General features: G+C 26.7%; 1 long non-coding RNA gene across 1 annotated transcript; it reads right to left on the reverse strand.

The window, feature by feature from the left end:
- Positions 1 to 2,745: 2,745 nt before the first annotated feature.
- On the reverse strand, positions 2,746 to 80,186 carry LOC129984952 (uncharacterized). Its single transcript, XR_008785534.1, has 3 exons — positions 80,074 to 80,186; positions 77,898 to 78,038; positions 2,746 to 2,853 (listed from the first exon to the last, which is right to left on the reverse strand). It is a non-coding gene; the product is annotated as an uncharacterized LOC129984952 (long non-coding RNA).
- Positions 80,187 to 144,179: the final 63,993 nt, after the last annotated feature.

A 144,179-nucleotide genomic window follows, 5' to 3' on the forward strand; every position in this document is an offset into this window, starting at 1 on the left:
AAAACAGTTTGCTTCTTCCTTTGTTTTAATATATTCATCTTGTTACGACTTTACAATTCCATTTTCCTGTCATACTAACACCATGGTTAGAGAAAAAGAATTACGAATATTTTTATCGATGTGAAACAGCTTATTTAATAGCTCCTTTTCCAACCTTTCCGGCAAGATTAAATAAACATTAGAAATTTTCAAAGCAAAAATGGAAGTTCTGGAAAATGCAGGAATTATGGTCCTTTCTTTATTAAGAAGCGAGATCTGGAGATTCTTCTGGAAAATTCCAAATGAATTCAGGCCCAATCGGAAGGTTATGTAAGTTTAGGCTCTCAAAAGAGTATTTAATCTCTTTCTGGATTTGAATTGCGGATCGAGCTAGAAGGTAGCCTCTGACAATTATTATTGTTGTTTAATTAGTAATTTGCTATATTTGATTGTGTTGCTAGTGCCTACAAATAATTTTCTTGGCAACATCTTGAAGTTGTTTTCGCTACAATAGCCCAGCGTTTATCTAGAATATTCTTAGAAGAAACCTTGTTTTCCCTTATACATTTTGATTTCTATCACAAAACATTCACTGACGACTTTTGTGAAACAGTAAGTTTATTACAGTAACATTTAGAGAAAAAAGAAGATTTCATTTGCAAAATATAGACTTTTGTTCATTTCAACAAGGGTCATATTCAGTCTTTCTCTGAGAAGAAAGCTGATCAACGTATGTATATAATAAATAAAAAAGCAATGTATATGCATATATGTAAATATCTGCGTGTTTTTTGTGTATCAAATGAATTTCTTAATTTTTTACATCTGATGAGATTTTCAATAATTAATTTCTTAAATTTCGTTTATATTTTTATATGATTTTATTTTGCTTACTTAGTGGCAAGCATCTGTCATTGGTTTTCTTTAACAAACACTTTATAAATAATGTAAGGGCGTCATTAGCAATTACGCTTACGGTGTAATGTTAGGCATAAAATTAAACCTTATATTCTAAAAAAATTATCCTTTTTTCCTTGGTAAGTTGATAAATTCTTCTTGCATTTAAAAAAAATGAATATTATATGCATGAAATGAATATCAAGAAATGGTGAGCTTTCGAATATTTATTAGAAATAATGTTTTCTGATGGCGTATAAATTGTTCAATTTTTCATTATTTTCTATATCAGATATCTTTACATAATTTGGGCATATTTACTAGTAAGAAAATATTCATAAAATGAAGACAAGTTTGATTTAATGAAATAAATATTTGTCGTCATTACATGGATAAAACTAATTTGATCAATGAGATCTGAATTTCCAAATCATTCTATTTCTCCCTGGTTTGGCAACAAATCCTAAATGACGAAACGCAGACAAAGGCGCTTTTAAAACCTTTAGTATAATTGCCGACAATTAGACAAATGTTGGATTCAGAACAAAACATTTTGAATCACTCTCCTTATGACTATTCCCTAGATTATGTTCTTTATATTAAGTTAAATTTTCTTTTTAAGATTTCCCAGGAAAAATCAGGATTGACATAAAAGTTGTCTTAATTTCAAAGTTAGATACTTTTCTATTAGATTCTTAGAGCAAATTCAGGCCGTCACTTATAAATTAATTCAATATTCAATACCACAATTGAATTACATCTGGAAACAACATTGCCCACAGAAATGAATATCACTTTATATTCCTCAGGGGAGACAAAATGCAGCTGCTATTGACAAAATTTGAAATATCGCCTAACAGAAATTGTGATATTTGTCCATTGATGTTCGTCCCTAATAAATGGAAATATCGGAAATTATAGTTTCAATGGATTTCGTATGGATCTTTTCCATAAAATTAGTGCTGCCTAAAGGTTTATTAGGGAATGACAACACTACATTTGTATTCAGACGTTATGATACGAATTTCAATATTTAGAGAAGGAGCAGTCATTCTTCTCAGTTACATTGGCATTTTTAAATTCTTCTTTTAATTATTAAACTAAGCGGATAAATTTATTATTAGTAGTGTTAATCAAAATAAAGTAAAGTTTTGTGAGTGAAATTTGACACTTTTTTTTTAATTTAAAGAGAACAACTTGACCTTACTCATAAAAACAAACTTACTATCAATTTTAATCAGAGAAAAGGATTTTGATTAACTTTCCTTCAAATTTCATAATAGAACATGACCAATATTTCAGTGATGAATAATTTATTTTAAAACAATTTTTTTACATACTTTCAGGAAAGTGATCAGTAAATGTAATTCCTAAATTATTTTTTCTTCTACTTGAATTATTGCATCCAATGAGACATAGCTATGGTTACTAGAAATATTTACTGGAGTTTAAATTCATTCAATGATAAAATAAATTAATAAAATGTTAGCATATGATGTCATAAAATTATGTTTACAACTATTTCAAATATCAGAAACCACAGGGAGATAAAAATTTAAGTTATTTTTTCCACATTCTCGGCAATATTTATACTTTAATATACTGTATAATTGGAAGGATTAGTTGAAAATATTTTTAGACAAATGTAATTAAGATGAAAAATAAATTTTTTTTTCAATGTATTTCTAACAGAGAAAAATATTTGGAACAACGGGCAGTGCATTCGTGAAATATTTTATTATTACTGGTGAGTAAAATGATTCGTAGATTCATCCTATTGGCCTAATTAATAACAAGTTACTTTCTACAAATATGTTTTTTAAAAATCTGTAATTCACAAAAAAATTACATATTATAAATACTGTAGACGCTACTTGTGGTCATCACTTTTGATCCATATCAAAGTAATCACTGCATCTGAACGATCAGTATAATTGAAAAAGCGGCCACAAAAAGTTTATAGAAATACATTGGTACCTGAAAAAAAAACAGATTGATGGCATTAAATAGAAAAATCGACATAATGTACAGAATTGAAAAACATTCATATAAATTTCATTTTTTAAGTATCCTTTTTAAAAAGTTATTTAGACTTGCATATTTTTTATGAGCTGTCAAGCATTAGTTGAATAAACTGGGCACATGAATGATGTTTATAAAAGTATTCAACACACTATTGGAAGGATCATGATATATATATATATATATAATTGCTTTCTGACGAAACGAAGTCCGCTCATACGACAGTCCTTTACTCTCACTTTTATAAATAACTACTTCCGCACATATTTCACGTCCACATCCTTTACACATCACTTTCCCTTATGCTTATTGTCTGGATAGGAATGCTTAATTAATTCTGAAATTCTGTTACTTAATTAATTCTGCAATTAATTAAGAAACAAATTTTTTTCGCATACTTATTGCCTCCTGCTGAGTTAATCTGGGAATTTGATCGTACTTTCTCAAAAGATTGCGTTTCCCCTTTTATGCCCAATACACAACGTTTGCTCATCATGAAGCCGACAATGTTCGTTGTTTGGTTACAGCCGTTAGCTCACTCAATGGAAGGTGACACAGAACAAGAGTGTTGGTTCAGTAACGATCTAATGAAAATCTCATTTCCCCCTTTGACCTTACTGCCGCCTTCGCGGGTAGATTCTGTACTGGTAGATGCCGGTATTCGCGCCTGGATTGTCTGACTTTCTAGTCAGACAATCAAAAGTGATCATCATAAGAGAACTGTTAATCAATAGAATTTGCAGGTTTTATATATATTTAGATACAAGAGATCCCTTCTATACTATTTTGATCCTCACAATTAATTGATCGTTGCAACCTTGATCACTACACTATTACAGAATTTTCTTTGAAAGTACTAACACTAGTAATCGAATTTAATTGGAATATATGTGATTGCAGTAAAAGAATATAAAATTATTTACATGTCTCCAAGAATTTCAATTTCGTGGTTCTATTCATGCTCATCAAGGAGTTTCAGTTTCAGTAAATAGCCAATTCAATTCTGGTGAGGATTGATTTAATGCGAACCTCTAGAATAGCAAATAAAAGGTTTGATTTTGTTTTACCCATTAGTGGAAAATAACCTTTGATTCTTTTGACATAGTGTGTTCTTTGAGAAAGAGCAGGGGATCAGATTTCTTCAAGAGACTGTGTGATCTTGAAGAATTGATTGCCGACGTAGCTCGATGGTGATTAAGGCAACATTCGGGCACAACAAATCCTGGCAATACTGTGTAGTTAAGTGGTTTGTTGGATGGGCGAGTGGTTGTACACAACTGATGGGAAATAAGATATAGCTGTTGTGGATCCTGAAAAGTTTACCATGATGATAATATGTTTCTCTTTATTATGAAATAATGCTAGAAGAAATCGCCCTTGGAAGAGTTTTTTTGTGGAAATTGATGATTTCATGTAATTGACCTTTGAGGACGCTACAACTAGTAGGCTGCATTATATGTTAACAAAACACGTTTTCTATAACACAGTTTTAAAACTGACATATTACTTAAAATCAATGGTGAATTAGATTCAGTTTAATTACAGTAGTTCTAATACTAACTTTTATATTATTTATTCCTGAATAATATTAATTCAAATATTTATATTTTTTCTTCTTCTAATGAATTCAGCACAACATTGAGAGGCTGTTAGGAAAATACAAACTTTATCCAACTATTTTAATCTTGTTCGATTAATAAAATTAATTCAAACTTATCTGCACGTAATTTTTGAATAGATATTTTTTAATTATATCTTGTGATTCCTATCAAATGATGCTTGTGGTAGGAAAAAAAGGCAATAAATTCATTTCATGCCAAGTGTTAGTTTTATACATTCAGATATTTATTATGGGCATTGTTAGTATATAAAGCATCCAATTACGTCAGTAAAAATAATAATAAGATTTATCTTCAGATTTTTTCTGTGTTTGTGAGGTACAAATAAAATGCAATTAAATTGTTTATATTAACTCCGTTTTGGTTAAGATCAAAATACATTCAAAGAATTTATAAATGCTCGTTTATTTTTCATGGGAGGTATGAAGAATAGATATAGAATATATGATATTAAAAACCTTATATTTTACATCTATTGCCAGTGTAGCAGTCAATAGGATATTAAAAAATTACATTGCTTTTCAGATATACATATTATTTGTGTCATTCTTTAATTGTTAGTGTCGCGTTGATTCTCTATATCTATTAATATTGTCTGTGTTTCAGCTTTTGTTTTGTTCCGAATGGCAACGGTGTTAAAAAAGATGTATATGTAGTTTGAAATTCATTAAAAGAGGTTGTGTTTACTTTTGAGAATGGCTTTGAGTTTTATATTTACGCCATAAACAAATGCCCTTTCATCCAAGAAATCAAAAGCAGAGTCTTGAATGAAAGTATCTGAATAAGAATATTATCTGATTCGATGTCAAACCGTGACAGTTAGTATAACGAGACAGTTAAATTGAAAATTTCTCTTCTTCCAAAAGGAACTAACAATTTAAAGAAAAATTACAGCACTATATTAATTTTTATAACAATATATATAAGGAAAGTTGATGTTCGTTTTTAATGTCATTGTCAGTGAAATTCTAATAATTTAGTTAAAAAATATATGCAAAACATATAAAAAAATACAACTACAAGTGATCATTATGGTTTCCTCGCGCTAAATTTATGGAAATGCATTCAAGTTAATCCCGAATTTCGGCATATATTTAAAATGAAACTTTTATTTCGAATTTCAAAAATATACGATTTAAATACTATTAAAGAAATGGTGATGTATTCAACGGTACAAAGAAAATTACTATATTCTTAAATCTGAATAAAAACAATTGTATTTTGAAACTTAGATAGTTAAAAGAAAAGACAGTTCAAGATATTGTTAACCCTCTCCCTTCTAACTCAACATAACCCACCAGTTCAAACTTTTCAATGATGGACCTGTTTCAGTTTGAAACGAGGGGAGCAGGGTGTAAAGCGTGGAAATCCTTGGTAATATCTCATTTAACATCCAGCAGACTTTGAAGCAGAAACAGAGCCAACAGGATAGAGCTTTAAAGACTGGTTTAGGTCATTTCAATAGAGTGCATGATGAAAACAATCAAATTTAACAAATGTCAATGATAATGTTATTTTAATGTATTTCTTTACATTCAAATGATATATTAACTAAAAAATACATTTTTAGATAACATTTTTTAGCACGGTAAAATCTCAAAGTTAGCTCCAAATACTGAGAATGAGCCAAATAAATTATTCATCACATCCGTCTCTATTGAGTAAAAAATATTGTGGCACGATGGTTACATGTTTTAACAGATTAATTTCTAATTTAAAAATAATTTGAAATTTGTTGCTTGCCACAAGATTAGTTACCTTACTTAATATCACTACCTTACTAATTATATTTTTTTAAGGATTTTAGTAGGAACTTTTTCAAAATAAATCGAACTTAATAACAAAAGAGAAAACACATGTGTAAGTATTGCTGCATTACAGGATAGAGAGCTACTAGAGCTTCCATATTTAGCACAAATATAATATGGAGATTGGGAATACGCACTTAGGAGATTTTTTTTTAAGGTTACAGTTTTTATAATTACAGTTTTTAATGAATTATAAATTAAACGAGATGCTGGCTCTTTTTCGCGATAACACCTGCAAATTCTTTGGATAATTTCAATTCTCCATTTTAAAATTAATGAAATTAACCTTTTAATTATAGCAATTTAGTTTTCAAGCATTTCTTTTTCCAAATTTTATCAGATTTCAAGATACACTTTTCCATAATTTTCAATAATGAATTTCATGCAATTTTCTTTGTTTCATAAAATGTTCAGTCGCATATTTTTTTTTAAAATTATTATTTAAAACTAAAGGAGATAATTTCTGTCTGTTTCATACCCCTTTTACTTGAAGACCTTAGAAGTGAAATATATTTCCAGAAAAATAATTGGAAATTTGAAATACTTCACTAGACATTAAAGATTTGAACGGCGCTATGCTATCGAGGAATTCGACCTCAGTAGGAACTTTTTTTAGCATTAAAATAAAGTACTTTAATTGGAAATTTGAGTGTGTTATTGTACATTACATTATATAATGAAAGAAGAATATTCTTTTACTAATCATCATCTCTTTTTTAAGAAATAATGACATTTTCGGCTACCCCAAGAGAACAAACACTTCCGGAAACAAATCCCTAAAATAATGCTGTTTCTTAGTTAGATTAATTTGATTTTAAGAAGTATATGATATTTATACAATCAAAGGGATATCTGTAAAATTCTTTTTACTTCCACATATGAAAGGCTTCAAACTCCATCTGTTTTCTTTAATTTGAAGGACATCAAAGGAAAATCAATGAGTTTTGTAATCAACCTAAACATTCTAATCAAAGGAAAAATAATCAATATCCATACTCTAGAAAGTTTTGATACACGACTCAAAGAATTGAAATACAAGAAAACGCTGCTTACTTTTAATTGAATGTTAAAAGAATAATTAATGAAATTGTCCACAACTATCGGGAATTATATGACAACAAAATAAAAATAACTGAGACGAACATTCATTTCCAATTAAAGTTTTGATTGAATAACGATCTTTCTGTCAAAATTCTATTGGATTGTTCTTGAGATTGAAAAGAGACATGATATTCTTCATTTGTAAGAAGAAAGAAGAGACAGAGAGTAAAAGCGAAAGTAAGTATTAATTTTTCATTTTTCATAAATGCATTTAATCGTTAATTATTTGCCTAATTTCTTAATTAAATTTCTATTGGTGTACAAATAACTGTAAAATAATTATAAATGTGACATCTGAAAAAAAGATACTATAATATTTTCTTGATTTATTTGTATTAGAAATTCTTCAAAGAATTTCACGACGGCTTTCACTTTTCCTGTTAATATACATAAACGTATTAATGCTAGATACGAGTATAAAGTTTAAAAAATAGGAATTTTGAATAGGATTGCGATTAATTCTTCGAACTCGTTTGACGTTGTCAAACATTATGTCCTGCACGACTCCTCTGCTAATTATTTTTATTTTTATTACTCTTATAACATATTGTCATGTTTCTGTGTTAAAAAATAAAAATCAATATTCTTCTAACTGTCAAAATTGTAAGAAAATATAAAAATGAAGCGAAAACTGAATGACGTTAATATGACATTTTCTCATTGGAAATCATTCAAATTAAAAATTATTTATTCAACCTGTAAAAGAAAAGACAATAATTTTGAAATAAACAGAAAATATCCTTTTTAATTTTCTAAATATTTGAGCTAAAAAGAAATATAATTTTAAGAGTTTTTTGTACTTGCATCTGCATTATTGAAATAAATATAAGAAAATCCATTTTCTACAGAAAATTTCATTTTATCTTCAAAATAATTTTTAAACATGAAGTGGAATATCTAGCATACTGCAAAGGTATGTTCGATGGACATTTTATAAAATTATATTTATCTTTGATTTACAGAAATTAGACAAGTCCACAATTTACAAATATTATGAAAAATTATCTAAATGTCAAATGTTTTAGATTTTTCTTTACATTTTTTAAATTATTTTTTCTAATGATTGCGTTTTATGAAAATAAAAATGTTACTTACAAAACTTTCGCAGAGAATAGTTTAAATATTTGTTGGTGCTTGCATTATTATAAAATGTATGGTATCATAAATGTAATTAAGTAATTTCAAATAAGGATTGCAGGTTACTAAAAAATTTTATTCTCTCAATTAAAGCCTTTATTAATTAATTATACTTTCTTGATGAAATTCTTGCATATCCATTTAATGTATATTTGTAAAAAAGTATTTCTATATTGTTATTTCTGTATTCATATTAGAGGTAAAATTTTTGTAAAATATACAAGCATTAAGTACATCATTATCATGATTCACAGTAATATATAATAAAAAAATGGCATCGTTTCTTTTCTAAATACTTTCTTTTAATTGTAAGAATAATATAATGACACACATAGTATTAATAATAATATACAAAGTGATCAAAATTTAAACAATATTACTCTGAGCTCTTTGTACAGCGAACTACTCTGTGTAAAGGCTCCAAAATTGGTGGACTTATTATTCAAGACATGAAAGACGGCCTAAGTGAAAAATAATTGATCCATAAACACCGATAGATGGCACTGTAAAACAAAAAAAAAATGCTGAAAAGATACAAATAATTACAAACACACACACATGCGGTATGGAATTTTTCCTTTCAGGTTTCTGTTGCTGAAATAAAAATTTAAAAAAAGGTAGATAAAAATGTGAAGAAATTGAAACTGTCATTGTAAACTGCAATTTTACACTGTAAGCACAATAATTTGCTCAAAACCTTGGTTTGCTGCTACTGTTCTAGGCATAAAAAGGATAAAGCTGGGAAAATGTCATTCTTATCATCGATGACTTCGCGCTTTGCTCGTCAAGATTTTTTTAAAAATTTATTTATTATTATGAAAACAAAGGAAATGCTGTAACATTCGCCGAGAGTTTCGTCAACTTGAGAATTTACGTAAAGGACCAGCAGGTACCAAAACATGCTTGAAAATATTGCTGTACCCCTAATGCCACAGCGCCAATGTTTTGATTCAATTACCTTTCTGTAAGATGAAGTGCCTCCACACATTGGACTCTGTGTACAACAGTTTCTTCAGCAACATTTTACTAATGATGGAGTAATTAGTCGTGCGTTGCCTGCAACCTAACCATCACGCTCTACTCATCTTAATCCCTGCAATTTTTGGCTTTGGGAATACTTCAAAAATGTTGTTAATCGAGTACGTCTGGTAACCTTGGCAGATTTGAAAGACAATATCATTGTACATATGAGAAACATCTCAATCGACCAATTCAAAGTCCGCCGTTGAACATGTTGGTAAGCGTCGATAAGGTCCTTGTGATTAAATATTTGATACGTTCGAATAAAACCCCTTACAAATGTGTATTTTGGAGTCTTTTTATCCTATTTTTTTGTTGTACAGCGTCAACTATAGATGTTTCTGGAACTTGTTTTTTGCTTGTAATCCGTTTCCTCATGACGTGAATAAAATGTTCACCAATTTTGGAGCCTTTACACTCAGTAATTCGCTTTATAGAGAGCTCCGATTAGGGGTGCTTTTATTTTTGATCAGCTTGTATATATTTAATTGAATATTAGCAGGGAAATCAATATTGGAATTTTCAGAAACCCTTTATGTTATTCATTATATCTTTGATAATATTTTATAAAATATTTATAGGATATACAATGATTATGAAAAAATAAAATCGATATTTATGAACAATAATATAATTCATTTTTATACTTTACATTTTATATAATCCTCGCAATCTAGTATATATATATATATATATATATATATATATATATATATATATATATTAATATATATATATATATATATATATATATATATATATATATATTAGATTTTATTCTATTTAGCACGTGAATTTCATTTGAGCTCAGATTAAATATAAAAAGCTGTGCATCTTCAATTTGGTACTCAAAACCATTTTCTTCAAGAGAAAAAATATTGCTGAATGAACAGAATTTTTGCAAAGCTGTTTTAAAAATATGGTAGGCATTTTTTGGTGAACACAAAACAGGTAGAATTCTTAGAAGTTTATTTTAATGCATACGTGGGATGATAGGTATAATCGAATCATTGAGCTCTGTAAACAGTCTTAATCTAGTCAATAAGTTCTTTTGCATTTAGAAAATGCGATGATATTTTACATTTTATTTAGGTTCAAATTAATTCTCAATTTTTTATCTTAATTTAGCCCATAGTAAATTCATTCTAAAATATTCTTTTATTTCCTGATCCCATTCCACTTTTTCTATTTAATTAATGCAACAAAAGTTCTGTAAAAATGCTTTCATCAGTGATTCCCATGTTCCGCGTTAAGGTATAGAAAATTGTCCAGCAAGCACATTCTTTGATAAATATCCCTATGTTTCCCTTGCTTGGGTTAGCTCGTGTAGCGGAAACCCCTATCGAAATCAAATTGTACTTAGCACTGTGAAGAAATATTTTCCCTAGCGAAATCTCATGTTATATAAGACCAGGGATAATTTATTTCTGTATTCTTCTCTTCTTGCCTAATCTGTTGCTGTGAGCGGACGTGCATTGTCCTTCTTGTAAGTAAATTAAGCCTTCGTCGCACTTAGGGATTGCAATACCGGTATACCGGGAGATATTTTGAGCCATTTGTACAATTTTGTAATACCGGTATTCACAAGTTTAAATACCGGTTTTTCGGTATTTACTAGAAATTTTTAAAATTGTCTCCACTATATGTTCTGGGATCGCCAACATAGCAAAATAGTATACGTTTTTGTTTTTATGTCTCCCTAACTGGCGAAATTAATTAGTTAATTAATGGCTTAATTAATTGCTTAAATCTAAATTAGCGAAACATGGATTATCCCTGAAAGAAGATATTGTATCCATAACGACTAATGGAGCAACAGTTATGAAAAAAGTTGGAAAGTTGATTGGCACAAATCAGCAGTTGCGCTATGCACATGGAATTCAATTAGGAGTAATAGATGTATTATACCAAAAAAATACAGAACAGAAGAATCCAAATGGTATTATGGTATTAATAGAATTATGGTATTTACATAATTATAATGATTTTAAAAATGAAAATGAAAAAGAAGAAAAGAAAATAACCAATTTAAATCTGATTAAGTTTAGAGTAAATTTTCTTAAAATTTTTTACCCACAAACCTATCTACATTCAGAAGAATTCGGTTCAATTATCGAAGATTATGATGTCACTACTGTCGATAGTGAAAAGGAATTGTCTCTTGAACAAAATTAGAATTAGCAATAAATTTCAACGAACCAAAATACAATACAGAAATCAGCTATATCCAAAACCATCCGAAGATAAATCAATTTATTTGAAGATGAGGGATTTAGAGGTAAATACTTGAAAAAAAATATATCGCGCATTGCTAACAGTACCACCAGCTAGCGTAGATGTCGAAAGAGCGTTTTTGACAGCTGGTAATTTTTACACAAAATTACTTTTCAGGTTTAATGACAGTACAATTGATGCATTATTTTTTTAAGATCACATTTCAAAAATTTGTAATAGTACCACACTGAATAGTGATATTTACACTTTTTTGTGATTTAAATAAATAAGTTCCTTTACTTTTTTGTTATTATATACTGTTATCTATACTTATAATAAAGCTCAATGTGTGTGTGTGTGTGTGTTGGCGCTCTACAGGCCAGGTCATTTGACATACAGCTATCAAATTTGGTACATGTATACCTTAGAGGTCGGGAATGTGCACCTGGGGTCCCTTTTTTTGAAATTTTGATTAAAATTTTAATTATTAATTAAAAACTAACTTTCCCGCCAAAAAAATGTCCCATTTTCCCCACCGCCAACTTTTCCGCCAAAAAAAATCTTCCATTTTCCCCACCGCCAAATGAGTAAGGCTTTAGTTTTTTTTTTTTTCTCCCAACAGTAATGAGTCTAGGGTTAACATTTTTCGGCGGATTATTTCAAACGATTCTGTTTATTTTCTTAATGTTTTATGCATTTAAAATTAAATATTGTTAATTAATCCATGTTTCAGATTCATTCTGAAGTACTTTTGAATTAAAATAACACAGAATAAAGGAAATTAAAAATGTCTAATCTGCATAGCGTTACCCCAACTGGCGTAGAAAAATCCACGCATTTCCGTTACCGTAAGTGGCGAAGAAAATTCACGCATGCGCATTCTGATTGTTGCCATGACAACTGTTATCAACGGATGATTTAAATTATTTTTAGGTTAGTTGCATGCTTTTGTAAGTAAATTGTATTTATGTTAGTTATATATTTTTTAAATATGCTTATAGTTTAAAGTACATCGTTTTTTAAGTAGTTTTTTAACCTGTTTTCAATAATTCAAATAATTTTTAGGTTAGTTGCATGCTTTTGAAATTAAATTGTATTTATGTTAGTTATATATTTTTTTGTATATGCTTATAGTTTTAAGTACATCGTTTTTTAAGTAGTTTTTTTAAACCTGTTTTCGACTGATTATTTTAAACAATTCATTTTATTTTCTTAGTGTTTGATGCATTTAAAATTAAACATTGTTAATTAATAGATCTGTTCATGATGAATCTGAGAAAATTTTGTTGACAAATTCTTGAGATATTACATAAATTAAGAAAGATATTCTTTAGTCTCCATAAAGTTAAAACGCTCAGTGACTCTATTATCAGTAATCATATAATTAAAAAAAATGATTTGTTTCAGTAAAAAATATTATTATATTAACTGCAGATTAATCATTTACACTTTAATTTAAAGCATAAATTCTACAAGGGGTAACAGAAAATTAGAGAGATACATATCACGTTATGACTGAAGGCCTTTATAATATTATGAGTGAGTTATATGACTTTCAAAATTTGAAGTTTTAAAATATTTTGCTGAAGAATCTATTAAAGTTGGAATTGCTTAAAATATTAAATGGTACGACCGGAGTTTAACTCCCTGCGTGGCAAAATTTTTAAAAATCGCCAACAACGGCCTTGCGAAATGTTCAAAAGCAAAGGAGCAGATGTTCAATTATAGTGCATAATAAAGATTGCCAGCTTTGGCGCGTTATCGCAACTTGGCGAAGAAGGGGGTAAACTCCGGTTCAAGCTATTTAATTATTAAAATTTAAACGAACATTAAGATTGGCGAACCGGCTGGTTGCCAAAGGCGGCTAGTAATTTATAAGTTACAAATTATTTTTTGTGATATTTACACTCTCTAACAAAACTGGCACATAAAACAAAGAAAACATCTGTGTTTTCTTTCTTTTTCTAAAATTTCTAATATCGGTATTAAAACCGGTATCCCGGTATTAAGATTTAAAAAATACCGAATACCGGTATTGAAATTTCGGTCCGGTATTGCAATCCCTAATTACCAATATGAATGGGGGAGGCAAATACTAATTTATACAACAGAATCCTAGCGCAACTATACAGCTAGATAATAATAATAATAATAATGATGATGATGATAATATTAATAAAAACCAATTATTGTTAATATGCAATGACACAATTGAATATGGAAACTTCGTTTCATTTGAAAATCAATTTAAAACGAATCTGATGAAAAACCTTTATCTTATTATATATAAGTAAGAAGAAAAAATTCAGAATATAAAAATATTTGATATGCTAGAAAGATGTATTTAATTTTTTTCCCTTTAGTCCAGTAATAAAAGTTAACTTGATAAATAAGAATGTTTTACACTGTTTTATTTCATAAGAATGATTATGTTTTGCACAATTAAAGAGATAACTATTCATATTTTCTTTATGAAATAAGTTTCGCTAAATTAAAAAAAAAAATAATAAATAGTGAAAAATACGTACCAGTTTCCGATGAAATAATCTCAGTATACGCAATAAAATAAAATTGACATTTCATTATCTATATACCGTATACGATAGGAATCATACTGTCATACTTCGAAATTAAAACAAAATGAAACTACACGTTTTTGAAAACAACAGAATCTTTCAACTTTTCAAATAATAACTCTGTTTATATGCATTTACATTAAATGTGACTAAATTTTCTTTCAAAATAATGTTTTGTCTCAGATAAATATTATCAGTAACATTTTTTTATTTCTTTTGGTTAATCAAAATATTTGCGAGTAAAAAATTCCTTTTATTTTATTTTATTATTTATTTAGTTAAGAGTTTAAATGAGTAGGCAACCGAAGAAAGCTATATTAATAAATATATATCAAATGAAATATTTTCTATAAATGCATTTATTATTGGGAAAGAGAGTAAATATGTATATTTAACTAGCCATATTATTGGGAAAGAGAGTAAGTATGTATATTTAACACCATTGAAGGCCGGGCGGTTTGTTGAAAAAATTAATTGCGTTTAATTACAATTAAATCCTTTAAGCTTTTTACTTATTCTCAATTTCCTGAACATTTTTAAACATAAATTGAGTTGATTATGAAAGCTGCATTATTTTATTATCTTTAAATCTAATATGTTTACTATGTTCATTACTATTCCGAAAGAAATCCATTTCGTGAAATCAAAGAGGCATTAAAATGTCACAGTATTTGTCTTTTAATTGTTTATTACTTTTTTGTGACACACAAGTTTCCCTTTATTATTAGCAATGTTTAAGAGTTTCTGCAGTTTTCACAACACTCATCAATGAGTGATGCAGATGTTAACTATTCAATGAATGTTAAAATTTATAAATAAAGGATACGATTGGCCAACAGATTCATGGTAGACGTATTTCATGGGTATGGAGTTATTGAAATTTTAGTTGCGATGATTTTAATAATAAGTTGAAGACTGATTAATGCGTCAAAAGAAAGAGTAAATTAATAATACAAATCGATAAAATTAATTATAATTAAACGCCAATTATTGCTGTCTAAATTTTTCCGTAAAGTAAAAAGTGATTGATAAAAGCAATTTTTTAAGAGACAGAACCAAGTAATAAACCAGTTTGATTATGTATTAACGTCTCGTTTCCAAGCAATATTACGACAAGCAATATTTTTGGAGAAATCAAGTTCTGAAATGAAACCCTTTAGCTGTTAATTTGAGACTTCGCCAAGCTACAAGTAATGTCCAGTCACTTAGAAACATTCCACTAATTGAAAACTTAACTAAGTTCTACCAAAAATTTGCATATATATGTCACATGATGATAATTTCGCCAGCATTCCCATACATAGATATGAAAGTAATTCGACATGTAATTTGATGTATAGAAAACAGCGTTTCGACGCAACATGCAAATAATCCTAGATTATTGAACCATTTTATTTCTTTTCTCTACTAATGATCCACGATTTCTTTTTGTAATTTTAAGTATTTGATCTTCATTGGTATTTTTTCTTTGGTCTGATTTAAGCGTTGAAAGGAAAGCACTATCTATTGTTTTAAATGACCAACACAGCAGTCAATAAAAAGAAACAGGAAAAGGTTTTCGAAAAAAAAAATATTAGTATTTAAAATACAAAACACATCTGTGCTAATTGCAAGACTATCCCAATAAAATATCACAGATGTACTTATCTAAGAAATTTCAGTATGAAACCACCAAAAAAATATTTACGAAATCAATGAATATTAATCAATATTAATTTTCCGGAAATCAAAGTTAATCTCTCATAATTCGAAAAGCCTCGACAAGTGCCATATAAATTTGCGATAAACATGTATAAAAAGTTATTTTAATTCATTACTGCCTGAGGTTTTTTCATTCTTAGATATCTGATTTATTTAGGGATAAAAATACACTTGAACATCATCAGATTATCTGAGATGAGCTTCTCGATAAACAAACAAAATCTACTTTTTGTGACGTTAATTGCACGTATAGCTTCTTTCTTCACACATCTAAACAGTTATCACAAGTCATAATCTGCTGAATACGCTTGGGTATATCTTGTGTTAGATAGGGAATGATTGATGATACTTAATTATGTAAGTACACCGCTCGTAAAAAAATCCATGCATAAAGACTCCGAAACGTGATGATGGAAAATAATCTAATCAGTTGCTGTTTAATTAATGCTAGATTAGTATTTTTATATTCCTTTTTCTGCTGGCAGTCACTTTTGCTTTGATATTTATTTCTTCAGAACTTAATAATTAAATAAACTAAAAATTGATGTCCTTTTATACATATTAAATCTATGGAAATAAAAGAAATTAATAAAATATTAGAATTAATAAGATGTGGAGTCGACGTAACTACAAATAAAAGAGATAATTTAAAAAATAGTTTTTATTAGATCATTACTTGATGTTATTGGAAATGAAGAAATTTCTCAATTCACATTGTGAAATCATCATTGATCTATTTATCGTTAAAAGGCAGAAAGATGGCAAAAAAATGACAAAGACAAACATGTTTTGCTTAATTGGCATTTTCCAGCAATTTTATTTTGAACTATGAATAAAAATTCCTGTATTTTCTTTTTCAAAATTATAATTGTTATAATACATAAAAATAATACTAATAAAATTATTACAAGAAAAAATAAATAAATTTATGTTTAGGATTGTATTGCAGAATGAAATACAGGACACTGCTTTAAGAATTAATATATGCTTAAAAATAATTAAGGCTAGACATTATTAAAACGATTCTTATTTATATAAATCGCATAAATATCAGTATTCCTGATTTATCTAAATATATATCACTAAGTTTGTGTCTGTGTAGGGTTTGGGTTTGTGAGATTTGATATTAACAAATAGATAGATAACTCTACAAGAATTAATTTTTAACTGTTAAGTATAAACTCAAGATAGATTTCAATATACATTTGTGGCTTCGAAACATTTATTGGTTAAATCCATGTCTGATTGTGAGAAAACAATTCTTAGATAATAACACTTTTGAATGCATAAATGCAAAATTATGTTAAAAATTTAAAAAGAAAATATTTCTAATTTTAAAATTTATAAATATTAGTGTTTTAATACCTTTTAATTTACAAAAAACAAAGTATAAAATGTATTTAATAATTTGAAAAAATAATTTTTTGCGAAAAAAAGGGATTAAAATACATTCATAATATCAATGAATTACTTAAACACGCTGTTATGTTTATTTGTTACACATCAGCGAAAAATATAATCGAACTGGCCTTGAAATTTTAAATATAAAGCATATAAATTGATATCCATCCGATTTTTAATTAGTTTAACTGGTCAATATTAAGATGAATCATATTATAATTTCAAAAATGCATTATTTAATTCATTTAGGGAAATTATTTTTTGGTCTTCTAATACATTCTTCTAACAAAGCCATTATTATGCCATGTAATGAATCGATTTATTACCATTGATATAAAAAGAGAGAATATAACAAATTGCTTTTCATACTTTTCTCTGCTACTAATACATTTACATATAATTATTTTATACAAACATCTGATAATGAGTAGAGAATAGCTGAGTAATTACGCGCGCAGCTGTTTTTGATATTAAAAATGGGCGGGAACTGGTCTTGGACCACCTGCCTGCATGGTGGAATGGATATATGTTAGAACATCCTACTTTTTAACTTCTCGTTTTCGTTAGAGAATTATCGGATATTGAAAGAAATTCGTTCCATATAATTTCCTAATATAATTATAAGTTTTCATTATAATTTTAAGTCTTTAGTTTATAAGGGAAAAAAATTATTTTTCAAAAAACAATTTATATTTGCAAATATTGTCAGACCTGGTATTTTCAATTAGAACAGATTATTTTTTATTATCCATTATTTATCAATTTTTTTAAGTTAAATGAAACCTATTAAATGAATAAACTCTGATTGCAGAAATTCAGCGGAACATGCAACATGGAAGTTGGAGCATTGTATTATTCCATAAAAAATGCTTTACAAAATGACTATTTTGTAACCATGTAACTGATTTAAAACAGAAAGAAACTTGTAAACATCTTTTTAAAAAATACAAACTAATCCAAAATCGAATCTGCTGTTCAAAAGTTGTCTAAAAGCAACGATGCAAAAACGTGAGGAAATAGTGGGGTAAAAGAGGACAAAGAGGCGAAAGTCTACAAGGTATCCGGACACATTCGAGCACTTTTTAGTAAAACATGGTGTGGTTTACATGTAAATAACATGTAAGGAAATGTAAAAAATGGTCTGGGTTTAACATTAGTCAAAATTAGTCATAGGATGTCAATATTTGAAATAAACTGTAAAACTTTTTGAAGATTGGCATTTAATAGCAAAAATTTAAACAAATTCTTAAAAAACTTCTAATTGGTGTCACCAAAAACTATTACTCTCACCCAAGCAAAATTTAATCAAAATAAACGGCATAGTTTTCTCTAGGGAATGAATTAAAAGCGTATGGTTATAATAATAATAAAAAAACATATTACAACCAGTCGAAGATTTATCATGAATGTTTTAGTAAATTTATGACGTTATTATTCAAACAATAGGCTGTAAATAAAAAAAAATATTCACTCAATATAAATTCTTTCAGTTAATTCCCTAGAAAATAGTATGAAGACAAAGTTCACCAAATTTTAGAGTAATATGATTACTATATTTTGAGTTATTTGATTTGAAGTGAGCAACAAATGAGTAAAAATCAGTTTTGAAAAAATGCATTTAAAGTATACAGTTACATGTTTTAATAATAAATTATGGGCGTACATTCTTAAAATTCACCACATTTATAACTTCTTCTTCCTCTTTTTTTAATAATTTTCCTTTTTTAATCATTTAAAATTTTTGGGGCAATTTTTGCATTGGGCAGTGAATGCTGCTTAGATTCATTTATTCTGTCTTTGTCGAGCTCAGCAAATGCTCTAATTGAGAGATTGAGTAGAGACAAAAGTAAACCTTTTTTGGATAGCTCAAAGATTGGCCTATCCAATAAAATAATTTTTTTAAACGTCATTTTTAAATCGACCTTTTCAACGTGTTCGGATATCTTTACATCATAAAAATGCATGTTTTTAATGTTGGCAAAAATCAAAAGTTTGGAAATTGATAATGAGTTAAGTTATTGTATTTGCTGTGATGGCGCTCATAAAAATTGTTGCAGATGAAGAAGCTATGTGAATTTCAACTCCGTTGTCTTAATTTAATATTGTTCGTTATTTTAATAATTTGTTCTTTATTTTATTAAAATATGCATTATTAAATATTAACAAATAGTGCTTTTATTCCTAATTCACAAAATTTTAGTTCAAAACCACATGCTAGGAATTCTACACTATAGGAGGTAAAATACTAATATACTTTTTATAAAATTGATCATACTGAAAAAAAGAAAAATGGTTGAACGAAAAAGAACTGATCCCATTTCGAGTTTAATAGCTCCTTTTAATGAATATTGGAAATTGATCATTGAAAAATCATTACAAGATTCTCACAGGTGGGGGAATTCCTTCATTTAACCCCATGTAGGAACTTATATGGTATGACAAGTTAGTAAACGGAAACGTGTCTTTCAACAGTTCACGAAGATGTGATGTCCTTTGAAATCTTCAAGTCAAATAAAGTGCAACGAAAAAAATAATATTTGCAAATAAGCGATTTATATTAAATTGCAAGAAATAAAATAAATGAAGCGAGTGTCTACTCTACATGCGTATATAAGTAAACCTCCTTTTGCACACGTTACATTTTGTTGTATTACCTAATGATCCAATCAACGATCTATTAACTTTGATTACTGCGACGTTTTCATGCTGTATTTCACATTTCGTCTATCGTTAAAAGCTTATTTACATTCATTTCAAAGTGGTTCTTTACTTTTTATAATTCTGCTCTTCACTATTTGTATAAAGATTATTTATTTTACTAAATAAAGGAGTTTTTTTTATCACTAAGTATACTTTTGAGCTCGTAAACCCTCTTACAAAATGAATGTGCCCTGTTCATTTCTCACAAAATTAGTGTTGCAAAAACAATGAAACAATTCAGTTTTTAAGCAATTGATTGCCATTTCCCAATCTTTGGGAATCTCTCTTTTTATATATTTTACTCACCATCTGTCATCTTATAAACTCTGATTAACTATCCTTAAATTTACTGAGATTTTCTAGCATTTAGTCAATTTATATGCAATATGAACTATTTATACTTTTAAAGATATTATTTATTTTGCTTTGGAAATTCACACAAAATTTTAATTAACAGAAAGAGATGAACGACATTTTACCAATGACATGAAATTGTTTCCTAAATATATATGTGTGTGTGTCTGTACTGAATTATAATTATCTATTACAAGAGAAATAAAAACATAAAATAGTGAGTGATTGAAATTTCAGTGAATACGACTTAAGACCATTAAATAGGCTAATGACCTAAACTATACAAATTAATGTTCAATTTTTGAATGTTTTTATAACTTCAAATCCTAAATATTATTTTGTGAATATTTTTTTACTATTTAGGGTATTAAAGTGAATGTTTGTTTAATCATTTGGAGGAAAGTAAAAAAGAAGAGGACACTCTAATAAAACATCAACTTCTTTCCATCTTGCAGAGCTGAAGTAAAATGTTAAAAAAAAACAGGTACATAAGAAAAATTTCCATGATTTATGGTTAAAAATATATTCCACAAGTATAATATTACCTATAAATAAAGAATGTTTTATAATTGAGGAGCCCCTCTATGCATCTGGTGGTGTTTGCAAACATGTCAGTCGCAAGACGTTTGAACTCAATCGAGAAATAACAACAGATAAGACGAAGTTCCTTGAAAATCGAAAGAAGCCAAACAGGAAAAAAAAGGAACAAAGGCAGACAGTTCAAACGGTTATTTGAGGGAGCAGGTGGGATTTTATAGTCAGCTTGGATAAGTACGATCTAAAAAATATCGTGGAAATAAGGAATGTAAACTTTTCGTTAGAAGGGAGAAAAATCTGAGAAAGAAATCTTCCACCAGAGAGTTTTTATAAAGAAACTTTGGAGCAGGAGGTTTTTTTCGACGTTTTTGGTTTAGCTTGTTTTGGTAAATCTTCTGAAAGCAGATAGACATTCCTTGCATCTAAAATAATATTTATACGTAAAAAATATAAATAGAAACGAAAAATGTTTACGAATGTCTTTAATGAGATATACAAATAAAAAGCATATAAAAAGCACTTGCTTATCAAGTTATTATTTTATTTATTTGTTTTACAGTTCATATTTATAAATGTATTTTATTAAATACAATTCAACTTCTTCTTTAATTTGGAAATATTATGAATGATAACAATAGCAAACGATTATTAAGACAAAACTATAGAATGATAATAAATAAAATCTAAATATTAAATAGTTATATACTATTAGCATTAAATGGTATTCTCATGTTTACTTGAAAATGAAATGATGGGCCTTAGTTACTTGAATGTCTCTCAATTAACGAATCTATTTTAAAACGGTTTGTAATAATTTAACTTTATAATAACAATACGACCTTTATAAAGGATAGTATTTTCAATTTCATTTTTTTAAAATTAGGTTCATTCTTTGGACCAGTACCTATTAATTAATATCATTTAAATATGCAAATTCCAAGAATTTGAAAAATAAAATGTACTAACCCTTATTATTTCTATTTCTTATTTTTCTCTTTATAGCAAAATGAACTTTAGTCATTATTAAGATGTTTCAGTCATTTGAATAATTCCATTATTTTTCGCATTCAACAAATTCTCATTTGTTTGACTGCTGTTTTCCAAACTTTCCAAAACACTTTTTGTTATTTCCTGGTTGAATAAAAATTTAAATATTATGTAGAGAAATATTTTCATTAAAAGAAAATAACTTTTTATTCATGCAAAGATAACATTCTCTGCTCATTAGTGTATTCGACGATTCATATTTCATTCAAATGAGAATTTCTTCGAGTATTTTCAAAGTATAAAATTTAAAAACTTCTATAAAGCAATTTGTAGAACATTTATTAGTTTATAATCCATTTTCTTTGATGCGTTTTGCTACTCCGCAAATTAACAATGATAGGAAAACGAAGACAATTTTTTCGTGTATTCAATGTTTATTCCATATTCACTGGATGAATTATTTAACGGATGAACCTTTTTTTTCATTGTTTATCTTATATTTTAATAAAACGAGCTGAGCAAATATTTATTCCTAACCATTTTATAAATTAGTTCAAAATATCAATAATTTATTCCTAATGTTAGAGCGCTTATGAGTATTAAAAAATTAAAAATATGAATAAGGAATAGCATATTGAAATGAATTTTAAAGCATATTTTATTAATGAAGTGAAAAAAAAATGTTTTGGATAGTGAGACAATCAATATAAAAAATATTGCCATCTTTACATTTCGAGATTTGAATAACCAAGACACCTTCTTTCCTTTTTGTTTTGCACTTAACTTTTGTATATTTAAAAAAAAAAAAATATTAAAAATTATATTTGTAGATGAAGAAACAGACATATAGAACTGATCTTTCCTTATGTTTCGAGGTTAGTAAAAATAACCAAGACACCTTCTTTCCTTTTTGTTTTGCACTTAACTTTTGTATATTTAAAAATATAAAATATTTAAAAATTATATTTGTAGATGAAGAAACAGACATATAGAACTGATTTTTCAACAACATAAAATGTTTGTATCATTAAGTGAGCATTTTTAAGACTCCGTATTTTTATAAACGTCAGCATTATAAAAGGATGTTCAGTGTTCTATTCAATGAAGATATTCGATCTGAAAAATTGAGGTTCACAGTATCATTTTGTATTTCTCAATGGAGGAAAAATGCATTTATTATTGGTATATAGGAAAAAACACAGACATATTCTATCGTTGCTATTTCGAATTTAATAAATAGTTTAAGAAATACAGATTTCTATGTGTTTTTCTAAGACCTATTCATTAAAACTAATAATATATTTAGATTTAACAGTGCATCACAATATAGTAATTGTATCCTGAAGGTGAACTTTGAATTTTTATAACTATAGATTAAGCAATTAATCTTCACAAATATATTTTCTTTTAAGAATTATCCTATGAACTATATTAATAATCAATTCTTTTTATTAATATTAGTGTTTGCGAAAATAATGTAAGAAAACTTTCTGAGTGAATAGTTCTAAATTTTATTTAAAAAATATATGGACATTTTAAAAAAATCTCAGTACACTAGTGCAGTACATGGAATGTAATATCATTTGTAGTTTAGTATATGTATCATTTACTATTTTCCTTTAACACTAGAAAGTTCGGGATTTCGGTTACCCGTATATGCGTTTTTTTAATCATGTTCCAGATGGAAATTTATTTATTTATTTTGAAATTGACATTGCAGTATCAGAAATGGGCATTTACTGAAAGTACCATGAGAGTGTTTTTAAATATTTTTTTATTATTAAAAACAAACCATTGCCCTTTTTTTGAGCTTGAGTGAGTTAATCTGATTTCTGTCAAAACCATAGCAATAAATTAGCTTTTCCCATATATGACCATACAAAGGAACAAAGACATATATATGACTCCAGGTTGATTCGAGATTATCAAAGGAAGTTTAGGAAATTTAAATGTGTTGATGACATAGCAGGTAAATCAACTCCAAAGCCAGAAGTAATGCTAAAAGTAATTTTCAAGCTAATTCTGTGTTTACATTGTCTTTATAGTTACATTTTTGTATTTGATGATGTTACGCTTCATGTTTTGGCTAACTTAGCAAAAAATGAAATTTTGTCACACACAAATGAGATTTCTCACATTAATTTAGAAAAAAAACCCTAGAACTTTGCACAGTAATGCATAGTAATATTAACAATTGATAGGCGCTTATGAAATCTTGCTATATTTCAGTGGTTGGTAATATTTCTTTTTCTTCTATACAAATATTTCCAAGAAAATCAGTTCCTGGAATTATGATTTGTTGTTCTTAAAATTAATCATCTCACTATTTACATATTTACGGAAAATCATTATCAATAGACATGGTTGAACAATATAAAATACGACTCATCTCCTATTCTGGCTGGCTGTTGCGTTAATCACCTGTTGTAAAGTGTATGCATAAACTGAGAAAAAAATCAAGTATTTGTTATTTAATTGGTTCTTAGCACAAACGAAGAAACCATAGATCAGGCAGAAATTACTTTCTTTATAAAAATGCAGGTGATTTAATGCATATATTTTTTATTACATGGATATCATGTAATAATGTAATTTTTGGATCTATTTCAAGACGTAGGGACCTATTTTTCATAATTATACACCAAGTGAGTACAATTATGATAAATATGATAAGGTGTCATATAGTTCAAATAAATTATCAAAATGTTGTTTTACCATACCGGGTTTTATATATTCTTTCTCTTAGCACTTTCTTCTTCCGTGCAATAAATAATTTTATAAAATTCAAAATTGGTAATGATCATTAAAATATTTCTACGTAAGCGCTGATTTAAGTAGGATATATAAGGGATTACAATATCTTTCAGTTCGTTTAGTATGGTACTTTCTTTATAGATTTTCATGCTCAAAAGTGGTACTCTAAAAATGATTCTGAATTAAGATGGCCCTAGAAACAGATCATTATTACTTTTTACTATTTGAAATATTCTTTTTGACACTCCAAATGTAACAAAAAGTTTCATGCAATGTGCTTAAAAAAACTATTAATCTTTTTTTTATATATATATTCTGAAAGTACTTTTACGGAAATAGTTACATATAATAGCCCTTTTTCTAAATATTTTCTTTTTTACAATTCTATGATTTAAAAAAAAATGTATTTTAATTGTGTAAGTCTCGTAAGTTTTCTTTCTAAAAGAAAAAAAAAATGTAGGGTATCAACTAAGTTTTATTCAAATTAAATAAAACGTTTTCACAGAAAAAAAATTCAGAAAGTCTAATTTTATATTAGCTTTATTATTAATTATAGAAACGAGTCAAAGAAAATAATATTTTATCTACAAAAATAAGACATTTTTCTCTAAAAAGATTATAACTAGAAAATGCATGTAAAATAAGAACTATTGGAAAACAGCTTTGATATAATCTTGATGCATCTTAATTGATGCTTTAAATTATAAAACAATATTACTTATGGTTGTTCTTAAAATGCATTTTCCTTTAACCCTTAACTGAGAAGGTGAGGTATCTCAGACTGCTAAAGATGGACGTTCGGTCACTCCGATTCTATTTTTAGATTAATCGAAAAGATTGACTCTGTAGCTTCGCGACCTTCATTACACTTGCACTTTTTCAACCAATTTCAGCGGACGATAGCGAATTTTTAAAACAAACAAACAAAAAAAAATATTTCAGCCTTTTCCTTGCGCCACGTCTGTCAGACCACACCTTTCTTTCATCATTCCATATGGCTCTAAAACTTGGTCCTCAAAATATCATCCAGCCTATTGATCCTCGTTATGAAGCAGATCCCTAAAGACTTTTAAATGAAGAATAAAGTGATTTTAGTGATGAGGATAACTGTACAAAAGATTTTTTCGAAGAAAGTTCGCATTCGATTGATTGTGATATATATATATATATATATATATATATATATATATATATATATATTCAAATGTAATTAATTTTTTTGATGATATTGCATTTTGGAAAATTCCTAAAATATATGAATATACAAAGAGAAATATCTACAGAATTTACAGACTGATTTTTATAGTAGTATTTAACTTGTATATACAAAATGCTCTCGAAAAACGTGACACGAATGTTCTCAAGTTTCTGCGTAGAATTGATGCCGATAATAAAAAAAAGGGTCAATTTTATCCATTTTCATTTTTTTAATATAATTTTTGATTTTTTTTATTATATTATTTTCTATATACCTTTGTATACTGGAGAAATAATATAGTTTAATAAGTAAAAAAGTAATATGTTTTTGCAAAAATATTATTTGTTGTAACTTGTAATTTGAGAAGAAAATGTGTGTTCAAACGCAATTACTTTTTTAAATGTTAATATATTTTGAAATATTTCAAAAATCTATTTATATATCAAGAAATCTATCTGCAGAATATATTGGCTGATTTTAATACTAATACTTTCATTAGAAAATTTAATTTGAGTATAAAGAAAATGCGATCTCTTAGACCTCCTCAGTTAAGTCCAAAGTTTTTACCTTCCCAGTTAAAGATTAAGATGGGGAAAAATTGGAAATAAAGACATAAATTTTCTAATTTGTATCTTAACAATAAGAGAAAACAATACCATTTATTATATATCATGCTTATTAGAGTTTCAGATGACTGTTTATACAATATCAAAAATTGAAATTTCGATACAGTATCCATCTTTAGCCTTAGATTTCTAGTTATCTTTCGGCATCAAATTCAGATCTATGGCCCATTTTCGTATCAACAAAATGTGAAAAAAAGAAAGAAGGAAGGAATGAAAAACTGTGAACACCCGGAGCTCTGTTTATTTCCTTTTAAGCTCAAAGTTTTTCTTTGTTTTGACTGCACTTAGTCAGAAAGGTTTAATGAGCTGTAGCAGTGAGGCGAGATGTTGAAGAGATAAGAGATGTTTGAGCTACGAAATTTACTATGGCATTTTTTCCCATCCTACCCCATTAGATAAGCTTTACAACATCTTTTCCGTGAAGTATAAACAAAAGTGAAATTGTGCAATGAAACAAATAAAAGCATGGATGAAAAGATTTTGAAATGCAAGTTTGTTTCGTTTCGGTTAAAACGATTGATTTAAGGAGAAAGAAGGAATTGTTAGGAATGAAGAAAAAAAACGTCTGTTGGTGAAAATCCATTTATTTTTTCAGAATTTATTTCAAAAATTTATAAACTATAATTATAGAACTTTCTTCTAATATAATAATCTAATTCCTTTATATAATTTTCTTGAAAGTAATTTTTCAAAAATTCTGCATTTCTTTTTCTTATTATTTATTAGGTAGTTATTGTTTAATGAGAATGTTTTCATAGTAATAAGACTACATATTTGTAAAATTAAAGAATCATTTATGTTAGTATGTTAAGAATAAATGCAATAGTTAAAATTAATAATCATACAAAGAAATAAAAAAATGTTTATATAAACGTATATGAACTAAATCAAAATTTAAAAAAATAATTAAAAAATTATGATTTAAAATTACGTTAGGAAGCTTCCCATTTAACAAGTATATATTCCTTTTGAGATGTCATAGAAGAGTCTCGCTATTCCTTCTTTTTATTTCTTAATATATTTTTGAAAAAGTTCATTCTAAATTTATTTTTTCATGAATAATTTTACATACTATGCAGAAAAGTTGTTACATCTACCTAACATCATTTAGAATCCCTTCGAACATGAAGAAGATTCCTCAAAATCAAGTGTCATGAACTAGACTAACGTCTGAAGGTATGGAGTGACATCATGAATTCCGCACAGTAGCCCAGAGATCTTTTGGAGTGCGTTTCGGTTGAGATCTCTTCTAAAGAACACGTTGCAAAACTTTATAAGTATGTTAAATAATGTTTACATGTGGGTATTGGGATGGACAATGGAAGTCAGAAGAATGTCCCTGGAGCCTCGAATGTTCAGTAATGATTCTCGACGGGTGGAGTGCAACATCATCGAAATCCATCAGAAATGCACAATGGACATGAATGGATGTAGATGAACAGACAGGATGTGTTAAGTACCCGTCACTTGTCAGAGTCTTGACATATCACATCATCTGCACACATTCCATACTATCCCATTGACTTTACCGGATTGAATAGTCTTTTGTTGACATTTAAAAATCCAAGGATTTATAAAGCTGTCTCCATATCATTGCATCCATCAGCCAGACACAATTAAAAATAACAGACAAGACTACGTGTTTGAGGCATTAATACAATACTGGTAATTGTGGTCTTAGACAAGGTGTAAAACTTAGTGACGTCCAGTCAAAATTGTATAAAAGTGGGCTTTCGTCTTCGAAAGCCCACATCCATGATGGTCCCTTGAATAATTCGCACATTGACATTTGTTGTTACTCCAGTATTGAAATTTTTGAACGGTTTTGTGTTTACTCGTTTGAAGAATTTTTGCACGTTTCTCAATTCAGCTATGGTTCTTTCACAGTCTATTTTCGGACGCATCGATGTCGGAGATTTAATGTTTTATCAGATATTCAATATTCACAGAAACTTCTAAAATTGTCAAATTCTAAATTTCAAATCTCATCACTATCTTGATGATCACAAAATGAAGTCTTATCGACATTAACACCATATTCAACAAATCATTTTAATCTTGATAACTGCAATTGTAGGAATACGTTGCGAAACACCTATTGTCATATATAAGCGCTGTCGGCGTTAATAAGTTGCGTAGCTCCTACATATGTATATATATATGCAACTGTAGGAACTACGCAACTTATATATATGTATATTGGATGTACCAGTTTTTCTGTCTCTTCAGTGTAATAAGGTCTTTATATGTTGAATTGCTGAAGTTATGAAACCAAAATACAGTGGATATTTGGATAATGATTATTCCGTATATTGAAATAAGACCCGTTTTATATCATTATTTTCATGGCATAAAAGAAATTAAAATTTGAGACAGAGCAGTTATTTGGAAGTGGATTTAAATTTCAAAACCATAGATTCTTATTAAAAGGAAATTTTAATATTCATTTTAATAACTTTTATTTTTTTTCCTGAAAAGTTATAAAATTATATAGATTCTCATTGCTATCTTCCAAAAAGGTTAATAAGAATGTCATATTCTAATTTAGGAATGGAGTTGTGCTAAATACATTTCTTTGAGTTAAATAAAGTAAATTGGATGGATAAACTTTTACAATTTAATTAAAACGAAATAATACGAAAAGTATTATGCACATCATATAAGAATGATGCCCAACATTCCCCTTAATTTAAGAACGACGGCAACTATAGGAAGGAAAGTATCTAATAATAGAAATATGTCTATGGGCTACTAAATGAGACCACTTTCAGAACTACCTGATTGCAAATTCTGGATATAGAATTCCTGCTTTAGAAATAGCACAAGATAGAAGGGAAAAAAACACACACACACACATCAAATACGAAAACGTCGAGTGATCGATTTACTATAAAAAGAGTACCATGAGTGCATTATCTCTAACAAGAGGTGGGAACGGGTTGGGAAATTGAGTCCGAGATGAGATTTAGTATAATAGTAGTATGCCTTTAGTGTATTAATTCATGAAATTTTTAAAATGCAATAGCCAATAAATTTCGAGAAAATGACCCTCAAACTTTGAGCTTAGGTTTTATACTACTAACCTGCAATCTTTGCAGACTACCTTGACAGCGCACTCATTCGAGCTTTAGTTTTTCAATGGCGAGACAAGATTTTGATCTTGGACTTCGTTTTTTTCATTTCCTTTCAAAAATATTTTAATTAATAATTTATAGTGAGCTTTATTTAATAAAGTTTTCATTATTTAATGCAAAAATAAACATTTTTAGCCTAATTCTTTAATTACAATTTAATTTTTAAAAGAAAAAGTTATAAATTTAGGTGCATTTTTTAAAAATAAAAATTATTTAACTTGATTTTGCAACTTACATATATTTTAATTAAATTTATCACTAATTTTAATAATTCTTATTTAAATTTCATGTATTATTATTTTTATACTGATTATATTAATTTAAGGTATCTCTAATTTTCCATTTAGTATGTTACTATTTTTTTTTATGCAAAATTATATTCTTCTCCATGTTTTTTGAGATATAATTATTATTACACTTTTAATTCTTAAAATATTTATAAATATAACCTTAAATATGAGAAATAGTCTAAATAATTATAATCTTAAAATATCCAAAAGTTTTAAATTTATGATTTTTTTTGGTTCTAACTCGACGTTAGATTATTTCTTCTAAATCTATAAAACTATATTTAAATTGGAAATTCAAGAGAGCAGCTAAAAATTTATTAAACATGTCTGAAAATATCCATCATATTGAAATGACAAGAAATAGAAAGCAGGTGTTAAGTTACTGAACTCATGAGCAGATGCATTTATGAAAATAACACGCCAATTTAATAGACTAAACATATATTTATATTTTATTTAAATGTTCTTTTTGAGTGGAGCATAATGAATAATATATTGTTGCAAATATATATATTTATAATTATTTCAGAAAACAAGTTATGAATTTTATTTTTATATTTCAATTTGCAAAGAGCTTCCCAATTATTCATTATTTGAAATGCAAAAAAAGAAAAAAAAAATATTTTATATGTATAAATATTCACAACGATAAATTAAAATTACTGATGCAACTGCGCGTGACTTGGAAAATTTACTTAATACATACAATTCAATTTACTTAATACATACAATTCATGAAGTAATTAATTTATTTTATTTAAAAAAAGAAGGAAGTATTCAAACGATTCTCTTAGAAAGATAAATATTTAATTTTTCCTTTTAATTGTAATCGCACAATACGCTTTCCGATCCCAACAATGTGAATCACGTACTTTGCGTTTTTCATAATCTCAGATTAAAAGCATGTAAAGTATTTCTGTTTTTTTTTATTATTTATTTAGTACTTATTTATTTGACAGTGAGGAAATGATTTTTGCAGCAAAATAATCGCCACAAGCGTAAAAGATACCGCAAAAAATGCACTAACTCTGAAATAATTAAAGAGTGAATGATTTAATTATTTTCCCCACAATTTATTTTGAATTTCGGATTTGTTTGATGGCGTAGTTATTTTTACTTACATAATTAAGTGTGATCAATCATTGAACAACTAAAATTGTCTTTCCCCAAGTGTATTCAACATATTTTGCATGTGATATCTGTTTATGTAAGGAAAGTAAAAAAATGTGCATTTGACGGCCGTGATAAAACGTGGCAGTTTCTTATTTTGGTTGAAATCTTTTCTCAGATAGTCAGATGTCTATTAAATGCCTTTACTTTCTTGTAACCGGATTCGTAATAAGATGCAATTTGCTGATCAGTTAATTTTTTTATATGTACTGAATTTGGCATATATAATACATACATATAAATTTATAAGTTATAAACTAAGCTGATAATTTTGCTTCTCTTTTGAGTTAAAAATAATGAAAATACTTTTTTTATAATATTAGCTGATTTTATTAAAATTCTTTTTGACTTTAATGCTGAAATGCTTTTAAAAAAGTGAATTGTTACAGAATCGAAAATGGTATCTAAATAGTGCCAAAGTATTAATTATCTCATTTTTTTTAAAATTTGTTATTTCAATTTTAATGGGAGCGTCTTTTTTCCTTTTTTTATATTGCTGTACTGTAATAATTATTTTTTCGTTAGAAAAATATTTTGTTTTTATTTATTTTCTATACACTGAAAGTCTTTCAAACTTTTCAAGATATTAAAAGAAATAAGTAATCAAATTTTTTAAAGGATATTTCAAAATTACTTTCGTAGTGTCACATCGATTTTACTGCTATTACTTTGCCATAATTTAACTGAATTTAGAAGATGACATGACTATAAGTGAATAATTATCATCCAATCATATCTTGAAAAAAATATTAATAATTATTAAAATAATGCAGGCAAATGTTAAGCTCTTTTAAAACGAATCTGTAAAACATTTATGAGTAGCATAGAACTCAAAATATAATTATTTTTGCTTTACTATTAATAACCTGAAATATAAATGTAAGTAGTAAAATAGAATATTGTCATCTCTAGAATATTGATTTAAATTTAGATTAATTCTTATGATTTTTACAGAAGCTTTTAATTAGAAAACTATAATAAGTTATGGATTATGAATTATTGTAAAACGAATTGTTTAATAAAAATAATCCATGTATATGTGATAAATGTCATATCATTCAAAGGTGTTATGTAAATTTAACTGCTATATGTTAACATCTTCTAGTGTTACTATTATTAATGCTGATAAATTATACATTTTATTGATCGTATGCAAGAACCTGGGAATTTTCTTTTCTGAAATTTAATATTTTCATTTTGGTGATAAAATAAAGAATTTGTCTGCTGCACTTTTTTTTTATTTTTGTCCAAATTTATTATCATATTGTTTCTGGAAGCTATATATATATACAGAGAGAGAGAGAGAGCGAACTGAAATTTTTATTTGAATAGATTTTCAAAGGAGACGAAACATTTGGAATTTTAAATGATAAATGAAGATTTCAGTTTAACTGCTTTCTTCTAAATATATTTCTTTTAATTTAGAGTCGTTACTTTTTTTACGCAATGTATAAGTGTTAAATTAAGAAAAAAAATGAAACTTACAGTGTAAATACTAATTGTTAATGAGACATAAAAATTATCTAAATCTATTTCTCACTTTTCTCTCTTAAGCGTCACATTTTTCAATTATTGGAAAATAAAGGTTACTTCCATGCTATCAGGATATTTCGGATAATTATTTTTGATAAAAGATGTAACCCACATTTATATATGGGGGAATATCCCCGAAATCTTCTTAGGATTTCAGCACCTCTATACCATGTACTCTAAAATCCTGAACTTCCAGAAAAAGATTGAGGGAACATTGATTTACCCCCTCCCCCTCCAAAAAAATTATAATCTACTATATCCATCATTAAATTCATCCGTTTTTCTTAATGTTTCGAAATATTTCCCCCTCCCCTTCAATGGATAGATATTGGGAGTGTTAAATGTCTAATCCCCCAATAAGAAAAAGATGATACTTATTAATTATGATATAAAGAAAAAGAAGTTAGAAAAAAATATCATAGAAAAACGTCATAACAAGTTTAAAAAACATATACCAAGAGGTAAACAGATGTTCCAATCCTATATAAACCGTTTAATCACCTTGACCAAACATCATTAGAAATTATTAATAACTAGCCGCCTTTGGCGACCAGCCGGTTTGCCAATCTTAATGTTCGTTTAAATTTTAATAATTAAATAGGTTGAACCGGAGTTTAACCCTCTTCTTCGCCAAGTTGCGATAACGCTCCAAAGCTGGCAATCTTTATTATGCACTATAATTGTACATCTGCTCCTTTGCTTTTGAACATTTCTCAAGGTCGTTGTTGGCGATTTTTAAAAATTGCTCCAATCAGGTGGTTAAACTCCGGTCTTACCATTAAATATTTTACGCAATTCCAACTTTAATAGATTCTTCGGCAAAATATTTTAAAACTTCAAATTTTGATAGTCATATAATTCACTCATAATATTATAAGGGCCTTCAGTCATAGCCTGATATGTATCTCTCTAATTTTCTGTTACCCCTCGTAGAAATTATGCTTTAAATTAAAGTGTAAATGATTAATCTGCAATTAATATAATAATATTTTTTACTGAAACAAAGCATTTTTTTAATACTATGATTACTGATAATAGAGTCACTGAGCGTTTAGACTTTATGGGCACTAAAGAATATCTTTCTTAATTTATGTAATATCTCAAGAATTTGTCAACAAAAATTTCTCAGATTCATCATGAACAGATCGATTCATTAACAATGTTTCATTTTAAATGCATCAAACACTAAAAAAATAAAATGAATCGTTTAAAATAATCGGTCGAAAACAGGTTTAAAAAAATACTTAAAAACAATGTACTTAAAACTATAAGCATATACAAAAAAGTATATAACTAACATAAATACAATTTAATTACAAAAGCATCCAATTGACCTAAAAATAATTTAAATCATTGAAAATAGGTTAAAAAAAAACTACTTAAAAAACGATGTACTTAAAACTATAAGCATATATATAAAATATATAACTAACATAAATACAATTTACTTAAAAAAGCATGCAACTAACCTAAAAATAATTTAAATCATCCGTTGGTTGCCATGTCAACAGTCAGAAAACAATGCGCATGCGTGAATTTTCTTCGCCAGTTACGTTAACGCAAGTGCGTGAATTTTTCTACGCCAGTTGGGGTAACGCTATGCAGATTATACATTTTTAATTTCCTTTATTCTGTGTTATTTTAATTCAAAAGTACTTCAGGATGAATGTGAAACATGGATTAATTAACAATGTTTAATTTTAAATGCATAAAACATTAAGAAAATAAACAGAATCGTTTGAAATAATCCGCCGAAAAATATTAACCCTAGCCTCAATTCTGTTGGGAGAAAAAAATAACTGAAAGTTGGCGGTGGGGAAAATGGAAGATTTTTTTGGCGGAAAAGTTGGCGGTGGGGAAAATGGAAGATTTTTTTGGCGGAAAAGTTGGCGGTGGGGAAAATGGAAGATTTTTTTGGCGGGAAAGTTAGTTTTTAACTAATAATTAAAATTTCAAAAAAAGGGACCCCAGGTGCACATTCCCGACCTCTAAGGTATACATGTACCAGATTTGATAGCTGTATGTCAAATGACCTGACCTGTAGAGCACCAACACACACACACACACACACACACACACACACACACACACACACACACACACACACACACACACACACACACACACACACATTGAGCTTTATTATAAGTATAGATTACCGGTTTAAGTGAAGAATTTGCGATATTTCTCACTTTGACCAAAAGAAGCTGTTATTATTACTAATGGTCGGTTAGTATTAATAATAAACGATACCCTAAACCTTAGACCTCAGACATCTGGAAACTTTTATTCTGATTTTAAACATATTAATTCCTGATATCTCGATTGAAATATTGGACATATGGAGGAAGAATAGTATTTGTAATTTTAAACAGAATTTAATGAAAGATGGAAAAACCATTAAATATCGATAATAACTTCAGAATATATACATTTTTTGATTTCTTTATCTATGTCTTCATTCGAAAATGCTAATGTCTTACTTTAAAGGAACCATAACAAATATAATTTTTTTTTAATCCTTAAAGAAGCTTATCATAATTTTTACAAATTCTCATTCTACCATACTTTCTAAAAATAAATTTTCTATTTTAATTGAAAACGACCCCTTACTTTGTTATCTTAAACAAAATCGAGATTAACTGATATTTGAAAATATGAGATGTAGCGGAGAACAACGTCAAGAATAATATTAATTAAATTAATTTTTAAATTTTATTTTAGGTGAATGATATTTTCAGCTGACGCACTCCTTCTAAAGTGTTGGATCTAAATAATTAATTTTCACTTGATGTGCGTTCTTACGTACATCAGAATAGAATCAGAGTTACTAAAGATTGTTAATTAAATTTTTGAAAATGAGATAATTAAAAAAATATTTACTTTGTGCCTCCTTTATTACAAATAAAATTAAATACATTTCATCATAAATTAATTAATTTTTCGAAGTATCTATTATTTACAATTAATTTTTAGAGTGTGAAGTGAATTTAAAACTGATAAAATAAAATTTTAAAAGATTACAAAGAGTAACTGTATGAAGAAAAAATTATTTATTTCGAACTTGTCGATATTAATTTTGACCAAAGAGCGAAGAAAAAAATAGCCTACATGTACCATTTATTTTAATGAGAATATTTTTTCAGGGCTCTACATATTCCTTAATTACTTGTTGCTGTTGTTTCTTATGGCACTTGACACAGACAAGTGCCATAAGCTGACAAACTCAGCGATTTGTTAACTCGTATTTTTAATTCATAACTTGTAAATTTTACTCATAACTTGTATAATTTATCCATAACTTGTTAAACTCATATTTTTTAAAAAAATCATGCTCAAATTTCTTACTAATATTTCAAAAAAAATTAAGTCAGCTGTTTCTAGAATATTTTTTAAAAATTTTTTTGTTGCATAACTAGTATTCAAGAAATAATATGAGGAAAATTGGTCGAGATAGAATTGATTTATTTAGTGAATATTTTTCAACATTATAATGATTCCATTTAGCATATTGCTGCTTAATCTTACCTGTATACAGGTAAGATTAATCTTACTTATAATTTCTTAATCTTACCCTTATAATTTCTGATTTCTCTTCTATATTATCAAAACATTTGTCATGAGTCGCCATGATGTATTAGTAAATGTATTATGCATATGTTCCCTTTTTATGTTTCTATCTATTTCCGTTTGAATGCCATCAACACAATTGTTTTGGTAGAAAAATTTTAATTGAATGTGAAATTCTCTTCTGATTATGAAATGACTCAGTCGAGTGAATGTTTTTATTCCGATTTAGTACAAATTCTTTGAATAAGGCACTTAGAAGAAACAGAACAAAAGAGCTAAGTCGATTACGTAAATTACTAAAGAATTTACTGTTAGTTTTAGGTGTATGATTCGAAGCGAACTGAAATAAAATTTATTCGGATAAAGATATTTTAAAGAAGAGCAAAATGATTATTTAACTAGTAATAATGCACTCATTGATACTTTTATTTCTTTTGCTTAAACCAAAATTTAAATGCTACATCTTTCTGAGTTCAAAAGAAAAATACCAGAAAGCCAGATTTATAATATAACACGTATTGGAAAATAAAATGAAAAATCCCACGTTAGTTCAAATTTGAAACACTTCATCATTTTAATTTATAATAATAAAATGACTAAATTGTATGAATATAGCAATATTTATTTCTTGAAATATTTTTGTAATGAACATAAAAAAAATCAATTTTTAAAGTTTAAGCGAATTAAAAATTTTGAATACGTTTCATGAAGACATTGTTTAAAGCAAGAATGTTATTTATTAATTAATTTTTACATTGATTAAAGACAAAAAGTATTATTACCATTATGGTTTTAATTAGTTAATAAGAAAAATATTTAAATACAAATACTATACGGCAGTTTAATTAATCGAAAACAAACATTTAAGAGTTAATAAACATATGTGAAGAGAAATATTTGTTCGTAAGACCATTCTTAGGTAGTTTAAATCTCTTCTAATAAAATCTTCCGCAAACTGTTGTTCAATCTTATGAAAAAAAAATGAGGCAAGTTATTCTAATAATATAAACTTGAATTAAAGGAATTTTGCCATTCACTATTGAAGAATATTTATGAGGATGAAAAAGTTAAAAGCCATTGAAACTGAAGAGTGTTTTGAAGGAATGTCTCGGGATTCAAATCCCTATTGAAGGATTTAAATCAACCTTTAAAAGGTGAAAGTATTTATTGACTGGCGATTTGAATAATACTGTTTGTTCTTTGCGGTTGTTTGAAGAAAGGCAAAATGTTTTTGTTTTGGTATAGGGCCAATTGTATTGACTATTATTTTGAATAAATTTTAGATTGGATTGGTTGGAATCACAGAAAATGAATTTGATGAGCTGTTTAAAAAATATAATTTTGATGATTGATAGAATTCATATTTATTGTACAATTAAAGTAATTGTTGCTTTCAGCTATTAAAATAAATATAATTACAATTAATATAAATAATGGATCAAATCTTTATCTTAAAAATATTTAATGAATTATAATGTTAAAAATGTTTAATGAAGGATAGGACATGATTAAATATTATAGCAAAATAAAAACTTCTATTAATAAAATAACGAAAGCCAGTGAAATGATTCAAAATTCATCTCTAAAAAAATGATTTATTTCGAGTATACTTTTCCTCACATTTTTGGTTATAAATCTTTGAGTTATATTTCCTAATATAAATTGAAATTTATATTATGAATTGAATATAAATATTATACATAATATAAATTGAAATTTATATTATGAATTGAATATAAATATTATACATAATATAAATTGAAATTTATATTATGAATTGAATATAAATATTATACATAATATAAATTGAAATTTATATTATGAATTGAATATAAATATTATACATAATATAAATTGAAATTTATATTATGAATTGAATATAAATATTATACATAATATAAATTGAAATTTATATTATGAATTGAATATAAATATTATACATAATATAAATTGAAATTTATATTATGAATTGAATATAAATATTATACATAATATAAATTGAAATTTATATTATGAATTGAATATAAATATTATACATAATATAAATTGAAATTTATATTAAGAAACAAAACATCATGTTTGTTGAGACTTCTTAGATATTTATCAAGTTGCATCAAAAATTAAATTAAAAAGGTTTCTTTGACAGGTGTTCCATGTTTGATGCACAATTGACAGTCACCAGAATGGAAAGAGTTTGTACTTCACCTCGTAAGTCAATCCACATGTAGCCATTCTTTGTAGTTTTCCTAAAACCACCTTCTAAAGTATTTTGAAATCGAACCAACTGCATATATACAATTTGGAATTTATATAGCTATACATAGACTTGAAATTGTTTCGCGGTATTAACTAAATTAGCTGGCGAACACCCTTTTTCAATGTTCCACTTTTCTCAGTAATATCAGTAATATGTGTGCTTTCATATAAGAAATGCCATAATGTGGAGATTTCACTGGAATGTTGAATAATGATTTTATGAGGTGCTTCATGAGTTTTCTAAAAATATTTTGTCTTTAATTTCGTGTTTAAATTGTCATCAACCCTTATCTTATTATGTTCGGAAGAATGGTTTTTGCTAATTTTCTGAATAAATTTTTCCTTAATGGATAATAGATATACCACTAGCTGCATTAAGATAGGTTCAGCATTATAGGACTCAATCCCTTTTCTTGACGTTTTGGAGCACTTTCTTACGACATTGCAATGAATGTAAACTTTCAAAGTTTGTAACATTCATTGCTTTGAACGAATGTCTATCCAGGTCTTCTAGAATTTTATTTTTTCTACGTTATCTATACTTATAATAAAGCTCAATGTGTGTGTGTGTGTGTGTGTGTGTGCTGGCGCTTTACAGGCCAGACCGTTCGACCAACAGCTACGAAATTTGGCATGTGTATACCTTAGAGGTGGGAATGTGCACCTCGGGGTTATTTTTTCGAATTTTTAATTAGAATTCTATTTCTTTAAAAAATAAGCGAAATTTTAGCGTGTTTCTGCTATAACTTTCGAAAATATTACCGCACAAAAAAGAGTTTTACATCAAGTTAAGATCAAAAATCAAGATCAAGATCAAAAATTTATCTTTTAAATGATACCAATGTTTTAACCTTAAAATTAAATTTCTATTTTTAATTAATTTTTAAATAAATATTTTAACTATATTTTTCAACAATTTTTTTCGTACAAAATAAAAATAAAATTTAAGCTGCACGAGCAAGTTTTGCATTCATGGGGAAAAATTAGCTTTTTTCAAAGTGCTGCCGTCACATTAATTACAGCTCCATTTAAAAATAAATTAAATCTTTTTGGAAATGAAATCTGCAAAAATATGATTTTCGTTACGTGACTATAGGAAATGAAACAAATATGAAATATATTTTTCTAAAAAATAAATTCAAGAAAAATTATTTTATGATATTTTACACTATCTATATTATTAATCCAATAAATCAGTTTTATTTTAAGGCAAGTTTTGTTTAATATGAACAGGATATCCATTCAAATCAGGGCCACACAGCTAATTTGTAAACCTTTAGTAATAGACACAGATCTTCTAAAATGGTCTAAATGGAAAATGATTATATTTTATGTAACTTGATCCAATAAATACTCTAATATATAACGAATTTTTGATTTTACATAAAGCTTCTGCTGTGAAAATCACGTTTAACAAAATGTTCTTGAAACACTAATATTTTAAATAAAGAATTAATTTCCAATCAACTAAATCACTCACTTAAACTGACTGATTTATGAAAATTTGAATATCACTATTCAAAAAAAAAAAAAAAAAAGGATAATTTTAGATTTTTCATTGATCGTTTTAAAGAAAATACCAATCAGTGCGCAGGTTTCTCAAGATTAATTGGCCTAACATTATGAAAATGTTGAGTTTTTCTAAATTTTTAACATTCAAAACTTCATAAATCAGTCTTAGTTAATCGGGGAAAATAGAAACATTCATTCATTTATTTAAAATTTGGTGTGTCCAGAATATTTCTCAGAATATGATACCTTACTGCATAAAATTTAGAATTCATAATTTTTGAAATATATTTATAGGCCGGAACAAAATATTATTATTGATTTCATTTCAATCCTTTTGAAAGCAAAACTAAAAACTGAATTTTATGCTGAATCTGAGAAATTTTTGTTGAATTATTCTTTGAGATATTACACAAATTATGAAAAATATTTTGTAGTTCACATAAGACTTAAATACCGAACGATTCTGTTTGCAGTACTCATATTCAATAATAATAATAATTAATAAATATCAACAAAAATGATAAATAAAATAAAACGCTTGGTTTCATTAAAAAATATCTTTATATTAATTGCAATTTCAGCATTTCCACTTTAAATTAAAGTTGAAGTTTTACCGGAAATGACAACAAATTAGCAAAATATATATAGTAAATTGAACGGAACGATCTAAACAACAGTATAAGTTTGGTATGATTATCAAAATTTGAAGATTAAAAATGTTTTGTTTGAGAAGCTATTAAGAGACAAGTTACTTAAAATATTTAATTGAAAATTATAGCGATCGGTAATACTAGTGAACCGGCTGGTCTCCAAAGGCGGCTAGTATGTAATATGTATTGCTCTATATGTGAAGAGGCATTGAAGAGGTCATATACATCTCATCGAGCATGGTTTTCGTTAAGGGATTCCCTGTATAGCTCAAAACGCCCGTCATTATGTGCATTGTTAATAAAGGGCTTGCATTGCTTTTCGCTAACGAAGTTTTGAAGAATATTTATGATTTGTCTTAAAATCATAGTTATATTTGGATAAATGAAATAATTTTCTTCACTAGTAGCCTGTAAATTCAAACAGTATTCATATATAATACATATACGATATTTTAGTTTAATTGCTGGAGGAATTGGGAAAATATCAGTTATACTACAATAAACTAAATTGTATTAAATGAATTTTTATCTGAATTTTATCTTCAGGCAGAATTTTTTTATCTGCAGGCAGCTTCAAATGATTTATCTTGATATTCAAGCGCATATTCAAGTTGGCATCTTGAGGATTCGCTAGTTACTTTTTTTTCACTTTTTTATTGAGTTTAACTTATAACATATTCGTACGAAGTCAAAATAAAATCAATCTTAAATCTAAAGAATTAGTCAGTATACTTTAAATTTTTTCCCTTCTGAAACCAAGTAATTATTTTTAAAAAAATATTTTGGAAAAGAATTGATTTAATGAATGTGCATTTTTCTACTTTTGACAAAATAACTGTACCTCTCTTTTGTAGCGTGATATAAATTACAGTTTCAAGCTTTCAAGTATAAACATTGTCATGATACAAGTTTGGTGGATAATTTTACTAATGAGAATTTTCTGCAAGTACTGAAAAAATTTATTTCATTTCTCTGGCGATTGCAAAATGCGTCATGATTTATTTAAAAGTTGTATATTATTTTCTTATGTTTAACATGAATGATACTTTGGAAATTATTATTTCAAAAAACAATAATGTAAATTTGAATAAAAAAAGTAATGCCGGATTTATCATTTTTATTGTTGTTCCAATAATATTTCTAAAAATTGTCATATTATTTTTCCTCTGAAATAATCTTGCTAATTTTTAGTCTTAAATGTTTTTTTTTTCATAATTTATTTCCAGCTTTCATTTTTCTCCATTAACGTTTCATTTCCATTTCTTTTATACATATATATTCTTCATCTCAAAACTATTCTTTCATTAATCAACAACAAAAAAATCCTCTAGTTTAAGAATGAGAGAAATAAAATACGTAAATACATATTCAAAATTTCGAAAATGAGTCATGAAAAATATGTTTGTTTATAAAAGTGCAAATATTATATCCTTTCAATATTTTTTTACTGCGGTTTATAAAAATAACATATATGGGTATACTTTACATGGCTTCTAATTATGACAAATATATGTTTCTTGGCTTCTATATTTTAATATATTGAATTTTAAGAAGTTTTATAAACATTTAATACCATATTAAACGTCATAAGCATATGTGATATTAAATTTCAATTGAATTCTTAAACAATATGGAGATATTACTTATTTACATATACAGTAAATATTTATGGTATTATAGAGTAGTAAAAGAATAACAAAAATATATTTTCTATTAAATACTATTAACTTTAACATAATTGCTGATAGCTTCTTTATATAGTATTGTTGTTTGCGCTGTAGTAGTTTAAAGTAACAAATTAGTAGAAATAAATAAATAAATCCACCATAAAAAAATCGCTTTGCAGGAATATTCAAGAAACTGTTGCATTTGTGGTGATATCCAATGAATATATAAAACAGTTTGATTTTTAATTATGATTTAATATTTATAAAATATTTACATAATTTTGAAGATTTAGTTACAACTTGTAAGACTATGATTAACGTCAGATCAGTGCTCTAATAAGGTAGACGAAACATCATTAAACTGAAAGTTAGTGTTATAAGATTGCAATAAATAAACTTGAAAAATATTCCAAAAAGCATAATCACGATACTAGAATTGTTTGTGAATTATTTATCTTATCTCTCTTTCACACACACTCACACGCACGAAAGAGATAATATAATTCTTATCCCTTGGTAGCTTGAGATTAATATTAAAAACTAAGATACCATAATCAAACTACCTTCGTCATCTGAAAGTGACGTCATTTAATAGAAACGCCGAACAAGCACATTCTAATTTAATTGTACTCTGACACGAAAAAAGATACATCGCCTCAGATATATAAGGAAATGGGAAAGTTTTTATTTTCTCAAACACAAGACTAGAATTCTGAGATAAAAAAGAATAATTATCAATATAAAATCGCTTTAAAAAAGCCACCAAAAGTTAAAAAAGCATAATTAAGAAATTTAAGAAACGCATATTCTGAAAAATATTTTATTTTCTTAATTTAACCAAAATATTATTGTAGTTCCAGTTGAATTCAGATATGTACGTAATTTCAGATTAACATCTGCATTATTTTTGAAAATAGTCTGTCATTGCACAGTTAACTCCAGACTGTTCGCAGATTTGGATGGCGTAACAGCCGCATATTATCAGCAAATTGCAAACGTTTAATAATTTTCATTTTATTTGGAGGCCAGTGAAAGTACTTATAACTTCATAAATAGAAGATTTCTTTATTTAAAAGTGTGCTAATTTTCTAAAAAAATTCAACTATTTTAATTTGTTGATGCCAAAACGTCTTTTTTTACGTTTGTGCCGATTTTTTTATAATATTATTTTGGCATTAATAACCAAGTATAATCTATAATTTATTGGGAATCAAATTTCTGATTGATGTTGATTTAGGAAATTCACTTCCTGCTGGAATAAAACGAACTCCCTACAAAGAATGCTCAAGTGTTCTCAATTGCTGTATCAGAATTTTGAAATGTTATGAGAAAAAGTTAGCTTTTAAATGTATAAAAAAAGAAATTCTTTTCCATTTAAATATAGTTATTGACTTTTTAATATTTTGATAGAGTAATTTGTTGGGATATGAAGCAAACATTTTCACACACCTCAAACATGTTCTGCCTTTAATAAGACTGATCTATTTTTTTATTCTTCATGTAAATTATGCTATTAAAATGCTTTTTATATAAAAAAAAATTGGTTATTCAAAGTATTTATAATGTATGAAAATTTTAAATATTTACTTTAGAAGGTATTGGAGAAACATTTCATAGAATTGAATTTTGAAATTTAACGACATAATTAAGATCATAAAAATTTATTTAGTTATTATATAAAAATTCTGATATTATTGTTTATTCCATTGCTTAGTTCTGAAACAGTCTGCAAAATTTCAATTTCTCTCTGATTTTCATAAATTACGATTTATTCTTCAATTTTATATAATTTTTATTTAATGAATAATCAGCCATATTTCATATTGCCTTTTAAAGAAAAACAAATTTATTTTTAGTCAAAGGATTATTCTTTTCGAAAGAATATTTTATTGAAGCATTTATACTCTATAGTTTTCGTCCCTTCTCTTTTTTAATAGTATCATTGATTTTTGTACCGAAGTGATTGTATCCAACTATACTCCACCATTCTTTCATTATGAAATAAAGCAAGAGCAACAAGGCAGTCTTTTCAAAAGCCTTCCAATTTCGAAATAGCATTCAGCTGAATCATCTCCTGTTGAAATGTCTCCTGAGAGCAACATGTTATTCCGGAAAATGCTGATCTAGCAGATTCAACTCCCTGGAGTACAACATGATCAACTCCTCCTAATGAACCAAAGCTGAAGCTCTAGGCTCCTTTCAACAAATTGGCTATACAGGTGGTTCACTCACAATTGTTTTATTTATATTTGGGATAATTGCATATTTTTAAAATAATTCATGTGAAGAAACAGCAATATTTATTTAATTGTATTGATTTATATTCTAAGATTTTTCGTATTTCCCTTGCATATTCTACTCTGTAACGTAAGATAATTTTGTAAAATCATGTGAGTGAAAATAATGATACTTCATAAAATTCACATCGAATTTGTATTTTACCGTTCACAATATTTTAAGCTTAAAATTTGCATACTTTAACTGAGTAGCTTGAGATTTGCATCATATTTTTGTTTTCTTAGACATTCTCTTATTTTTTAAAAGGAATTATCACTCACATTACAACTAACCAAAACTTCAGTGTATGCTCAAGAATTGAATGTTTCTGACTGACTAGGTAATCAGATATTCCTCCTTCATTTGTTGTTTACTATATAAATTAAAAACAACAACAACAGCAACAAAAATAACCATTTTTAGAATGGATTTTAAAAGTTAAAGATTTAAAGACACTCAATTAAAAAAAACTGAACTGCAAAATTGAACTATTTTCATTATGTCATTTTTTATTATATTTTTATTAAATTATCTTGATATTTTGAAGAGAAAAGTACTCCAAGAAATATATTTCAACAAAGTATTACAAATAAGATATTATATTCTTTGGAAAATTCTCTAAATTTCTTAATTTTTTTAAAGAATTTTTTAATTCTAAAAAAATGAAGATAGTCTATTTCTAAGACTTGATTTTTTCTGTTGATAGAATAACAGGACTGAAACTATTTTTGCAAGCTTCCGCAATATTAAAAATATTCTTTCTTTTTATTAAAAATTATTATTCTTTAAAGCATAAATTTATTTTAAATAATCCTCTAAGCTAAAATATCTTCTATTTTATTTTCTAAAAAATTGGAAATATTTCTATTAGTTATAATTTATGAAATGGATTTTTTTTTATTAATGGAAGAGGAAAATTTATGAATATTTTTAAACTTTATGTTTTACTTCTTAATTTCTATATTTCTTTAGTAATCGTTGGTAACTATGAATAACAATAATTTAAATAAACATGCTTACCCCATGCATCAAATTTTTAGACATTTTTAGAAAGAAAGAGAAACTTAATCAAATATCTGAATAAGCAATTCCCATAACGCAAACCTCCACATTAATGTCGTTTACATAGTTTCTTATCTTTTTTTTTCTTTTTCTTTTTCGAGTATTTGTAAAATGATCACTTTATGCTTCAATGACATTGCATCTATCTGAAGGTGGCAGGTAATTTTCTGAAATTCTCGATTTATAATTACCGGTACATATTAAATGTATGTCTCAAGAAGAATAGTTTAGTTTTATTTTTCCCTATTTACAAAAGACATGCTTTAAGATGAATATCAGAGTTTTAAATTATGCTGAAAATGTGAATAACAACTGAATCGTAATTTTATCTCAATTTTTATTCCACACCAATTTTAAAACGTTCTCCATTCATGTTTAAAATTCACTTATCTATCCCTATTATTCCCTATAGGAACACCAATAGGGTTTGTCTTAGCTATTATATAATACCATTATATTTTTATTTATTGCTGTAATTTAAAATTATTTTTAGTTTAAATTTTATTAGTTTTTATGCTGTTATTGATTATTTTTCTAAAGAATAAATTCAGATTCTTCCACAGTTCTAAAAATTTCCACAGTTTTTAGAGTTCTATTTGAGATTTCTTAGCGAAATATGAAATATAATTTAAATTCACAGATATTCATTTAATGCTCTTTTCATTCTTTTCTTCTGACGTAAATGTATTTATTGTTATTGTTGAAAATTTTATAATATTTTTGTGAATTTGTAGATTGATTATTCTGGTAAAATATACTAGTAAGCATTTAAATTATAAAAAAATAAAAAATAAAAATTCCAAAATCTCATAAGGTAATTAACTGCAATAAGTTCACAATTTATTATTAAATCAAATTCAGCTATTTAGATTAATAAAAACATACGCGATTCTATGAAAATTGGTCACATTTATTCCGTCTGAAATTATATCAATAAAGTTATTCATATCGTTTCATAACACTATACAAAATTATTCCGATCAATAGGTTTCGGCTGTAGAACAATTATTATTAAGTAAATATATTGAGATCATAAAATCATAAGATTTTTTTTTTTTTTTTTTTTTTTTTTTTTTTTTTTTTTGCTTTTGAAATAATTAATTGAAACTGCACTTTACATTTATCAATAATTCCATGGATTCTATTTTTGCACTAATAATTCCAAAATTTACACATTTTAAAAATATATATTCCTAGATATGATGCGCATATAGACCTTATGCTATATTAAACATTGTATTTTAATCAAACAAATTTAATTATGAATTTATGTGCGAATATTAAATACAAATATTAATATTAAGTATAATTTCTACTTATTAACATTAAGTATTATTTGTACTTAATTTTAATATTAAGTAGAAATATTAAATATTTTATTATTATTCCAGAAGATCAACGGTCCAATATTGTTTTTTAATGATATCATTTGCTTGAATAAAGATGTTGTGAACTTTTATACGACAAAAATATGCACATTAAAAATTCATTAAATAATTTTGCCTTAATAATTTATATTAGGGTGTAAAATAAAAAAGATCAATATTTAAAAATAAAAAAAACTTAGAAAGCTTTAAAAATATTCAATTAAATTTTTAATTGAAATATACTGAAATTGTATCAAACATTTTGTGCCCCGTCCCTAAAATGAAATTAAGATTTTTCCATTACGGTGCCTTAACATGTAAGTTGCAGTTTAAAACGCCTTTACTTGGCCTTAATTTAACTACAGATATATTTCATGCTTGTAATTTGAATTCAATACCCTGATTCAGCTCTTGAATCTTTAGATATTTTTTTTAACTTTAAGTTTACTTCTTTAACTATGTTAGAATCAAAGGGGAAAAAAGGTCAAAAAACGAAACAAGAAAAACCACTCGTAACTTGCCTTTGTTGATTTCCTTTTAAGTTTAAAGTTTTCCTTATTTTGTTTTGACTGCACAAAGTTGGAAAGGATTCTAGATGTAGTTGTTTGGGGCGGATTTTAAGATAATAAGAAATGTGAGAATTGGTGAATCTAAAAGAGCCTTTTTCCAATGTATTCAGTTAAACTACCCTTAGAAATTGTTTCCTTTAAAAAAAGAAGAAATCTGCTGTTGTTTGTACAGAAGAAAGGAATAATTCCTGAGAAGCAAATTCCCTCTAGTCGCTCTAAAAATATTGGTTTAAAAATTTAAAAAATATATATGACGTGTTTAACAAGTTAAGAAATCTTTTCTTGTAAAAACTTTTATAGTTATTTTTGTGATACATCTAGAAGGAATCGCATTGAATGAATGTCTATGAGAAAATTTTACAGTTTCATTAGCATGTTTCACATTTGATTAAATATGCCGGAAACAAAATTTATTAGTGAATATATGTCCGAATTTTTATTGCTATGGGATAATAGAATGGGGCTGTAAAGAAATTATTATATCAATGTAATAGCATAACTAGTTGCTTTATAAACTTAAAAAAAAATATTGATTGTTTCAGAGATAACAACTTTAAAAAAATCTAATGCTTCTATTGAAACTTCAAAAAACGTATCAAATTCTACATTTTAGGTTCTCGTATATGATAGAAGTTTTTAAAAATATTTTTGTGACTCAGAAATTTGGAAATCCTTGTCATGAAAGCAATAATTCAATATTTTTACATTATACTAGCACTCATTTTCTCTAAAATTGTTTAATTCTAGCAAATGCTTAAACATATAAGTGCTAATCTTGCTGCTCATGATCTAAAAAATTCTGGGCTAGTAATGGTGTTATTCTAGATTTGGTACTATCTGGTAAATTTCATTTACCAGATAGTATCGAATACTGTTTTAGATGATACCTTATATTTATTTCTTGTATTTTTCTTGTATTTTGTTACTGTCTTATTTCTAGGATCCCAAATTTCCCAAAAGGCAAATTGATTGCAATTTCTTCTTCAGAATAGAAGATTTTACTTAGTGTTTTCATTAATTTTTTAGTTTTATTATTAATTATTTAAATTCCAAAGAATTAAATAATAAAAACTACCCTATTAATTACAATAATTATGAAACATACACTGCAAATTATTGAACAGAATATGACAACAAAATTAACGTCAAATTTCGAAAGAAATATTTCTTAAGCTGCATATTTTGCTGATATCAGTGAATTTCACAATTATACAGGATGTAAACAAGTTTATTTTATTATAACCTTCTTAGATGAATTTTGTTCTTTACTAAAATCCTTTATAGAATGCAATCAGTAATGGTAATTTTAATTGATGCCTATAGCTATACTAGCAGTATAAATTGTGAAAAATAAATGAGTATTCTCAATCACAATCTGAAGTCACTGAAGAACTTGCAAGTAATGTAAAAGAATTATTATATACATTAAATTTATTGAAGAATTTTTCTTTTGAAAGGAAAAAAAGAATTTTAAAATTCTCCTTCCCATAAATGAATATTCAATTATTTTATTTTAATTGCAAACTCACATACTCTTGTCGAATTTATCAATGTAAGTCACGAACTTAGGCCTTTCCATTATTCCAGATTAAAAGCATATAAAAGACTTTCCAGATTAAAGTAAATAAAGTTCCAATAAAATAAAAGCCATCGGCGAAAGAAACACCACAACTGAGTACCTTCCCTGAATTAATTAAACATTAACTGATTCAATTATATTTCCAAAATCGTGTTTCGAAATTTTTATTCGTATATTTCTCCTGATTGTTGTTACTCTATTCACATAATTAAGCATAATCAATAATTGTCTATCTAACGCTTCATATTCCTATGAGTATTGAACAGATTAATCAGGAATAATTGTTAAGACATGTTTAAAAAATTATATATGCAATTAATGAGATAATATTGGATAATGTATATTTACTAAGAAATTCCATCGCTAATAATCAAATAATGAGAATTGCATTTTATTATTCCTAAATTATTACAACACATTATTAAATAATATTCTTAAATAGTTTTTTTCCCAATAGTTCAATTTTCAAATCGCTTTTGTTTTTAACTATTATATATTCATTTCATTTGTAGCTTTTATAATTTAATTTAAACAAAAACTCAAAAATGTAAGTATTTATAAAATTTCTAAAAATTCACTCCACTCTCAAAAATCTTATTTAACCTAAAAAAATTAAAGAAAATTATGCTATCCTACAAATAGCTATATTTAATAATATACAGTCCCTTTGCACATCTGGCGCTGTTTGCAAACATGTCAGCTGCAAGACTTTTGAACTCTATCGAGAAATAACAAGAGTTAAGTCGAGTTCCGTGGAAGTCGAAAGAAAACAAGGGAAATGAAAAGACGCCTTTTCGTACTGTTAACTAGTTGGAGGGAGCAGGTGGGATTTTAGAGTCAGTAGATGTTTGGGGATAAAAATGACGCAGTCTAAACCATATCAGAAAAAATAACGGAAATATTTCATCAGAAAAAGGGGGGAGGAAAAGAAATCTCTCTAAAAACAAAATCTTTATGCCGTGCGTTTCATATCACCAGCCAAGAAGTTCAACCTTTTTTTTTTTTTTTTATTCCTTAGAATTTGCTAAATCTTCTTCTGGAAGCTTTGTATTTCTCATTTTTTTAAAGGTAACTGAAATTGTAATGGAAATGCGAAGGAATACTCACGATTTATTTAATGTATTTACCTCATTTCGTGGTCTTTTTTTAAAGTTCAAATGTTAAATCAATCCCAAATAATGAAAGAAAAATGATATTTTTTTTCAACTTTCTTTACTTTTAGAAACAATTATTTAAGGATATAATTTTCTTCCACATAGATTTTCCATGGAATTTGTTCTTTTATTTCTGGATAGAATCTTTAATTGTATTTATAAAAAGGTAATTTTAATAGAAAGAAAAATTTAAAATAAGATCCGAAGGTGAATAGTAGTTGATTTCCATGTTAAAATTATTTTCTTAAAAGAAAAATTTCTCTAGCCATTATTTACTCGTGCTCATTTCATACCTCGTAGTAGAAATATTAATATGTTGTTGTTGTGTTGTTGCTAATCTCCATGGTCTGACGTAGTCAGACCAAATCCAAAAATCCGTTGACAAGAAGAAAGTCAAAAACGAGGAAGGGAGAAGAATAAATTTCTCCCCAATGAAATCCTAGACAGTCCAGAATATGTTCAGCAGAGGCCTGATGCTGGCAGCATTTCGGGCAAAGAGGGTAAAACTTTTCACCCTGAGAAAAGAAAAGACATTTAAGGTGGCCACTGGCAAGGCGCGACAGGCAAGTGTTGGTTTTTCTATCACAAGGAAGATTTTAGGACTGCCCCGGCTTATTGGCTCTATACCAATCATGAGTAGGGGGAACCATCCAATTCTTCTTATTTAGGAATTTCGCCTGAGAGAATAGTTCTAAGTGTGTGAGCTCAACAGAAGAGGAAGTCGCTAGGCTGCTTCCTTTCTTTGCAAGCCTGTCTGCTATTTCGTTACTAAGTAGATCCACATGAGATGGGATCCACTGGAAATGAATACCCTGTTGAAGTGAAATCAGCTTCAACTTCTGAAGAATAGACAAACTTGCTTTATCTCCAACATAGGTCCAATTGTTAAGGTGTTCCATTGAGCTGCGGCTATCAGTAAGAATCCAAAGGTTCTTATAATTATTTTCGTGTAAAATTTTCTTAAGTCCCTCATCGATTGCTAAAAGTTCGCTTCTAAAAACGGAACAGAAGTCTGGATTTCGCTGACATAGAGAAAAACTAGACTGAGGAGTTACAATATAGATGCCACTACCTGCAGAATTGTCGATTTTGCTGCCGTCAGTATACAATTTAATGTCACATTTAGGGATTTTATTAATGACTTCCAAGGCCAATTGTCTGAGGTATTCTGACGCATTTTCCTTTTTATTAATGGGAACAGGGAGGTTGAAATGAAAGTGAACCCTGGTAAGTTCTTCAGTAGGATTCATACAGGAGTGAAGAGAATGTGGCTCCACATTTTTAGGAATTATATTCTGAGACAAGACTTGACTAAAGGGACTATTTTTCTTGAGTCTCTGGAGGTTAGTCCAATTTCTTAGGTATTTTGAAGTGTTGTTTTGAATGCCATAACTGGAAAGTTTGTTGAAATATTTGATAAGGTTAGCATGCTTTCTAACATGGAGAGGTTTAAGGTCAGCTTCATAAAGGACAATGTCTGAGGGGCAACTTCGTTTCAGACCAGTTAATATGTTGAATACCTAATTAAATGGGAGGAGATTCATAGTGATGGTAAATAGTAAGATAAAGGAGCTGACGTAAATACTGATTAAAGAAAAGTTACTATGGGAAAAATTTAAATTTTTCAAATTCTTTAATAAACTTAAAAACAAGTTAGGAAATATTTATAACAATTTGAACTGCAATGTACATTGAAGGCTAATGTATCGTACAAAATCAGGATTCACTATAGAAAAATATATTAAATGTATTTTAAGCAGTTAAAAGTATGTGAAACAATATAGACAATACTCTTTTACTTGATATGCAATATTAAAGAATATAATATGCTTAAAATAATTTCATATTTTTGCATAAGGCAAAATTTTAACCTCCATCAATAAATTAACTAAAGATAACGTATAATTTTCTAAGATGAGTTCCTTTTAAGTTTTAAATATTATTTTCTCAGATGGAAAAGATGTAGATAAAAAAATTTACATGTAAAATTACTGAAAAAATGCATGTTCTCTTTAAATTCCTGACACAAATAAGTGACTATTATTTGTATTGAATTACTGCGGGATTTTTATTGTTAATATTAAGGAAATCATGCGAATAACTAAAACAAAATTTAAAAGCCTCTAAATCTAAAAATTTTCCAATTGCTAGAAGTTTTTAAGATCTAAAAATATAATTTTCAATAGTTCTTAGTGTGTAATCTTTTTGGAATCCATTTTATGATTTATCTTGGTAAAATTCTGAGAAATAATTACAATGATTTCTTACCAACATGAAAAGAAGATTACTTTCTCGCATGATGGTTTATGGTTTTACAAAAATTTGCTATCTTTTTGATTGACATTTATTCTAAAAATAAATTTATTGCCTGGTGGGAGAGTAATTGAGAAAAAAAAAGCTTTAGATGATTTTACAAGAACATAGGCAAAAAGCCAACTTACATTTTTATCGAGAAACTTTTTCTCTTACTAATAAAACTCGTGTCTGTTTCTTAGATTTATTGTGAAATTTCAATTCAGCTTTTAAATAAGATCTTTATGTTAATTAAAGATATAATAATTGAAATAGATTTATTCATATCATATTTTCAAGAGTTGCTATTAGTTAAAACGTATTTAAAAGTTGTTTGCTTAATATTTCTAAAGAGTATTGAATTTGTCATTTTATTTCAATATAATATGATCACTATTAGATATTTTTAATGAGGAATTCATGAAAATACACATCTTAACTTCTAACTATTTATAAAAGCAAAGCAAGAATAAGAATAAAACTCTTTTTCAACAATATAACAAAATAAATTTATAGATGCTATTAATAAATAGTTTTACAAATAAATAGTTTAATAAATAGTTATAATAAATAGTATTTAATGAATAGTTTAATAAATACTTATAATATTTTTTTTAGTTTTATTAATAAATATATAGTTTTTTGCAAAAAAAGTTTCGTTATTAAAAAAATAGATTTAACACTGATTAAGCTAGTGAATCATCGATTCATGTCAATGCTTTGATTATTTGTATGCTTATAAACACCACAACCAAGAATATCTTCATGCGCTCATATAAATTTAAAGTCATTTGCTAATTTATTTAAACCTTCCAAATTAAACAAAATATTAGCATGAAAATAAATGACTTATTAAATAAGTAATATAAAATTAATTGGCAGCATATATATATATATATATATATATATATATATATATATATATATATATATATATATATATATGCTGCCAATTAATTTTATATTACTTATTTAATAAGTCATTTATTTTCATGCTAATATTTTGTAGCAATATATATATATTGCTACGAATCTGTAATGCTGCTTCCCAGCATAGTTGGTTCTACAATCGGAAAGAATGTTTTACAGTCATCTGTATTGGACGGAGTCCGGTGTCACGTTGGAGGTTCCAGAGCTTGGCGACCATTTGGCGACGAATTTGGCGTTAAAATAGATTATACCCGAAACATTGAGAATTTTCCCGATCCGTCCAGTAGGAACCGAGATACGCCTCGAACGTTCCTGATTGGTTGAGAGACTTCTAGCCCCGCCCCCTGAGACCTATAAAAGAAGATCACCGCAGCTGCCAGGGAGTCGGAGTCGGATCGATGCTAAAGAACTGGCCTTCCAGAGATTAGCAGAGCAGCGACGGAGTCAAGCTAGTGCCGAACGAAGCTGTGCGCTACTGTCTGCAGTAGAGTCTTGTTGTATGCTGCTGTGTATGCTGCAAGTCTCGGCTGAAGATAATCGTCTTCTGTGCTGTATATAGTTGTCGGCTTTGTGCTGTCCTGTGTGTCTTCATGTAAATAAACGTCGTTGTTTTTTTTTTCTACTGCCGCCTGCTGATTGAGCGTTCTCCACACCATATAACTCCCACTATCCAAACAAACCCCGGAAATTTCGTAACATTTATGCCTTTTTATTTCAGAATATATTGAAATATATATTACGAATTTTAGAATTAAAATTTTAATTTAATTAAATTTCCTTTAATAGTGTTTTGGTACAACTTATGGATTCTCTTATTTTAATGGTTCAATCCTAATGGAAAATTCTCGCATATTATTCTATTCAAAAAATGGTCTAAACTTACAAATATTTTCCATTAAAATTTTCATCAGGAATGGAAATTTTACTAGCCATTTTAAAGTATTTTACAAATTTTCTTTAATGAAAGGTTTTCTTTCTATATAATGGAGATCTTAAGGAATAAAAGTAATTAATAACACATGCAATGTACATATTTTTGATTTAAATGAGATTAAAATAATATTTAACACCTGAAGCATGAAGCAAACATACTTAAGTTTGCATAAAAGTTTTCTTTCGTTGGAAATTTATTTAATTTATGTAGGAATTTTAAATAAGACGGTGAAAGAAAAATGATGAAACATTTACGATTCTTTTTGGCGAGAAAACTATTCATGCACAAAACTTTGAGTAGCCTCAGTTTATTTTTACAGAATCGACAAAAAAAATAATAATCCTTGAAAAAGACTATGAATTGAGAAAAACATTAATAAGTTAACGAAATTCTGCACATAAGAAAAAGGCGGTTGACTTCGATATTTATTTCTCATATTTTCGAGAAAGTTATTTCTTAATCACAGATAATTCAATTTTTTGTAGAATGATGTATTGAAATGAAAAAAGATATTTTCAGATGTGAAAATGAAATATGAACTTTTTTTAACGATAGTTTTAAATCAAAACACCATTTAAATATTGTTTTAAAAGCTAAATATATGAAGACTGCATCTTTCAAATTATATGATATCCATGAAGAAAATAAGATTTAGTTTCCAACAAATAATAAATTTTTCAAATTTTTTACATTTATACTTAATTATGCAAATATAATTTAGTTTCTACACTTTTGAGATTTTTTGACGATTAGCCAGAGATAATCCAAGGACTGGCATCTATATTAACAATTTTTAATTTTTTTAAATTTTTTTTATTAAGTAGCACTTTAAATAGATAAAAATTATACGAACTTATGTAACTCCAGTTCGACCAAAAATTATATTGCAGATATTAGAATAATTTTTGTAAATTTACTAATATTATTACTGCTTTTGGGCCTACACTAAGATACACGAAATGTATATGCTTTATTAGGTTTCGAACATTTGAAAATGACTACACTGTGGTAAATGTATTGATTATCTATCTTGCACTATCCAATATAGGCTTATGTCCATCAAATAAACGATTATTAAGTGTAATTTTATATTCTACTTTAAAAAAGTAGAATGACTCAAATATTGGTTTTCCATAATTCCAAAATAGTGTTTATCCAAAATATCGTCTTCATAGGAAATTTTAGTTCAAATTTTTAATTCAGTTTTTCTTTATAAATTAAATGGTTCTTCCTTTACAGTTTTAATAAAATAATAGTTTCAGCCATTATTAAATTTTATCGCCAACAATTTATATTTTATTCTACGAAATTTCATTATATCGCAGAATCCTTCATTTCTTTTTTCTTCAAAGGTAGTCTTATAAATTTCTTTAGGAATCAGATAAACTCGAAAACATATAAATTTTTTAAAAAAAGTTCTTAAGATTCTATCTTTAATTAAAAAATAAAATTCAGAACAATGCGAACAATACATCGCCATTTAAAATATTATTCCATCAACATTTATTTCATGCAGATTTTTTTTTTAAATCACAAGACCGCTTTGCTATCCTGATACTTAAAAAAACGGAATACTTTTATAAAATAATTATTTTAGGCATTACTAGATTTTATCTCCAACAACGTATTGATATCCTACCGAATTACATAACATCTTATACCTTTGTTTTGTTTAAATCTACTCTTATAAATTTCCTTAGGAACTCGAAAACATATTACTTTAAAAAAATCCGTAGCATTTTATCCTTAATTAAAGAATAAGTTTTAGAACAATGCGAACAATTCATCACCATTAAAGATATTAGTCCATCAAAATTTGTTTCATGCGTACTTTTCTAAATCATAAAACAGAGCCTTTTCCATCTTGGCATTAAAAAAAGAATGTATACTTTTTAAAATTATGCTAAAATTGAGAAGAATTTTGAGTTAAAATTTTATCAAATAATCCTTGATTAATAAATAATTAGCAATTTGAAGCTTAGTTTTAACTTTAATTTTGTGTTATTTTTCGTCTTTTGTATATATTTCGAATTTATTTAAAATAATCGAAATTAAATAAATACGTTGCTAATTTATAATAAATGCTTTATTGAACAAATACAGTTTAACTGTAAAATAAATACTTTAACCAAAGAAAATTGCTGCAACTGCTATCTATATAACAATTTTGCATAAAGAAAAGGAACAGAAATTCTTACATGGTTCTTTGTACTAGAGAGCGACAATTTCGTAAACTTCGTTTGTATATAAAAATATTAAAAAAATGTATCAAATAAATGATATTTAAATAGTATATTAAATGAAAATTCTAAAATAACATTTTTGCTTCGATGCTTTTTATTTATATTCTCTTTGTAAAGGAATAAAAGAAAAAAGGGTTCTAAAAAAACCTTCAAGCATTTTCACCACTCATTGTTCAAGTCACGAAACATTTCCGAAATCTTGAAACATTTTACAGTTAACCTAACTTCCAGAAATTCAATTTTCGATTGGATTTTTCAGTGTAAACAAGAATTATACTCCAAAGCGAAGATTTTGAATAAGTTTGTGTGAAAGGATGTTGAATTTTCCACGTCACTGTGTTTTCCAATTTTCCTTTTCTTTTCAGAAATTCTAGGAAGAAACTCTAATGCCGTAGGGATCTTTTACTGTAACATCTAAGAGTGTATTGTTCCTAAAACTTGCTTGTAAAAAAATGCTATAAAATAACATACTTGTTTTGATACTCTATTTATATATAATAATGATTTTATATTTTTCTAGAATAAATTCCTACATGCTAATAAAACTAAAGTGAATAAATTCACAAAAATTTATTCACTTGTATCATCGAATGTAATTTGATAACAAAAAAATAACATGCTTCAGATTATAAAAAACAAAGAAAATTTTCAAGACAGCTTTTTTTTTAATTTCGTAATTGACGAAATTAAAAAAAACCATCGATTAAAGTATAAGAAACCATCGATTAAAGTATAAGAAAAATATTATTAACTCCTTAGGTATTTTTTTTGTACATAAACGATATTTTCGTAAAAGATTTTGTAGAAAAATGAGTTAACATATTTTATTGTTTTCTCACAAAAAAAAATATTTCTATGATTTTTTTTGTACAAATTAATTTTGATCTATCATACTACTATAATCTTAGTTCATAATTATACGCTCAGACAAAAAAAAATCAACCAGTTTTCTAAATAGTCTACGTGTTTAAATTAATTTCAATGGCCGTATTTGTTAAGAAAATAAAGTACCATGCTTCGGTCTTTAACTATTTTTATAAAATTTTCATGCAGCAAAATTTTTAGTATTTCCTCTCAACCTTAGCAAACAATAAATCTGCACAAAATTAAGTAAAAGTCGAAAATAAACAAAAATTTCTTATGGTAGAATTTTTTTTTCCAAACTAAATGATAAATAACTATGCATCAAAAATTTAATCGTTTCTTGCTAACGAACAATAATTTGAAATCCACAAATCAGTGAAATTTATATTTCATTTAGGAAACAGGAAGGAAAAAATTATCAAACCAAATTCAATAAATTATTTTAAAAAAGAGTGAGAGAAATTTAGCATTTGTATATAACAATGTGACTATTTTTTAAAGATATCATAAGCTCATATTTCCATTAGTATTCTGATGATGATTAGGTGTGTGCCAAAAGTGGCGTTACACTGGTAAAAGCTCATAAATAAAATAAAAAAAATAAAATTTAAATAGCTATCAAAGGACTAGTTATTCAATTTTTTTTTCCATAATTTTGTGTAGTAGAAGCTAAATATAGCTAAAGGAAAAAAAAAAGAAGTAGGCATAAAAAAAAGAAAAAGTGGAGATGTCTAAATAGCCCAAGCTGAAGAGTCTACATAATATTCCAAGAGCATCATTGAAACATAATTTGTAAATAATAAAATTTAACGAAGATAAGCCATTTAAATTTAGAAAAAATAAATAAATAAATAAATAAAAAATAAGTAAAGGAAAAAATAAACAAACAGAAAAATAAATATATACAACGGCTCAGTCTAAAGTAGAGTCCATGAATCAGGAACAAAAGGCCGGATAGAGTTCTTTTTGCATTTTTTTCTTTGTACTCACTAGATACTGTCCACAGTGCTTGAAAAACCAGGAAAAATTATTGTTCATTTGGAAAATTCTGTTTTCATTATGATGTAGGAAGTCCAAAATATTTTAAGCTTCTAAAGTCAATTCATTATTTAATAGAATTTGGGAAATATTTAGTTGAGGTTTTATAAGTTTTCTCAAATGATGAATAGGGCAATGGGAAATATAGTGTGGAATGTCATTATAATCATTACCACATCTACTACTGCAATTTCTCAAACTGAATCTTTTAAGATAATGCGGGCAAAGTCCATGGTTTGTAGTTAATTGGGCTAAATATTTATTGTCAATACATCTATTTCTTTTTACCTGAGAAAAAGCTCATCCGGTCTAGAAAATTTGAAGATGTGATTATGATTCAGATGCCATCCTCGTATTCTGAACATAATAGTGAACTCCGTCTCACTAAAAGTTTGCTACTGCTTAGAAATGGGATAAATTCAAGGTACAACCAATAAACTTCAGACATCAATAATATATTCACCATCATTAAATATCTCATATGAAATGATATAATGAAAATGAACATATTTGTTAAGAACAAATTTTGTATCTTAGTAATTTTAAATTGTTTAAAAAGTCTTCAACATCATTTGCATTTTCAATAAGTTTATTATTATTTATTTTTTAAAAAGTTTTATACCGTAATCCAGAAATCCGTGGTGGCCTGGTGGTAAGGTCTCGGCTTGTGAGCCGTAGGGTTTCAGGTTCGAGATCCCATTCCAGCGAAGAACCGTCGAGTAAGGGGGTCTGTTGCACGATAAATCCCTCAGGGCCAAACATCCTCCTGTTGGTGTGGAGAAGGGATTACCAGCTCAGGTGTCCTCGTCATCTGACCGTGTTCAAAATTACGAGATCCGTCCCAAAATATCCCTAGCGTTGCTTCAAAACGGGATGTTAATATAACTAAACTAAATCAAAAATCCGATTTATTACTCAAACTAATGCGATGAGTCCATATACATGAATAGAAACTTAGTTTATTGATACACGAGTGGCAATATATTTCGAAAAAGAAGTAGGATACCCAAGAAATTGAAAATGTTTTGTAAATTTTAAACGATCAAATGTTTTTAAATTGTTTAAAAAATTTTCAACATTAAATGCATTTTAAATTGACTTATTATCCTTCTTTCTTTTAACTTTATACTGTGTTAGATGAATTCAAAACTACCGGAAATACGCTATATTATTCAACATAATCCAATGAGTTCGTATATGCAACTTAGTTTATTGATTGCAGCTTCCTTATTGATGCTTAAACTTAGTTTATTGATACACGACCGGCAATTTCGTTCAAAAATGAAAGACGATGACCAAAAATTGATATTGTGACGCAGATCTTAAACGACGAAATGTGAGTTTTAAATGAATGTTCATTGGTTTGCAAAATCTAAAATACGAAATTAAAGTGACTCTTAAAAAGTAGACTTGGCATCACATCATATATTACAATATACTTCAAATGCTGCTCCGTAAAAAATACAGTAAGGAAACACTTCATCAGAGTTAAAGTGTAATGTATATACAATAAATATTGTTCTTTCCTTCGGGTAAAATAAATGACAAGTACGCATTTTTTTTTCTTTTATAAACTAAATACATACATCAACCTGCTTCCAACTTTATAAAGAATTCACTGAAAACAGTCTTGAATTTTCGCCACAGTTCATTAGGAGCAGTTGATCCTGTTCCATTAAGGGAATTCCAAAATACTTGCTCATCCTTTTCTTTAAAAACATGTTGCTACCAAGGGGGAAATTTTCAATAACAGATGACTCAGTGGAAAACATTTATGTGAGAAAAGAAACCTTTTGAACAGGGACTGTCATAAATTATGCTTTGTTGATGTTTTTTTTTTTTTTTTTCATAAAACATTAGTGCGCAATATCTAGATCTAGCATTTGTATCATACAAATTAAGATACCGTAAATAACATTGACAATGAAAAAAAAAAGCAAAACACAAAGGCATTTGTGCATTTCTATTTTTGAAAACATGCATGGAATGTAAGTTAAAATAAAGGAAATAAATTTCATAAAAAGTGAACAAAAATATATTTTTTGATTGATAAATTAAATTTTTGATTGATACATTAAAAACAAACTAAAATCCTATTTAAAAGCAAAAAGTGATACTTAAATTTAAATTTTTATTAAACATTTCCGCTAAAAAAATATTTTGCTTTATATTAATGTAAACACTTTTTTATTTTAAGGCAGCAATGGGTATTTTTATAAGTGAATTGAAATGGCTTATAATTTGATTGCGCTTCTCTCTCTCTCTCTATATATATATATATATTTATATATATATATATATACTAGCCGCCTTTGGCGACCAGCCGGTTCGCCAATCTTAATGTTCATTAAAATTTTAATAATTAAATATTTTATGCAATTCCTATTTTAATAGCTTCTTCATCAAAATATTTTAAAACTTCAAATTTTGATAGTCATATAATTCTCTCATAATATTATAAACGCCTTCAGTCATAACATAATATGTATCTCTCTAATTTTCTGTTAGTTCCGGTAGAATTTATGCTTAAAATTAAAATGGAAATGATTAAACTGCAATTAATATAATAATATTTTTTACTGAAACAAAGTATTTTTTTTAATAATATGATTACTGATAATAGAGTCACTGACCGTTTAAACTTTATGGGCACTAAAGAATATCTTTCTTAAGTAATGTAAAATCTCAAGAATTTGTCAACAAAATTTTCTCAGATTCATCATGAACAGATCGATTCATTAATAATGTTTAATTTTAAATGCATCAAACTTTAAGAAAATAAAATGAATCGTTTAAAATAATCGGTCGAAAACAGGTTTAAAAAACTACTTAAAAAACGATGTACTTAAAACTATAAGCGTATACAAAAAATATATAACTAACATAAATACAATTTAATTACAAAAACATGCAACTAACTTAAAAATAATTTAAATCATCTGTTGATAATGGTTGTCATGTCAACAATCAGAACACAATGCGCAAATTTTCAACGCAATTTAATGTAACGCAAATGCGTGAGTTTTTCTACACCAGTTGGGGTAACGCTATGCAGATTAGAACTTTTTAATTTTCTTTATTCTGTTTTATTTTAATTCAAAAGTACTTACGAATGAATCTGAAAGATCGATTCGTTAACAATGTTTAATCTTAAATGCATGAAACATTAAGAAAATAAATAGAATCGTTTCAAATAATCAGCCGAAAAATCTTAATCCTAGCCTCATGACTGTTGGAGAAAAAAATTGAAGCTGTATTCATTTGGCGGTGGGGAAGATGAAATGATTTTTTTGGCGGGAAAGTTAGTTTTTAATTAATTAAAATTCTAATTAAAAGTTCAAAAAAAGGGCTATCCTATCTTTTAAGTTAGATCAAACTGCACACGGTGTGCAAATTTGATTAAAATCGGTTATGTAGTTTAGGAGTCCATCGCGGACAAACAACGTGACACGTAATTCATATATATATATATATATATATATATATATATATATATATATATATATATATATATATATATATATATATATTCATATATATATATATATATATATATATATATATATATATATATATATATTCATATATATATATATATATATACATATACAGTTGGAGGACAATATAATACGAACACCTGTGAAATAATGAAAAATCTTTATTAATAGAGGGTTGGTCCATCCTTGGACTGAAGTATAGATTTAATGCGACATGGGATAGATGTATAAAGTTCATGGACAATATTTAAAAAAAATATTAATCCATTCCTCCTGACGAACGATCTCTAATTCCGAAAGTCTGGATGGAGGTGGAAATCGGGAATGAAGTTTGGACTCCAAATATTCCCATACATGTTCAATAATATTCAAGTCCGGAGACTGAGGGGGCCAGGTGAGATGGTCAACTACATCGTCATGTTTTTCGAACCATTCTTGAACACACCTAGAAGTGGGGATAGAGGCGTTGACGTTTTGAAAACGCGGTCGCTCTCCAGGGAATACAGTCTGGACAAAAAGATGAACATGATCCCCTAGAATACTTAGATAGTGATTGGAAGTGATCCTTCCATGCAGAATAACAAGCGGCCCAAGACCGCGCCAAGATATCGCACCCCATACCATAACGGAGCCACCCCTTTGTTTCTCAGTCGGCAAGATTCATGCAGGATTAAACGGTTCTCTGGGCGTTCTCCAGACATAAACGTGTCCGATCGTCTGAAATATGATGAACTATTCATCTGACGATATTACCTGTTGCCACTGCTGTGGGGACCAGTTTTTGTGATCTCTGCACCATCGACGTCGCTGGAAAGCATTAGTTGCTGTTACCAAGGATTTACGAATTGCCACTCTGCCATAAATGTTCGCAGTATGAAGTTCCCTTTTGACAGTTTTTGTTGAAACGGGGTCCTGGAGATGATGTTATCTCGGATAACGATTGCTTGTGCTTTCGCGCTACTATGCGCTTCAAGACCCATCTATACCTAGCAGCAAGCTTTGACTTTCGGCCACTGTTGGGCTTTGAAGGCGTCGTCTTACCCTCTTTTGTGTACGCTGTCATAACGACTGATCCGTACTCCTTGCAAACCCCAAAAGGTTTGCTGTTTCTGTCACCGATGCTCCACCTAAACGAGCTCCAACAATCATTCCTCTTTGGAACTCTGACAGGCCTAACATTTCAACTTATCACAGATAGTTCGATAGACACATGCAACGCAGGTGACTGCTGTTGAGAGATTGATACCTTCCTCTTCACGCCCACTAGGTGGCAGACTTCTGTTGCATACGTCATACTTTTTCGCAGGTGTTCGTATTATTTTGTTCTCCTTATTTATCCTATTAAGTAATTACTTTTGTTCTATACAAAACAAAATCCCATAAATGGCCGGTCGAAATATAAAATATTAATTTTATACCTTTCTTTTATGATATATTTCAGTTTATTATATCCAATTCCATTATTAAAAGAAAAAAAAGAAAAATATGACAGAATTTAGCATTTATAGATTTTCCACTACATTTTTATAGTTAACCATAAATAGATAAAATAAAATTTATTAATCACTACTAATTGTAAAAAGAATAAAGACAAACAGAAATTATATAACAGATTCAATTACACCTGATTATACTATTCATGGTAAAAGCATTTCTTCTTTTCCGATGCATTTTTTGAACGACAAAGCTTTGTTATTTGCGTCATTAAACATATTAAATATTTTTCTTCTAACACAAAATATAGCCAAAATTCTTTGGGCAGATTACAATGTGTTATAGTTATTTACATATGTAAAAAAAATAATATTTGTGGTTTTTCGACTAAAAAGGGAGTTAATTATTTTTGAAGAAAGTTTATTCAAAATAGTTTGTTAGCGTGAAAATAAATTGTTTTCTCGAATAATGGGGAAAATGTGATAATTAATTAAGATAAACTAATAATCAATTGAAATAAATTAAATTCAACATTAACACTTAACACATCCCATCTGTTGAAGTTTTTTAAGTGATTTTTCAGAACAAGTTTATTTCATAAAGAAGTTATAAATTTTTACCTAAAAAGAAATAAAAAATAAGGAGACCACAATTCATTAAATCCTCATTTCTTTGTGCTTCTCACTTGAAATATTTCATATTCTTTGAAAATCTTGAATCGTGGTATCCAGATGCCTTGAGATTAGGACACCACGAAATCAGATCTCATCAAGGAAGTGGTGTGTTAGCAGGTTTGGTGCATTTTAAATCCACCAGGGTTAAATGGCCTAGTTATGGTGTAGTGTGAAAACGTGGAAAGGGAAATACTTTTTCAAGTGTCCTCTTCGTCATCTGATCGTAGTTCAAAATTACAATTACTGTCCCATTATAGCCATAATATTGTTTTAAAAACAAGATGCTAATAAAATTAAACTATGTAAATCATATTAAAATAAAAATAGAATTATTTCCTAAACATGTTTTAGTAATTTTAAAATTACTTTAAAAAAAGAAACTCTTCCTTTATGTAATATATTTAATGAGAAACAAAGAGTTGTTGCAAAAGAGGAATTTATTATTCAAATACAGTCAATTGAATTTAAAAAAGTGAATTTAAAATATCTCTTTTCTTTCAAGAGATTAGCTATAATAATTTAGCACGCAAAAATAATAATAACCACTTGAAGAATTTAACAAACATCCTTTATATGCACATACATGTTCCTTTAATTGACATCTATTTATATGCATGAATTATTTAAATCTTCTTTTCAAATACTTCAATAGAATTCATGATCATAAATCTGAACTTAAATAATTACAGCATTTTATTTTACGATTTAAGCAAACCACTCATGCTACTAATAGTAAAGGAAACAAAATTTTCTTTTCAGTCCAATAAAATACATAAATATATTACAAATTAGTATTTGGAATTCTGTAATGTTTTCTTCATTACTTTAATAAATGTTTTTATTTTTACTCTTTAAATATTTGAAAAAAAGTAATCGGATATTATAATTTTCTTCCAAAATGCAGATTAGATTCATCAAAACCAGAACAATAAATTCATTGAAAAGATACAATGGTTCATTTTGATTGAGATATTGGAGAAATTTTAAAAGCCTTTCGTTGAATCAGAAGTAAGTATGATTGTTTTTCCAATGAAAAATCAATTGTTGCGGCCAAATATTCAATCAAAGATGTTTCCTTTAAAAATAGTATATTAAATTAGAAAATAATATAAATAAATTATTCTTGATTTTGTGAGATTTTAATTTTTGAAAGGCATTTTAACTTAAGAGTCATATAAAAACTTTTATCAAATGACTTGATCAATTTATTTTCTGATCAAGTTTTAATGACCCAACAGAGAAAATCAGTAACTTTTTTCAAAAAATTAACAAAATTATCAGTTACGCACATACCTTAAATTTTATACATATGCCGAAAGCTAGGTCATTTAAAAAGTTATCTAAACTGATATCTTGCATAGTATTATTAGCTGGTGCATGGAAGGATAAAAGGCATTTTCGAAATAGTTGATTACCTGAGATAAACTCTCTTAAAAAATAAGGAAATAGTATAATAACATTAAGCAAATGCATATTTTTTCAAAGTATTCATCGCATGTAAAATTTTATGTTTACGTTTGGGAATAGTCATTTTAAGATAATCAATGGTTGATGATTATCTTAAGTGACATTAATACTTATATCCATTAAGTTAAAAAAGATTAGGTAATCCTACAAATATATAGTTCTAAAAAATTTAAAAAAAATAAATTTATCAGTTACATATGAATTAGTTCATAGCTATTGTGGTGCTATTTACACTAGTGTAAATTATTTTTAAGTGAAATTTTTTTCATCATTAACTGGATAAACAAAAAAAGAGACAAAAATACTTTATACGTTTTTAATCTGAGATAATGAAATGGTGAGAGTTCGTAATTCATAATGATAAGGAGGGAAGGATTATGTGTATTACAGCAATGAAAATTAGAGAATTAAATATTCATTTTTCTAAGTAAAGTTTTAAATCCGCTTATTTCTTCCAAAATAATTTATTGCATGACGAATTTTCAAGTATTAAGGCAAATTTTTAAACCCTGTATGCATTGACTTTAATTCACTGTTGATAATACTTATACAATTATTATGGTGTGGCTTTATATTTTTAAATTTAAAATGAGGAAAGATTACTGCAAAGGGTAATAATGGAAATAAAACCATTTTTTTATTTTTCAAAATAATTAATAAATGTGCTTATTTAAAAATAATTTATTGATTGTATATATGTATAAACGAAACAGGAGCATTTTAGGCAAAAACGAAAGCAGTTGCAAACTCATTCACACTAAGGCCCATTAAAATGTAAATCAGTAGGAAATAAAAATTGAAACCATTCGTATTAAATCAAATCAGAGAAAACAAAATAGAAAAATGTTTAAAAATATAAAAATAATAATAATAAAAATAAAAAAATGATGGAATACATGAGATAAGTGAATTATTTGCATAATTATTAATGACTAAACAATCTTCAGTTATTTAGTTTCGATAATTTATAAGATAACAGGATGGAAGAGTTTCTAACAAGCTGGAATTTCAAAACAATTTTCAATTTCATTTTCACATAGCCAGAAGATTTAACTTCAAATTGATTATTCAGTAGTTAATACACTGTATAATATATAGAATTGTCCCCACTGCTTTCCTGTGGAATCATTTTTAATTTTTGTTGGAAAGTCCGGCCTGATCAGCCTTTAGAGCAGCATGGTTTATTAGAATTTGGCAAATGTAATTTTTTTTTTTATCTTCATGCATTATTGGAGAAATGTTTTTTCTTCTGCCTTTTATGAATTTCCATAGATTTTTTTTTTTGACCTAAACTCTTCATTTTTATCTTACCTTATGTGTCATTTTTTATACAGGATTTATTGAAATTGATGCCAATTAAATCCTATTTTTACTAATAATTTTTGATAGGATGTGCTTTTCATTTCTAGTAGACATTTTATGTGTTTTATCTAGAGTGATTTTATATTGCTATATTTATACCATTGGTTTGCACCAACAACATTGTCAGAAAGGGTATTGATACACAGGCATAGATGCGTGAGATAACTGTGTAGTTTTCAATTTGATACCTTTCAATTTGTATCTTCCTTCTTCATTGTAATTTGAAGATATTATGATATCTTTATTTATGATATCTATGAAGGCATTATAATATCTTTATTTATGTCATACAACGATATATTAATTTTATAGTTATTTTTATAAGTAATTTTTTATAAAATGTAAGTTTTTTAAAACAAAATTACCATTCCCTATTAATTAGATAAAATAAGTAGACTGAAATTTGAAATCAATTTCAGATTACTTTTCAGGGTTTTTTTTAATAATACTTATTATTTACTTAATGTCATTTCTATAAATAAGAGAAAATTTAAATATTCAAAAAATTTGTAGATAGAAACCTCTATTTTATTGGCATTTTGCAAAATTTTCCGAAATATCAGATTAAATTTCCGTAGAACATTTAGATTTGTAAAATAAAATATTTTACAATCTAGTCGGATTCGATGAATAATTCTCAAAAGTAAAAATTAGTTTTGAAATACATTTACATAAATTGATACATTTACATAAATTGATACATTTACAATTACATTTACATTGTATAAAATCCCTAATCATCTGAAAGGCCTTATTTAAAATATTTACTTTAGAGGATTATTCTTGCCTACAGGCCTATCCATTCGAAAATCGAATTTCTATAATTTCCAACGGCTATTAAGTATCCCCAAGTTTATATACTATTCTGCGCATCAAATATTTGCTTTTAATTACTTTAAAATTCCCCGTTCATTTTCTTTATAATTTCTTCAATAAGGGATTGTAAAGAAAATGTATTTTAATAAGAGAAGATTGAGTTTCTGCGAAGTGACCATTTTTTATTTTTTTCATTTTTATTTAGTTATAATTTAAATATCATTCTCTGTTAAATCATAAAAAAAATTGCAACTCATTGCTCTCATTTAATGCATTTTTTTATGCATTAAAATAATATTTAAATTTAATTTCATTTAACTAAAATGTAATCATTAATAAAACAGATTAAATCGTAAAACTATTATATTTATACTTTCTTCTAATATTAATTACATATTGGTTAAAGTTTAGTATTTATTTTACTTTAAATGAAATCAATTACGTGGAATTTATTAGGTATTTTTACCAAATCAATTACAAGACACCTAAAATCTTTATTTAAGTAAATAAATATTAAATTCCATTTTTATAATATATTGCGTTTCTGATTTATCGTTCTCATAAACATTCAAAATCATAAATAAACAACCGATTAACTGATAGTTTTGCCAAAATTTAATGAAAAATTCAGACTTTTTTTACTTAAGCATGTAATTTTATTTCAATAAACGATATAAAGAATTTAAAAATAAAGGTATATTTGAAGCTTTGTTTATTTATATATTTATTTTATAACTGTATTTATAACCAGTTATAAACAGTTATATAACTGTATTTATAACAAGTTATATAAGTTTATATAACTGTTTATTATAACAAGAATTTTATAACTGTAAAATTAATTAGGTGTCATCAACATAAACAAAATGATCATAGGATTTGTTGTCAGCTAAAATAACAGCAAAAAAAAGTTAACAGCAAATAAAATAATCAATGAAAACGGATAAAAAATAAAATTAACTATTATCATTATATATATAAAAAAACAAATTCAAGCATACACCCATTCTATCAAGTATTATCTATTTCTGAATACAATGCCACAGTTAAATATTCAGATAATTGTCTTTTTAAATGATAATGAGCAGTCTTTCTTACAATTCAAAAAATGCCACCTTTTTCTTGATGGATTTCAGGAACACGACGTAATAGATGAACTCCAGGAGGCACGCTAACTTCTTTTATTAATGACATACTTCCAACAGACAAATTTGGAAATTGTTTCATTCGTTTTTCTTTTGTTAAAATTAATTTAAATACTCCTTACAATATCTTTTTCAAGCGTTTTGATTCATTTTCTGTAATAGTTCCTAATTTTTTTAATAGAGTGGATTTCAAATTATTGTAAAATCCTGCTGTCAGACACTAGCAATAGCATTTTCAGTTTTTAAAAAATGGAAAGAAGTCAAAGCGGATGAATTAGACACATCTAAATATTTCATCCTCGACATATTTCGTGAATTTAAAACATTAAACTTCCGTGACCATAATTAAACGGTTTCAGCTTTGGCCTTTTCCAAAATAAATAAATAACCAACTGGACGATGCTTTCCGATATGAATTTTCAATTCTTAAATAACTTCATCAGATGTGTCAGCCAATTTCCTTATATTATTTGGGTGAGCATTTGTTATACTAGGTTGATCATGAAATATTCTCACAAATGATGTGACAAGTTGATATTTTTCAATAATTATAATAGAAATACAATAATATATCTCTCACATCATCACAAGTACTTTTCAAAACAGAAATGTGTTTAACAGTCTTTCTAGTCTGTTGAAAGTTCTATCAATTATCGAGATTTTTGAAATTTCGCTAATGATTTATTGCATTTAAATGGCGCCAAATAACGATCTCTTAATTTTATCAGATCGATACATTTACCATTTAAGTACAGGATGTCTAAAGGAGAAAGTAAAAGTTAACTTTACTGGCAGGCAGATTTGAAAGTGAAACACTATTAATAATAAATGCATCAATGGTAGATTGATACATTGCTTCAGTGATAAAATATTTGACTTCGAATTCCTCAGTTTCTGAACCTTAGGATAGAAGGGCATCATATTGATCAAATTCTTGAAGTATTTGATCGATCAATTGTTAAATGCGCTCGCAGTTCATTTAAGCTTAAATGGTCACTAAACCCATAATGAAGGAGTGTTAAAGTTGATTTTTCTCGTCCTCTTAATCTTTAATAATAGGCCATAATATCATGAGTTACACTAATGAATATATAATATTTTTCAAAAATGTGCAGTAGTAAATATTAATTTTTCAAATTGCATCTTGACGTTGTTCAGTTATAGTGCTTTTAAATGGCACTCTTAAAGTGCTTAAATTTTTTCTCCTGGGAAACCAATTAATCGTTATTGGACTACAAGTTTAGCCTTTTTTATACACAAATATAATTTTATTTTGAAAAAAAATAAAAAAAAAAAAAAAAAAACTTATGAATAGCTTGAGTCATTGTGTAAAGAATTATTTTTTAAAAATTCTGAATCCTTAGAGTTGTCATTAATAATAATGCAAGTAAAATAAAATGGGCTCGGAAAATGCTGCCGGTTAAGATAACAGTATATTAATGATAGCAGGAAATAAAATGTTTCTCTAAAAATAAATAAGTAATGAGTATAATTAACTTCATGAAATATATATGGAAAACATGTTCAAACAATAATGCCGTCTTCGAAATCCATTCGGGGCACATTTTAATATTTGCGAATATTTATTTGTGGGCATTGAACTTTTTATTCACCAATTAGAATAAACTAAACTAATTTTTATATTATTGCAATAAACAAAATTAAGAATAAAATAAACTGTTGAAAATTTTTTAATACTAATTATTAATAATAAGTGACAATTAACTATAAAATAATTAACATTTTTAATGAATTTTACTCATTTCCATCTTTAGGCTTTTATATTTAGCTTGTAATTTATTTTAATAGAATTAAACGATGCATTGTAAATTTTCTTTTACTAAAATTTCTACTTTCATTATGTATATTGTATGCTATCTTCATGATGTATTGGGCAATATCAGCCAAGTATTGGGCAATATCATTCATAAAACTAACTGATGCTTGCTTTTACTTTATTAATTGAATTAACTGATTAATTAATTGAGACATTAAAAAAGTAACTGAATATACAAATGTCTAGAAGAAAATATTTCAGGCAAAATTAATCAATTTTAAGGTTTTCTAATATAATATCTGATTTCCGGTGTTTTCTAACGAAATGTTCAACTTTTCTTCTTGTAATGCTTAAATAATGATTAAAATATATGAAAAACTTTAAAAAACGATTTTATCGTTGTCTTTTAAAGGTTTCTTTAAGGCTTTTAAGGAATTGGGTAACTTATCTTCCATGCATATTCGTATAAAAAATTGTGGGAAATCATATTTAAGGGAATAGCTATTTATAGTAATAGATTAAGACATAAGACATAATTGTTCTTGAAACGAAAGTAAGACTGCTTTCGGTTGCTCTTTGTTATTTCTTTGACTTAAAGAAAATTTGTATACTTATCGAACTCAAAACGCATCAATACCCCCATTAATTAGTAAATAATTTGATTAAAACATCTTTCATATAATATATGACAGGAATATGAATTCTTAATACGACACGAATATGATAGAATTAATTTTTCATATGAACTAAAAAATAATATAAGTACGAAATAAGAAATTCATTTACATACTTTATGCACGCTATATAACTTTTTTATATGCACATTTATTTAACAAACACTTTTATATTACACATTTATATAACAAACATTTTTATATAACACATTTATATAACAAATACATTTTCATTAATATTTTGCTTACAAACACATTCATATATATACATTCAACTACATTTTTATTATTATTGGTAATGTCATGCTATTATCAAAATACTAATTTAATTTTCCAACAGTCCAAGGATATTTATTATTATCTTGATAATGTATTCATAAAACAATAAACATGCAAAAAATACTCAAAAGAAAAAAAAAATCACAATTCCTTTAATGAAAATTACATATCATGTTCTCTAAAACTCTAAAATATATAATCAACATATTATTAGATATTTCAAAATACCACTTTTTCCTCCCTTTTGCAAATAATTTACTCTTTTTAACCCTTACCCAACGTACTATCGCAAACAAAATGAACCTGAATTTCAAAAACTTTTCCAATCATCCTTTTATTTATTTGATTGCTGAATTTCGCTTTTATTTCTACTTCAAGGAAGAGATTCTGTGCAGCTTTTCTAATGGGATAAGTTGGAAAAAAAATTCTAATAAATTCTGAATTTCTAACGTTTCTTATCCTTTCAGCATCTCGTCTAGCAGTTACAGTTCTTCGAATCCTTCTGACTTGGCTCAGTCAAAACAAACAAAGAAACACTTTGAACTTAAAAGGAAATTTTCAAAGTAAAACTGCGGGTGTTCACAATGTTTATATCTTTTTGATTCTTTTGCCTTCTTTGGCTACGAAAAGAAGCCAGTTGAAAAATAACTAGAAATCGTAGAATAAAAATGGGACAGTACATTCAAATTATCTGAAGAAATACAGAAAATAGTAGCAACGATCTAGCAATTCAAAAGCAAGATAGTTACAACAGAGGTAATATTTTTCTTTTTTATTGAACGACTAAGTATAAAAGTTCGATTTAGGTTTTTCATCTTAAAAGATATATTGTTAGGAACTACACCCCATAATTCTCGATTACGACTCTCTAAATGTCAATTATGATCCGCTTGTGAATACATTTTATAGCAAACTTTTATTTTAAATTTATCTTTCTATGTTTTTTATACAGAAAATAGCGCCATTTCTAGTAATGTTTTCGATTATTGAAACTACATATATAAAACGTCTTTACATAATTCTGTTGATTTGGAAATGCAACTATAATCCAATTAGAAATATTTTTGAAAATGTTTTGCTGTGTTTTTATTCATTGTATCATTTTTATTTCTCGGGAAATTCAAATTCATCATATTATAAAACTGTTTAACGAGAATTTATGTAACTAAATTTCGCTATATTTTTTAAAAAATTCTTTCTTTGACAATTTAAAAGAATTATAGCTTATTAGTGACACCCAAAAAAAGAAATAAATTATTTTAATTCATAAGTCAAAATAATTAGCGTAATTATTCATTAATGTAATCATTCTTCAGCTTAACTAAAATTCACTCGAAACATTGAAGAATCTTATTTTTTGCCGCCAATTAATGCTACATTTCAGTAGCAATTAATTAAAAAAATAATTGATAGGATTTAAATTGATGAGAATACTATTAATAGGTTATTGGGACAATATAGGAATTGCATCTCATTTTTAGACAAAAGTAATTTTTTTCACTCATTTCTTCTCAATTTTATTACAAAATTGGCTCTTATAATTAAATAGTTGAATTTTGGTAACTAGATACTATATGAAAAAAATTTGCTTTATTTTTAAAATATATTCTGTAAAATAAAATGCTTCATTTTTTTTGTTTGAAGCACATTCAAAGTATGCAATGTGAATTAAATTGCTTTAGAAATTCTACAAAAAAATAAAGATAGTTTATTTGAAATTTACCTTTGAGATACAAATTGTTTCGAATGACTTATATTTAACTTTCCAATTAAAATTAATGTTGTTTTTAAAAACTTCTGCAGTAGAATTTGAATAATTATTAATTGGAAATTATTTTTAGAAATCAAGAAAAACAAGGATAGATACATCATTATCAATAATAAAGAGATCAAGAAATGATGATAAATTTAAAATGTAGCAATTGAGAAAAATATGAAATTAGTGAAAAAGTCAGAATAATTAGTTTTATAATTTATATTGTTTATATCAAACATTATCAGTAGAGATTAATCATCTCATGAAATAACTGAGAGATAAATAATAGGCAAAAGATAAATTTAACTCCTAAGTTCTTTGATTGTCATGCTGAATATTTTCATTTTACATGATTTTACATAGAGTATTCAGCATTCATTGCATTTAAAATTGTTTTCATGCTTCTATACCATAATGAAATTAAATAAAATATCTAATGATTCAGCATCTGATAAATTATCCAGTATAATTTCCCATAACAAGTTGCCCAGATTATGCTTAAGTTTAAAGTTTAGGTCAGTTGACCTAGAAATTGCATTAAATTATTACAGAAAATTTAAAAATTAATTAATTGCAATTACGGATCAACGTATGAATTCAGAATACTGTACAGATTAAACAATTAAGAAATATCTTTTTTTTTATTATTTAACTAAAAAGTACAGTAAAATGAATATATAAAATTTAAATATTAATATATTACAATGATTGGTTTAAGGATAACCCCAGAATACCAAACAAACACTATAGTTATAAAAAGGATCGTCTCAAATTATAGGCAAAGAAATTCAAAAAAATTCAATGGCTGTTATCATATAATAATGAACTTTCGACGGCATTAGTTTTATGTAATGGATTCAAGGGCAAAGCATTTCAAATTTTGGTTTAAGACATTATTTTAAATACATACATTCACAATTTCAAATACAAATAGTCAAATAAATCGATTTCTAGGAACAGTGATTTTATTCACCAATAACAGGGAATATTATTCATTTTGTAAGATATATAAAGTTGTAATGTGAATTTTTGTAGTCTATGTTAATGTTTTTAGATAAACTTTCCATCGATGGATGTAGAAAGGAGTTTTATTTGATTTCTATGATATCAATGGAAGTAAATGATTAAAAAAAAACTCTTTTCAAAATGTATGATGTTGAAAAATTGTTTTCAAATGATTGTTTCCTTCTTAATTTATGGAATTTTGAAATTTCTTATATTTCTTCTAAATTTGTAAAAGTTTAGTTTTCAAATCATTATGGCATTTTAGTTGTTTAAGAGAATGCATTTCCGAATTTCGTCTGATATAAATAAAGAAATTAATTCTTTTTATAAGATTGCTTCAATCTTCAGAAGTTTCTTTTTTTAATTTTTCAAACAAAATTTTCGTTAATTTACAAATTAAAATGCTATTATTTATCTGAATTTCTTACTTCCTTGTCCGATGTCATTATTTAAAGTACCTGAAATAAGTATTTTAAACAAAATAAGCATTTACGCAACTCTTGATATTAAAATCTAAGATATAAAAATCTATATAATGATGTGAAAAAACTGTTTTCAAATGATTGTTTCCTTATTAAGATATGGGGTGTCTTGTATTACTTCTAAATATATAAAAATTGAGGTTTCAAATCAGCATGACGTTTAAGAAGAATTCGTATTCAAATTTGGTCTGATATTGAAGAATAAAGAAGGAAATGAATTATTTTTATTGGATAACTTCATTCTTTAAAAGTTTTCTTTTTCAGTTTTAAAATTAACTTTGTGTTGAATTGCAATTTAGAATGTTATTATTTATCTGGATTTTTTGCTTCCTTATCTAAGATCATTATTTAAAAAATTAGAAATAAATTATTCTAAACCAACTAAGCATTTACTCAACTCATGGTATTAAAATGCAAGGCATAAAAATCTATATAAGGATGTTGAGCAATTATTTTCAAATGGTTATTTCTTTTTTAAAATATGACATTTTGAAATGCTTTGTATAACTTCTAAATCTATAAAAGTTCGGGTTTCAAATCCTTATGACGCTTTAGTTGTTTAAGAAGAAATGGCTTTCAAATTTCTTCTGGTATTGAAGCATAAAGAAATAAATGAATTCTTTTTATTGGATTGCTTAATTCTTCAAAAGTTTTATTTTTTTATTTTTAAAACTAAGTTGCATTAAATTGTAATTTAAAATTCACCTGAATTTTTTTCTTCCTTGCCGGAGATCATAATTTATATTATTGGAAATAAATTATTTTAAATAAAATATGTATTTACGCAACTCATGGTATTAAAATCTAAGGTATAAAATTATATAAAATGATTTTGAAAAACTGTTTTCAAATGTTTGTCTCCTTCTTAAAATATGGGATTTCAAAATTTCTTGTTTTACTTCTAAATATATAAAAGTTTAAGTTTCAAAACAGCATGACGTTTTAGTTGTTTAAGAGGGATTTGTTTTCAGATTTCCTCTGGAATCGAAGTGTAAAGAAATAAATTAATTCCTTTTATTGGATTGTTCCTTTCTTTATTTTTTTTTCATTTTTTCAAACTAATTTGCAATTTAAAATGCAATTATTTACCTAAATTTCTAATATCCTTTTCCGAGATCATTATTTATACAATCAGAAACAAATTATTTTAAGCAAAATAAGTATGTGCAAAATTAATTGTAATAAAATCTAAGATAAATATTAAGGAAAATCTTACAACCATTAAATCATTCATCATTTACGTCTGGAATAAACTAAATAAACATAAAGGTGGCATTCATTTTCCTGTCATTGTTTGCTAGCTGAAGCGTGAAAATCTTGAAAGAAAAGTTGTTCCAAGCTAATTAATGTTCTAAGAGTTTCTTTAAGATTTTTCTTATATTTCTTATAATTCTTCTTTTCATTTGAATTAAATATGTGACGTGAGGCAAATAAAATTTTAAAATTATCGTGAAATACACTAATGAGCAGAATTTATCATCTTTAAAATTAAAAAAAACAAACAAAAAAACTTTTTTGTGAAGTGTATTGTTTTATTTAATTTTGAATTATTAATTCAGATAGGAAGTAGCAAATGAATTGTTTAGAAGGTAGGTATTGATTACCATGTGGTTGATGTTAGAAAGGACAATAAATTGTTTCTTAGAAAAATTTAATAAATTCTAATTTTTTTTTTATTATTATTATTATTTTGAAGTGGTTACTCCTATTTAGTAGAAGAGTCAAAATTATTCAAATTCATTATGCTTGGATTTTACAAAGTTATCATTAATATCACTAAAAGTATCAGGGCCAGAAAATTTACTTGTGCATAAAATTGGACCTCACCAGTACTTTTTCTTTGCTGATAGTTTATATTTGTTTTGGTTTCGAAGTTTGTGATGATGCAGAATGTTTTAAATTGAACTGTATGTAACTATGACTTTTCCAAAAATTGAGTATATATCTAAATAATCAGTTTATCTTTTTGAGTATTTATTGAAATATTATCAGATTTAAATTGCATTCTGTTTAATAGTATAGGATCTAAAGATTCGAACCTCAACAGTGAAACCTCGGATTTGAATCTGACTAACTATCTTACTGTTATACATCAGCATTTCAACGGTAACTTTTTCATACCCAGAAATTAACCATAATCTGTATCCGCGCATATATAAAAGTTCATATTAACAATAACTTTCAATATCAATATTTCACGTCAACATGAAATGAAAGCCTTTGTTTTAATTTAAAAGTGTTCGGTTTATCCATCATCTCAACCACCTATATAAATCTGTTCAATCTTCATATTTTTTTTAGCATTTATTCTTTTAGTGGTAAGTTGCATTTTATTAAGGTCGTTTACGTATTGCAATTTTTCATAATATTTCAAAATGTTACATATACCTAAATGGAATTTTTTCATTTGCACAGTTTTTCATATATTATAATTTTAAATATATACTATAATACACATTAAAAGTTATAACTTGGCAAAATATAATCTTTCTAAATTTTTTTTGAACATATTATATTTAAAATTACATTTGTAAAATTTTTCTTACAATATTTAGTTTTTTTAGTAAATGCTGTTTGAAAAGCACTAAATGCATATCCAGTTACTGATTTATCGACAAAAAAACTGTAATAGCAATTTGAATAACTAAAAAAATACTCAGTTTACAGAAATTCATTCGCTATAGAAATCTCTCTGATAAATATTTTCTTTTATGATGGTTTTTTTCCCTCCAAGCGAAATGTTATATTCTTTATTTTATCAGACAGGTTTAAAATTCCTCACCCCCAAACTGGTTATAAAATCCCACCTGCTCTATCAAAGAACAGTCTGAAGTGTCTCCTCCGTTTTCTTGCTTCTTTTCGATTTCCAAGGAACTTCGCCTTATCTGTTGTTATTTCTCGATTGTGCTCAAACGTCTTGCAATTGACATGCTTACAAGCACCAGCACCTGCAAAAAGGGGACCATCAATTGTAAAGCATTTTTTATTTATAGGTAATTCAATGAATACTTGCTTCCACAAATAAAATTTGGAAACTTGATAATATATATCCCTTTTTTAAGCGTTTTGCTGCAACTATGTAAGAAAAAAGTTTTTTTTTTTTTTTAATTTTTTCCCATTTCCTTTTGTCTAACTTTAAGTAGTTAACTAAATACTTTCATTAAATGCAAACTAAAGAAATGTAGTAAATAAGCATTTGAAAAAGGCAATTGATGCCTTTAAAAACAGATATATAATTAAGTTTAGCTTGCACCATTGGCGTATTAATTAAATGCATTATAACTTTTTACTAAAGCAAAATCATGCATTGCCATTTGAGTCTCTAATATGCACTGTTTCAGCACAAGTTTATTATACTTTTCTTATCAATTTAAGATCAACAGCGTCTTGTATCAGAAAAAAATCCCAATAAGACAAATTTGTTATTATAAATTTGCTTCTAATTATTTAGCTTTTATCTGATAATAGGCTGCGTATGACTATAGAAAAATCACATGATTTGTTTAAATAAAATAATTAAATATAAAATAATTAGTGGTAGGAAAAGTATCAGGACAACTATAGTAATTTTTATATTGACTTAATATAAGTGCATGTTGAACTAAATCAATAACGATAAAAGCAAAAAATATAGTTGTATAAAATAGTAAATAGAAAGGAGTTTAAATTTATAGGAACAAACATTTCGTAGCTAGCAATTCTATGTTACAGAGATAAATAATTTATAAATGTTATGTTTGATTTATCAGTCATTGCATGGTGATTTTTGGATGTATTAAGATTTGAAATCTATTATAAAAGAATTATCACATGAAATTATCGAAAAAAATAATTGATTGGTATTCGAATGCACTTACGAAAAGTTAGATAATTGGTAACAAATTCATTCAAATTAATGAATTATTTGTTATAAAAATAGTATTAATTGGTTAGAGTTTTGGTTCAATATCAGTTTACTGTTTAAAATATAAAATATTTATGTGTAGAAATTAAATCTTAATAATTTAAAAAGTAGAATTGACTGGCCAAATGCTTATTCATCAAATTAAATTACTCAAAATGTTCATATTAGTTTTATGAATTAGCCCCTTCAATTTTGTGAATTATTTCTCTAATAATTAATCCAAAATCATAAATTTTAAGTTTTTATATAATTATTTATTCACTGAAATCCTTTTCTAGATAGAAATATCAAAAATGTTTCAAAAATCTAAAATATATCTGAGGAAAAAATTATTTTATAAGTTAAAATTTATTTTGTACGGTTAAATATAGTGACAAAAGTAACCCTATCATTTTTGAAATGTTAAAAAAAATTATTAACCACAACTTTCCAAAAATTAATATAAAATTATTTAGAGAATAACATATATTTTTATTTTTTCACTATAAATAAAAAAAAAAATATATACATAAATAATTGAATATATATATATATATATATATATATATATATATATATATATATATATATATATATATATATATACATATACATACACAATAAGCAAGAATTAATTACTTAATAAGTTGCATTAAGGATCTTTTGTTCCTAAACAATAATGTATTAATTCTCTTTAAATGTTCAAAACAAATCATAACTAAATTACTAGATATATTTTTATAACCTTTAAGAAAATAACCTTTAAGAAAAGCACGGTTTTTTTTGTATATATATTATTTTTAAAGAGTATTTTTAGGACAATTGATATGAAATACTTCTCAGAAATTATTCTGTTCATCGGAATGAGCAACACCAAAATTATTTCTTCTAGTCTTTATGAAAATGTTCTGAGAATGTTGTTTTAACGAGTAATTTTGAATTAATTACCTTTGTAAAATTCTGCAGCATTAATAATTCTTATCACTTCAAAATTTCTCTTTAACAGCGATAGCTCATGGAATGATTTTCAGCTTCCCGCAGGCAAAGCAAACGGAGATAAACTTTTAACTTAAATGGTAATCAACAAAGTTGAGGCTTACTTTATTTTTCTTTCTTTGGGACTTTTTTCTCCTCTTTCATTCGAAAATGAGCGAAAAAGCTAAACCTGAACTCAAAAAATATCTACAAATTGTGATGAAAAAGTCACTGCATTGTATTTAAATGACCAGCTTAAAAAAATCTGTAGTTCAATTAGAGGCTATGAAGAGACAGTTTAAACTCCAGCTGGGATGTTAGAATGCTGTAGTTGTAATCTTTTGATTGTATTTTAAGGGGTGAAATATAAAGTACTTACTTTAAAATCTCGATATTTCAAATAAAAAAAATATTGATACACTTTAATCTGAAAAATATGCGTACCAAAATAAATAAATAAAATACGCTTTTAAGTAACGATATACATGCTCAAACGCTTTTAAATAAACATGCTCAAATGAATACATTTTTTCATGCAAGAAATTCCGTTAAAATTAGTATGTATTAGAAACTAATAATAATTTTATGGGTTAACAGACATTTTAAATGATATTTCTAGTAATTGCTTATTAAGTTATTAATAAAAATTTTGTTTGCTATTTATATTGAAATAAGGAATGCAATGAAAGATGAACTAAAAGAAACACAGATACAAGTATGGCAGTAATTACATTGCAAGTGAAAATAACATCGGAGACTTATCTATCTAATGAAAGTAATTAATCTATATCACCAGAAAATTATTTGCCAAATTACCAAGAGCTGATCAAGTAATAATTCCATCAAAAAAGAAACCATTACTTTTTTCATTTAAGAAGAAACATTATGAAAATAGTTGTACGCTTATTAATTTCTATCATCTAAATTGATTACTTGATATTATTCCGCCATTCACATTTCTGGTACTTTTTTTGAGCATAAAACTCACTTGCATCCAATCAAATAATCTGAGATGCAATCTTTCGCAAAAAACTATCGTGCATCTCAAAAACAATCGTGTAATCGTCATAAAACAATCAATATTTCATCGTGTTTGTTATAAGCGCTTGCACATCTAAACCGTAATCGTACAAGGTAATATGTTGAATTCTAGTGGATTTATCTTGTGCAAGATAGTTGATTTATATTGTGTAAATAGAAATAACATATGAAGAGTACTTGGCGTAAGAAAATAAATTTTGAAATATAATTAATGAAATAATTGAATTTTTGTCTAAGAAGTATTGCGAAAATATTGTAATCATCAAAAAGTTAGAATTGGAGATTTGACTAATCACTACTTTCCAGACCTTTTTGATTTCGAAAACAGATTTTTGGCATTATGTATGCCTTTTCTCTATCTGTCTACACTAAAACTCATAAAATGCTTTGAGTTAAAAAAAAATGAAATTCTGCGTATTTGTGGATTTTATTTTCAAATGTTGAACAAAATAAATTTAGTGAAAGTCTATCCGTCTGGTTGTTCGAATCCAAGAGAACTTGATATAATTTCAAAACGCAAAGAGCCAGAAAAAAAAATGTAAGCAAGTTTAGTATTTAAAATGTTTCTTATGAAATTTTGAACACAATCTATCAAAGATTGACATATTGAATGTCTTTGATTTTCGCATGTATGTAAACACAATAGCGTAAATCAATAACATTCGGTATGTGATCCTCTAACTACAATTGTTTTTTTGTATCAAATTTTAGTTTCAATTGAATGTCCAAAATACATATTTCGCTATACATTCATTCCAAAGATCCATATTTCCTAATTGTTGCTTATCAATGCCCTTCAAGACGCTCACGACCTTGTTAAATAGATAAGGGGAGATAAGATATTTATTGTAGAGTATGCGAGACATTTTCAGGGAAACCACTCTTGCTGTTTATATGTGTTGCAGCTTAATTTATGCAAATAGCATACTTACTGTAATGTTGCTTATTTGTATTTGAAATTCTAACTGAAATATTACAGTTTAACATTCATTTATAAAGGTTTCATTAGAATTCTGAAAATTGCATTCGAATAAATAAAATTAAACATGAATGCAATTAGGTTAATCTTATGTAGCAGCAGTCAAATTAAAAAAAATAATCATTTTTCTTTCATCAGATAGTCAAATGATATTTATTTAACCTTGATTTGATTTACAATTACTAATTTACACAAAATGCTGCCTTCATCAAAGCTTTAAAAATATTTTAAATATTAGATTAATATAAATAGCCTACTCTTTTTCATTTTAAACAGATATTTACACTTGCGCCATTGATTTACACTGCATTCTCAGAAAAAATACCTTAATGCATTTTTTTTTAAGTAGGGGAACGATTGCAACTAACGAGCTTTCAAAGGTTTACCCGGTGCAGAGTAACAAGAGGCACAAGATAAGAATGAATTAGTCTATCTTTATATTACTCGAATTTCATTACTCCATGGATGTTTCAATGCTCCACCCAGTTGAACAATAAAAATATGCACAAGGAATCACTACCTTCATATCATTGTTTTTTAGATAATGGTCATGCGTTTTGATTAATGTATTGCTATTTTCTACGTTTGAATTATATGATCTCGCTGTTTAGCAAAAAATTCATTTTGTTATTATTTGTTATTCATTTGGATTTGAGTCATTTGTTATTGCCATTTTATTCATTTGTTATACATTTGGATTTGGTTATTATTTTGATATATTTGGATTTGGACTTGAGTGATACTAAGAGTCGATTAAAAATGAAATATATAGCATTTAAAATAATTTCAATTAAAAATACGCATACAAAATTTTGGACAAAAACAATTAATAATTTGAAAAATAATAAAGAAGGCTGGCTGACTTTTGCAGAAATTAAAGAAAACAGGCATCATACTACCAATGTCGAATAGCATCAACATCTTCCGATTCCGGTTTTTTTCTTTTCTCAGGTTATCGATCGGGTGAGAAGATACAAGCTGAATGACATCACCTTGCGTGTTACCGTCACGTGGAACTTAAATACATCCTATCCACATACATATCGCTTTAAAAAATGTTTTTTGAACTTGCATTTATTTACATTGTATTCTTGTTAATCCTACCAAAACAATCAAATTTTTTACCGATTCCAACAAGGCGGGGTAGGTTGATAGTCTAGTCAGCTTGCCTCAAGGACTTCGAATTTTTTCTAAGTGTTTATATATATTTATTAATTATTTTGTGAGTTGTTTTTAATAAATATGATACAAAAACTGTTTCAATGCACTGTCTGTCGCATAGACCTACATCTGATAATAAAACAATTTCATCATTTTGAAGATATGCTTGTTCCAAATGAAAATCATAATGCTCAAGACTATTTAAAGCAACAACAGCAAGAGGCGTGGGATGAAAGAAAAAGAATTAGCACAATGACACTGAAATTTGTTTTGAAATCACTCAGAATAGCAGCTGAAGAAAAATGTTCTTAAAAAAGAGCGCTCTGCAATTTCAGCATGATGTAAGATCGATTTGGAATTTTCATTAGAAAACGAGGATAGAAAGTTACAAAGGATATTCACCAGGGAAAAGGAATACTAAAACGTAAGAGAAAAATTTGTGTTCCACTTTTATAATAAAAATCCAATGATTTTAAGTTATATTAATTTATTATGAGCTAGAACTTTAATTTACAATCTCTTTTATTACATACTATTCCAACAAATGTACTTAACCATGCTCAGTTAATTACGGTACTTTTTTACTTTATTTAAGAATATTAATATATATTCTGCTTTCATAAAGATTGTGAAATTGCCTCAGGATGGAAGTATAATGACATTTTTGCATAAAGTTTTAAAGCAAGGTAAATAATATTACAATAAGCATTTATCAATCTACAATATAAAAATATACCATTCTAATTACCTATGCAAATAAACAAAATCTAAAATCACGTGAACGTCTTATTTCCTTGACTACCAAGGAAAACAAGAGGCCTTTTATGCATAACTTTCAAGACAACGGGAATGTGCTGCTATCTGGTAATCAGAAAGGGAACTATTTCCGACAATATGCATTAAATTTATTCATGGCACAGTGTGATTTATTTGAAAGCTTATTTTACAAAATACAGTTTTAGTACTTTATATTTCAAATAATACATTGAATATTTTCCATTCATTGAATTACCCTTGAGGAATTCAAAATAAAGATAAATCATGAATTTCGATCAGAGACATCGCATGAATAAATTACGCCCAAAATTTTAAGAACCGGTGAAAGAATTATATTTTCTAAAATAAATATTTAGAACAAAAAAATATACGAATTTATTTATATTTGAATACATTTGTTCACTAAATGCAGGTAGAAAAGTATCTAGCCTCTTTTTATTTTAGATGCTTACATGTGGTACCAAATATGTCACATTTATAAAATAATATAGCATTGAATTACATTCAATTAATTACTGCACTTTCATATCAACACGTATCGCTTTTTCAATCTTTTAAATGATTATATACAATAAATTGATTAGCTATGCTGAATTTTATTTGAACATTTTGATTACGAAAATTGAATACCAAATAATGCAGTTAAGCATTAAATTATAAAAACGGCGAAACGAAACAGTTCAGTATGTATGATTTTAAAGATTATATACATTAAATTGATTCACCATGCTGAGTTTTATTTGAATACTTTGATTACGAAAACTGAATTGCAACATTTATACGTGAATGCATTTGTTCACTAAATACAGGTAGAAAAATATATAGTTTCTTTTTATTTAGAATGCTTACATTTGGTACCAAATATACCATACCATATTTATAAAATGCAGGGTAATTCAAAATGAATATAGCGATTACATACGGTTATAACTATTTAATGAAAAAAGAATTTATCGGTAAGATTAACACATAATGTAGACGGAGCTTCAAAATTTTGTATACATACGTCATAATTATTCTATGTGACTTCGCTTGGTCACACGGATAATATCTAGGCATGAGTCCATTTCATGCCATACATTCTGAAGCATACATGTAGTCACCGACGCAAGCGCATTAGAAATAAAATTTATTTAGTCTTTTAAATATGTAGACATCATTATTAAAGTTTCAATAAAATCAAAATAAGCTTAATAAGAAAACGTCACTTTAAACATTTATTTTAATATCCATGTATGCGTCTCTTTCCACATTAACTTCTCATTCATTGCCCATTAACTTCTCTTTCTCTGGATACCTAAAATGTGTAATTGTCAAAATTTTCTTATGACAGAAATCCATTTAGGGTTAATCAACGCAGAATCCAACATCCAAATTTCATCCTCATCTCAATTCCTTTTTAATACATTATTTGTTTTGAATAACATGATCAATTTAATCAAGTTATAACACTTTGAAAAAATAGGTCTAATGGTCTAAGTTTTAACACAATTATGATATTACTCGACAAAACAACAAAAACATCAAATAAACTAACCACAATGGTTAATAATAGTCTTTTTTCCTTTTATAAACAATATTTCTCCAAATTCCTTTTACTGCCTTTTGAGAATTTCAAATGATAGTTAAACTCAGTTAAATTTATGATATTATTTTTATTATTATTTCTTCGATTATTTGTTAAACGCAGTTTTCAAGACCCTTGGTAGTCATATACTTTGCAGTTTCTTGAAATTTTATGATCGAGCCTTTCAGGTTAAGGCCAAATCTTTAGAAATAGAAAGATATCGTGTTCTTTTATGGCGATTATTTTTTTCGTAGAGCTAGAGGATTTGCCATCCAAAACAATGTTTCAGATCTTTCTTCTAAAGAAAATTATATTGCAGGTGTCTTTTAATATTTCTTTTCATGGTACGTTTCTTTTATAGCCTTTGGGCCCATTTAATTTATATTTTGTATCACAGAATCATTTTTCTATCTGAAAAAGAAATCTTTATTAGTTGATAGAATTTTTTCATATACTTCTTAAAGAATTAACAGTAATTTATTTTATAAAATCCACGTTTCTCAATAAAAGAAATGCCATTCATTTTATTTCATGCAAAGGAGTGTAAAAATGCCTGAAGATGTTGGACAAATCTGAAAAAAATTTCTAAGAGTACACATTTGCAATTATTGTTCATATTTATAAACGTGAAAATAATTTAAATTATTTAATAAAGAAAATATTCTGAAGAAACATATTTTTATTTTCAAATTATCTTAGGACACATAAAGCAAATTTTTCTTTATCCTCTAATATTGTAACACGAAATTGTAAAAGTGAAAAAAAGGGATTCTAATTCTTCTTCTTTTTAATTTATATTTATATAGTCTTGAATATTTTTTAAAAAAATAATTAAATGTTCTGCCAATCAATAGAATACGGGATGATTCTAAAATGTTTTCAAAATAAATTTAATAGAAATTTATTCGAATTTTCAGTTGTCGTGCAAAGTAGGATTTTGTTATTGAAAAATCAAAATGAATCTTGTTATTGTTGAATCTTGTTGATTTTAATTTTTAAACATAGAAGCTTAACAATAAATTTGAATTAGAAAACGAAAAAAACAATTGGTTTTAATTGCAAAGTCAAGCCAAACAATTCAATATTTAACTAATGCATAAATACATTTTTATTCGTTTTTTTAAAATAATATTCAGGAATATTTAAAAAAAAACACATAATAGTTTAAAATTTATTTTTAATAATAATTTATATTATTTTGCATTTTTCGCTGGTTAAGATCAGAAACTTACATACGAAAATATAATGAATTCCTACTGATTTGATGGAAAATTCTTTCAAAGAATTGTGAATCACTCGGAATTTACGTTTCGTATAGTATAAGTCAGTCTGTCGCTCTGCATACATGTGCCTATATTCTCACTATTCGAGGACAAGTTCAGTTAAAGTCCCGTTTTAAAAGAACACTAGATTTATTTTGGGACGATCTTGTAAATTTAAACCGAGGTTGGATGACGAGGACGATGCCTGAGCTTGCACCCTCTCTCCTAACTTCCGCACCATACCAACCGGAAGGCGTTCAACCGCGACGAATTTATCGTGAATCAGGCCCATTTACACGACGGCTTTTCAATGGAATTGAACAATTCCGAAGCCGAGATCTTATTACTAGAACACCGCAGCCCGTGCGTCAAGGGCAGAGAGGAAGCTGATGATAACTGATACATTAGAGTGAATTTGATGACTTAATTAATTTCGTATCGCTAGCACTGCCATGTTTGGAATCTTCATATTTCTTCCAGTAAGAAATATAAGCGACAAAGTTCGCTACAAATCATTGTAACCACTTGCAATGACAATTGTTGTTTTTGAATATAGCTTCTACAACAAATGTACCCTGATCTTTCGAACAACTCTGTATGATGACTGAAGCTCTTAAAAGACTTATTCCACGATGCATGTTATTGTACAAAAATACATGACAGCACTGCAAATTCTTTAATTTTTCTTGGTTCTGTAACGGCTGAAACGTTAGTGTCTCATTTAATTTATGAAACGCTTTGAGTGACTTCTTCGGCAGGGACTCCATATCAGCTAAATCAAATATGATCTATGCATCAAAAATGTTAGAAACTCATCAAATATAAATATCTCCCAAAATTTCTTGTCGTTTCCATAGGATTTATTCAATGCAATATTTCTCAGTCATTATCTTGGTATCAGCTAAAATACTGAACCATCATTATAGGTTTAAAAAGATATTTTTGTTCATCTTTTCACAAATGTTATATTCCGTTTTGTAAACTAATTAACTAATTAAGAAGAAATACCTTCTGAATGAACCTACTATTAAGCTCGCTTCTTTATTAAACTTATCAAAATTACAAATAAAAATTATCCCTTTCTTATTTAATATCTGCGCTCGACATAATCATTAAGATTAATTGAAGACGTACGTCTGGTTATAGTTAATAATAATTTTCTAATTCTAAAGAATTATTCTTAATTCAATTTTTAATTTCAATTGCATTTATATATATGAAAATGTTTAGTTTGATTAAATTTTAATATTGTGAAATTTACTACATAATTTCAAGAGATGTCAAGCTAAAATAATAGTTATGATACATAAATCAAATAATTAGCATTAATTTATAAAAGCATGGATATCAATATTTTAAGTACATGAAAATCTGGCATATTTTTTTTATAAATCTGCAATTCTTCTAAAGAAACAATTCTGCATTCAGATGCAGATTTTTGATTTTCATACTTTAGTTCATATAAATAATTTTTTAATCCGTGGTTACCGAAAAATTGATTGAAGCAATTTAACATCAGAACTTTTATTAAATAAGCACATCTGAATTTAAAGTCTAAAATGCATTGGTTTTCTTTCGACAGAGATGTTTCTACGAAGATCCGAACATTTAAAGCAAAGATTAATTTCAATTACTGTATTCGTCTGATTAACAGTTTGATACGGAATTAAATTGACTTAATTCGAAACAGTAAACGACTTAGGTATAAAGAATTTATAAATTTAGTAGAAGACTTTTCAAATACATCTTCAGTTAAACTACGATTCTTGAAATGAAAGAAAGTTATGCCCAGAAATTATTGATAAAACCGGCCATGAATAATAACTATAAATTATGGGTTGCTAATACAACTCCTGTTTTATTAATTTGCAGGAACTTAAAGGCCAAAAATTTAAGGGAAAAAAATTACATTTTGTAAAGAAGTGCTGGTAAAATATCAAGTATAATCAAAACTGTTTTTGTGCTGCAGATAGGGACCACATAAAAGAAATGTCACAAAAAAAATCCAAAACTTTATAAATAGCCACAACGAAGAATTCTGTACAACATATTAAATAATTTCTTTTTATGCGATGAAGAGGGGTTGGGGGGGATGGCTACACAAGAAAAGAGTCTGTCGGAGATATACGAAATAACGAGAAAGTTTTTCCAAATAAAATTTTAAAAAATTTATACAGGGAAATATTTTTTAAATTTCATTTCTCGCTTTAAACATGGAGATATTTTCAAAATGCACATAAATCAATGCTAATACAAACCGCTTATCACTCTTGTGAGGAACTATTTCAAAATCATTTTCATCATCCGAAGATAGTAGAATACATATGCAAACTTATACAATGGGTTTTCTATCCATGTACATTGATAATATCATTACAAAAGTGTTATAATGTCGACACCTCATATATTCATATATCGTACCACCCTCGAAATTCATATATCGTATTTAAAAAAATTACATAAAAAAGACCACACTAAAATAGCTTTGACAGTAAAATACTAGAGGGAAAAATTAATAAGGTTTTTTTTCCTATTTTGAGGATTGAACCCCCCCCCCCCGTGGAACAAGTCGAAATGAGGTTGAGATGTTTCCGGTATGGTGGTTGGATCTCGTCACTCTGGTGGGTACATAAATAGGTGGGGGATCTGGCTTCTCCCATCGATGACGGGACGTACTTCCTTCGGGAAGGGTTGTATCGTGGCCGGTGATGGCTCTTAGAACTCAACCACAGTTCCCGCCAATGTTGCGGTTGCGGCGGTCCTGACATTCAGTATTCTTTATCCGTGTGCCTTCGGGCGGGTCAGAGAAACAGTGATATGACTTACTTACAGGATTGATGATTTATATCAAATCATCTTTCGGGATTTTGTCTGTCTGGCTGTAAATATATTTTTTAAACAATCAAAACGATATGCTTAATTTTCTGCAAGCGTGGCACTAACGTTCCTTGAAGTCAGAAAAGCAATGAAAATGTAATGATTTTATTTTTTCCCGTTTTAATTGATGACATTTTCTATTTTTTTTATTATTTCGACAATTAATAAATAATTTCGCCCCATTGCACATTACTTTGAGATTTATTATATATTTTATTGAAATTTGTCATTATAAATATAACAAAATATGTAACTATAAGTATTTCTTTTTTAATTATAAAAATAGTTTCTTTAATATGCCTCCTCATAAACTTCTGACAAACAGATATTTTCAAAATATGGATATGAACATCTAATATGATGTCATATTTTTAGAGTGAAAAAAAACGACTTTGAACCAATTTTGATCTATATTTTTATGGATGTTTGCCAAAGTTAAATGTATAGGGAACCTATTTAGTTAAGAAATCTGAAATTGGTGCTCACTTGATATTTCTAACTACATTCCTTTACAGAAAAAAATAAATGTTGATAAACGTGACTTAACAAAGGCTTCAAAAAGCAATCACATGGAAACCCATTATCTCCACCAAGAGTAGTCACGCTTTTCCCGTAATAAATCAATCTTCATCTCCTATGTAAGAAATATATCTGGAAACATGGTTCAGAAGATCCAGACAGAATTTTCTGTTCACAGCGAAAATAGATTGATGTACAAGACAGAAAAACTGTTCTTTATATCCTTTCATCAGCTAACTAATCATTGTTAGTGCTCTTGTACTATCTCAATCGAAAATTCATCTGCGAAGACACAAAAATGAAATAGCATGATATCTTTGAAGCCCCCCCTACGGTAATGATCTGTTTCAGATCTAATCTTAACTTTTACAAATTAACTATTTATTGATTTATTTAACCATCAGATAGTAAGTTATGTTTACACATATTAAATAATTCAAAGCATAAGTGAAGATTTGCAAAATCTTTAAGCAAATTTTTATTAAATGAATCAGTGGTAATTAGTGGAAACGGAATAAAAAATATGTCCCCTTTAATGTAATGAATTTAAAATTGGAAAATATAAATAGAATCAGATAATTATTTGAGTGATTAAAACAGACTCCTGCTTTAATTAAAACTAAACGCGAGCTTTTGAAATAATACAGATGATCTGATAAAATACTCATTTTTAGCTTCTTTTTAAAAAAAATTATTATAATTTATTCATAAAACATTCCTCATTTTGAGACTTTAATTTAATATTAAATAAATACTATTTTTTATTCCAATAAATATAAACAATTTATTTGTGTGTTAAGTAAATTGAAATACTTGCAAACTCTGTTTATTATTCACTCAAATTTACTGATTGAAAATCTTATAATATATTGCATTTCTGTTTTCAGTTAGTTAAGATTACAAAACAAACTAGAATATAAAAATAGTACAAATATATTACTGAAATTTATTTGCATTATTAGAATAGGAGTAGGCAAATCCTTTGATAAATCGCTTTGCTGAAACACATTTTTTTCAATGTACTAAAAAGTGATTAATACTTTTAAGAAGCTGCAATACAGCTTCAATAGAATGAGAATATGATCATTTTTGGGGAAAGTAGAAATAAGATACTACGTATCATTTTCCACAATATTAGGGAACCTATTTAATAAATATCGAAGCAAATTTTCTAAGTAATATGTCAAACGGGTACGTTTGCTTATCTGGTTTAATTAGTTATACTAATGTCTCTTTTTCAATTCTTACTAGTAACTCACTCTTTCTCTCTCTTTCTATATATATATATTGTTAAAATTTTCAATCGTTAATAAAATACTTTTTATTCATCCACTCAAGCTCAAATACATTTTTTTAAACTTGTAGTGGATGATATTTTTTGTTAATACAGTTTTTTTCAAATATTAATTAATTAATTAAATTTGTCTAGTAATTTCTATTTTGTCGCCAAAGTCGCCAAATCCATCGCCATGTCGTCAAATGGCTACCTAGTTTGTCACCAATTTTGTAATTATTTAATAAAAAGTAACTAAAATTTAATAAAATAAAATGTTAACCTAAGTAGGAATTGACTTAAAAATTTTGTTTTATGTATTACTTTTTTTTGAAGAAATACTAAGGTATTTTTAATACCGACTTTGAAATTTGGAAGTACGATTACATAATATTGGTAATACATAAAAGAGATACATAATTAGAACGAATACATAAGAGCGATACCTACTTTTTTATATATTATATTTCGCATTTAGCTTTTCTTCTTTGTTGTTTTCCTGCTATTCATTGGGCGTATCAGATTTTTTTAACAATACATTTTTTATCAGTAAATATGGTTTCAATGATTATACCATCTTCCTCGATTTGCAACCTGTTAGATACTCTGTAACAATACTTTAGTTTTCCCAAAATTTGAAATTTGGAACAAATAAAATACTTTTTATCTCTACATTTTTTCATTTGATTTCATCACATGAAATAAATAACAGCGCAAATATAAAAGTTTCATGTTCAGTGATCCCAGGCATCTTTAAATATTTTTAATTTAAAAAGTGCTAAGTACTGGTTAAAAAAAATAAGGAATTCATATAAGTTAGCTATGATAATATCTCTAGGAAAATTCTATAATGTCAATTTTTAATGTTCATAATTATCTATAAAAAGAATTTTTCATTATTTAATTGCAAAAAAATGTTACAGCTGTAATTGCCTTACGTTTGCTTTATTGTTTAAATGAATCTTAGAAATTTAATGCAGATCTAGAAAATCAGAATATCAACATTATCCTAATTCTATGGGTAATCCTAATTGTATTTTTTCAGCAGTTATGAAAATTCTTATACTTATTCCTCATGTAAACCTCTGAAATAATAAAATCAACCTTCCTTTTATTTTAAATAGTAGAATAAAGCGCTGCAAATGGGTATTTTATGAAACACTGAAATAATTTGAGTTTCATTGAATCATTGAAATATATTGTAAACAGTTATGTGAAAATATTTCTTTTAAAACTGTCAAAAAATTTTTAAAAAAGTTTTCAACCTGAAACCTACATGAATTATTTGAAAAATCTATTTAAATCATATATTTGTTACTCTAAATCTAATACTAATACTTGCTGTGGTTTTGTTTATGAGAATTACATTGTAAGTAATAGGTTTCATGTTTTACCACTAAACTGACAGTATTATATTTGACATTAGGGAGTTTTTCTAAAAATGTCCAATGAAAACTATAATTTACTTTGACTCTTTGAGTGCAATGGAATCTTTGTGTAGTCAAAATAATTTCCATAATCTTATCCAGGAAATAAGATCCTGGTAGTCCATTTTCATAGGAAGAGATTCGAAACTTTTTTTTTCTTGTATATCAACCCGTGTCGGCATTAAGGTCACTGGATATGCAGTCACTGCGTCTAATTTTCTGCTACATACCGTTCCCAATCTCTTCCTTATTCAGATATAAAGAGCACATTGCATAAGTGGATGCTGAATAGTTACTAAAATGATTAGAATCAAAAAGTTGAAAATAAATTCGATCAAGTGAAGCCTAGTATTATTCCATTGACTTCTTTCAACCAGAAACGAGATGTGATTTTAACTCAGTTTGCACATTGGCCGCTAGCGTCTCACACATAGATATTTACCATTTGGTGAATCTCCACCTGTTTGTGGCTAATGCAAAGACACCTGCTACCGACACCTGCTTTCAATTTGCTTTTTATACAAGGCTACAGCATGTATAATTTGAATTCTTGAAAGAAATCGTTTTTTTTAATGAAATGTGAATTTATTCTTATACTTTTATTTTATTACAGATTTATTTTTACAAGAATGTAAGGTGAATTTCACGGAACTAATACAGACTTCATAATCAAATTTCTTTTCCTAGTACAAGATCTTCTGATAGGAAATATCCATAATCAGCCATTCAATTATCTGAAAAACAAAACATTAATCGATTTGGTACCTTTAAAAAAAATTTTGAATATAAAAGCGGTGCAAAAAACATTATATTAACATGGAAACTTCGTAATATAATTTATTATTAGTTCTGTTACACAAAACAATATTTATTTTTGTTATTTAATTCTTCTAATTCTTACAGTAACAGTTATCGAAAGTATTTCATTTACTTAGATTTTTTTTCCTTTTTATACTTACTGAAGCATATTCGTAGAGATTAATAATATCTGAATACTTTTAAATCACATGCGATATGGATTTTAAGATATCAAGGCTATTAGAATAAGATTGCTGAGAGAATTAATTTATACGATTAGTTTAATAATAATAACAAATTATGTTATTTATGGTATTTTCATTTGCTTTAATTTTTTTGCTGCAAATATGAATGCCAAATTAGTTTGTATACATTCGTATTTTTTTTTCTTTTATAAAATAAGAATTTCATTTATATAAAAGAAATTTTATCATAAAGCCATAAGAAGAGGATAATTTATTGCTTTCGAAACTAATATAGAAAATGATTATGTAAAGCAAAAATAAATTGATTCAAATGCTCAAAACCTCAGAAAAATAGTTCATAAACAGTAAATAAAATAACGAAACCATATTGTAAAGTAACGATATCTTCCCTTATTTCAAACTCAGGCAGCAATTTACCCAATTATTTAAATCAAGACTTTCAATCAAGCAGTATTTCCTTTGCGATAAACAATTCAAACTGCAAGTAATATGATTCAGAATTCAAAGAGGTTTTTTTTTAATATTTGGAGGTAAGAAAAATGAGTTAATATTTCAAAAATCCATGCAAAATGACCGAAATTCTTACATAAATCATTGAAATAAATTTTGATGAAGAATGAATTTCATAATGATTTACTCGAATGAATTTTGAATTTAAGAAAAAGTTTAATTTTCCTTCTAGAAATTTTAAAACATTTAAGGCTTTATTTAAAAGTAAAAAAAAAAAAAAAGAATGTAAAATAAAAAAAAAATGTTTAGAATTTACCAATAGAAATAGCAAAATGTTGAAATCTAAAAGTATAGTTTAAACAACTTTGTAGACGAGGAAATGTTTAAATCAAAGTTTAGTTTATCAGCCACGAATTGTATGGAGACTATTCAAAATTTGGGTCGTATGGTTGCGAAGATATCTTTACAGTTCCAAGTCTCTGGTGATTTGAATAGAATCCTCCATTTGCGAGGATGAATATAAAATGTTCTTTGTGTAAAGAAGGAACATTGCTTTCCTAACAATTTTAAATCCGCTTAAAAGTCAAGTAGTATACAACAAAAGAGTGTTTTGAAATTTCTAGTAACGTGGCATTATCTCGTAATAAAATGGAATTAACAAGATGTATTTCCATACCACAAAGTGCTGATAATACTCCTCTACTGCCATTGAAGGTTAAATTAACTGTAGTTTGCTTTAAAATTCTAAATTCGCAGTTATAATTACTGGCATTTTAAACTAATCTCAGTAATAAAATTCTCATTAGCGAACAGGTAAACATTAGAATCTCTTCTTGAAATTTCCTACCATCAGACTTAATTTCAAAGATAGCGTATGGCAAATAATTTTTCAAAAAAAAAAAAAAAAAAAAAAAAAAACGCATTGTCATTTAATTAAAATATGATTTCTTAAATCCCACCTTGAGGGTGAATACATTTTTAATAATATAATTTCCATGTAAAAAGAATTATATACAAAGTGGTAAGAAATTTTGTCTTTATAAGAATATATCTTAAACTTATAAAATAATTTTAAATTTAAGAATTATTATAACTAAGCAATGAATTGGTTTTGAAATTAAGTTCTTTTTCTTTAAATGAATTTACTCTTGATTTACTTAGCTGAAAAATATTGAATTTGTTTAAGATAATGAATGCAATTGATTTTTTTAGAACTAAATTTTGATTGAGAACAAATAATTAATTCTCTATACTTACTATACATTAGCTGCATTGTTGAATTGTATCCATAGGCGAAAAATAAAACGTTATAGGATATAATTCATTAATTATTTCAGAAAGAAGGAAAAATATATTATTTTACTAAAAAATGTTAATAATTAAAATGTTAAGAATTAAGAGAAAGAAATCTCAACATTAGTCTTTTCGTAGAGGATTTTTTTTTGTTACATAAAACTTTTAGTTTTAAATTTTGCTAATAAAATTTTTGAGGAGATTATTAAATTCTGAATACATTATTTTTTAAATAAAATATTCTTAAAAAATAGCTTAATATGAAAATATTTACTATTCACTCTTCCTTGTTCTTCACAAGACCTCCTTCTGCAAGAAAATATTTCATAAAATTTGTGAATCTGAAACAAAAAAAAAGTAAACATTGATTTAGATTCATTAGCATTAAAAAAGAATTTCCTCCTTTTTCACTGAGTAGCATCCAATTTAATTAAATGCTTTAGAGAATTTCATTCCTATACTTACTAGGAAGAATTTTATAAGATTTGAGGCACAAAAGGGAAGAAATGTTAATTGGTTAAATTAATTTATAATAAAAAAAGAGAGGAATATTTTAAATTAGATATAAATGTCATTTAATTATTATTTTTTTGCTGAAAATAATCTAATAGCAAAAATGATATTTTGAAAAATCAAAAATAATGATACTATATAGTAAACTAATAGCGCATATTTCTTTGAAAATTTACATTTTGTTCTAACAAATGAAATTTTAAAATTTATTAGGAAAAAGAGACACATTTCTTATTTTTAAATACTAATTTAATAACCGAATTAAATTTTAACATAGTTGGAAATATATAAACGCGATGATTTAATGCCCTCATAGAAATTAAAAAATATATATATTATTTGAGTAAAAAATGAAACTTTTTTTTTACATCTAAACAAATATAATAATTTGACTTTTTCAATTACTTTAATTAAAGTTTTAAATATAAGTATATTTTATCATTTGAATTCAGAAATTATGCCGGTAAAAGCTTCAGCATGTGAAGTCCAAATTTGTATATATTTCTCTTCAAAAAATAATTCTAATTTAATTTTCTAATTTCAAAAAAAGTTAAATTAGATTTCCTATCTAAAGAAATGAAAAAAAGACATAGAAGTTTTTTTATATATTCTTCCCTTTTGTGAAAATGGAAAGTCTCCCTTCATGTGCAGTTTTATCAGCTCTTATTTGATTGAGTATATCTGTTTTACATGATAATGCACTGAAGAATTGAGATATTTGATTATTTCACCCTTGATTATTTTTATTAGTTAATATTTTATTTAAAAAAAAATAAGATTCTAGCTATTATTATATGTATGCGTTACACATCAATTATGCACCCTGTTAAATTATTTAATCATTGAAACATACGCCATGATATTCCACTAGTAACTTCAAAAATGTTATGCATATTAAATTTGCCAATACATGAAGTCAGCCAAAGATAATGAATCAAATTACTTATTTTTGAATGCATTTATAAAAGTCATTAATCCTCAGATGGATTTAAATAAAAATCCTCTCGACAAGTTGGAAAGCAAAGATTTATTCCTTTTCAACTAAATTATTATTTTCTAACTCCTTTCAGTCATTGGCCAGAAATTAGGAAATAATAAATTTTGAAGTACCATATATAATGAATTGATTAATATCACCTAATTCATTATGTTATTGAAAAATTAATTATATTAAGGTTACTGATATTATAGAAGTAATACACAAATAAGGATTTGTTAAAAGTTTATATTATTATAATTATTTGAAATATTTAAGCTGATTCTAAAAGTTTATAACTGAATCCTAAAGAAATTGGATGAATTTAACTATGATTTGTGATTAGTTTACTTTCAATTAGATGCAGAAAATATACTTTTATGGTAGAAATTACTAATTTATCACTTGATTTTTCAGTTATTTAGGTGGGAAAAATCGTATGTTTTTCTTAACTAATGTCGGAAGTAAGATTTGCTCTGTTACGGTTTATATTATTTCAATTATAATTATTAATTTGAATAAAACAATAGGCTTGAAAAAGTACTCTTTTAATTATATTTCGTTATTTGTATTTTAGTTGCATGTCACGGTTCAATTCACGATTCAGTATCACGATTCAATCCATTTCAAATCAGGATTTTTTAAGTTTCAATTTGCTAACATAAATGCAAACCCTTACCGAAAACATCACTGATTCTGCAATATGCGATTCATCAACGAATCTAGCAATGTTTGCAAACATGTCAAAGCCAAGACTTTTGAACGCGATTGAAAAATGAAAGTAGATGAAGTTCAGATTCGTGAAGATTGAAAGGAAACTGAAACAAAGACCGCTGCTCAGACTTAGAACTGTTTTGAGGGAGCAGGTGTGGTTACATAAGAAATATGAGTTTTCATATGAAAATGCAAACACTATTGCCTATTAAAAAAGAATGCAAACTTTGTGTTCGAAGAGTAAGAAATATTTTCCGAAAGAAAAGTTTTAAAATCAAATGTTTACGTAATGTGTCGCAAAAAGCTAAGATTTTTCAAATCCTTTTTAGAAATATCTCCACATTTTTCTTCAAAAATGAATCATTATTTTTATATTTGGATTTGTAGAATATTTGATAATATAGTTCAGAAAGAAGACATTTCAGACCAATTTTTCTGTAGAGACAAAAAAAAAATGAATCTTTTGAGGGACCATTTACACTTGAAACATTTTACCTAATTTTAAAATGAATTACCTTGATTAAAAATTGATTATCTGCTTCCAGATATAATTAATTTTCAATCAAGAAAAATTTAATCGATCAATAAACATTTGAATGAAATAAAATTTATTATATTTCACCAAAGAAAATACTGATATATTTTTCCTTGGAAAAATACCAAGGCAAATGTGCTGAATTTTCATATATGGATTTACCAAAAACGGTATACCACGACATATGAATACGAATATGAATATAAATTAGACATATAAATATGAATACGGTACATAAATAAGAATATTTTGGCTGGAAGGAAAAAATAGCAGAAAGTTTAGATGAATGTGCTAAATTTTCATATATGGTCTACCATAAAAGGTGTTCCATGACATTTAAATATGAATACGAATACGACATATAAATATGAAATTTACGAATTTTTTGGCTGGAAAGAAAAAAAAATGGAAGAAAGTTTATACTACAAATGTGTTATACGCATTCGATAATCAGATTTAAGCATATAACTTTTGATTCCAGTTTTAAAATCGTAGGCAGTAAAAATTCATAAAGTAAAAAAAAAAAAAAAAAAAATGGGGCTTCATAATTAAGAACTAATTATATGCCAAAGTATAGGTTCGTCAAAATATCACATTTTTTTATTCAATGTTAATTTACAGATGTTATAAATTTGCAGATGGTATGCCAAATTAAAAGCATAATAGTGTTGAAATAATGACATCATTTAAAAAAATTGTGTTAATAATATATTTATAGAATGAATTCATTGTTTTTCTTAGTTTTCTTGAAGATTAATGGCATTAATTCTCTTAATTTACTGTTATTTTGTCTGTATTAAAAATTTTAATATCTAGAATTTCGATTATATTGCTTTATTTAAAACAATGGTTTTTATTTCAACTAACCAATACATACTTTGATGGAATTAAGATGCATTTACAAAATTCACTCTGTAACTAACGCTAATATATATAATTGATTGAATTACCCGTTATATTCATTACATTTTTTATTCATTAAAAATGTTCTCAATTTTTCATCCCAGCCTCAATTTTTCTTCTTCAATTATTTTAAAGAATTTTTACATTTTTCACTTCTTAAGAAAACATTTAGGTTTTAAACTGTATGATTATCAACCGTGAAATATGATGTAAAATACTTCTTAAAAAAGTCCCTTTTATTTTTTATTCAGTTAAAAATTTTTTTTATCTGTTAATTACTTACTATTTTGGTATAGGATGCTAATCCTTCTCTTCATATGGTTCACTGAAATTGAAAACTTATTTGAATATTTTCAAAGGCTATAAATAAAATCTTTCATCAAACGCCCAATGGAACGTTAATCAGTTAGAATACACCCGTTTTTATAATTTGATTTGAAAATAATGGTAAGGAAACGAATGCCACTCTTCTTTTTATTATTTATGATATTTATCCAGTCCAACATATGAATTATTTATTAAACGAGCTATCTTCTTTACATTATCTTCTTTTTTTTAAATATTACATTCCTGTGTATTGCTTTTGTTTTGTTTCAGATATTTTTTCGAATATTTCTTAAACGAATTTTATTTTAAAAATACTTGAAGAAAAAAAATTAAAAAAAAAAAACCTTCATCACATTGCTTTTTAAATATAACAATCGAAATCTAATGAAAGAACACTAATAAAAAATAATATTTTAATATAAAAGATCAATTTTATTGTGTTCATATATGGAAATATGTTTTTTTTTATATTCAAACAATATGATAAGCATTATACAATGTATCAAAAGAGTTCTTACATGTACTTTTAATTACAATTTTTAATATTCCTTTTGTCTCTTATTCTCAACGTACAATTTTGCTTGGTCTTTCGCGATCATCTGATTTTAAAATCGTTCAAGTTTCCTTGTCAATAATGAGTAAACCTCTCAATATAAAATCTCCTTGCTTTAATTTTGTGAACAACCTTTGAAATTCTAAAAGTGTAACATATTTGAAGACAGTGTCTATATTTAATTTTACAGTATTTGCATTAAGAGAAAGGAAGTGGATGAACACTAATCAAATATCTATGGTTTGTAAGCATTGAAATGGTGCTAAAATTTTCTGAATCATTTAAATGGTTGTGTCGAAGTTTTCATGGGGAGCCTGTAAAGCAAAATAGGATATTTTCGATTTTGAAATAAGATGGAGAATGTGAATTGCAGGGTACACAGATAACATATCTAGATATCACGTAATTTCATATATCATTACTCTCGAAATCAGTTCAATGCTGGGTAGTGCTAGTTTTCCCCCATAAGGGATGTGCAGTGAAGCTAGTCTTTCTCGAAAATAGAGAATAGAGGAGAATTTAAGGCCCTTAAAGACGTACCTAGTGGCCATAAATGGCATTTGAAACTTAAATTTTCGAAACTGATATTGAAATTGGTTTCGGCGAAATCTGTCTTTGGTTTTCTGCATTAGCAATATATTGTGATATTTTTTAAATTTATTTCAACAATCCAAGGTACTAGTTTATAGACACCTTTTGATGATAAATGTTGAAGTCATGAGATTTCAAATTGTTGAAATTTGTCCTGAGGTTCGGATGGATGTCTAATTCAGGTTTTCTTATATTGTTTTAAATATACATTGCACTGTTTGAGGCAAAAATTCTAATTTCATTGTCGCGATTTCTTTTATTAGAGCCTCTTCATTCTCAAACATTTATGTCGATTTTAATGTATTTTGTTAGTCAAATTACTAAACAATCACAAAAGTATAAAGTCTTTATTGGTTTCTTATTACGTTTTTATAATTTCCCATGCTGCCGTACTGGCATAGGGGTAACGCGTCTTCTCAGTTACCTGGGCGCCCGAGATTCCAGTCCTGGTTCGGGCATGGTTGTTCTCTTTCTTGTGTTCTCTCTGTGAGGTGCGTAAATTAGCCCCCCTGTAAAACGGGGTTGTGCAAGCGAGTGTGCGTGTGCTATCTTCATTTGAGCTAAAAGTCAGACTTCTGCCCTCCGGTGCTCAGGGGTCTTTGCCATCAGAAGTTACTGCGGAAAATTTGGCTTAAAACAGTCACACAACAACAACGACAAAAAAATAATAATAATTTCATTTTTTTTGGGTCTGATTTAAATAACATTGATTGTGTCACGAATAATGCCGTAATTTTACAGCTAGTAGATAAATGTATTATTGTTCACCTTTTCTAAACAATTTACGAAATGACGGAGGAGGAATGCATTCCTTGATAATGGGCATATGAATCATTAAATGGAATAAAAATTGGTGAAATCATTGTAGTGGTTGTGTCTGAGAAAACCGAACGTTATTCTTCCTTTAAAGAGTACACACTAAAGTATTGTTTTAGAGAGCTTTCTACACAAATTAATTGGGAAAACAAAGGGCACTGATGACATACCTAGGGTTCATGAGATTTCAAATAAAACATAAATCTTAGAAAATAGACCAATGGGTTGAGTTGGGGGACTGGATCCGTTTTTTCCTACTTATTGTAAATATATAGGTTTGTGCTTTGTTTTATATTAAAAGAAGCGTATTTATGTTTTCTGAATTTTGAAGAATAATGCCAATAGCTGAGAACTTTTACAATAACAACAATAATAAATTGATATACTCAAATTACAAGTTATATTGCCATAATTTATCTTCTTTAGGTTTCAAGCAAGAAAACAGTATTATTTAACTTTAAAAAAATACCTAATTATTTTTGTAAATTTAATAATTAGTATTTTGTTAGAGGTTAATTTTGGTAAAAATTAGGCAACAAGTTTTTATTTTGATAAATAATATAAAATAAGTGCATTTAAGATAAAAGAAAATTAATTTTTGACTATCTAAGTCCAAAAATAAAATAGAAGACATTTATCATACAATAGATTAATTCTAACAGTAGAAAAAAAGCAGGATATATTTCCCTAATACTACGTAACTTCAAGATTATTTAAATTAAAAATAGATAAGTAAAGTGTAATTTCCAGCAAAAATATATTTTGATGACAATTTTATAAGATACTAGCCGCCTTTGGCGACAGCCGGTTCGCCAATCTTAATGTTCGTTAAAATTTTCATAATTAAATATTTTATGCAATTGCTACTTTAATAGCTTCTTCATCAACATATTTTAAAACTTCAAATTTTGATAGGCATATAATTCACTCATAATATTATAAACGCCTTCAATCATAACGTAATATGTATCTCTCTCATTTTCTGTTAGCTCCAATAGAATTCATACTTTAAATTAAAGTGGAAAGGATTAATCTGCAATTAATATAATAATATTTTTTACTGAAACAAAGTATTTTTTTTGTAATATGATTATTGAAAACAGTCACTGAGTGTTTAAACTTTATGGGCACTAAAGAATATCTTTCTTAATTTATGTAATATTTCAAAAATTTGTCAACAAAATTTTCTCAGATTCATCATGACCAGATTGATTAATTAACAATGTTTAATTTTAAAGGCATCAAACACTAAGAAAATAAAACGAATAGTTAAACAGGTTAAAAAAAACTACTTAAAAGACGATAGTCTTAAAACTATAAGCATACACAAAAAATATATAACTAACATAAATACACTTTAATTACAAAAGCATGCAACTAATCTAAAAATAATTTAAATCGTCCGTTGATATTGGTTGTCATGTCAACAATCAGAACACAATGCGCATATGTGAATTTACAACGGTAACGCAAATGCGTAAGTTTTTATAAGCCAGTTGGGGTAACGCTATGCAGATTAGAAATTTTTATTTCCTTTATTCTGTTTTATTTTAATTCAAAAGTATTTCAGAATTAATCTGAAGGATCGATTAATTAACTATGTTTAATTTTAAATGCATCAAACATTAAGAAAATAAACAGAATCGTTTGAAATAATCCGCCAAAAAATACTAACCCTATCCTCATTACTGTTGGGAGAAAAAAAAAATGAAAGCCTTACTCATTTGGCGGTGGCGAAAATGGAAGATTTTTTTGGCGGGAAAGTTAGTTTTTAATTAATAATTAAAATTCTAATTAAAATTTCAAAAAAAGGGACCCCAGGTGCACATTCCCGACCTCTAAGGTATACATGTACCAAATTTGATAGCTGTATGTCAAATGACCTGGCCTGTAGAGCGCCAACACACACACACACACATTGAGCTTTATTATAAGTATAGATTACTAAACATTCAATGACTCCTGCATATCCATATAAGTTTTTAAATTTAATTAAATATTATATAGGTATATGATCTATGGAGTAAAATAAATACTAAGTTTTAAATGCATACGAGAAAAAAATGCACAGTAAAGTTAAAATTTGTGATTTTTTTTTTTTTTTTTTTGCCATATGTTATATTCAAAATTTGTCAAATAAATTTAAAAAAAATTGTGAACCTTACAAAACAAAAGATATTTCTTTGAAACTGAGAAGTAGGCTAGTGTATGCGTTAAAAAAACATGTTAAAATTAGAAATTTATATTCAGTTATGTATCCAAAAAATCCGATAACGGAAAAATCCCATAGTTGCCTCTTTAGAGTAAACCTAGTTTTGAATGTAAATGTTGTTTTAAAATTAATGAAAATTGTTACTTTCAGGCACGTCTTTTGAAGATGATACATGTTCTTTATTTAACTTAAGTATCATCTGATTTTCTGAGAGGAGATTTCTTATTAAATAAACGCAATTTACTTTTTACGTCGTTAATTGCAAAAATACATTTTCTTCTGACGTCATGAGTGTTAATCAGTACATAAAATGCTCAATACTTTGGGTACATAGAGCGTTAAATAGTCAATTATGTATAACACTCAATTATGCAAATAGCAAAATACCATTCAGCAAAAATTACACAAATAAAGATTTCGAAACACGATGATGGAGAAATAATATAATAACTAACTGCTTAATTGAATCAAGGTAGAAGCTCATTTGTGGTATTCTTTTCGCCAGTTATTCATACTGTTATTTAATTTGAGGTTTATTCTTCCCTATCAACTGAATAAATTAGAGACAACGTTCTCTTATGTGTTTTTAAACTGTGATAATAGGAAACTCGAAGTATGTGACTCACCTTGTTATACTCAATTAACATTTACCATTTAAATGAAAGTATTAATTATTTATTTTTTAAAGAATCTTTAACTATTTTTTTCAGCCAAAAAATAATTGTGCGGTGAATTGTACTAGTAATTCTTCTAGGCCAAGTCCAAGTTCCACAGTGAGTTTAATCCGCTGTATAAAATATTCAGTTTCTGTGACACTTTCTGCGACACTTTAATTGTGACACTTTCTCTGTCACAATTAAATTTTTTATAGTCATTCTTGATTGCATCTATAGATGCTTTAATACAGATTAAAAATGCTGCAAGAAAGTTAAATATCATTTTAAAACATTTAATATGATGTAATTGTATTTCGCTGCTGCTTATTAATCGATAAAAATCGTTTAAAATATAATCACTATGATCCTTCTTTAGAGCAATTGGTATGAATTTTAATGCAAAATATTTTCAAATTTATTTTAATGCAAATTATTTCAAAAAATATTTCCAAATTTATAATTGTTTAATATGGTAAATAATAACATAAATACACTTAATTTTCATTTATGGAAACTTCATTTCGATCAAGCTATAATTAAGAATATATAAGATTATATATTTATTATAATTAAGAAGTCTAAGAATAAACTTTGATATATTCTAATAAATTGTTTTGTAGATTTCCTAAAAGGAATTTTCAGATTCCTGTGCCATACGAATTTTTTTTACAACAACAGAAATGACAATTTTAGAATTCCGTGGACAGAAAAATACTTAATAACTTTAATTTCCTCTATTATCCTTTTGAATTTTATTAAGTACTATTTTACTACAACACAACTCTTACTATAACGCTGTAAATATTTATTCGTTTGATTATTACATACATAGAAATAAAAATACAAATATCAAATAAATACTATCATATTCATCCTCATTCATAAAACAGTATCTTTATAACTTTATATCATTTTAAACAATTCTATTTTTCATCTACAGAAAAAAAATATCGAGATATATAATTGTATTTTGTATATGAAGCGACAAAGATAGTTGATTTGAATAAATAAATAAACTAAAATATTCATATTCATATTTCCAGAATGCTTTAAGACAAGAGTTGGTAACGTTAGGACTTGGTAAAAGCCGAAGATCATATCAAGATTCGTAACACTTCCGAAATTCAACCAAAGAATTTTCGAGGTGCATCTCAACAACCTGTCCCTTGTTATCTTGCAAATATGACATTTTATTGTATTCTTGATTTGATTTATATAAGTAAAAAAATTTATTCTAAATATTACGAAATACTTGACTAAATTCAAGATGTGGCATTCGGGTGAAAGTGGTGAATAAAATAGGGATTTATATTTTCATTTCTCTGTAACTTCTTTACTATTGAATATATAAGGGCTATTCATAATGAAAGAATCAGAGTAACGAGCAATTTAATTTTTAATTGTTTTCTATAGCTTAATGGCTTAAAAGTATCACTTGGAAAGATATATCCAGTGGTTGAAGGAAAAAAAATATCATCCTCTTGTTAAGAAAAATATGAATGATCATATATTCATTCTCTTCAACTTTTAAAAATATATCATAAATAAATTACTTGAATTTTTTTTGAAGAACGTATTCCATTTGTTAAGAAAAGCATGCTTTGTTTATTTGATAAGCAGTATTTTTAGAGCAAGTGATATAAAATTATTATGTTAATTTGAATGTACAATATCAACTTTATTTCTTTCACCCTGAGTACAAAGGTTCTGCAAAGATTGTTTAAATGACCATATTGGAAAAAAAAATATTCTGGCAAATTTAACAGTTTTAATATTTTTTTTTATCATATCTGGAGCGCTTATTGAGAGTTAAAGCTGTTTGAATAATTTGAAAGAGGTTTTCAAAGTCAAAAAGAAATAAATAGAAACTTTCAACTTAGAAAGAAATAAAAAAAATTTCGTATTTCCTCCTGTAATTCGAAACTGACTGAAAAAGCTAATCTTAAAGTAAAAAAAAAATACTGTAGATTGTGAAGAAAAATTTATGGCGTTTTATTTAACAAATACAGTTTAAATAATTCCGTATATTAATTGCAGGCTTCAAAAGACAATTTAAACTCCAGCAGAGATGTGAGGCACGACAGTTTTGATATTTCAATTTTATTTTAAGGTGGGAAATACAAAGGGACTGCGATAAAATCTCGATATTTTAAATAATAGAAAAATGCTTTTTACAAACATTTTCTTTTTAAATAATAATTATGGTTGTTATACATATAAGAGTAATGATTTTCTCAAATGTATTAATATACTTTTAATCCGAAATTATGATTAATTTATGATTGTATATATATAAAAGAAATAATTTGTATGAAATTATTGACATATTTTAATACGAAAAAAACAGGTTATGAAATTTAAGAAAAAAAAAGATACTGTTTTTAGATGAAGTATTAAAAAGGTAAGCAACAAAATTGGATACTGACACACAGATATATTTGTCACACACATGCCGAGCAAATAATAACTCTGTCCGCCTTAATAAATGCACACACTCACGCATGAATTCTTCCCCTTATACACACGCGGAGTTAAAAAAGCACTGTAAAACCAAAAAAATATAAAAATTAACTAGATAAGAAAATACAATGAATGACGAAACAGGAATGAATAATCTAAATTTGGTATTTTGGTGATTCTGTAGCAAGAAAATGATAAATTTTTAAAAGGCAATATATGGAACAATTCATTTTGCTCAGATCGATGAATTTTGTATTGCTTTTTTAAAACTATTTTGAAATGTGTTGCAACTAAAAGCTAACAATGATATAATTAGGAGAAATTTTAAAATATATTTTATAATAATTGCAAATTAAGAAAAAAAAAGGGTTTTCATTTACCGTTAATGTTCAAATAAAAAATGCAATTGATTGGCAAATGCCACATTTATTACTTAAAAATTAAATGCAGAAATAAGGGTAATCACAATGCAAATGAAACGGCATCGTCGACCTATTTATCTAATTAGAGTACTTAATATATATCGCTGGAAATTGTCTGTCAAATTACTAAAATGTTATCAAGATATAATTACACCAATAAAGAAAAACATTATCTCTTCACTTAAGACGAAAAGTCATATATTTATTAATTGATATTACCTAAATTGATTACTTGCTGTTTGTCTGGCAATCACATTTTAGTTTTATTTAAGTCTGAAAACTATTTGCATCTAATCAAGAAATCTGTGATGGAATTTTTTCAGAGAAAAAAATAAAAACGATTTGTATTTTTTTTTCTCCTGTTGATTATAAATATATTTTTTTTCAAACATTTAAACACTTATCGTATGCAATTATATGTTTGATCCTTGTGAAATTATCTTACATAAGATAACTAATAATTGTTAAAAAAATATTGTTAAAAATATTACCATATAATGTTTTTACATAATAATAATTTATATAAATTAATAATTATTATAATAATTATAAAGTAATAAAATAATATAAATATAATTAATATAAAATTACCGATATTGTTAAAAAATAGTTCCAACCGACAAAAAAGCTTGATATTGGAATCTTTCAAAGTACTCCTATGAAATATTTTCACCAGTTGCAGTTTAATTCACGAAAATCTATGCCCACGTGTTTATTGAATATTCAAACCAAAATACTTTAGTCTAGTATTCTTTTGTAAAAAAATCTATGAGGATTCTACAAATTGCTTTTACAAATAAAAAAAAAACCATAAATGTAATTAGCCGACTCTTATGAAGCAACATTTAAATTAAGGAAACAAAAGATTTATTCTTCTTGACATGAGTTATAGCCACTAATGTATATAAAATTATTGTTCAATAATAAATTTACGAAATTCAAATACATTTTAGATATCAAGCTTATATAAGTCCTTCCTTTATCACATTAAATAAAAATTTCCGCTTATCTCAATGCATATCATATGTTCGGCGTTTTCAGCAAAATTGCCTAAACGGAACTCTCTAAATTTGTTACTGAGGAAGGAGGAGGTAAGGTAAAAATTAAATGAGTTTATTCTGGTATTACTCATATTTCGCTCCCTTACTGAAGTTGTTTGCTGTCCTCACTGATAAAGATTAAAATTCGCGCTGGGAAGCCACTCAGTCATTCTGCTGTTTGTTAGATGAGGTTCGTGTATTTTAACCGGCGAGTTGCAATTTTCCAGATCTCAAGCATAAGATCCTTCCTTCCAACTAGAAGGGAATATGTATCACGTAATATTCTAATATTATTTATTATTAGACACATCTGCCTTAGACAATACCTGATTTATAGTCACTGTTTATTTTTTTATCATATTCTTGTTATTCCTATCAAAGTAACAATCTTTTGATGGTTCCATTTGAGGAAATATTAGCCGGATAAATTGATGATTTTGTCCTCTACTTTTTACGTCTCGTATTTTTTTATTGTTTACTACTTGGTATTTATATGTATTTATTATTTACTTTGTAAGATTTTTTTTGATATACATAATACACAAACTCTTTGGAGCCAAATTGTCTGTCACATACATTCACATATAATATTTTAAGAATCTCACCTTTAGAAGAGGCTCTGGATGTAAAGAAAACACATAAACACAACAAAGATGTTTAAAATAACATAAGCAAGAAGTTCGGGATGCGAAAAAATATGAAATATGCTTCCTGTCTCTTATAACATCAGTTGAAATTATTTAATAAAGCCCAGAGCAATTCTTGCATATTCGATACACAACCAGGAAACCATATGCGAATATAATGCTGCAAAAATTACACATTATAGCACAGTGAAACGTTCAGACTTAAGAGAGTAACTGGACTTCACATTTTATAGTAAAAAAAACAAAACATATTTTGAAATATATTTATTTACTGTGCGCTGGAGTTTTAACTGAGTAATTCCTTCACTACATATTTACATATTATTCTAAGACGTAACAATGCTGCATTAATTAAAGATATTTGTTGTTTCTTTTAAGAAAAACAATATATTCAACTTATCGAGATTGTCATCTTGCCCCGAGGTCAAAATTATTCTGGTTCATTTCTGGGGCAGGATTACAATTTTGCAATATTGTTTTAAAATAGCAAAATAATATTCGTTTTATTAAGAAATTCTAATTACTTAACAATACAATAAAATCCTATTCTAATAATATATCAAAAAAATAATTTACCTCAAAAACCGTTTCCATTCAAAATGTTCAACTAACAACATCCTCATATTTCCCCATTATTCTCTAATAGTACATAATGATGAAAGCATGAAATCATTAGTTTATGATGTATCCAAAAGCAACTATATATTGTTTATTTTTAAAGAGCCTTTCACATCCTTTTTTTATGATAAAAATAATTAGCCAGATAATTGTACAGAGATATTCTTCTAGGCTATGTACAAGCTCTGCAGTGAATTTAATTAGTTGTATACAATATATAATTCACTACTTATTGAACCTCATTTTATTCATGAATAGCATTGAATCATATAAAATTAATAACGAATGTATCCTTTCATTCTATGTAGATTTATTGTTTTAAACTTTTGCATAGTTATATGCATTGTATTTCATGACGCGATAAATATATTAAAACACTTATTTGAAAAAAATGTAATTACATAGCTTTATATATTAAATTTCGCATACTATATTGCATTATTTCTTTTCCATGCATTGAGAAACTGTGATGAGAGTATGTAATAAAGATAAATCTTGAATTTTCATCCAAGATATTTTGCGAATAAACAGAATTCAAAAATTATACATGATAATCGCAATGTATTTCTTTTACTTCAAAAAGTTTTGTAAAAAAATTAGTATAATATGGAATATAGTTGTAATATGTCATGAAGATATTTATAAAGTAAAGGCAACCACTCACAGGTAAAAAATAGAACTATAGTGGCTTCTATATTTTTATATTTTTCTTAAATATTTCATTAATATTTATGAGTCAAATATTTATGAAAATTTACGAAATTTACAGAATTTACGAAATATTTATAAGTAAGATCATTGGAGGAGCGACATAAATAGTTTAAGTATATTCTAATATTTCACATTTATTTGTTTTTAATTTTAACATTATATTTTAAACTTCTAAATAATGTTTTATTTAATATATTATTAACAACTTTTACTAGTTTTAAATCTTTAACTATCCCACAGTTATTAGATATTTCAGAATGTCTTCCATTTTCAAAGAAATACTCTTAACTATTATGGTCCTCATCATTTTATTTTTGTTATAATTAGACGTTAAAGAATATTAAACATATTAAAATAATTTATAATATATCTTTAAAGAAACAAAAATTAGTGAAAATTTGTGAAATTTTAAAGAAAATAGTTAGATGGTGAAAATTTTAACGAATTAAAACGCTTCAACTAAAACATGCCCCTAAATTAAGGATACAGCTGGATGGTTGGATATTTTTATATGTGGATGATAGCAGTCATATAATAAACGTTTATATTACATTGTCTCTAAAATTAACAAAAAATTCAGATATTAAGAAATAATATCTTTTATTTTTATAATAAATTCCTACTAGATCTCTCTCTATCAAATCTATTTGTTACTTTCACATGAACACACAAACAAATATCACTTTATTTAAGTAATCAGGTATATTTCTCATACCACACTTCTATCTAATATTTCTTCCAAAAGGTTTCTAAAAATTCTAATTAATAAACTTTTTTCTTTATTGCAGAAATTTATTTGGTTTAAACTAGATCAAGTAACTTTTACTTTCTTACTTACATTCTTCCTTTTCAAATACACTAAATTTCTAGAGGATACTCGGCAATTTAATCATTTTGGAACAATAGACCAATGTTTTAATTTTATTACACTTCTGCAATGAAGAAACAATAAAAATATTACAGAAACTAATCATTAATAATCTTCTTTTCCTTTTAGAAACAATATTTCGCCAAATGATATTCGATGCCCTCTGACGATTCCACATGATAGTTAAACTCTGTTAAATTTACGATATTTTTACTTTCTTCTTCGATTATTTGCCCAATGAAGTTTCAAAACCCTTGGTGATCATATACCTTGAAGTTTCTTGAAATATTATGATCAAGCTGTTTGGGTTATGGTTCGGGTATTTGTGAAATCCTACGATATTTTATTCTTTTGCGAAATTTACTGTTTTCCTAGAGCTATTGGGATTTGGTAAATAAAACAATTCGCCAAATATTTCTTCTGAAAAAATTTATATTGCAGATGTATCACAATATTTCTTTTCATAATACTTTGGTTGTATAGCTTTGAGCCATTTAATTTATATTTTATACCAGAATATCGTTTTTCAGTCTGCGAAGTGCTCTTTATTGATCAGAGTATAAATTTTTATATAATTCTCTCAGGTTTAACAAATTTATTTTATAAAAAAAACGTTACTCAACAAAAAAATATTTATTTCATTTTATGCCTAGCAGAATTCCAAATCTAGAAGGCATTAGAAAAATTTAAAAAAAAGAGTGCGAGAGAAAGAAAGAGAGAGAGATGCTTTCTAAATAGCAAATTTATACTTTTGTTGATCTTTCTGAGGGTGATTTTTTTTTAAATATTTAATGTGAGAAAATGTCCTTAAAACATACTTTGATTTTAAATGAATTTAGTTATTTTAAGAAAAGCGAATTATTTTTACCCATTGAAACCCAAGCTAAAATTCAAAATAAATAAATAAATATAAGACCGGGATTCTTGTTTCCTTCTATGAATTTCTATGTATTTCTAAGTTTTTCGCAGAGTAAATTTTTTTTCAATCTATATAAATTGAGGTGAAAAAATGAATTTTAATATAAAACTAAAAAACGACAATTATTACTAATTTACAGTTTTTGTGTGTTTTATTTGGTTTTTATTACTAAAATACTTTTTGCTCTGTTTTTTACTAAGCATTTATGGGCATTACAACGTTGTACTTTAAATATTTTCTTCCATAATGTTTTTAATGTTAATGTCTTCCATAATTCAATCATTTTTCATGTTTAATTTGATAATTTTATGTATGATAGCTTGGTATATTCCTTTTATATTCTTACTGATTTCATCGAAAAGTTTATGATTTTTTTTGTGTGTGTGAATTATATTATTGTGAAACTCACAGATTTTACACCTTGTATGTTATATTGAATTCCATGACATACTTCGCTGTATGCCTCGTATTTATTAAATTTTATTATATATTGTATTTTTCTGTATTTTACTGTATATATTTAAAAAAATTGTAAAACGAATGAAAGGCTTATTTTGATTTACATCATGAGGTGACTTTCATCAAGTTAATGACAAAATATGACACTCTTTTTCTATGACACTCGTACTTATTTGGTTTATACGAGGGACGTTTCTATGTTTCATTTCATTTTCTTCGTCAGAAATTTTTCAACAGCTAAATTAAATGTGATTTAGGCTTAGGAAAATGTTTTAAATTTGTACCAAAAATTATTAAATACCTGACAATATTGATACCACTTAAAATATCTGACAAACGTCATGACAACTAGATAATTGAGATGATAGACATCTAGTGCTCCCGAAAACGCGTGAACTATTATCATAATTTTTGAAACAAATTGTATTTCTCTCTCAAAGAGAATTATATCATTTTCCATACACGGGTCAAATAATTAAAGTGAAATATTTGCATACAGACAAAGAGAACGTGCTATAAGAGCCACTTCTTATGGAGATATCCCGAAATTTCAAGCAAAAATTATTATTTATTGCCTAAATTTCCTCTAGCTGCAATCACCCAGATTTACTGAAAACACGAAAAACTGAAAACATGAAATTCGGATAGAAATATATTTCTACTGATTTTAATTATATTTATAAACGTCTAGATACCCAATTCTATTAGATTTTAATAATAACGAAAATAGTGTGAAAATTCAGAGAAGAATATTAAGCTTGGAAATTGTTTATTACATAGCGACTCAATAATTTAGTTTATAATAGTATGAATCTAAATAGTTTAAAACCAATAAATTATTGCTTAAATTTTACAAATCTACAATTCTTTTAAAGAATAATCCTTTCTAAAATGTAGATTCTTTGATTTATTTCAGTTTGCATTGAAAAATATGCAATCACCTTTTAGCGAAAATTTGATTGAAGCAAGTTATTAAAATTAGTTCCATTAAATAAATACATCGGAATTTTAAATATAGAATACATTGATTTTCTTCCATTAAAAAAATTTTTCAATTAAAGTATTCGCTTAGTTCCAGATTCCAATTATTGAATTAAATCGTTTTAATCCCAAACAGTAAACATAATTGTGAATAACAGATTTCCAAATTTCATAGAAAATTTCCCAATTTTCGGTTAAACTGTGTGATTCTTGGAATGAAAGAAAGTAATTTCGGGCAATTATTAAATGAATATATTCATGAATGATAAATATTTATTATGAAAACCATTGAAATAATAAGATATATATCGTGTTTTATTAAATTGCAAGTAGTTAAAAATTAAATAATTCAGTGGAAAAAAATAATAACTTAGTTTTGGAGAACAGAATTGCTAAAATTCAAAGATTTAATGAGAAGATACTACCAAAAATGTCGTATGCGTTTTTTGATTACTTAGAAGAGCGACGATTTGTTTCAGTCGTTTCTTCCAACAGTTCGTTTATTTGACGGTGAATGTATTTGTTACGCATTCACAATAAACACTATACTTAATTTTACTCAAAGATAGCACTACAATTCCTTGAAATGTTAAAAAAGGAATATATGAAATTATTTTTATTTCTTGTTTGATGTTCTGATTAATGAATATTTCAATTGTTTAAAAAATCAATCAATCAATAGAGAATTTGGAATCAAATTCATTGTTATAAATTAAGGTACTTTTATTTGATAATGATGAAATAGTTCAATTTAATTAATTGAATATCGATACAAACCTATCAATATTTAAGCTCTAAGCACCCTACATATCTACAAATATCTATGAGCCTACATATCTACAAATATCTATGAGCCTACATATCTACAAATATCTATGAGCCTACATATCTACAAATATCTATGAGCCTACATATCTAATATGAAATCCTTTCCCATAATAAATAATAAGAACCCATAAAAATTGCTGAATAATAGAGATGATTATGTAATATTTGAATTATTTGTTCTCGTTAAATTTAATTTTCACACTAAAACATTCTAAACTCTTGATAAAATTACAATTAATAATTTCAAAATTTTTCCAAAGATGACTAATTTAATATGCCACCTAGCAAAATTATCAGTCACTAATATTTTCAAAATTTTGTTATGAAATATTAATACGATTTATTACTTTAGGTAGACGACTCGGAGTCTGTTTTGATATATATATTTAAGATAGTTAGACGAAGTTAAATGCATGTTCTTCCTAACTAGTTAAGAATCCTGAAAATGATGTTCCATTGATATTTCTAACTACATTTTTTTTTAAGTAAACCAAATAAATGATGATAAACGTGACTTAACCATGGCTTCAGAAAGCAATCACGTGGAAACCCAATATCTTCACGAGGAATATTTTTGCTTTTCCTGTTGGAAATCAATCTTCATCTCCTATGTAAGAAATATCTGGAAATATGGTTCAGAAGATCCAGACATAATATTCTTATCACCGCGAAAGTAGATTGTTGTACACGACTGAAAAAATTGCTCTTTAGATCCTTTCATCAGCAAACTAATCATTGCTCGTGCGTTTGCAGTATAGCAATAGAAGATTGATTCGGGAAGAAACATAAATGAAATATCATGCGAGTTTTGGTATGTTTGAACACACTGATGACTGATTTGTTTTCGATCTTATCTATTTTTAACATTTTCTACTTATAGATTTATTTTAACTTCCGGAATCATCTTATGGTTGTATTAATTATATGGTTAACGAATCTTCTTTGGATTTATGGAATTGTCTTATGGTTATATTAATTATATGGTTCAGAAGATCCAGCATAATATTCTTATCACTGCGAAAGTTGATTGTTGTATGCGACTGAAAAAATTGCTCTTCATCTTTGGCTTTCATCAGCCAACTATTCATTGCTCGTGCCTTTGTAGTAGAGATTCGGGAAGACACAGGAATGGAATATAATGATAGTTTTGGAATGCTTCAATGCATTGACGATTGATTTGCTTTCGATCTAATCTGTTTTGAAAATTTACTACTTATTGATTTATTTTAATTTCCAGAATTATCTTATATTTCCATTTTATTAATAATTCAGTCTAAAAAATAGAATATTTGCGAAAATTTTCAACAGTTATTAGTAGATTATATGTAAAAATAGATGCAAGTGATTGATAGAAAATAAATTTAATTTAATGTGTTACCTTTAACCCTTTAAAGGGTTATTTTTTTCTAGTCACATTATGTTAAAATATTTTTAGGCTTGAAAGTGAAATAAGAAAAGGAATGTGTTCATCTTATTATAAAAAATTAATTTGATTAATTAATTAATTTGGTTAATTAATAATTAAGTAACAAATAAAAACACATCATTTTGTCTGAGATGAGAAACTAAAGCATCTAAGTTTCTGACTTACTAAAAAAAATTTTAGAACTTATGCCAACCTATATAATTTCATACAAAGATTGATAAATTTGGTGGGAAGCATACTTCGCAGGGCCTTAGAAAGGGTTAAAGTTGGAAAATATATATATAAAGGGATAATTATACGGGGAGCTAATCAGACTTCACTTTTAATTTAAATTGCATCCTGGCCTATTGTAAAAAAATCATATAAGTTTTTGAAATACTCATCTTTGGCATTTAAAAAAAAGTTAGTCAATTCTTATAATTCTTCGTATTTTGAAGCATTAAATATTAAGAAAGTTGATTTAACTCTCACTCTAATGTAAAGCATTGATATTTATGACACATTTATTTTCAGGTATAAAAATATTATTCATTACCAAATATGTAATGTAAATTATTTGACAATGATAGACATTACATTTGTGATATTTTAAGAGCCTTACATCTGTTCTTTTCATTAAGTAATCGTATGTATTTCCCTAAAATCATTATATAAATACAACACTAATTAATTATACTTATAATCTATCTTCCGATTGCATATTATCTTTTGTAGTTCTGAAATTACTTTTACTCAGACCACTCAAATAATAAACATAAGCGTTGTTAGCTGTCAAGAGCAGAAGAAAATAATTGAGCATAGATATTTATTTAACTAAGCACTGAAAAGTTTTACATTTCACAGATATATATGGAAATATATTGATCGAAACTATGGGAAAAATATCAAACTTTCAGTCAATTGAGAATCTAATTAAATTTCAACGATTTTTTTAAATATGCATTTATACTACAAATTATATTTGTAACAAATTTGGTAGCTGTATGTACAGTGTCTTCTCTCACACACATGTTTCATTTTATTATTGGAAAAATTTGTAATCTAAGTTTTGATAAAATGCTAAAATAAACACATTTCAATATTTTTAAGAATAATTATACAGTAACGGAAAACGAAAACTCTTGACTATACTTAATAAGTTTTATTATGCTTTATTTCTATTGTGCACGTAGATATAACTTTTTGTTATGTAGTCCTTATAATTATTATAGTAACAATGATCCAAAATATTTTATATCACTTAGATTTTTTATTTGTTGTTAATGGCAACATATATATAGATTTATACATATTTGAATGGATTTAAATAACATGTACACCATTTTTCAAGACGATTAGTATAAGATTTGCACGAGAATTCATTTAATAAAAATTAGATAAAAATTAAATATAATTACTATTTTTTGCGGCATTTTTATTTTTTAAATTTTATATTTTTAAAATTCATAACCTTAGGTATGCATTTTAACTATTGTGTGGCATAACTATTTTGAGAAAGATTGCTAAGCTCTCTTTTATATACGTTTTAAAAATAACAATAAATATTTGGTGTATATAAAATGAATTAAAAATCCAATTTTTTTTTTTAATTTAGCAAAAAATGTTTTAATAAGTCAGTGAAATATATTTTGATGGTGAAAAACAATTCTTAATGAAATATTTTTTTTAAATATTTAATTTCTGATAGGAAACAATTTTCTTTTCTATTGTATTTTTAAATTGAAATCCCTTTAAGATTTATTCAAAAGTAAAATTTTAAAATTATTCAGCATTTACCAATGAAAATAACAAATTGTAGAAGTATAATTTAGCTTCAACAGCTTTGCAGATGAGAGAATCTTTAGCCAAAGAGTATATTATAACTTCGAATTGCATGGAGACTATTGAAAATATGAGTTGTATAGCTGCCAGCTATCTTTAAACTTCCAAGTCTCCGGAGATTTCAGTCGTTTTCTCTATTCGCGAGATGGAATATGAAGTGCCTTTATGCAAAGTAGAAACTAGACTTTCGCAACAATTTTAGGTTCCTTTTAAAGCCAAACTGCATTTAACAAAAGAATAGCTTTCAATTCTTAGCAACGTTGTATTATCTCGTAATAAACATGAGATTAGCAACATGCTTTTCCATAATAAACACATACTGATAATGTTCTGCACCTTAAGTTAAAGTTTGTATAAGCTGAATTTATTTAAAATTCTAAATTCATAATCTAAGCTGTAGGTATTCCCAACAAACCTCGACATTAAGTTTCTCCTTTGCGAACATGTAAACATTTGAATCATTTTTAAAAACTTTCTGTGTTTCAAATGTAATTTCATTGATAATGTATTCGAAATATTTATTAAAAAGATGTATTATTGTTCAATTGAAATATAATTTTTTAATGTTTTATTGGAGCAAAATAAAATAAAACAAATAAATTAACAATTTCACAATCATGTGAACTTAATAACACTGAACATGTCATGACAATTGTCTTTAAAGGAAAAAATCTAATATTTGAAAAAAATAAATTTAAACTTAAGATTAGGAACTCTTTAAATATTTAATACATTCATTTTGATGTTACTTAAGTTATTTATTTTCAAATGTATTTAATTTTCATTTACTTAATTTCAAAATAATATTTTTTAAAATTAATTTTTAGTTGAGAATAGTGTTTAATTTTCATAATATTTTTTATATTTTTGCTGCACTTTTGAATTATGTTACAGTATGACACTTTATAAGGTAAATAAAGTAAACTATATTAATTTAATTTAAATAAGGAAATTTGGAAATAATTAAAGAGTAATTTTTGATATACCAACTATTATATGAAATTTAATTAATTAGGAATTATCAGATTTTTAGGCACGTTTATTCAAACTTTTTTTTCAAAGTTGTTAAGTATGCTATCCCATTGCTCTCAACGATCTCTTCATTTACTGTAATCTATGTGGTGAACTATATGAGTTTGACATAAGAAACGCAATCATTAATTTAGATTCATTATCTTTAAGAAAAATTTCCCTTAGCATTCTGAAGTAGCCGATTTAATTACATGCTTTGAATAGACTCCATTCATACTGTAAAGTCTTGATCCAATAACAGGTAGCGTTATGATCAAATTCTTTATTTACAGCTTTATTACATAAAAACAACTCTTTCTCATCTAGGTTAAATGAATGATGCTATTTATAGCACGAAATTTAAACAAGAATAGTTCCTCAACAAATTTGGAGAAAACGCCTTCACAAGAACAGCTAACAGGCGGTTGGCGTCTCAGGCTACTGCAGGGTTAGCTCTAGGAATCCACCGAATTTCCTTCGGGTTGAATTTTTCTCAGAAGTCCACTTCATACCAAGCTCCTCTCTCCCTCTTCTTCCGAAAAATCTCCCTTTTATCTTTCTCTCAGACTCCACCTTTCCTGTCCACTCCCTGTTACCCAATCACCGTTCAGAACAACCTGAATCGTCTCTGGTCGCCCGTGGGAAATGTCCATTGATGATCCACCCTCCACAATGGGAAAAATGAAGGACATCTGGCCATCTGGAGTGTTTGACACTCTCGCCTTTCGAAGACACGATTTATTTCCCTGGGAAACGCACGTGTGGTTTTCCAGGAACAAAACAAAAGAAATATTAATTAGTAGGATGTTTTGATGAAAATAGTTGCCATTTTAAATCTAGATAAATTTAAAAATTAAATTTTAATCTAGAACTTATAAAATTATATAGGGCTGTTCGTTTAGCCATACTTTTCTGTGAAGAAACCTCAAAATTCAAAAGAGTTTAATAATAACAGTAGTGCATATAAAAATAAAAACACTGTTCTTGGCGAATTAGCATTATTTTGCAATTTTTATAGAAACAAATTAAAGTTTCAAGGAATTTATCCAATCAGATAGTTTCAAATAAAAGTACTTATGATTATTCTACGTTTTTAAAAAATATGATGTTGAATGCTTCGACGTGTTAAGTCCAAGATTATGTATTCGAGCTCGGAAAATTAGCTTTAATTTTATTTTTGACTTTAAAAAATGTCCATATCACCCCTGGAAACAGTTTACGAAAAAGGAAAAAAAGTTTTCGTCTATTCTTCTCATTAGAAAAAAGCAAAATCCTATGTCCGAAAAAGTTTTATTTTAGTTGTTATTTCATTGAATATATCTATCTATATCTATATCTATATATTGCATAACTACAGTATTCATATAAATGCAAATACTACCGCCTTAAAAAAATAAAAATAAATGTGTTTGAATTGAAAAAAAAAAATCCCAGTAAACACTCTTCAATTCAAGCTCTTTCATAATGCGTTTGAAAGGCTAAGTTTCTTCAATCTTCTTCCGACATTTGGACAATTTTTTTCGAAATAAGTTAGTTATATTTTTTATTGGGAAGTAATTTTTGAAAACATAGAAAGTATAATATTATACAGCCGAAATTAAAGAGAAATCTTTCTACAGAAACAATATCTTTAAAGAATAACTCTTCATATTTTTTTTTGATTAAGCTTATTTATTTGTTTCCTGACATTCTTTTTTTAATGGAGTAAAATGTTTTTTATCTACTAGAATTTATATCAATTAGAAATAAAAGCTATTATAACTAACTATCTTTAAAATTCAAAATTAATGAAAGAAGTCACTGTGCATTATGAAGAAAAAATAAATTATTTATTTCATAAGTCATAAATATTTTAAACATGTATTTAAGATTAATGAATTCGTAAATATTTAAAAAAAACACTGGAGTTAACCAGCTTGATTTTAAAATATAAGCCCATAAATAACAATACGACCTGGAAATATTAATTTTCGGAATACTTTTTCCAGAAAAGAAAAATAAGCAACAAAATTTTAAATTAAAAAGTTCTCTATATTTATACATCAATTCTTATCCTGCGTATAAATTTATTTTTGAATGATTAAAGTTACAAAGTAGAAAGTGATGAAAATACAGGAGCATAAGTTAATTAAGAACTTAACAAGAAAGAAATTAACTTTGTTTAATTATCTGTAATTCCGTCAGAATTAAAAAGAAAATAATTCGTAAAATTCCGATTTCGAAGGCTTATCAGAAAGAGTCTTTTTGTTTTAATTGTTCTGTTGTACTAACTATATATTAAGATGGATTTACAATCTTAAAATTCCCAATCTGTAATAAAATTTAAAATACATAATATTTTGAAATATTCGTTAATGAAACGTATTATCCTTAAATTTATGCTCAGTTTACATGCCCCTTCCATAGTTTTGAAGAATTTTTGCATTTTTTTTTCTTTTGCTTTTAAGACTTCGAAAGAATCATATAAGTAGTATGAAGAAAAATATTTGTTAAAAAAGAAAATGCCTTTTATTCAAATAATTTTTTTCTCATTTTTCCATTCCACTTTGACTTGATACAGCCAGTCCTTCCACACGTTACTCTTAAAGGAAAATTTATTTTAATATTTATATGAACTAAAACATTTTCTCTCATAAAAACCCCGGTAGAACATTATTCAGCTCAGAATTCCATTCATCTGTTTTTATGTTTCCTTTTGAAAATATCGGTAAAAACTGAATATCATTCTAGAATTTTTTTGTTTAATGTTTAGTCTATGTCACTACTGAATTAATTAATTAATTTTCGTCTTCTTTTGTTGTTTATCAACATTAGAATTTTGGACACTGCGTTTGCTTTATTCAAAATATTTTGCCTTTCATATTGCTTAAAAGAATACTATTTGAAAAAAAAATATTTATCATCAATGTTGTAGTTAAGCCTAAGAATAAGAACATATAAAAGATAAAGAAATACTTTGTGCTTGTAAAAACGGATTTCTAGTTGTTTTCATCTGCGGAAATCGATTTTTATATTCAAATAACATTATTCTTCCTTTATAATTTTAATATTTCCTCATTCGCTTATTTACAAGCTACATCACTGCAAACTCTTTCGCAGTCGGATGATTCAAAACTTTTACCATTTCCTTGCGAGCAAGGGGGTAACGGTATAAGTTTCTATTAGAACAAGGAGGCGTGTTTTAGTTTCAAGAAAATGTTTGAACATTTGAAAGATATATCATATTCTATGACAAACTTTGGCATCAAGCGGTAATTGGAGCATCATGAAAAGATATGTCAAACCGTTTTATTGGAAAAAAGTAATATTTTAATTGAATATTGTAATTTTCGATATCATTTAGAAAGTGCTGCAAAAGGTACCAGTGATGTGTATGAAAAGTACTATAAGCTTGCATATCAGTAATAATATTTTAGTTTAGGAGGTATTTAACATTCGCATTAGCATATTAAGTATTGACAAATTTAATAATTTGTCAAAGCTTTTTTTATTTCATTTTTTAATTCAAAATATAACAAATATATATTTTTTTATTACATAAAAATATATTTTGCATATAAAAGAAATGATACTAATATTACCTCTCACAAATTATGTTAATATTTATATTTGATAATTGCTTAAAATTTTGTTTAAGAATTAAAATATGTGTATACTGCAATTTAAATGGCGAAATTTAGCATTGAAGCATTATTCAGTTTAAATAAATATATGTTAATTAAAAAACAGTATTTAAAAAAAAAGTAAAAGAAAAAAATAAAATAAAGTTTAAGAATATTGCAAAGAGATAGAAAGTAAAAAAAGAGAGAGAGAATTATTTTGAAATTGTATTTGATCCGTTTCATATTTTAAAGATATATTTTTATAAATACTGTTATATTTTTGTTTATACTATTTTCCATTTTTGAAATGGAAGAATTCATATTATACCTAAGTGTCTATTTGAAGAAAAAGTTTTGCTTATTCTGAACATATAGATTTAAATTAACTTCTTTTCATAATTTTTATATATATTTTTGTAAATGATTTTTAGTTTTAAAATATATTTGGCGAAATCGGGTATTTGCAGTATTGTCTAAATAATCTGATTAAGAATTATTTTCAGAACCTTCCAATAAATATGTCTAAATTGAAATATTGTGATTATTACAGTGATTAGCAGTTAAATAAATCATCAACATGAGCGTGATTGCACACTTATAAGAAATAATTTATTTACTGGAAGAAAGCTCATTCCTGTAAAACATTGAAGCAAAAGGAAAAAATTATTTTTAGAAGCAGTTGTAAAAATACCTATTTGGATAGGATAGAAGAGATGAACGTACTTTTAGAAGAATGTAACTTAGTATGTATATCGTAGGGCCACATTTTGATAAGTTTTTGCATTCATTTCCAATAAAGAATTATTTGCCCATTTTTTAAAATATAATGAAAGTTATAAATGTATTTTTATTCTCTGATTCCATCTTTTTACCTTAATATAATGTATATTATTCCCTGCAAGGTGTAACGAAACAATCTTTCAAACTGTAGCCTCAGGTATAGAAAAGTAGTCTAAATTCATAAATTTTGCTTCTAATAGCTCAATATATTTTGCAAATAAAGACAGAAAAAAAAATTTGGTTATCGTTTGCTGTAAAATAAACATTTTACTCATTGCCACTTTTTTAATATAGGGGCTGCATAAAAGATTAACTTTTTGTTTTTTTATTAACAATTTCTACAGAAATCAAAATATCTTTGTGCAATTCCATACCTTATTTGACTAAATCTGAAATAAAAGTTTCTAATTCGTGCTTGTGTCTAATTACAATATTCAAGGAAATAATATTTAAATGCTTGATTAAATTTTTGAAACATTCTATATATTTAAATGAAAACTCTTTATGTAGATTTCTATTTTTATCCTCTCATACTTAAATTGTTTCAAGTATCGGGAAATTTTTTTACATATCAGTTGATTAGCAAAAGTCTGTCATTATAAGGAGCTTTCTTAAAATCGAATTAATTTTACTATGCATTTATGTAATACCCAATGATAAACTCAGGCTGGAGTTTCTTTTAGTATTTTGCAAAATTTTCACATATATATTAAAAGTAGGGTTATTTAGAAGATATAATATTGGATATATATCACTGGAGATGTATAAGTTTCAAATCATTATAACTCACAGAAAATTTCTTTTATGTTTAAATTGATTTGCTGAATACATTTTTGGTTTAAAGATTATTTCAAAGTTTGTGGAAACATTTATCCTTTCTGCCCATATGAAATTTCTGTAGTATCTATTATTATTCATGTAGACGAATCATTCCTGTGTCTATTATTATTCAGGAGACGAATCATTCCTGTATAATAATTCCTGTATAATTCCTGTAGACGAATCATTCCTGTATAATTCATGTAGACGAATCATTCCTGTATAATTCATGTAGACGAATCATTCCTGTATCTGTTATTATTTATGTAGACAAATCATTCTTGTATCTATTATTATTCCTGTAGACGAATCATTCCTGTATCTATTATTATTCATGTAGACAAATCATTCCTGAATCTATTATTATTCATGTAAACGAACCATTCCTATATCTATTATTATTCATGTAGACGAATCATTCCTGTATCTATTATTATTCATGTAGACAAATCATTCATGTATCTATTATTATTCATGTAGACGAATCATTCTTGTATCTTTTATTATTCATGTAGACGAATCATTCCTGTATCTTTTATTATTCATGTAAACGAATCATTCCTGTATCTTTTATTATTCATGTAGACGAATCATTCCTGTATCTTTATTATTCATGTAGATGAATCATTCCTGTATCTTTTATTATTCATGTAGATGAATCATTCCTGTATCTTTTATTATTCATGTAGATGAATCATTCCTGTATCTTTTATTATTCATGTAGATGAATCATTCCTGTATCTTTTATTATTCATGTAGATGAATCATTCCTGTATCTTTTATTATTCAAGCAGACGAAATTATCATAATAGTTATTGTTGTCAAAACAATTTATCATTCTTCCATATTTTAATTCATGAATTTTGGCAATTAATGATTATTTTTTTCTATATTACAACGGCTTATTTTGCGACGTTTTATATTATGTCGCATATTTTTGGCAACAATTTTTTCGTCTAAAGATTCCACAATCTCTCTTTTTAATCTGATCCAATAAAATAGCATTTTTTTTCATTGATCTCCTAAATAAGTATTATTGGGATTTGAAAAGTTGGGTTTGTGCAAAAATTTCAAATTAGTATTATTTTTTTTAAATAGTTGATGTAGTGTGGAATGTATAATAATCAACGAAATGCATAATCCTTTATCTTTAATTACAATTGAAATGCAAATGATGTATTTCTCTTATTATTTTCCGAATCACGTACTTCACATTTTCTATTTACTCAATTTAAAGGGATACAAAAAAAAATTGTGTCGTTACTTTATTTATTTAATTAACAAAAAAAAGAAGCAAACATCAGAGGAATGTTGATGCCCACCAGCGAAAAGAGCATCTGGAAAAAATCTAATTCTGTGTTAATTAAACAGAAACTGATTAAATTATTTTCCGTCATCGTGTTTCGATTTTTTTTGTTGATTGTTTTCGAGGATGGAAATCTTTTATTTGCATATTTAGTATCATCAATCATTGACCATCTAACTTGAGATATGCTCTGGAGGATTCAACAGATTATGACACGCGATGGTTATTTAGATGTGTGAGGAAATATTAGAGCCAATTAATACAAGGAAAATTAGCGTTTGTGTGTTTATCGAGAAGACTTAATATGATAAGGATAAAGTGTGTTTTACTTTTAAATAATGTTTAATATGTGAGTTACGTAAGAGAATCACAATTAATGTTCATCAATATTTGTATTATTAAGTAACGAGACAATATTTTTTTAAAGTTAGAAATGACATGCTTTTATGAAGGTTAAACAATTATTTCTATCTATTTCTAATATTAAAAAATGATATGTCAGTCAGAAGTTTGCACTTTCTAATTATTTTTCCAGAAAATGAAAATTTGTTTGTTTGTTGATAAAATGTTTAACACAGATAATTTTTTATAATATTTGAGCTGCAATATTTGGATCAATCTGCTAATTAGAAATTTTTTTTCTTATTCGCCGAATTAGTTACGAAATATCCTTATTTTGAAAATTCTGAATGGAATATTCTAAATTATAATATCTCAAGAGCTTTTACTAAATTCTCATGTTGTATTTTAACAGCGTAATCTATTCTTATATAAAATATCCTGAAAGGAAAAATTATCTTCTTTGTGTTTGCTGTTATTATTATTTTTTATAAATAATTGCCCTTTTTTTATCAATTTATCGGAATAAGGTAGTGATTTTTACTTTTATTAATTTCATGACTAATGAAATTACTTGTTAAGAAAAAAAAATATGTTCTTGGTCCTAACGGCGCCGTTATTAAAGTAGTTTTAAATATCAAATTTTTATAAACGTTTGATTTCAAATATTCTAGAGGCATTATACCGTACTGTTAATTGTTCCATACATATCTATATTCTTAATAATTCTTATAAATATATTCCTAAGACATCAGACCTTCAACTATAGTTGTAGGTGATCGTTATATCTAAGAGTTGATAAAACTCAAAAGAAAGAGACTTCCAAAAATGTGATTGCTGGCACATATTAAAGTAGGAAAGTGGGAAATAATACTTTGATTTTACAATAAAAGATATTCGGTATGCATAACAAAGTTATTTGATCTTCAAAGTGCAGCAGCAAATATAAGACATAACTTAATCAGGAAGTAGAACAGAACCAATGAAATGGCCCGTAATGCGCAATGGATAGAAAATACACGCGAAAAACCTCCGCAAAATCTAAAGTAAAAGTAATCAGCAGGACTCAATCAAAGTTTTAAAAGGGCACTCTTATTAGAACACTTAAGTAAATTTCCAATTTTTATATAGCTATTATCATTTCATAGTGATATAAAATAACCAAGGCAATAACTCATAGTATACAAATTCAATGCCCTAACGCTCTTTAGAAGGTGCAAAGTATCTGGATAATGATGTTTAATCATTATTTCATACAACTTTGTATACTTTCTTTAAAAGAAAACCCAGTAAATAGTTTACTCTGATTTCTTATTGCGACTGCAATTAATGGATGTGGTTCATTGTTGGCATGATATATCATCCCAAGGTTAGGAAGCATATTAAAAATAAACTAGTTGACAAAAAAGGCAGATTATTTACTACACCTTCCTTTAATATTGTGACGCGACTTCAATTTATTCATTCTGCTTCATCTTATTTCACACAAAGTATAATAATTGTACATTATAGTAGTTTTCGCATTTAAAAAATACATTGCCTATAATCATTGTTTTGATACAAGGTACATTAACTGGAATTTATTTTGAATTGGTTTTAAGAAAATATTTGGTTTTCAAAGTTAACTGTACAAAATTCTTCTTCCTTTCACAATTAAATGGCATAAGCCATTATTTTTTTAACAAAAAATTATGACAGAAAACAAATATTTCTCATGTGTATTATATCAGGAAAATAATTCAATCAGAAGAAAGAAAATCTATTTTTATTCTGAAGAAAAAATTTCCATTTCCTGCACAGAAAATTAAAAAATAATAATAATATTTCTTTTTTGTCATTCTTTCTTAAAACAGTAATTAAAATTTATTCAAAACAGTTGACTTTTTCTCTAATATCAAAATAAGAAAGATATGAGAAAAATTAGATTTCAATGATCTTTCTGATTAAATAACGATCTTTCTGTCAGAAATTAATTACACTGTTATCTGAAACGACAAGAAAAGGTGGGACATGTTTTCATAAAGAAAACAGATAATAATTGGAATGCTTCATAATTACTTTAACACATTTATTATTTGATTTTTACCCCAAATACATTCGACTCTAAAATAATCTAATTATAAAAATAATTACAAGAGTATGAGCAGTCTAGTTTAATTTTTAGCTGTCTTAAAGTGTAAGAGCAGTTCTACATATTTTGAAAAATCTAATATTTTTGAAATACTTTTTTCAATAACATATTTATTAATACAAAATTAAAATATCATACAAATATACAACTTTATCAAAATAATAAGATGTTCCGGCAAAGCAAACATAATTCAACTTAAAATTTAAATTTTCAAGAAAAGGAATTTTTTTAAACTAAGCAAAATAAGATTAAAAAATTGATTAGTATTTACTTTAATTTTTTGGACAATGCTTTAATTATTTGCATCTTAACTAATACTAATAAAAAAAATGAATACGCTCGATCGTGTGTCTGTGTTGGCGCTTTACAGATCATTTTGATCTATAGGTATCAAATCGATACACATATTTCTTGGAGTGAGGAAATGTATATAATTAAGAGATATTTGAGTTCATTAAAAAATAATCTGAATTGTACCATTTTTCTGCGATAATTTACGAAAATATATTGCACAAAAATAAACTTTACATCATTTCAAACTATAAATATTTATTTTTTAAAATTATATCAATTTAGTACTAGCCAAAATGTTTCTTGAATTTTGTCAGCTTTTTTTTAAACATTTGTTTTTGCTGTATTTCCAGCAATAGATTCCTGAATTCTATTCTGAATTATTATTTAAACTGTTATAAACCAATTTCATTGTTTTTATCAAATATTTAATTTCATTAAATCATTTTTCCTTTACTATAAGTTATAGAGGAATAATTCTTTTTGAAATTTGGGAAGACATATAAAAATCTGAAGTTACTATATGCAGAAACTATATGAATGTCACTTTTATAATAGCAGTGAGATATCATGAGTCTGATCTTTATTAGAAAGATTCACGTATCTAATGAACTAAACATATTTGAGAAAATTAAAATAATATGGCTTTAATATTTGGCAATTTGATGGAATCATGGGTGTGAAGTTATATCTAAACGATTTAACTGAAACTAAATATAATCGATATTTCTTCTGAACCAGTTTGTTGTTAAAGACGAATAACCTTTAACCGATCACTACTCTCAAAGAGTATCTTTATTAGTATTTAAAATGTCCCAATTGGGGTTGTAGAATACTGTAAATATAATGCTGTCCCGAAAGTATCTCACGTGGAACAATCAGAATAGACCTATTGCATTGGCAATGCACTCACCCCCACACCTAGATTATTGCATCTGTTGTGCTGACAATGTGTCAAGCTAAAACGTGGATGTAATTTATAATTAATCAAGATATCATTCCTGGCGAACAACAGTGTATAACTGTATGCGATTATCATCTATCAACAAAACAAATCGAGGTAAATACCGCATTTTGCCTATCTGTGGCACTTCATTGCTTTAGTATGGTAGATTTGGCTTGGCACCACTGAATACTGGTACATGAACAAGGCCCTTGTGTTTCTGATTCGCTTCTACAAGACGTCTGGAAATGGCTTGTGGAGCAGTACTGATTCTATCGTGTAGAATCAGACGCCACGTGCATTTCCCGCATGATGGTTTGTACCTCTTGACTCATCTTCCTGGTCACTCCTGGCCCCGAATACTGCACGTGGGTACCATTTCGTATCCACTGCTTGTAACATGATCTAACGATAATTACAAGCGTGCTGATTCGCTTATGGCTTTCATGCCAATGATGAAGCTCAGACTTTCTCAGTTGTGAGATATTCTCACAAGCGTACCTGGCCTTCTTCGCTTACATTAGTCCTCCTCGAATCTGCTCCGGCTTATATAGACCCACTTCCTGATTGCATCACCACTGCACAGTGTGTGGTCATGCACACTGCCACCAAACATGGATCATTTGCATTTCGGATCTCACTGTAATTATTTGTAAAATTTTATGATTATACATTTCTTCCTTCTTTTTGAGCTAGTTTCAATGTCCTGTGTCACATGAATCTGCGCACTCCAGAGGAAAAGGGGAAGCACTGTCCATTTACTGCAGTATTATATTGTGCTTGCTATTATTAGTTTTAATTTGTTTAGCAAAAGTGAAACCAAAACTTTCGACAGCTTCATTCTTCCCTACATTTATTACATTTTGGGCGAAATGCTATATAGTTCTTGTATCTGTAGAAATTTGGAGGAAATTCAAGTTGTTGTTTTTGGATTATTTTTCATAGGACGCACTTTAGTGCTGGGAATAACCCTTGATAATATTGATCTCAAGTTAACTGGAAATTGGATTTAATAGAGTCTTCCATTTTTTATGTATTGTGAAAGATTTATTGTATAACACAATTATAATTTCAAACTCAAAAACACAGCAGCAGTCTCTCTTACAAATAATGTTTATTATTTATTTGAAATTAACAATTTACACAACAAATGGTATGAAATCTGCATTTCATATGAATCTTCATTTTACATATGAAAGATGTGTGTTTGTAACAGTTTGAAGCAGTTGGGCTTCAAAAATAGGAAAAAATAGAGAAAACGTGATATTAAGGAGTAATTTAAAGGTTTTTTTTTTTTTTTTTTTTTTTTTTTTTTTTTTTTTTTACTTTTACTTTCAACAAGAGGTTGTTGAAATGAAGATATATATTTAGATCACATCATTAATGGCTGATTTATCAATAAATTACTCCTACATATATTATGATTGTTAAATTTGACGATGTTACTTTAAAGATAAATTATATTGGCTCAATATAATTGATAAGGTTGATGGTAATTGGATATGATAGATATAAGATATTGAGTAGATAGATATAGCTAAATCAAAATTTGTTATGATTACCAATAATCAATTTGTGATTTCTAATTGCCCTAAATAAAAAAATAACAACTATGTTTCAAAATCGTATCGTTAAAGAATATATGAAAGGAAATTGTTTTTATGGGTAATGTCATTGTCAAAGAAAAAAAAATATTTTATAGTGTATCATACTATAAATACAGACTATACATACAGAAATCCCAATTTCTAACACTAAATTAAATTACTACATATCTAATTTTAACACGCGTTTTTAAATATTGAATATTTATTTATTTTGCGTGTCTGTATTATAGTATTCTTTCATCGTATTCATATAGTATTCTCTCTTATCATATATCAACAAAACTGGAGATATGGTGATTACAAAGTCAAAATCAAAAGGATAAATAGAATAAATTACTGCAATAAATGATTTAGAAAGTTTAATTTTTCTTTTTCATGAAGGAAGATATATTTCCTGTAAATTGGTGGTCGGAGGTAATTGGGAACATGCAATAAAATGCATTCTACAACTTTATAATCTCTTTCGCATTATTTTTTTAAGTATATGTTCATCATATCATTTTGGTATTGTCATGAAGCACCGAAGCGCATTTTCCCTATTACGGTTCCTATTTCCCTATTACTATCAATTACGGTGGCACAATAATTAAATTTAACTTGTAAGAAAGTCTAAATAAGCAATATATTATTTTTCAGAAAAATCTCATTTTTTAAGGAGCCCCGAAAAACATAATTATTTTCTCACAATTAAAATAGACCTCTTCTTAATCTCCTATTATCATTTCAAACTGAAAAAATAACAGGTACTAACATGAAAATTGCATATAGTTTCTGAAATCCATTCTGATCCAACGTCCATAAATGAACTTTAAATGCTATTTTAGGTGTGAATTGAAAATTAAGTTTTGTTGGTATAATTAAAAGTATAAATCGTTTATGTCAAAACAATTAAATAGTTTAATTGGTCTAATCATAATACATCATGTATTAATTAGTGTTATTATTTATGTAAACAAAATCCTGTTATAAATGTTATTTCAGTGAAATAAATTAGGCATTTGACTTTAAAATGCATACATTATGCATCGGAATTCTAAATTTGCTACTAATTACTACTAATAAAAATGGATATAGATAACATCTAAATTCACAATATTCTGTGATACTTTCTATTATTACTACAAGAGTAGTTATTTTTAATCGTATTACCGGTTTAATCATAAAACCTGAACCTAATTATGACGTTAAAGCAAAATGACACAATCTGAATGATTAAAAAAAAACATATTCTCAAATTTTGCTTCCATGAATTTTATGATATTAAGAAATTACCCTTCTTAATGATTGACGTTGATTTTAGAGTTTAATTTCGTGCCTGGTATGAGAACAATTACCTACATTAAAAAAAAATCCTGAAAGCTTCATTAGAAACAAGGAGTGACCCGGGAAAGAAGCCAAGTTAGTGGTTTAAGAAGAAAATATTCTCTTTATTTCTCCTAAAATGCTTTTCACTTTTAAGATATATAATAAATGTATTTTGAAATAAAACTTAAGTATACAATGAATGTAATTTATAGAATCAATTTATTGTTATTATAATTTTTTTATTATTACATTTATATATTATCTATTTATATATTATTAAATCTATTTATAAGTTGTATTCTATAAATTGAATACTATTTATAGAATATATCATATTTCTTATTTTCATTTTAATGGTTTAGTATGATATGTGATGTTTATTTCAATTTTTTAGATTGAATTTAATGTGAATTAAGTAAGGCACATAAATGTAGCTTTTCGCTCAAAAAAAAATTACTTTAAATAGGCTGAGCAATTTAAGAATATAATTTTATTTAATTTGTTTTTACAACACTTAATTAACTTAACTTGGTAAATTTCATTAAATTAATTTTCAATTAGTTCATTTAATAATATAATTGCAGATTTTATTTGAAATTATTGATCATTTTTTCCAATTTGAATACTACACATTATTTGGGGTGTGTCATTTTTGACAGGTGAATAAAATGAATTTTCCTTTTATCAATATATTTACGATATGATGGCAATTACTTTATGATGATAAAAAAACAAACTGACAGTACTTCTTATAACGGGTATTTATTCGATCTTCCAGAAAAATTTATAACATACAGGTAGTTAAATAATATTAAAATATGATTTACATGGAACCAAAACAGCATGAATATATTTGAAGATCATATCCGCTTTTAATCACTTAGAGAATATTGTTTTTTTTTTTTGAAGATATTTTTTTTGAAGGTTTCTATTTCAATTTTCTTCGAAGAGATTCTAAGAATTACAGAAATAGAGTTTCTTCGATTCTTATTAAAAATACGGAAGATTATGATGAATATTTTTAAAATAAATATATTATTTTTTTCACCTTTTATGGGTTAGATTTTATAAAATTACTTGACCGAAAAATCGTTTGATGTTTCATATCGAAGACGATTTTCTCAGAATAAGCAAATTTAATGTAATTTCTAAATTTAGTGCATTATAATATTTTCAGTTTCTGATTTCAAAAACAAAATAAGCTTTCTGCAGTTTCTTGTAATACTGTTTCATGCATTATTACGGACTATATATGTATCTAACGTTCATTTAAAGTAATCGTGTGTTCTTAGGTATCTATCTGTTTTTATTGTGCGAAACTTTTCAAAATTTTTGATGTATGTTAGACAAATTTATTTCCCGTAAACATTCATCAACATATCAAGGTATGTCTATAGGTATAAGACGAATTCTTTATTCCTTATGAAATGTAGGTTATTGTAATGCAAGCAGATAGAAAATGCAAATCTATTGCATGATAATTTTAAAATTATTATCAGTATTAACTGTCCTATAACAGTAAAAATAAATAAAAACATTCATATAAAGCTGCAACATCTGTTGTATTCCAAATTGTTACAAATTTACTTTGTTTACTCTTCCGTTCAACCTAACTCTCCCTAAAACCTATTATTGTCCAGATACGTTGTTTGAAATGATAACTATTTATTGTATGATTCGAAACGCAAAATCATCGAAATAGCTTGGTTATAAAATAGGATCTATTTGATTTCTAATGAAAGTTTCAAAATGATATAATAGTTAAATTAATACATTATGTGGTATTTTATTTTGATGTTTTAAATTTTTTGTACAAATAATCACATTCTATAAATTGAGGTTTAGCAACACTATTAACATCCCGGTTTAAAGCACCACTAGGGCTCTTTTGGGCTAATTTCGAACTGTGGTCAGATGACGAGGATGGCACCTCACTCTCCAAGCTTCCACACCACACCAGCGGGAGGACGTTTGGTGCCGACTGATTTAGCGTGCACCATACCCGCTTACACGACAGTTCTTCGGTGGAATCGGGTCTCAAACCTTAAACCATTAAGTAAAGAAGGCGAGACCTTACAACCAAGCCACCGCGACCCCTGTAAATTGGCGAAAAGAAAACAGAATGCTGTGGCAACATGGTTTACTTGTTCCGAAAATTTCCTCACTACATTTAAAAATGTTACTGCAATTAAATAAGTTACGGAGATATTATGCCTTCTATATTAGAAAAACAAAAAACTATCATTTAACTAAGTATCCGACTTTAAGAAATACCAAGGCAAAAATAACTTTTCATTAATTTAAAATTAAGGCGTGAATGAATTTATCTATTATCTGACTGAGCAAGTAATTAAATTGAAGATGTGAAATTAAAAACTTATATTTTAGAACTTTTATCCTTCCAGAGCTCTAAAGAGTGCAATTAAAACTTTTCATTCCTTAATATTAAATATATTTAAGAAATAAAATTAGGGTTGAATTAAAAGTTCATCTATACAAATAAGACTTAAATCATTTCACACTTCGTAGAGATAATTTTATACAGTGGAATATAATAATTTAATTACATTGAGCATGGTGCATTCATTTCATTTCATTATATGTTAGTCACACATAAAACTTTATGTGCAAAATTAATTTTAAAAAATTCGTAACCATAAAACATGTAATCAAGCTAGTTACATATTTAGAAACACACTTAAATCAACTTAAACCTATAGAGAGAAGTGAAATGTCCTAATTTATTAAATGAAAGTCAATTATACCTAACGAAAATCCTCATATAATGTGAGGCAGATAAAGGAATCAATTAAGAAAGCCATATTGGTAAGTCATATTTTTAGGCTAGTTGAAGGCTTTCTATTTTTAATTTTTTATTTCTATTTCTATTCTTTATTCTTGTTTCACAAGTTCAGATTATATTTCTGGAAGTTAAGTGATCATGATTAATTTTTAGTTTAATTAGTTTAGTTAATATGCTAAATAAACTCCTTATCTATAAAAACATTCCTTAGAGAAAGTTCAAATGACTTTGATTGAATCTATTACAATCCATCCCATTCTTTTCAAAAGTTAAAAAAAATATGTGCATCTTCATCCGATACCATATTCATAACCTATTGTTCCTTTTCCTAATATTCAAAAAAAGATGTTGAATACTCTGCATCCTTAACTATTAAAAAAGTTAAATAAATCAATACTCTGCTCATGTGTGGAAAAACGATTAAGTTTAATCCGATTTTCTTCGCCACTGGAGCTCGTCCAAGAAACCATTGAGATATCTAATTTCTACACCTTCCTGAATGAATCATCGACTGTGACTGTAAGCGCAAGTGTAATGATTATCGTTGATGAAAGAGTCTAATGGAAAAGTTCGACTTGGCAAACTGTGTATTTGTGAACTGGGTCGAAACTTTCGGTATCCGAAGATATATTTTTCCCAGATATATTTTTGGTTAAATATAATTCATTTGAAATAGTGGAGATGAAGACTGATGAAGATTTTTCTGAAAGGAAATGTACGAATATTGGAAATAAAGATAATTCTTTGGCTGTTTTTGGAACTTAAATTATGTTAACTTTATTTTTTATTATTGCAGTGATTTTAATTTTTTTTACAAAGATAACAAAGAAAGTAGTGTTATCGCCTAAATTTTGAACTCGATATTTTAAAGAATGTTTTATCTTAGACCTCCTTGAGTCCGAAGAACACAATTTTGGAATTTTGTCCGTCCGTCTTTGAATACGATTGTAAAGAACAAAAGCAAATCTAAATTCTGCGAGCTGCTTCTACCAGATGCCGGGTGCAGTTGGAAATAATTCAGTCTCCAACTAGTAAAGTAAAGCATATTTATTCAAAACAGCTGCTGGACATATACTCGCGATTGCTTCACTCTATTTATATGTACATAATGACGTCACAGTTACAGTTATACAAACTTGGTGGCATGCAGTGCCACTCATTCACAAAAAGCATTTTTCTCCACAACATACTTTTTCCTTTGAGACTTGGAGAGAATAACTTTTATAATTCAAAAGATCGAGTCTCTTTGGTTCTTTAAATAATATTCCAGAAGAAGTATATTTTTTTACAATTAAATCATTAGCATTCAAGACATTTTCAGGTTTATTACATTTAAAAGAAATCGATTCCTCTTTCAACTCCTTATCATTATACGTAATCGCTTGTGTTCCCAAAGGGGAGATACGTTGTATCGAGCATATTACTATTCCACGTTCAGTTTAAAACTGAAAAGTGCGAATATTTCCATCTCGACCAGGAATTAATTCCATAATTTTAGTTATAGGCCAAAACGAACGCTTTTTATTATCGTCCTCAATTTATACCAAATGGGGAAACTGCTCAATTCATCCACCTACATTTAACTGTTAGATAATATGGAATGATGTTATTCTGCCTAAAGAAAATTACAAATACATAATAAAAAGGACAAATTAAATTTTGGAAATTGTCACTAAATGGGTAGTTGTTTTCTTTCCAAATATAAATTATTAACATACCGGTAAAGAAGAAAAATCAATGACGAGGCACACACACTCACAAAACATGAAATCTTCATTCTAAATATTCAAGAGTAAAATAACACAAGACACTTGATACATTTTACAATAAACTTCACTTCCAGAAATTCAGTTTTCAATTGAATTGTCAGCAAACAAAAATTATTGCTCTCCAAAGTAGAAATTTGGAAATGGTTTACTCGAAAGGATATAAAATCTTTTCATGATCCTTGCAGTTCTTTTCCATTTTCAATCTTCTTTTGCTTTTAAGAAATCCACCATGTAGGAAGCAGTTGTAACTTTTGAATGTAACATCGAAAAAAAGAAAGAAATACAATTTTTTTTTATTTTGTCACAAAATGCTATAAAGAGTCTTTTTACTTGTTTATTTTATATTTTTTGAAAATTACTATAATTAAATCTCCAGATATTAGTTGAAAAGTAGGCATGCATATAGTAATACAATGAACATTGTAAATTTCAATGCGGATTTCTTATATCAGTTTATAATGGGCAGTTCTCATAAAATTTTGAAATGTATTGAATACGATATAGCGAATTTGAAATTTGATATGATATTAATACTTATGAAATAATTTAATATATTTTTTTCCGGAAAATAATTGTATGAGGCTAAGCATGATATAATTTTATATCATACTTTCAAATCATTTTTTATAAACGGCATTAACAATAAAACAACGAAAAATATGGTATTTTGTATCTTGGTTTCATTATATGATCATAAAATTGTACTATATAAATTTCACTAAATTGTTTATTATAACAATTTTTGTAAAATATTTATTTCGGGAATTTATGATATGATTTTAATGTCTGCATGTTAAATACGGATATATTTCGGATGCTTGGAACAATAAATGAAAAAAGAACCATCATATGTTATTGAATTATTTTTATCACTTATACACTTCTTTTAGCCACTGGATAAGCTACTTTTTAGCTAAATAAAAAAAATAAAAAAATAATCATTAATGCATTTATTTAGAAGTCAAAACATAAGTCAAACAAATTTGTACTTTAAAGCTTATCCACACCTTAATAAATGTTAATATACTTTTTTGTTATATTGATAAAAATTTCGTTCCAAATTGAAAGTTTTATTTCCCAATACATATTAGCATATTTCCTAGTATTGTATAAAAAAATTCCAATATTATTGATATTCCTAAAAATAAAATATAAAAATAAGAGCAAACAAATAAAAATAATAGTATTCTTTAGTTATTTTATAATTAATATTTTGATATATTTCTGTTTTTCTCTTAACTTGAGATGGAAAGTCGGCAACTTTCTCTCGCAAAGGTATTATATCCACTCAGAAGAGATATCATCAAATCTGATTATAGTTCATTGAAAACATACATCTTTGAATTACAAAACTATAGGAAATCAATGCATGAATGTGATAAAACCTTATATTGTTGCCTTAAATCGTTGTTAAACATGAATTCCGAATCCGTTGGTCAAAAATGATATAGGTGATAATGGAAGACAAATACAGTCAGGCTGATATGGATCTAATAACAATAAGTAGGCGTTTCACAATGTATATGCTGTTTGTGTTTATCATAGATAATTGCAAAAATGCTGTGAAGTTTATTTAGTGTAACATTTAATTAGTGTTTCATTTTTTATGATTATGATGGTTTTCATTTTTACTATATTAGAATTTAAATCGATATTTCGTTCGTTTCACAAATACCAATTAATACTTCAATTTCTGGAACTAGAAATACATTAATCAAATTGTGCACATATTTTCAGTTCAATGTATTATCTTTGTCAATTTAAACTAATAAATGAAGAGTTTAAACGTCGAGTCACATAGTATTGTGAATAATGTAAATATTATTATATTTAGCATATTATTGTACTTTATGGAAATTTATTAGCATAGAATGTTATTTTTAAGTAAAAAATGCTGTTCGCTGTTTTTTAACATGCTTTAATTCAAATGTATCTTTGTGCCATTAGCCTTTCTTTGGCTTGATGCAATTTTTGCTTAAAATTATAATTTAGTAATTTTTGCATAGTTTTCGGCAAAACATTTTATAAATAATTTCATTAATATAGAAATCTGTGAATTCTTTAGTCATCTATACACTGCATGTAGATTTCTGTTGTATTTAATTTCTACGATTTCCTTTAATTAAATAAAATAATTTAAAAAATATTAATTGTTGTACCTTACAGATTTTTAAAAAAATATCTCCCAAATTCTTTTAGGTATCATTTCTATTTAGCCAATCATTTTTTCATGCATTAATCAAAAATGTTTCTCTAAAACTCTAATTACCATTTTTTTTTATCTAAAAGTCTAGAAATCGATGAAATATAATAAAAAAAAATGGAATCCCAATACTTCTCTCCTCGTTTTGAAGCCATCTTTCTCCGACAGCAATTCGATACCCATTGAGGGCTCTAAATGATGGCCATCCCCGGTTGAATGTATGATATTATTATATTTTGTTGATTGTTTACTAGATGCAGTTTTGTGAGACCCTAGGCGGTCATATGGTTTCAAGTTCCTCGAAGTTTTATGACCCAGCTGAGTTTATGAGCTGCCCAGTTATAGTCTAGCCTTTCAGAAATCGAAAGGTTTTTCATACTTCAGTGGCGATTATTGTTTTGGTAGCACATGTGGGATTCAATGAAAAAAACTCCGCCAGAATCATTTTCTAACGAAAATACTATTTCAGCTGTCTAGCAATAACTTTTCTCTTGATATTTTGGCTTTATAGCCTTTTGAGTATTTTGTATTTTGGGTAGGACTGAATTTGACATTTTGAAGGAATGATGAAATATTTTAATAGTTTTTAAACATCTGCAGATGCATATTTAAGGAATAATTTAAATAATTGTATTTTTATAAAATAATTTCTTCATTGATATATCATGTAATTTGAATGCATTAGCAGTATTCAGAAGAATGGGGACATTTTTTTTTTAAGGTTTGAATCTGAAATTTACAATACTGAGAAATTGGAATGCTATGTTTTACATTTGTTATAGAATTTCTCTCTTAATTGGTAATCATCTTCATATATTTTTCATATAATTTTTCACATTTTCATCCCACCTTACCAAATTTGTCTCAACCAACTAAAGCCTTTATAAAGAAATCGATCAAAATAGATTTAAAAGCTTTAAACTTCCGAACATTCTAATATAAAAAAAAGGAAAAAAATGCGATATTTTATATTTGATATTGAATTTTCTTCTTAATCGATACTATTTTACATATAAAGAATTCTATCCTCCCACCGTACCAAATTTTTTACAATCAACAAGATAAATTATAAAGGATCTGCTGAAAATAGATTTGAACATTTCAAACTTTAGAACATTCTAACACTATAAAAGGAAAAAAAGAAAATTGAACAGTGTAATTTTGCAGAAGAACGCGCAACTTGTCAAATATGTTCCAGAGAAATGTGCGGATAATATCACATTAGTATGTATAGAAAGTACTTTGAAAATAAATAAATTATATTTTATTGCATTTTTGAAATTCGTGAGTCAAAATATATTATGTAAGCAATATACATTTATTGTAATTAACTTTTGATTTTTTTTTTAATATTGTAGCATTCCAGGGCTTGTAAAATCCAGATATCGAATTGTATTTCATTTAAAACTGTCCCGAGATTATTGTTCATAAATGTTTTCTTTCGAAAGTGTATATTTCTAAATTAATATTAGTTTCAATCTAAATGCATTTGTACCTTATTTGTTAATTAATTTCATGTATACAGTTTTTTTTTTATTTCTGAATCTTGTATTTTACGGCATTAAAGAAAATAAAATAAATATTCAGTATTTCTTTGTCCAATTTTCTTACATTTAGAAGATGAAATAAAACAAATTTTCCTCAAAAATTATTCGATTATGTGTGATTCAAACATGTGACAAATCTTCTACAAGCAAAATAATTTCTATGAGAGTGATAATGGTTGTAAAGTTGCATTGATAATTAGAGAACTTAAATATAGTATGTTATAAATGAATGGAAAATAAAATGAATGAGGAAGCAACCACAGTACACTTCTTGCAAAAATAATAAATAATTAAAAGTAAATATACTGTAACGAATTTGTAATGTTGCTTCCTAGCGTAGTAAGTTACATGGTAGGAAAGACCGTTTCACGACTAGTTCTATTGGAGGATGATCTTATGCCGGATCAGTAACCCTGGGTTTGGCGACGAATTTGGCGAAATGAATGATACTAGAATCTTTAAGTATTTTGGCGATTGAACCAATAAGAGTTAAGATATGCTTGATTGTTCAAGAACCTTTTCTATTCAGTTCCGGAAACTATAAAAGGGCCTCAGTCCAAGCCGAAGAGTCTAAAGTCGCCTAGTGAATCCAAAGCGAATTAGTTGGATCAGTCCATTGAAGCGCAAGTGTCGAATGGAGCTCCAGCGATTGATGAATTGAGCGGAAAATCGAATCTTGGAATTTCTTATAGAAGCAGCATCGTGCCCTGTGTGGAATAGCCAGTCGTATAGTAGTAAGTCGGCAGTTGATTACAGCTAAAGCGAGGAAACAGTGGATAATTGCAGGCGTTTGGAGAGACCATAGAAGATAGTTTCGTAGATTCTCTCCTCCTGCTCAGTTCTGCATGGCCGCTTTGTGTGCTGTGGTTTTTATTTACTACCGATTACTATTTGTAGGTTGCTGTTTTTTCTAAGTGTGCTTCTGTGTGTTGCTTGTGTACATCTGAGTTGTGTTTGGTCATATGTATTTTCGCGTCTTCGTGTTTTCTTATTGTCACTCTTCTTCTTCGTTGCTATTTCATATTCAGGTCTGTTGACCGTGTCTCCATATACCATTACAGGTGAACCCATTAACTTTAGGACTTAGTGAAGAAAGGTCCGTAACAGTATTTAAATTTGAATTCCTTAAGAAACTTAATCTAATTCAATAATAAATTAGTTTTATTTGTGCACTGGATATTTTATATTTTTAAAACACTGTAAATTTAAATAGAGTTTTAAATAAATCTATAAAAACATGTTTTAGTTAAGATGATTGGGTTGAAATAGTCAATAAAAACATTAAATATAGCAATGAAACAATAGCTATCAATTATAAAGGAGAATGCTTATGTTAACGTTCTACGATATATATCATTAAACAAGGAGCGTAAAACTATAAGTAAAAAATAATAATGAATATTTATAAATAAAAACTATTAATATATTATTTTGAATTAAGTTATTTTAAATATTATGCGTATAGTTCAAAAATGTTAATAAAAACTGAATTTGAAATATTATTTTGAAACAATTAACACATAATTAGTAAATTCTAAGGGAATGATATTTTAAAGATTGGTGATAGGCATTTCAGTTCGAGCTAATTATTTGTTTTAAATAATTAATAGTTTAAAAAGATTTTAAAATTTATCCACAACATGGAGAAACAATTTCTATACTATCCGGAATTACAAAATAGACATATAAATTTTTATATATGTTCTTCTAGCTGTTGAAAAATTTCTAGTTATTTTTAATTGATTTAATAATATTTTTCAAATACATTCTAAAACAAAATATTTTACTGTAGAAATGAAATTAAAATTTTTTCAGTGTTCTACAAATGTTTCATTCCAGATTTTCTTTAATTGCTGATAATTAAATAAAAGCACGGCTTTTTTTTTATCTTTAATGATTCATCTTGAAATAAATCTTATACATATAATTTATTTGAAATGAAATTATCTAAACGATTTAACGGTTCATTTATAAATAAAATATCGTTCCCTTTTATTTATGACATGAAATTATCGCACGTTCTCACCAAAATACCAGTCACCTAAATAATAACAAATATTTTAATATTCGTAGTTAAGAAAATAATTAATTGTTGATTACTGCATTTATTGTTTTTTTATTGAATTTACTACTTCTCAAGATTGTTAAGAAGCTGTGCCGATATATTTTTATAAAATTTGCGCAAAGAATCAGGATTAGAATTAATTTCAGTCATTTAAAATTTATTATAATCTAATTCAATCAAAAATGTTATTTGGGTTTGGGATATCTCTAGAATATGTCCATTAATGTTGGTACAGAGAAATTTTCATTTATGTATTATCGAAAAAAATTAATTGCATTCTTCAGTTTCTGAGAACGCTGAGAAACTCTTTTTTTAACAAAAAAAATCCATTATTATTTACTCATTTTTTAAAAATCAAATTCTCTTTAAATGCGGTCTGCAAAAACTTTTTTATAGGATACAAGCAGTACTTTCATGATAAATCTTGATTTCTAGCTTGATGTTTAAAATTGCAATCAGGAATGACGACAGAAGGACCAGGAAAACTGTAACCGGAATGGCGACATTTGTGGAGGACAAGATTGTTAAAATAAATGCTTGAAAATATACACTCTAGCTAAAAATTATTCCATTGACACTTTAACGCTTCGTTGCACATACTCAAAAAATTACTACCAAATATTCCTTTGTTCTAAAGATCAAGAACTATTTCATTACTTAAATTAAGTAGTTCTTGGTAATTGAATTACGTTTAAAACTACATTTTAATAAATTCCAATGAAATATTTTAAACAAAATTTAAATTTTCCATTAATATTTTAGAAAATTGAAAAACAAATTATTGTTCCTTATATATGATGACACCGTTTTAAATCTAGATATGATGCTAAAAACATTGTTATAAGTTATGGTATTTGATATTATGCCACATATAAAATATTATAAATTCAGTGGAAATATAAAATAAAAGTAATTCTAACTATGAATTGACTAATAAATTTCGTGAAATTCCCATCATATAGTAAATGTAATTTTCTTTTGAGTTACAAGCAATTTATTTTTTCTTGTGGATTAGAAACTCAATTTCGATTGCATTTTAATCTCTTATTTCACGATTTACTATAGACTAAAATCTTTATTTTTAAATAGAAACGTTTTAGTATGTTTCCTTAACTCTATTGTTTATGTAAAATAGTTTATTACTTTTACATAAAAATTATTGTACCATTCGTTTTCTGTATTATTGTTGTTATCCAGATAGAAATATCAATTTAAAACAAAAGCTTCCTTTCTAACAAAAAATTATGTATTTTAAAATGTTTATATATTTTCGTATTTAATGAAAAGAAAAACAAATCTCTGATGCAATACATACATTTATTATTTTTCAAACCTAAATTAATATCCAGTAAATAAACTCTTAACAATAATGTTTTACATTTTCACGAAATTTATTTCTTTAATCTGAAAGAATTAACTTTTGAAGTACGTTTCGTTCAATTGTCATTTTTCTTCCTGCCATCCTGTAGAAATGTTCTTCCATTAAAAAAAATATTCGGTTAGATTCAAGCAAATTATTTTTCCATCCAACTAATTATTTAAATTTTGAAGACTGAAAGTGAAAAGATTTCCTTTATTTATCTTTTATTTTTAATTATCTTTTACCTTTGAAATAACAATGATTTGAGCATTAAAACCCTGAGCAAGCAAAAAATATTACATAGAATTACATGAAAATGTTACATAGAATGACGTGAAACATGGATTCTCAAAGAATAATAAAAAAATGAAAAAGGTTTTTAAATATATTTTCTCAGGATTTTGAAATTAAAGCAAATGATCTCCTGTTTTTTATGTATGATTAATCATGTTTCAACTTTCTGTCATTTAATGAGAATTTTTACTTAAGTAATTGAACATTTAATATATGGATCTTTTATGATTATTCGAACATAATACGCACATAGAGTCCGTATTCTTAATAATGATGTTAGTGAAATAATTTTAATTAATTACCTTCTTCATCAAAATTATCATATGGATAGCATAAATTCCTATGATTACTGTATTCTAAATAATAGCACTGTTTGTTTTTTTTCGCTTTTGAAATTCCATTTGAAATAAAAATTTATTCACTATAAGGC

The sequence above is a fragment of the Argiope bruennichi genome, chromosome 9 (genome assembly GCF_947563725.1).
Source record: "Argiope bruennichi chromosome 9, qqArgBrue1.1, whole genome shotgun sequence".
Lineage (NCBI taxonomy): Eukaryota > Metazoa > Arthropoda > Arachnida > Araneae > Araneidae > Argiope > Argiope bruennichi.